The sequence below is a fragment of the Sturnira hondurensis genome, unplaced genomic scaffold (assembly GCF_014824575.4).
Source record: "Sturnira hondurensis isolate 20B ecotype Veracruz unplaced genomic scaffold, ASM1482457v3 Scaffold0018493, whole genome shotgun sequence".
NCBI classification, from domain to species: domain Eukaryota; kingdom Metazoa; phylum Chordata; class Mammalia; order Chiroptera; family Phyllostomidae; genus Sturnira; species Sturnira hondurensis.
In genome coordinates this window covers 2062054-2202112 of record NW_028091124.1, presented here as the reverse complement: position 1 = coordinate 2202112, position 140059 = coordinate 2062054, and the positions used below count along the sequence as shown (strand labels likewise).

The 140059-nt window shown below is 58.7% G+C and overlaps 1 protein-coding gene across 4 annotated transcripts; it reads right to left on the bottom strand.

Annotated features, from left to right (window-relative positions):
* Window positions 1-66192: 66192 nt before the first annotated feature.
* COL6A3 (collagen type VI alpha 3 chain) lies at window positions 66193-136638 on the bottom strand. 4 transcript variants are annotated; one of them, XM_037069175.1, is made up of 44 exons: window positions 136415-136638; window positions 126202-126318; window positions 124144-124761; window positions 118995-119597; window positions 114803-115387; window positions 112516-113115; window positions 110764-111336; window positions 108824-109429; window positions 106304-106912; window positions 104316-104930; window positions 102591-103190; window positions 101685-102022; window positions 101026-101104; window positions 99955-100100; window positions 98815-98907; window positions 98255-98308; window positions 97394-97465; window positions 96666-96692; window positions 96515-96559; window positions 96344-96397; window positions 95843-95905; window positions 95204-95269; window positions 94721-94774; window positions 92225-92260; window positions 91576-91638; window positions 90789-90851; window positions 89499-89561; window positions 88566-88628; window positions 87100-87150; window positions 86888-86923; window positions 86375-86437; window positions 85366-85428; window positions 84168-84200; window positions 84049-84085; window positions 83937-83948; window positions 83355-83848; window positions 81804-81900; window positions 80497-81195; window positions 78932-79034; window positions 76649-77004; window positions 74997-75260; window positions 73619-73717; window positions 67694-67858; window positions 66193-66914 (listed from the first exon to the last, which is right to left on the bottom strand). In XM_037069175.1, the coding sequence occupies exons 2-44, from the start codon at window positions 126287-126289 to the stop codon at window positions 66874-66876; spliced, it is 9489 nt and encodes a 3162-aa protein (XP_036925070.1). In that variant the 5' UTR covers window positions 126290-126318; window positions 136415-136638; the 3' UTR covers window positions 66193-66873. The 4 variants fall into 4 exon arrangements, with proteins under 4 accessions (XP_036925070.1, XP_036925071.1, XP_036925072.1 ...); XM_037069176.1 differs by lacking the exon at window positions 124144-124761 and having other exon boundaries at window positions 66194-66914; window positions 136415-136637; XM_037069177.1 differs by lacking the exons at window positions 118995-119597; window positions 124144-124761 and having other exon boundaries at window positions 66194-66914; window positions 136415-136636.
* Between the last annotated feature and the right edge of the window lie 3421 nt (window positions 136639-140059).

Here is a 140059-nt window from a genome sequence, read left to right as displayed (position 1 = left end):
GTCGGGCACACGTCTCTGCCCGGATCCGCGTCGGTGTGGGGGTCCCGGAAGCCCCGCTGTGGGCAGACTGTGTGGAGCAGAGTAAACGTGTGCAGGTGTGGACACCCATCTCTGGAGCCCAGAGTCCGACATGTCACCCACCACTGGGGTCAGAAACCGAGGGCGTGCTCTCCCCCACCTCCTGTCGGACGTCACTGGCCATTCCAGACGGCTGAGTCTATCGCATTTGGGGGAAGAGGGGACCCTTCTTGTCAAACTCTGAGTTGTATAAGGACTGCCTGGAAATATTTATAAAAGTGGAAAAACTGGCTGGGTTAGGGAGGTGGAATAAAAAACAGAACACCAAAGAACAATTCAAGAGTCCATCAAATTCATACCATGTTGCATAATTTCTGCCACTTGGAGAAGCCTGGCCGTGGGTGTCGATGACATCATTGCGCAGGACCCACGGCTTTGGGGGGCGGGGGCTTGGGGGTGGAAGCACAGGCTCCGGAAATGTGTGGCAGGAGCCTTCCTCCCCGCCTCCGCCGACAGCCTTCCCTTCCCAAACCTCTGACCCCGCTCCACCCCCAGCCCCCAGCCCAAGGCCCCGCTTCCTTCTCCCCTGCAGAAGGCAGCGCCATCACAGGAGTCCTTTGACCTTGCACCACCAAGTCCATGTCCCGACTGGTCTGCTTCCGGCCTGCTGGGTGGCCCACCTGACCCAGCCGGCCACTCTGCAGCCTGTCCACGCTCAGGGCCATTAACCGGTTTCCACCGTCACCTGTCTCTCTGCCCAGTTGCTTCTCTCGTCTCCTTTGCGACCTCGCATGCCGTGCTCACCTGTGCAGGCACACACACAGAATCACCATCGCCACCGCCCGTCCAAACCACCACCTGCCCCAGGGGCCCTGTGTGCGGCTTACGTTGGTCTGGCTCCCCCCAAAACAGCCAGCGGCACTCCCCGTGGATCCGCACGCCTGTGTGTCCGCACGCCTGCACCCCCACGCAGAACGAGGGGCTGGCTCGCGTGTCAGTGCGCACGGGCACTGAGACGGCCCTGAGCCTGTGGCTGGCGAGCGGGAGCCCCAGGCCTGGTCTGAGGCAGGAGAGGACCCACGTGCCAGCCCGAGGACAGCCTTGCAGAGCCCGGCGAGTTCTCTCCTACTCTGCCCGTTTGCCCTGAGGCCTTCTGCGATTGGCTGAGACCCGTCCACCCTGAGGAGGGCCACCTGCTGCTGCACTCAGGGCGCCGGTTCCGATGCGAGCCTCACCCACAAACGCCCGCCGACGCACACAGAAACCACGTGTAACTGCACATCCGGGCGCCCCGTGGTCACTGGCAGAATGTCCGTGTCTTTAACCTGGCCCTTCTCCCTCTGTCTGTCCACTCCCTGCCTCCATCTTCAAACCATCAGGACATCGGATCCTGGTCAGCACCGAACTGTCTGGAGGACAGCCCCGGGTGTGCTGACCACAGACTGGAGTTTGGGTCAAGCTGGAGACGACACCACGACCTCAGGTGTGTTTCAGCCCCAGGCCAACAACCCTGTGACTCACACTGTCCTGAAACCAGACAGGACGATGCCGTGGCTGACGCCAGGACCCGATACAGCGGTCCACTGCCCCCACCCTGGCCCCGGCCGGTCCGTGACCCGCAGCTGAGTCCCGCAGCAACCGCAACGAATGGCCCAGCACAGCCAGTCTGCGAGCAGGGGCTCCGTGCGACTCTGGGCTGGGCGCCCCAGTTCCCATTTGGACTGCAACGCGTGCAGGCAGACGGGGACCCCTTCGGTCCTGTAGCGCCATGACTCGGTTGAATCGACGCATACAGTTCCCTATCGCAACACTCACTGTCCCCTCTCCCGTCCCCACAGCTTCTGCCTTGTCTGCTCCCTTCACAGACAGACTTCCCCACACCATCCCCACTTCCCGCCCAGTTGCCTCCGGTTACACTGTGTCCCCCACTCCCTCTAGTCCAGCTTCTGCCCGCAGGTCTCCATCGGAACCGCTCCCACTGTGCTGTCAGTCCGGCCGACGCCTCCGCTCGCTCCCACACGCCAGCCTCGGGGCAGTCTGCGTGCCCAGAAGCTCCCTAGGCCCCTGGGACACACCCTGTGTCTGTTCGCCTCTTACCAGGCTCTTCTCTCACTGACCATTACAAGCTGGACTTTCCCACGCATCCTCCTCATAGACCTGCTCGTCTCCCTCCGATTGTCTGCCAGGAGAGACAGAAGGAATGAGCCCCGTGGTTCCGGCCCTGACAGCATCCCTCCTTTGGGGGCACCTCCCCATTGGCACACAGTTCCCGCAGCGCACCTTAGGGTGCGGTAACAAAACTGGCATTTTCATTCCCACCTGTCTGAAGCCTGGGCCTTAATTCTCAATCGGTGGAGAACTTGGAAGGAGAAGAGTATTGCGGACTGGGGTGGTCGCGCTCCTGCAGGTGCAGTTAGTGTCCACTCTCCCCCAGAGGGCGAGGCCGCAGCCTGCGGGGGCAGGGCTGCCTTCCGACGCGCCCAGTGTCCTCGCACCCAGCGCGGCCCTGACGCACTGGAGGTGGCCAGGCAGCAGTGTTCAGAGCTCCGGGTGCTTCTGCACTGCCCTGCGTTGTGGTGGTGGTCTTCACTCCCTCCACCACCCGACCCCTGAAGTTTGAGATGGGGGCTCGGAGGCCCCGGTCAGCGGGGCTCTGAGTCACCGAACTGCAGCTTGGCCAGCACAGAAAGCTTCCTGAGACCAACGAACGGCTTCTCTAGGTCTGCTTGTGCAGTGTGGGTGTGCGGTGTGGGTGTGCAAGTAGAGCTGCATGGGTTTTCAGGAAGAAGTGTGTGGTTAGGAGACGCGCTCATCTGTCTGATTAGTAATCTTTACATGTGACAGCCCATGGCTTCTGCAATGGCAGAATGAGGAGACCAGCATCGGTAAAACTGGGCCACAGGGGCTGTCGGAAAGGACACAGATGTCCTTCTCCTGGGACATGTTTGAGCAGAAGCTGGCCGTTCAGGAGGCAAGGGTGTCCCAGGGGCTGGAAGTTCCCAACTCCCCACTGAGCGGACTCCCCCGCCCACAGCCACGGCATGGCCACCCAGGGATGAGGGTTGCCGGGCCCCTGGCTCTGCTCCTGGCAGTGGGTTGGCCTGCAGGGCCTCTGGCTGGGGCTCCAGGGCCACAGGTCCGCAGGGCGTGCCCTGGGGCCCACGCCTGGCCACAGGGACCCTCGGGACTGCCCCCTGATAGGAAATGCACCCCGTGGTGCAGAGCCCGGGGTCCTCCCGGATAAACCAGTGACACGGGGACCGTCACAGTCCCGGTGCCAAACTGCATGAGCATGATGAGTGGGGAGGACTCGGAGGAGGTACTTCGGCTCCACCCGCCACCCGTGCGGGCGCTTTGGTCAGTCAACAAACCCCTCTGGGCTCGTTTCTGCGACAGTGAACAGGGGAGAACCGTCCTCTGGGCCAGGTGTCAAGGCGGTGAGGGACGGCGTGCGAGAGCCCTCCGGACACGGACAGCGTCCCCGACTGCAAAGGGACATCTCAGGAGCACCCAGTGCTGTGGTCTTGGCATTGCCCTCAACGCAGGTCTGAGCCCTGTTTAAGTGTTTGTAGTTACCCTCTGCTTCCACGAGATGGCAGCCTTGCTCTAGGGGAACCCACAGGCAGCTGGAGGATGGGCCTGACTTAAAGGGCCAGCGCGTCCCTGAGAAGGGCTGGGAAGAACAGGCTGACCTCACTCACTTCTCAGGGCAGCATCGCCTGTCCTCAGAGCAGGTCGTCTTAAAGGAGGAATCGTAAATCAAGGAGTCCAGTCCAAGGCTCCCCACTGAATCGGCAAACCTTTGTCAGGGCTCCTTCTCAGGGGCGCTCTGGGCCCCCATGGGGGAGGCAGGCAGGGTGCAGAAAGTCCAATCCCTGAGCAGACACCGTGGGGAGAGGACACAGGATGCATGGCGTTCCAGGGGGGTCGGCTGGGGCCGTCACCCCGTCCACCCTTCACCAAAGACACACACACACACACACACAGCCCTGTCCTTGCAGGTGGGCACTGCCCACTCCCTCCCTTCCCCCCACGCCACTGCTCCCCGACTCAGACCCTCAAGTGCCCACTGCGCGGGCGGAGCCCCTCACCCCGACTCCCCCTTCCACCTCCCTGCTCATCGTCCACCAGGGTCTGCCCCAGCTCTCACGGGCCCGAATCCTGGCTGCGTCCTGTCTCACCCCTACCCCTGGGACACCAGGCCCCCTCTCTGCTCCAGCCTCTGGCCTGTCCAACAGGGTCGTCCTCTGTCCTGTGAAAGTCAGGGACCCCGCGGCCACCATGGGCAGGTATCTGCTTAAGGTCACACCGCGGTGCAAGCCAAAGGGGTGAGAAGCCTTCTCGGGATGGGGATGGCTGACAGAGTCCGGCAGAATCTGGAGGTCAGGCCACAGGTGCCAGGCACGCTATCCTGGGGTGAGGGGCAGCCCGTGGAGGCCAGGACTGCCGGGTGGCACTCAGGCTGCACACAGGGACGGGGGAGAGCTCTGAGGGTCTGTGACACCACGGGAGTCATGCACTGCTGTGACGAAGACAGCTCACCGTGCGGATCTGGCAGGGGGCAGGGCGGGGGACAAGAAGCTGCCCTCAGCCACCGCCCATGGAGGTGCCAGGCACAGCTGCCCAGAGTTGGGGACGACAGTATTCAGTCTGCGCAGCATCCTCACAAAAGTCACAGCTGAGCCCATGTCACAGGGAAGGAACCTGAGGGGACGCCGCGAGTGAGCTCCACCAGGCCTGCCGGGACCGCATCGGGGCCTGAGCGAGGGGCCTCGGGCAGCGAGGGGCCCACCTGGGGAGGCCTGGACTTGCCTCAGGTTCTGCGGACCATTTCCTTTTAGTTTTAAAAATGAAAACACCCTGCATGCTTAATTTAACTGGAAAGTTCTTTCCACATCTGCACAACAGAGGAATGCAGCCATTAGCCAGCAGCTGCGAATCCCAGAGAACATTTTCCAGGGACACTGGGCAGCCCCTGGCTTCCCCCTCCCGCAGACGGTCATCTCTCAGGAATCCTCCCCGCCTCCCCCACGCTGGCCGCTGAATGCTGTGGACAGGCGCTCCAGCCACTAATGAAGACCGAGGGACGTCCCCGGGTTTCTGTGTGAACACAGCTGCCCAAGAGAACAAAACATAGGGAACACGAGGGACCCACGGGCGGCTGTGCCTCCTCAGGAGAAAGCCCCCTCACTGGTCAGCTAATCTCCGCCGGCCACGTCCCTCCGCCCGCCGCAGCAGGGAGCCCTGGCGGCGGCGGAGGGGGGGTGGGGAGGGGGGGAGAAAGCTCATCAATCCCATGCATGTGACAGTGCAGGGCGAGTGAGCTCCAGCAGCTGGCTGTCCCCGTGGTCCTGTTTCCCGGGTGACCATGGAGACGTGAGTCAGAAGTGGGCCCGCCGTGCAGGGGCGCGTGGTTGTGAGTCAGAGGCGAGATTGGGGTACCCCTGCCCCCCTTCATCAGCATCACCCTCCAGAGTGGCCCTTTGTTTTTAGCGGAGGATGAACCTAATTAACGCTGACGTGGGTTTCCCCGGTTACCAGTGAGACTGAGTGTTTTTCAAAAACGGATCAGCCACTTGACCAGCCACTTGGGTACATCCTGCTGTCAACTGACGACGGCTGTGCCCCTGTTCCTATCGGGGTGTTTATCGCTCGGTCTGCCTGTCTGTCTGTCCATCTGCTTGGGGTTCGGTGAAGGCCTCGGGGCCAGCACGCCCTGAAGGCTGCACGTGGCTTCCCCTGGCGCTGGTGTGGCTTCCCTCGCACAGGAGTTTTCTGTCTCTAGTTTGTCAAGTTTATTTTTCTTTCCCTCTGCGTATTTCTTCTGAGAGATGCTCCTTCGTCCTAAAGTGGTCCTGATGTTTCCTCCCAGGCCCCGCCAGCAGTTCTCAGTGGTGCTTTGCCAGTGGGAGTCCGGTCCGACCAAACAGTCGCTGGCCCTGGCCCCTTCTCCGAGGGGCCGTCTCCTCGCCACTGTCCGCAGCTGCCATCGCGCCGTCGGACGGCCCCCCGCACGCGTGCGTGTCTCCCTGACACTTGTGCTTTCTGAGCCGCAACTCCCCGCAGGACGGCGGTACCGTCGGCGCCCGTTTGGAGGGCGCGCCCCCCATGTTTATTCTCTGTGAAACAGCTTGGCCACTCAGGGTCGTTTTCTCCAACACACAGACTCTAAACTCAGCTTCTCACATCCACTGCAAACCCTCTTAGGAGTGACACTGACCTCGCATTAAATTTACACTTTAAATTTGGGGAGAGCGGGGGTCCTCCTGTGAGTGAGTGCAGGCCTCCCTGTGGTTTGTTTTCCTCTCTTCCTCGATTCGGGGCGTATTTTACCTTCTGCCGCGGAGTTTGGTTATTTTCTCTCTGAGCAGCTCCTTTGCACTTACTCCCATCTGCTGTAACTCTGTGTCCGCGAGTGAGACCGGTGTTTAATCCACCCGTCTGTGAGTTGGCTTCACTGTAGGAGGGTCGCTGCCGAGTTTACTTCCGAGGGCCTTGCTGAGTTCATGTATGAAGAATAACCGTCTGTGGATTGCATGTCGACAACCACAGTCTCTGTCCATAGCAATGATTTGGTTTCTTCTTTCCCAACTTTTTTAACCTCTTACTTAAATTTTCTTTTGCTGTTTTAATGGCTGGGTCTTCCAGTAAAGCCATAGATAGAAACTGTGAGAGGAGAATCTTTTCTTGTCTCTGAAATGTAAGAGGAAGCAAGAGAATATTTCCGTGACGTTGGCATTTAACACAGGGTCTCCCGTGGTCCCCTTTTGTGTCATTGTTAATATTGTCCTGTTCCTGGCTGGTGTAGCTCAGTGGATTGAGCGCAGGCCTGCGAACCAGAAGATTGCGGTTCAATTCCCAGTCAGGGCACATGCCTGGGTTGCGGGCCAGTTCCCAGTAGTGGGTGCATGAGAGGCAACCACACATTGATATTTCCCTCGCTCCTTCCCTTCCCCTCTAAAGATAAATAAATTTAAATTTAAAAATTCAGTAAAAATTACAAAATATATTGTCCCGTTACTCCTATTGCTGGTGGGAAACACCTGCTCCTGTGGCACACGCTGACCCCCCCTCGCAGCGGCAGCCCCTGCGGGAGCTCGTGGTCAGTGGGCGCGGCTTCCTCTACGAGGTGTCCCACCAGCCCTCAGCTGGGAAGCCACCTCGGCGTGGTTGTTATTTGGATCTTCAGGGTCATGGGTGGAGGGGCTTAAAGTGCAGGATGGTGAAAGGCAGCACAGCCCCCAGTCCTGGACGGCTGTCTCCCCCAAATCTCGTGCCTGTCCATTGTGTCTGTCATCCTTTCACCCATCCTCTGAAGTCCCTGCCCGACGCCGTAGAGGCCGAGAATGGTGGGTAGCAGGCTGACGCCAGCGGGGGGCTCCGCCCACTCCCTCTCCCGCTCCGAGGGCGGGTGGGCGCCTGGGTGGGCGGGGGGCGGGGCTGGGACCCGTCCTCTCCGCCTTCGGTGCTTCTAGGGAGATGGACAGGTGACGGGAGAGGCTGCGCTTCGCGTTCTGTTGCAAATAACCAGTGGAAAGGCTTTGCGGTCGCGTCCCCCCCGCAGATTTGTTAGCTGAGGAGAGCGCTATGCGCCTCACTTTAAGTCGGAAGCAGATTTGAACCCGGACTATTTTCATTTAGCGATTCTCCAGCGTTCGGGAAGATACTAAGATCTGGCTTTCAAAATCCCGTGCTGTGCGAGGGACTGAGACGGAATCCACTGTGAGCAAAACCATGAGCTGCTAAGGAGCAGCGGCCGGGCACCCAGGGCTCCTCTGTCCAGAAGGAATTCTGACAAACAGTGGTCCCCTGTCATCAAAGGCATGAGCCAGACTCGCTTCCGTAAAGAAAACCGAAACGAAGCCGTCCGACAACCCTGCGTTCCAGCTCGGCCTGCACCCGATGTTTCCAACCGAGGGTGACAGCCACTTTTTGAAGTGCCCGGGAGGCAGGACATGAGTCCCTGCACGCCACTGTCCCCTCCACGACCACCTGGGAAGCTTCACCGTCTTGCCCTGTGGAAAGGACAAGTTGCTAAGTAGGGTTCGTGCATTTGCTCAAGGTCACACGGCAGGTTCCCAGGTGAAATGACAGGGAACAGAAGGCTGATGACTCACCCAGATGTCTTGTTGGACTCCCCCAAACACCTCCACAAAGCTGCGAGTGGAGGAGCTGAGGTTGCTGGGACTCAGCCTGGACGGAGCCCAGCAGCGTCTGGGGAGGGGGTGTGGGGACAGACACCCCCAGTCAGTGGGGTCTGTGCTCACGTGGCTCGAGGTGGACACTCCAAGGCAGGAGACTGACGGTTTGGACAAGGCGGGTGACACGGTCAGCCCGCTGTGCAGGGCGCGGTGGAGCCCGAGCAGAGATGCGTTTACGGAGTGGTTTGCCACTGTGTCGGGCGGACTGGTGTCCAGGGCGCTCCCGAGGCAAAGGCGGAGTCACACGTTGGTTCACATCGTCTTTCACGGGAGCGGGGGGGCAGACAGCCAGGTCACGCTGGCCCAGGGGGCTCAGCGCTCCCGTTAAAACCTGGCCCCTAATGACCATCCGAAACGGGGAGGCGTGGAGCTCCATGGCAGCTGTGTTGTCTCTCTCCCTGGGGTGTTTGCCGAACATTGCCAGACCTCCGCCCAACCTCGTCGTGACCTCCGCCCAGCCTCTGCGTGGGGTCAGAAGTCAGGGCGCAGATGACCAGGCGGGAAGATTTCTTGCCCCGACAGTGAGGGAGGCCCAGGGTCGTCTGAGGGACATGGCAGAGAGGCAGACAGGAGCCTGGCTTGGCGTCCCTCCTGTCCCATCCCCCCACCGTCACCCTCTTTGTCCCACAACTGCTTCCCAGCCAGCTCTGGATCCCGCACACAGGGCTCCCCGAGTCACCTCGGGAGCGGCACCGTGGCCGGCGCAGTGGCTCAGTGCCTGGAAGCAGCTGCCCAGGACAGCTCTCACAGCAGCGGGGACAGCTGTGCTCGTACCTTTTACCTCAAATTTAAAACAAGGTCACCGAGGCGTCCTTTCGTGACCATGAGCTCAAAGTCACGAATGTCCTCCGAGACCCCCGAGGAGGAAGGGCCCCAAGGCCGAGGGAGGTCGGCTGACTTCGAGGGCCGAGCACTCCCTGCTTGACATCAGAGAGAAAGCCGGGCTGCCCTCAGGAAGGCGTGGGCGGGCCCTGGGTGCGAACCGCAGCTTCTGTGTCGCACAGAAGGCTTGCGTCTTCTCCGAGGTCAGGGCCAGGCAGCAGCAATGAGGTCACCCCACCCCCAGGCTGAGGATATAAAAACCCCACAGTGGCTGAGTCATGCCTGGCGTCCTTAGGGCTTTGTCATGGTCTCTCTCACAGGAGAGACAGCCCACACCTCCGTGCACTCATGGATGGAAACCATGGTGCTGGCCCCTGGGCACCCCAACAGGAGCTCGGCCGGCATGCAACGGTGTGGTGGCTGTGTGCCCCCCGCTGGGCAGCATCGCCCACCCACCCCTGGTCCAGATCAGTGGGGTGGGACCCAGGAGAGCCCCAGATGTGCTGGCAGTCAGTTAGTTTTCCCCAGTGCAGAGGACAAGCCCCATGGCCAGTTTCCGGGAATACCTGGAAGCAGCACTTTGGAGAACGAAACGCGCAGATGCTGGTTTGCGGGTTACGGGCTCCGAGGAAGGGGTTCCAAAGTGCTGGGGTGCTGCCTTGCCCCCGGGGCGGTGACCGTGGCAGCGTGGGGTCGGGCAAGCAGGCTGCTCCTCTGGAATGCACTTTGGGAGGCTGTCGGCCTTGGCGAAGTCCTTCACACCAACTTAAGGAGCAGAAGTCTCGGGATGCGAGGGCAGGATGCAGTGGGCCGGACTTCAGAATGCACTGAGGACACAGGAGGACAGGGGGTTGATGCCAGGGCCCGTCAGCACTCACGTTTCTACTGCAGGCTGAGGCTGAGTCCCCGGACACTCACTCACCCGAGAGGGCAGGGCGCCTGGGCCCCCGGGCCACCTCCTCTCTCCCTTTCTCCTCCTTGGTTCGGGGCTGCTTCCAGGGAGTCAAGCCTCGGCCCCCCGTGCTGCCCTGGGCCCCGGCCAGGTGCGCTCCTGGGTAGTGAGCGCACAGCGGGGGCCGTCAATAAGGGCCATCAGTGGGAGAGGAGCAGAGCGTGACCGACAGCTTCCGCCACGTCCGCGGGGATGCGCAGTCCCCGTGTGGGTGCCACGTCTTAGCACTTAGTGTAGCCAGGTAGCCAGCCACTCAGTTGGAAGTCGCTGGAAGGTTGGAGTTATTGCCTCAGCGTGACCAAGTGGGTTCTGACTGGTCTGCCAGAGAGTTAGTCCAAAAGGCCCGTCACCCTGTGAGCAGACGGGGACAGGCTTTCCCAGGCGGGCAAAGGCCTTCAGACCCAATGCCGAGTAAGGCAGCCCAGCTCGGGGGTCTCTCCGTGGGGACTCTGGTCGCAGGCCCCACTCAGGGAAGCCCCGGGCATCTCTGGGCCTCAGTTTCCTCATCGGTGAAAGTGGGTGGTATTGCAGGTGTTGGAGATTAGGCAAATGAGTATTTGAAAGGATTTCACCCGGCATCTGATTATTTCAGTGTTTATTGTCCAAACAATCAGTGGACTCAAGGCCAAGACTCGAAACACTCGGCTGTGTCCAGGCGGCCCTGAGACCGCGGACCCAGGTGTGGGTGCATCCTGGGGGCAGGCGGCCCCAGAGAGCACAGGGCTGTGGGGCGAGTGCCTCCCGGGCCTCCTGCCCCCCCCACCTCTGCCCCCCGCGCTCTGACCAGCAAGCTGCTCAGCGGGCCCCCACTCAGTGCGGGGCCCCGACGTCCGCCCACCCCTCCAAGCCTCCCACTGCCTCCCTTCAGCACCCTCCCCTTGCGTGTGCCTGGCCTTCCTGGGCCACCCAGGGTGCCACAGCCAACTGTCCACGCAGCTGGTCCTCGTGGGCACAGCGACAGGGTCTGTTGGAATTACAGATCTCCTGTGGACGTGAGGGGGCAGAGGGGGACGGGGGCCAGTTACTGTGCATGCCGGGGACCGGCGCTCACCCCGCGTGACAGCTCGGGCTGCCCGGCCGGGATAAACAGCCTCCCTTTGAAACCCTTCCATCTGCTCCATTTCCTTTATTCCAGAAGAGACCACCCAACACATGGGTTTGCTCATCTCCTGGGGCGCATCCAAACTGCGGAAATGAAAAAGCGAAAAAACAGCAAAATACCCTCACTTCAATCAGGACAGCAGCTGGTCTCTCCGCAAGAATGCAGACCGGTGCCGGTCCGACCGAGGACAGGACGCGGGCTCCACACCCTACACTTGACCTACGAGACGAAGGGCGCAGCGCTGGGCAGGACCGGGAGTGGGGCTCACCAGGGGAGTCGCACGTGGGCTGATTTTTTAGGGAGCATTGCTCTTTTCTAGCAGCTGAACTTGCATGTTGGCTGTGAAAATTTCACTAAGCAAGTGGAATTTAACCGAGTATTCCAGAGAAGTGCTTTGACTCCGCACACGCCCGAGCAGAGTCGGCAATCGCAAGCCCACAGCCACTCGGCTGAGCCCAGCCCCGGCCGCGTTCCGGGTGCGGGCTCGGGCCCTGAGCGGGGCAGGCCCCGGTTTCCGCATACACTCCGGCACAGGTGCTGCCGCCGCTGTGTGTTGGAAGCTTTGAGGCTCCTTCCCCACCTACGAAATGGGGACAGGGGTGCCTTTCCCTCAGGGTCGCTTTGAGATTCCATGTGTTCGTTCACGTAGAGACCTCACAGGCCCCATACTGAAGACACCCCACTCCCATTGACCTTCCTACTTTGCAGGATACGTGATTGTTCATTAATACAATTGTAAGGAGTAGCGGGACAAAGGCGCTGTGTCTGCTGGGGGCGGGGGTTTGATCAGGAGCCTGGGGGAGCAATTAGAAACGAAGGGCGGTCACGGCTGACAGGAAAAGCTGGCTTCTCCGGGACACGTGCGACCTCCGGCCACGAGAGACTTGGCCGTGACCGGCCGGGTGGAGAGCTCTTTGTGTCCCTCATTCTCGGAGTCGTGAGCTTTTTGCGTCTCGATTTTCATTTGATTTTGACTCTTTGGTTCATTACCTATTGAGGCATTTTTCCGATACACGTACAGCTGGGGGCTCTGAAGGCGACTTGGATCAGGTCTCCTTGCTTCCTCCTGGAGGAGGCGTGGACAGTAGGGGACACAAATGGACACGGGCAGGCATTAGGACCCCGCTGAGAGGTGGCCAGAGGACCTGGCCGGGTGCTGCTGGTGGCCGTGAGGGGACTCTGGACTCCCACCGAACGTCCACAAGGTGCGGTCAATGTTTCCGTAGCCGTGGGCGTGGACACACTCACCCACGGCGACCTGCACGCGGGGGAGGAGAGACTAGAGCCAGACGCCCAGGCCTGGAATCTGGGCAGAAGCAGATGAGCCCAGGAGGCGAGGAGGCGTGTCCGTGGGGAGGCAGGAGAGCAGGAGAGCTGCCACGGACGTGAGGGGGCTGCGCCTCCGCCCACGGGGTCACCTGAAGCGGTGCGGCCTCCTGTCCTCTCCGCCCAGTGCCCAGCCCCGTCTTTTTACCCTGAGCTCTTTCTAAACCTGTGGTGGGTGGGCGCCTCCGTATTTTCAAGGTTCTCAGCCTCCTCCCCGCTGCACCCCCCGCAGCCCTCAGCGCGCTCTCTGCCTCGGAGGCTCTGGTCCCGTCTGGTCCTGTTCGTTCCTCCGTTTGTGGTTCACTCTGTGGGCTCCGCGTGTAAGTGAAACCACGCGGCGTCTGTCCGCCTCCTCCGCCTCCTCCAGCCCGCCCCCCCCCGTCTCTGCTCTCCTTTCCCCTCTTTGTTTTCCTTCTTCCCATCTCAAAAATTTAAAAATAACTGGCTCAAAAATGTCATAGATTTTCAAGTCATACAAGCCTTTATCTCACAGTCGACAATAGCTGCAGTGAAAAATCAATACAAAATTAAACTGACAGGGTCTAAAAGTTCCCTGAGTAAAAGTTATTCTTGACTAAAGTTTTGGCAAGAAGTAAATCTTCTTGAATAAATTTACATGTTCAAAATCCGACAGCCAAATCGGACATGGTGGAAATGACGACCCATGACCTCAGGGAAGCCCTTCTCCCAGCTGAGACCCTGGCTGTTCAAACCACGGTTGCTGACGACACAGACGCTGCTTTTCACTATAAACTCTTCCTAATGCATGAAAATTGGCCTTGAGGGAGTTTATTCCGGCAAAATGAAATGGAGACAAGTACGAAATATTTATTTTGATGCATAGGGAGTTGAACAAAGAAAGTTATTTCCTCTAATGCGTTTACTGTAGAAAATAACTATTTCACCGTAAACCCGTCAGCACCCTCAGAACCCTGGTCAGAATGTTTCTACTCCAAATACCCTCAGGGCAAAACCGTTTCCGAGGTCGAAACCTCATTAACCTCCATTTATTTGATGGAGTTGTACAAAAACTTCTGACTGAAAATGTCTTCTGACGGTTATTCTTCCTCTCTTCATTTCTAGCGTTACATGTGTGTGTGTGTGTGTGTGTGTGTGAGTTCCGTGTGTGAGCAACATGTGCGTGCCTCTTAGAAGGTGAGCGCTCACATCCGGGAAAGGAATTACACTCACTGATGCAGGCGATGTTTCATACACAGAAGGAAGTTGGAAACGTTTCTGGGAGAATAAGTAAAAATCAGTCTTTAAGTGTATGGGATCTCTTTATTTGTGAAATCAGTCTAATGTCACTTCTGTGAATAATGTCACTTGCTGAAAATCAGCGAGCTCTGTCCCGGAGACAGCCCTTTGCTTCTGTCTTATTGTGTGGCCTTCTCGGGGCCGGGGGTTTCACAGGGGTGTGGACGGGTTTTAATTCCCACCTCCAGAGAGGGCGGGTGGCCTCCTGGGCCGCCAGCCCGGAGCCCGGCTTCCCCCTGCACCCTCTGCACGGACGCCCCGCGTGGCCCCGGGCGGGCCTCACTGCCGGGCCCTCGCTCTCTCGCCTGCTGAGAGAAGCCAAACTGCGCTTCGGGGGCCGTCTCCCCGCAGAGGCTGCGCGTCCAGACTGTGGAAGGGGATGCGGGCACGCCTGGAGCCGGAGGGCCGATCTGCGTCTGGAGGTGTGTGCACTGTGACCCCCTGAGGGGGCAGCGGCGATGGGAGAATGAACCCAGGGCCCAGGGCCCTCCGTGATGAACACCAGCCCGTGGGGTAGTTAAGAAGGAGGGGGTCATCCCCGCCATGCTGTGTCTCTCCCTGCAGAGGCCCCTGACCCCCACAGGCTCAGCCAGGCCATTCCGAGACGCAGGCCCGGGACCCGAACTCCCGGCTTCCTCTCCGTCCTTCCCCCGGCGGAGCGGTGCCCAGGGTCAGAAGGTGTCTTTAGGTTGCGCAGAGGGAGGCGCTGGATCAGCCGAGGCTGCGTGGTGAGGTGGCCCTTGGAGTCCAGCGCGGGGCGTGGGCAGGCGCCCACTCTCCACCCTCCTTATCACTTCAAGAAAAAGAATCTATTGTTACAGGCAGAAGAATAAAAAAGTACCTTGTGTGTGTGTGCGAATCGAGGCAGAACAGACATCCCTCAGTAGCACTTTCATTGTTTCCATTCCGCTGGGAAACGTTACGTGTACGTGTCTGCGGCACCCTCTCGCTTTTAAAAAGGGGTTCCCACCGGAAAGACATAAAACACCCCCCTGTGCTCTGCAGTCCCAGGGTGTCTACCAGGAAGTCTCGGTTCCCCGAAGACAGGCGGGACCCTCTCGTCTTGGGCCCACGCACGCCCCGCAGGTGCTGTGGGTGCTTTGTGAGCCGCCGCCGAGGGGTCGCCCCGACAGCCCCAGGGGGGCCGCAGGATCTGCGGGTGCAGATGAGCCCCAGCAGAGGGACTTCCCCACAGGCGTGGCTCATAAGGGATGGGGCCCAGCACCGAACCCAGGCGTGTCTGGCTCGAAACTCCGTGCATTTCCCACAATTCCAGTCTGCTACCTCCTCAGGAAGTCCGGGATCCGCAGGTGTGGCTCTGACCTTGAGGCTTGACCGCAGCTCCTGGGGGCGGGGCCAGTTTGTGGTGGATAAGGCCCGCCAGTCCCGACCACGTGTCCACCACACGTCCCGGACTCTGCCCGGTTCAGCTCCCCTCCTTCTGTTTTCAACGCGGGGCTCTTTCCTGTAAGCTGATCTAGCGGAGGGAGGTGTGTGAGGCTCTGCCCATTTGCCTCCCCAGGAGAAACCCCCAGGAAAACCTAGGTGGGTGGAGAGAGGGGATTTATGGGTGGAAAGTTAAACACCAGGGATACAGGGCGGCGGCTCTGCTTTGTCCTCCGCTGCTGCCTGTCATGAACAGAGCTCAAGGCTCAGCTGCAGGGTCACAGACGCGTTTTTCTGAACCAGCCCGACTGTCCCCACCTGGAGGGGACACTTGATGCTCCTGGTAACGCGTCTTCCCCACCAGGAGGCCAGTGCCAGCAGCAGTGACCTGGAATCGCCAGCACTCGGCCGAGGGTCCCGATCGAAACTGAGAATGAGCTCTGAGCATCCCCTCCAGCAGCCTCTGACGCCGCGTCTTTCGTGGGTCACAGGGTCACCTGGTGTACAAGGGGCCGGTCAAAGATGGAGGGGCTGTTCCGAATGATTCTTCTTCCTCCGGCCTTGACTCCCAATCCGTGAGCACCCCCCAGCAGTGACCTCCAGAATCTCNAGAGAGGGGATTTATGGGTGGAAAGTTAAACACCAGGGATACAGGGCGGCGGCTCTGCTTTGTCCTCCACTGCTGCCTGTCATGAACAGAGCTCAAGGCTCAGCTGCAGGGTCACAGACGCGTTTTTCTGAACCAGCCCGACTGTCCCCACCTGGAGGGGACACTTGATGCTCCTGGTAACACGTCTTCCCCACCAGGAGGCCAGTGCCAGCAGCAGTGACCTGGAATCGCCAGCACTTGGCCGAGGGTCCCGATCGAAACTGAGAATGAGCTCTGAGCATCCCCTCCAGCAGCCTCTGACACCGCGTCTTTCGTGGGTCACAGGGTCACCTGGTGTACAAGGGGCCGGTCAAAGATGGAGGGGCTGTTCCGAAAGATTCTTCTTCCTCTGGCCTTGACTCCCAATCCGTGAGCACCCCCCAGCAGTGACCTCCAGAATCTCACCTGTCTTAACTACTCTCTGTGGCCTCCGCCCCCGCCATCCCACCCCCCCCACCGAGGAACTGGGACGCTGGTCATTGTGATGCCAGGACAGTCGGCTCTGACAGGGACCGTGTCCAAACCTAAATGTATGTTGACCCCAGAAACCGCCCCTCAGTTCAGCACTGGAGACACTGTGACCTCCCAGGATGCAGCGCAGGCCACAGATCTCTGCTCCGCCCGGCGGCTCCCCTCACCATGGTCCAGAGGGAGCTATCGTTGGGGACACGGGCCGTCCCGCCAGCCAAGCTCCCACCTGCCGGCAGAGCTGCCATTTGGAGGCCCTTGGCCACACTCTGCGCCGGCAGGCCTCTCCACCCTTTGCCTTCCCTGTCCCCCACGACGGCCTACCTGCTCTGCGTCCCCCTGGCGTCTGCCCAGCGTCCTTCACTGGGAAAACGGGACCCTGGGGGAGGCCCTCTAGCCGCCTGTTGCTGGCACCGTGGCATCAGGATCAGGCCCCGATGGTCACACTGACGTTGGCCCACTGTCCCACCCGAGCCACTCAGTGCCCAGTGGCACTGCATCAAAACCCAAAGGACACAGGCCTTCTCTGCCCAGTCCCCACCCCTCGCCTCCAGAGTGATGACCACAGTCCGTCACTGTCTCATCCATCTCCCCGGTGGAGAGGAGGTCAGCACACCCGGCACGTGGCCTGGGCCCTGCGCCTGGCACGACGCACAGGCTGGACATGCGGCTGGGGTCACACCCCCGCCCCCGCTGGGCTGTGGTGGGGTTGCTGTGTCCTTCCCCGAACCCAAGCACAGCAGACGCCGGGGCTGGGAGGGGTCCCCCATCAAGGACAGCTTGTCTGCTCGTCATGCTGTCACGGTCATTGTCACAGTCGCTGTCACTGTTACTGGTCTTCAATGACTGAAGTGGGAGCTCTGTGGGGCCAGGCTCCGTCTGGGTTTCCGTGGCTGCTCCCTCGGCACAGAGTCCCCGCTGGCAAGTCACAGGTGCCCCACGCGCTCCCCCCGCCTCACGGGACCCTGCACGGCTAGTGAGAGGGCTGGGACCTGGGGCCACTCTAGGGGGTCGGTCCAGTCTGTTTCAGAAGGAGCACTGTCTGTCCTTCTGCAGTGTCCTTCTGTCCTTCTGCAGCTTGTGTGAGGGCCGTCGCAGTTTCTCGAAAGTTCTATGGACTGAATTGCGAGGCTTCACAGGCCATTTGGCTCAGGCAAACCAAATGAAGTCTACATACAGTCATCGGTTTTCCATTCCTCCCTGACCCGGGTTAACCGGGCCAAGCCTGAGCTCACGACTGTCGAGCATTCAACTTCCTCGGAAAAACGCCGTCATCAGGAAACCCGCACGCCGCTCTGACCGACTGGCTCCAGGGCCGCTCTCTCCGAACTGTGGGAAACACAGCCTGGGGTGCCGTCTTGGCCGGGCCCGCGGTGTGTGGGCGCCCCTCACCAGGAAGCCGTGGGTGGATAGGACGCCCGGGGCAGAGGGGGGCAGAGGGGCTGAGTCACCCCATTGGCTGCCTTCGCCACAGGCGTTTGGCCCCCATTGCTGCCCCTGGATCTCTGGGTTGCCTTGGCCCCTCCAGGGCTCTGACAGGCCGCACAGCCAGCCATGTGTTCCCAGTCTGTCCCCCACGTCCCCCTCTGCAAGCAACTGGAGCATCCCCTGGGGGGAAACCACAGACTAAGGACTGCTGACCTAAGGGGTAGCTATTTTTGCTTTTGAAGATTCTCAACCCAGAGAATGGAAGCACTTACATTTTGGCATTTGAATGGAGAGATGAGTAGTCCTCTGGGGACAATGTGGGTTATTCCATTAACTCTGGGAATCAGACAGCATCTTCGCGGGTTCTTCCAAAAGGCTCCCAAGAAATTCTGCACAGGGACCGAGGGACGAAGATCAGTTCTCGAGTTTCAGGGAGGGGCAGGTAAGGGGCAGTGGGCGCCCACGGCTGTGCCTTGGAGGAAGCAGTCTTGCCTGAATCGTCCACGAGCCTCAGGGGCTCAGCGTGACCCCCCTTCACTCAAGGCCGCAGGCTGAAGCCTCCGCTCACAGACCCCCGGGCCGGATCCCGTCCACTGCTAAGACATCGAAGAACAGCGGCACCCTTGCTGTGGGCATCTCGCCTGAAATTCTCAGGCGGGGCTTACCCTCACACCCGCCGTCCTCGCCGTGCTGGCGGCGACAGTGGTTACCTGCGTCTTGCTGGGGGCGGCCTGGGAGCCACGAGGGGAAAGGCCAGGGCAGTGTGGCCCCTGGCGTGGGCAGCCTCAGCCGGGGTCCATCGGTGGCTGGGAGAGAAGCTGTGGAGGGGTCAGGTGACTCTCCAACCCCAAGGTGTGAGGGGCGCGGGTGGGGGATGGGCAGGGTTTTCCAGAGAGGGTTGTGAGGGAGGCGGCCATCACTCCTGCTCCGTGAGAGTCCGGCCAGCAGCACGGTGACCTGCTCTGCCACCTGCAGGCCATTCACAGTGTCCTCTCACGAGACTGAGGAAGGGGCAGCTTCCCCGGGGTGTGTGACATCCACCGGCTTGTCACAGGGACTCACAGGGGCTGCCGGTGTCACCAGCCTCCTTGCAGGTGCTAGAACTGAGACCTGGCAGAGGCAGGGATGCCGCTTGCAAAGGGCCCACGTCCGGGTTGAGCCAGAGCCGGGAGACACCAGAGCCCGTGCCAGCAGGTCCCCGGGCGCGTCAGGAGGAGAAGGCTGCCTGGGGGCCCCCGGGTGGGGCTGGGTCCCGTCGGGGGAGGACCTCGGCCCCAGCCCTGTCTGCCTTCTTGCCCTCGCAGTTCGGACACTAGCTTTCTCCCCTGTGCCACTCCCCCTCCAAAATACAAGTCCTCACCAAAGCACCATCCCAGCCCTGTTCCAGATGACCGCTCTGTTAGTGTCCCATAGCTGCTCTTGTCACACAGCTACTTGGTAGCTTAAAACAACACACGTTTGTTCTCTCATATTTCTGGAGGCCGGAGCCCAAAGCAGCGTCCCTGAGCTGGGTAAGGTCAAGGTGGTGTCAGGTGCACGCTCCCTCCGGGGACTCCAGGGCAGGTCTGTGCTCATCTCCAGTGTCTGGCGACGCTGACACTGGACATCACTCCACACGCCGCTCGGTCATGCAGCCCGTCGTCCCCCATCTCCTCTCTCTTAGAAGGACCCTTGTGGTCACGTGGGGCCACCTGCACAGCCAGGGTAATGTCCCCGGAGCAAGGGCCCTCACGGGTCACGCCTGCCAGACCCATGGCTGCGCCCTTGGCCTTTATACTGAACGGCAGACCCATATTCCTAACCACCCACCCGGCAGCCATGGCCACGGAGAGGGCTCTGCACCTGCCCCAGGCCAGCCCTGTGCACAGTCACCCCAAGAGGACCACGCACAGTGGCTGAGGGACCGGCCACTGGAAAGGCAGGCCGGCCTCCCAGGGGACCGAGGCGTCTGGCCTGCCTGCCGACCGGATGCCTGCCCCCTTGCTTTGCTTCTCCGGTCGCTGGGCCGTGGGCCCGGGAGCGGACACCGTCTGCAGGCCCCGTCCCATCTTCAGCGTCCGGGCCCATCTGGAGGGAGCGCGTCTCTCCACGAGCAGCAGCACCCTTGACCCAAGACACAACAAAGGCCCCGGAGATCAAAGGCAGCCGAGACGAGAACTCACTCCAGGAAGGCAGCCTGGGTCTGGGCTCTCTGGGGAGCAACCCGCTTGGACCCCGCTCCCGGGACGGGGGGGGGGGGGCCCTCCCGGTCCTTCGGAAGCCACGGTGAGACCCAGTAAAATGTAAGTGCTGTGAGGTCGTACACAGGAGGCCGCGCCCTGGCTGTGGGAGGGTCCAGGAGAGCCGTCTGGCCGTCTTCTCTCATCCCCAGCCCCAAAGCTGCCCCCTTTGGCTTCCTCGTGGAAACATCCGGAGGGCTGGGAAGGGGATTATTCGGCCTGGGACCCGATCTTCGTCCCTTGCTCCTCTGTCTCAGGGACAGTGTTACACGACCTGGCTCTGAACACCATCGCCCCTGCAGCTGGTGGGTCTCGTGTGAAGAAGGTGCTCGTCCTCAGTTACCGTGGGAACCATTCGGGGAGTTTAAAGAACTCGAGGCCTGTGCCCTGCTTGGCCTGGGGCGAGGCCAGGGTTGGAGGGTCCTGACAGCACCCCGGGGAGCCTAGGGGCCCAGGGTCCTGGGGCTCTCCGTCTGGGGGGCGGGAGCACTGAGTACAGAGGGGTCTTCTCCCTCTCTCCTCCCCTCCCCCCCCTCTCAGCCACAGTCACGTTCCACGTGCACATGGCTTTACTTAGCAGGCACACATGCTCCAAACCCAATGTCATCTGCGGCTTTGATTTTATTTTCCTATTATGGAAAAATTTCAGTGTCCGGCCTGGAGGTGACTCGCCTTTGTTCCCCTGGTGGAGCTGGGCATGGGGGCGGGGGCGGGCAGCTCAGAGTCCTCTGAATGCTGGCTCTCCGGGTGGCCTGGTCTCTGCTGCGTCCCTGCCTTCCCTTGACACAGGTCCTCATGTGCCCCTCAACGCTCCCCAGGCCTCCGCAGGCACGCCCCCGTGCGAGAAGCTGAAGCGTCGGTGCACTGGCACCTCCGAGAGCCCAGAGGGATGGCACCGTCGGGCCGGACTCCCAGTCTGTTCACAGGAAGGGCGTGTGGGTGTGTGGGGGGGGGTGCTCGGGGTGCCCTGTGACGCAAACAGCTGGGGACGAGGGGCCCTCTCCAACAGCGTCCCCAGAGAGGGTGCCCTGGGGAAAGACTAGCTGAGCTTCCGGGTGATTCCTTCGGAGAAGGTAAATGTGTCCCGTGGCCACTTGGACCCTGTTTCCCTGACCTAGACGAAATCGGTCCAACGGCCCATTTCCTCTTAGGAGAAGCAAGGATAACTGCGTGAGGGGCACATTTTTCTAGTGTGGCGCGCACCAGGTGGGCGCGGCGTGGGCCGAGTGCACGAGACTGGGTTGGTGGAAAGGGTCGGGGCTTCTTGGCCAGAGCAACAGCGAAGGCCCAGCTGACAAAGGAGCGTGATGTCGTCCGCGCCGGGGCTCTGGGCCCTCGTGAGGCTCGTTAATCGCTAGGCAGCGAGTCTGCACCCGTGAGCACTTGCACGGCGGGTTGATTGTCATCTGCAGGTCCCAGAGGGACGAGCTCCGAAGGCCGACAGGCAGAGGACGCGCTAGGCTGCCACGTGGTCATGCGGGGCCCAACAATGGCACTCATCCCACCCTGAATATTCTACGTGTGTCATTAGGAGGTACTTCCAGGTGCCAGGCTGGAGGGTGACACCAGTGTGACCCAGACCGCTTTTTTGAGGTGCCGATGTGGACTCTTGCCTGTACGTTTCTGATTAATTGCTCGGAACACCATTTTATTCCTACTGCCTGATGCCCTGCCCTCCCCAACTTTTCCCAAAATTCAGTCCAAAGACGCCTCAAACTGGAGTCCAAAGGCTCAGGGGAAAATCCGTGGAGTCTGTCCTTCCCCTTTGCACAAGTGTGACCGCCACAAGCGGACGCAACCAGGTGGCAGGTGAAACCGCCTACCGACGGCCCCCGGGGTGGCCGCCTCTCTGGTCCAGGCCTCACCACGGATGGGCCCCAGAGTGTGGTCACTGATCCAGTCAGCAAACACCTGTGAGGGCTGCCTGGGTCTCGGTCCAGGGCTGTAGTTGTGAACAGTGTTGTCGTTGCTGATGCCCACATCCGCAGCTCGGGGCGGGAACGCAGAGGCTGGGGGGCACAGGGGGGCACAGGGCAGGGGGGCACAGGGCTGCCCCCCACTGCTGCACCCTGCCCTGTGGCAGATCTGTGGTCTCAGAGCCTGAGCCGGGCATCTCCCAGACCTCCACATCCTTGGCAGTAAGTTTAAAAGATATTCTTGGAGGCATCTATTGTTCTTCTTGTTCTGTAAAAGACGTATAGGAAGCTCCACTAAACTAAGTAATTTGCGTAACTAGTAAGTGGTAAAGGAGGGTTTTGTCTAGGTCAGTGTATTGTCCCTCTCATTCACCATTCTCCCTACTGTGAAGAAGGTCACAGTCCAGGAAGCAGAAGTCACGTAGAAATGCGCCGTAGAACGTGTGCGTAAAACCCTCTGTGCTCGCAGGCGGAGGTCTCCCCCACCTTCTCCAGGACCTGGCGGGAACAGGGACCGGCGGCGCAGAAGTGGCCCAGAGAGGCTCCAGCGAAGGGAGACACATGGGAGCGGCATTGGAGAGCAGGCCGGGATGTCCACGGCACCACGAAGGCGAGGAGCCCAGGGAAGGCCTTGGCCACTGCAGTGAGCCAGGAAAAGTGGGTGGAAGGCCCGGGGGCCCCCCAGGAGCAGACGGGAGCGCGCGGCGCGCCCCTCGTCACAGCTACACCTGCCTCCAGGCCGGAGACCCCAGGGCTGGGGGGATGCCTCGGAAAGAGCGGGGAAGGCACAGGCACTGCCGGCGGGCTGGGAAGACCGAGGCCATGACCACAGTGGCACCACACTCGGGAGTAAGTTTCAGCTGCCACCTCTCACCACGAATCAGCATGTTTGGTGTTCTAGTCCCTCTGAGAAATGAGGAAAGTGGACAGAAGGTGCAAGGGCGCTGGGATCACAGCAGGAGCCTCATGTGGTGAAGACACTTTTCTCAAACACGCACTTCCCATGCGTGGCAGAATGAACTCGGGCCCCCGTGGCCTGAGCAGAGTGCAGACAATGCGAGACGAGCGTTCACATCCAGCCACGGCAACGACCTCAAATGGGGGGAGGAGAGCGTTTCAGGCGAGTCCACCCGCGCCTGCGCTGGACGGCAGAAGGGCACAGGCCCTCCCGAGCATGAAACAGGCCCCAGGGTCTCGATCCCCAGGAGGGCGTCACAGTGGCAAACTGGATGCGTGAGAGCCTCGCTGCTCGGGCAGGATGTACGTGTTTAATGACCGGTACTCTTCACGCCGCGGCTCCTTGGCGCCACTGGCTGCTCGGCCTGAGAAAAGTGAGTGGCCACGTTGAATGGACGCACTGGGAAAGAGCGTGCTGGCCCTCGGCGAGGCACTCAGACCCGATCCACTGTAGTTACGGACCCTGGGGAGGCGGGGAGAGCCTGGCTCTCACCAGTATGTCTCCATGTCCGGTCCGCGGCCCAGGTTCGCTCTCCTGAGTGGGGCTGGGGGCAGACAGGGTTTGGACCAGCGCCGGGGGAGGCATCTGGGACCGGGTGTTGGCAATGCAGAGAGAACATGTGTGCAAGGGGATGAGTACACAGCAGGGCGTCAGGCAAGTAGTACCCCCAGTTCCCCTCTGGGGGCGACATGGGGCCTTCTCTCCTCTTCTGCTTTGAGAGACAAATATCTCCAGAAAGCACCACCATCTTTGCAGACGTGCAGGGTCTGGGAGCACGGCACGGAGGCCAGAGCTGGCTGAACATGGAGGTTTCCCAACGCGCAGGGGCCCTGAGCGCTGGTGTCTTACATCTGGCCGGCTGCGCCAGGCGCGTCAGCTGCCTGTTGAAACGGGGGGATGTGTCACTTGGCAGACTGACAAAGCAGCTGCTCGTCATCCGAGACTGTCCAGAAGTGCACATTAACCAACACGCCGTGTGTCGCTCTGCGGGGGTCGGGGTCTTGGGAAGACATGGTTCCCTGGAGGCAGGGTGGACACAAAGTGCGGCCCAGGCGGGTCTCTGTCATCTGAGCCCGCGACTCCCTGTGCTGCTGGCGGGGACGGGTGGGGGCCACACAGCCTGCTGCATGTGGCCCTGGTCTGACCGTCCGCCCGGGGCCATGCAGGAACAGAAAATCAGTGGGAGGTGACCTGGGTGCCCCTTAGTTTCCTCGAGATTAAGGGGAGCTGGCATTTCACGTGAGGACACTTACTTCCCAGTGGGGACGGCGTGTGGCTGACGCTGTCATTTCTCCAGGGAAACGTAACAGTTGGAGAAGGCTCACATTGTCAACACGAGGGGCATCTTCTATTTCTGGCCTCGAGATTGCGCGGCTGCAGCGTGGTGGTGTTCACGGCACAGCCCTCTCCTGGGCCGCACTGACCGGCACCTCAGCTGTGGGTGGGCAGGGGTGAGTTTCCAGCGGTCACCGAATTGATGTCCCACTCTCTCCCACGCAGGGCTTCTCAGGAGTGAGGCTGTGTAGCGCTGGGTTGTTCTGGGCTGGAAATACGACCATGGACATGTGGTGGGGGGAGGTCGAGGGGCAGTTTGCTAACCTGACCAGTTAAACTGTGGACACAGCTGGGCTTTGGAGCAGCCGGGGTCCCTGTGGATTCGGGGGTCAAGTGTACGTGGAACAGGTCTCCAAGCTGCACAGCAGGACTCTAGGGTGCGGGTGACTCCCCAGGGCCTGGTGCAACCCCTCCGTCCATGTCAGACACACACAGCTGCCGGCCATGCCTTGGCGCTGCCTACCACGGGGGTGGCAGAAAGGGCTGGGACCCTGTGCCGTAGATCGAGGCTCAAAGACAAACCTGAAAACACAGATCAAATTCTCTGGCTCTCTGATGCAATGAACTAGTGTAACAACCGAAACAGAAATAGAAAGAAAAAGGAAACTAAAACCAAAGCCTTGATACATGGACATTTTTAAGAATCCTCCTAAACAAATTTTGCTGTTAAGTAAAGACAGAATAAAAATAAATTAAGCATCAAACTAAATGTTTAGCAAAATAGCGACTAAATTACCCCCCAAAGCAAGTTGATAAAATCTGTAATGACAAATGTTATGAAAACGTTACAGAGAAAGTAATCTCTCAAACAAGGTGCAAAGCATAAGCCATTAGGGGGGAAACGCTAAACTGGACGTCAGGAAAGCGGACCCCTGAACAACGGCGGACGTCAGGACCAGGTGAGAAAGAAGACATTTGCGATGTGAACGACTGAGGGGGCCGATCGGCAAAATGCACAAAGATAACTTCAGCAAGAAAATGATTAAGCAACCTAAAATGACCCCAGAATGACCCACAGGTGTGGTCGGGCACTTCGTTGGGAAAGGAAACCGCACGGCCATGAGGTGTATGAAGAGATTCCCAAACTCCCCCGTCATTAGAGGGAGTGCTCATTATTTTAGTGAGATAATTTCATGCCATGGAAAGGCAAAGTCAGTGACTCTGAGCGAGTTTTGGAGAGGTGTGCCGGAGGAGAACTCAGATGTTTTGGGAGAAGCACGAAACCTTTCGCATCCGATGCAGGTCGGAGTTCACAACACGCGGACCCTGTGTCTCACTCGGCAACTCCACCCTGGNCCAAACTCCCCCGTCATTAGAGGGAGTGCTCATTATTTTAGTGAGATAATTTCATGCCATGGAAAGGCAAAGTCAGTGACTCTGAGCGAGTTTTGGAGAGGTGTGCCGGAGGAGAACTCAGATGTTTTGGGAGAAGCACGAAACCTTTCGCATCCGATGCAGGTCGGAGTTCATGACACGCGGACCCTGTGTCTCACTCGGCAACTCCACCCTGGACCGTCTGGGAGGCTGTTCTTGGAAAATCTTGAAAGAAAGTACAAATCTAGAATTCTACACCCAGCAAAATTATTCCTCAAAGGTGAAAGACAAATCGAGACTTCCGCAGACAGACAAAACGCGAGGGCTCCATGTCACGTGGGTGAAGCACACGACAGCAGCCGTGGTGGGGCCGGGGGACAGACACGCTGTCCTAAGGTCCCGGCTCCAGGTGCAGCCACGTTATTAAAGGTGGTACAGGCTGGTCAGAGATGCCGACCGTGAGCCCCAAACAAGCAGTGTTTTAAAGGAAGCATAAATGGCAAACCACGAGAGGGAAGAAAGGGAGTCCCATCTAATGCTCGGTGAAAACCGGAGAAGGGGGGAGCTTGATTTCGGGAAGGTAGAGCAGATGCACCCGGATATCCTGGAAACTGTGTATGAACAAAGGCAGGGACACGGGGAAGGTGGAGAGAAGAGGGCGGATGGCCAGGGACCTCGGGACCCGAAGACCTGTGTGGCGGTGAGTTCTCGGGGTTCTCTTCCTGCCCCATATCCATCTGGATGTGGCCCAGGCACAGACAGTCCCCCCGTGCCCCCCCCCACACACACCGTCCTCCCTGGTCGGGGAGTGGGGCGGCGTGGCCGAGCGGAAGACCTCCAGTTCCAGGCGATAACCACGTGGCTCCGGGCGATGGGAACACACTCACTCACACACTCACACTCACCGACTGCGGCGCCCCCTCGGCACTCAGCAGCCCAGCTCCCCTTCCCCAGGGGGGTAGGAAGGAAGGCCGAGCAGGGCGGGGAGCTGGGACCCCCACCTCTCCCCGACCTGATGCTGCCGCCCTCCGCTCCCCCCATAAAATCACACCCACCGTGTTCTGATCTCCAACCGCAACCGCCGCCACCCCCCACCCCACCCACCCCACCCCCCACCCCCCCCACCCCCCCACCCCCCACCCCCCCCTGTACAGAGAAGACCAGGGAGGCTGCAACCAAGTACACACCGACGGCGGTGCCGAGATGACAGACTGGGGATTATCTGACAAGGGTCCGAAAGCCACCACCAGCCACCGTTCCAAGGAGCCATCGGGAGCACCTGTGGAAGGAACGCACAGAAACACAAAATCTCAGAGAAGAAACAGGAGCTGGAAAGGCGACCCAGACGGAAGGGTCCCAGGTGAAGCTGACGTTCCCTCCTCGGCATCGGCCCCACCGGGTCCCCCGAGTCGCCCTTGCTGATTTAGGGCGGGGCTCACGTCCCAGGTGCTTCGCTGACCGGTTTCCGTGTCTACATTCCGGTCCGTGGTTTTCTCCTGGTGCCGTGGTCTGGTTTGGGGGTGGGAGCGACGCTGGTCTCATACGATGAGACATGGAATGGAGCAAGTTCCATGGTACGGAACATGACAACGGCCCGTCATGGTCCACTTTTTAATCCTTAGTGAAGGACTGGTGTTCATGGTTGAAATGCTCCATTAAACTCAGCAGCCAGGCCATTTTGCCCCGGGGTTTTCTCAGTGGGAAGGTTCTGGGTGAACAATTCCATCTCTGCTTGATATAGGTCTGCTGAGACCTTGTATTAATTCTTGATTTTGTTTCCATACTTTGTGTCTTTCTAGGAATTTGTCCACTTTGTTTTTAGGTCAAAGGATTCCCTTGTAGTGCAATATATGTACTTTGTTAAAATTCTGTTAAGATCCATAGTAGTAATCCCCATTTCTGATTTTCATATTCTCAGACTTCTCTCTTTTTTTCTTGGTCTAGCTAACCTGTAGATTTTGTTTGGTTTTTAATCCTTTATTACAAGAATGTCCCCTTTTGNACCCCCACCCCCCCCCCCCCCCCCCCCCCCGGTACAGAGAAGACCAGGGAGGCTGCAACCGAGTACACACTGACGGCGGTGCCGAGACGACAGACTGGGGATTATCTGACAAGGGTCCGAAAGCCACCACCAGCCACCGTTCCAAGGAGCCATCGCGAGCACCTGTGGAAGGAACTCAGAGAAACACAAAGTCTCAGAGAAGAAACAGGAGCTGGAAAGGCGACCCAGACGGAAGGGTCCCAGGTGAAGCTGACGTTCCCTCCTCGGCATCGGCCCCACCGGGTCCCCCGCGTCGCCCTTGCTGATTTAGGGCGGGGCTCACGTCCCAGGTGCTTCGCTGACGGGTTTCCGTGTCTACATTCCGGTCCGTGGTTTTCTCCTGACGCCGTGGTCTGGTTTGGGGGTGGGAGCGACGCTGGTCTCATACGATGAGACATGGAATGGAGCAGGTTCCATGGTACGGAACATGACAACGGCCCGTCATGGTCCACTTTTTAATCCTTTGTGAAGGACTGGTGTTCATGGTTGAAATGCTCCATTAAACTCAGCAGCCAGGCCATTTTGCCCCGGGGTTTTCTCAGTGGGAAGGTTCTGGGTGAACAATTCCATCTCTGCTTGATATAGGTCTGCTGAGACCTTGTATTAATTCTTGATTTTGTTTCCATACTTTGTGTCTTTCTAGGAATTTGTCCACTTTGTTTTTAGGTCAAAGGCTTCCCTTGTAGTGCAATATATGTACTTTGTTAAAATTCTGTTAAGATCCATAGTAGTAATCCCCATTTCTGATTTTCATATTCTCAGACTTCTCTCTTTTTTTCTTGGTCTAGCTAACCTGTAGATTTTGTTTGGTTTTTAATCCTTTATTACAAGAATGTCCCCTTTTGGTGGTAATTTTTTCTTTCTTTTTTTTTTTTTTAATCAGGGGTGGGTGCTGAATTTCCTGAACTGTTCTCTCTGCTTCAGTGAGAGAAACAGTCTGCCCTCGTCAGCCGCGGTAACAAGCCCATGGACTTGGCCCTGCGAACCCTGCTCAGGTGTCCACATGTAATAATGTCAAGGGGCTATTGTTTCCAACATAAGGGTGGTAGTGTTTTCCTGTTTATCTTGTGTGCGTGTTTTAACTTTACAGAATGTTTTAAAGAAAAGTGTAAAATGATATGCATGCTGTGTTTTCGTAGAGAAGAACCTATTATGAATATTGATGATCTCTAAATATATCGGTAAGTTCAAAACAGTGAATGAAATTTCAGCGGGGCCCTGGCTGGGTGGCCCAGTGGGCTGGAGCGTTGTCCCGAACACCAAACAAAGTTGCGGGTCCGACCCCCGGCTGGGGCGTGGGTAGGAGGCACTCAATCGACGTTTCTCTGACACGTTGATGTTTCTCCCCCCACCCTCCGCTCTCTCTAAAATCCGTGGACATGTCATCAGGTGAGGATTGAAGAAAGTTGTGTTTGACTCCCGTGGGAGTTTGGTGGGCTAGCCTGGCAGGGAAAACGGACGGGAGGAGAGCTAAGAAAATCCGGGGTCAGGAGAAAGGCGAGCAGTCAGACTCACCCTGTGGGACACTCCCAGGCCCCACAAGTGACGGCGGAAGTCGGAGCTGAGCTTGAACAGAAGGCAGATCGGTGGGCGGAAGGCGAGTCGAGGACACACACGTGTGTGAGAGTGTGATTTGTGTGTGAGAGTGTGATTTACGATGACCGCGTCATTGCAGATCAGGGGGGAGACGGGGTGTTCGGCAGACACTTCTGACACATTTGTAAATAAAACAAAGCTGCGTCTTTGGACCAGTCTTAATATTAAAATAAGTTCCAGATGGAGAAAATATTTAAAAGCAAAATATAAAATCATAAAAGAATGAAGAATTATTTTTGAGTGAAATCATTACTAATATTCAGCAGAGTGATTTCAAAACAAAAAAATTATAAAGAAAAAGAAATGGATTCGAGTATGTGAAATTGTCAGCGGAAAAGAGCAGTCGAAAGGAAACTACGCAGACACATTCCATTATCGATGATATATTAAGAAAAAAATCGTAAAATAGAATAGAAAGTGTTCCATTTCCCGAGACCCTGTCAATTTAATAAGAATTTGAAAAATTGGCAAGAGGCTTTGACTGCTTCTGTCGCATATTTGTGCTGAGTTTCTAGAGGGGTGAAATTTTGAGTTTGGGTATTACTGCACAGTTTTTCCTTTGCCATCTCTTCTTTTGCTTTTATGCACAACGTTTCTTCCTTATTTGAAGTTGCCATTTGCTTAAAGCCCTCGTTTCCGGGGCCCTTTCCCACGCGGAGCTCTGCGCCCCCCGACTGGGGCCGACCGCGGCATCTGGTCTGAAGTGCAGACACAAAGGTTCCTTTTCTGAGGCTGCTGGCCCAGCGGACAGGTTCGCAGCAGACAGGACTGCCTTCCCAGACCCTAAGGGAGCCGACCCCGTCCCGTGTTTCCGATGCGTCACCTGTGTGGGACCAGCCCCACCTGTACCCACGCTTTGCCCGGGTCACACAGCTGGGGTGAGGTGGGACCCCCACCAGAGCACCCCGACCTCTGTCTGGGAGGACCGGCAGAGACCGGCTTGCGAGCAGGGACCCTTCCCTCACCGCGTCTGAGGGAGAGGAGTGTGACTTCGTTCTGGTTTCTGGGTGCTGTCCTGGGAAGCCGTGCCCCATGTTCCTTCCCGAGAGCAGGTCCACCTGGCTGGAGAATCAGACACTGCTCCCTGCCCTTCTCTCAGGGCTCCACCAACCTTGGTGCTGCACTCAGCCTACCCAAGTTCAAGTCCAACTCTGCCACTTCCTACTTGGGCGACCCCTCTGTGCCTCCATTCGTCCTCTGGAGAATGAGAATCGTGTGGGGCTCATAGGGACTCTGTAATGATCCATTGCATTAACCCATGTAAGGCACTTAGCACAGAGTTGGTAAATGTTAAAAGTAAAGATGAGTTGTTCTAATTTTATTCTGTCCAAGCGTTGTTATCTAGTCAACTTCATATCGTTTATTTTAGAGGTCACGTCTGTCTGTTTAGTGTCGGAATTGGCACTTTGGAGGCTGGTCCTCAGCTCTGAACAAAGCCTCCTGACGGAGAGCCACGCCTCCCCAGGCTCGGGGCCGAATCACGGGACACGGCCCTCACGTTACAGACGCAGGTGATTGCTGCCCAGAGAGGAGAGAAATGACTGTGGACGACACACGTCTTGTTGACAATGCACTTGGGGAAATGAGCTTTTTGCTCATGGAGAAAATATTTTTTTATCTTCCTTGGGTAAAGAAAAATAACAGATTGCAGAGACAGAAGGTTACTATTAAAACATTTTTATCTCATGAAAAACTGATTGGCTTCACTAACTATTGATTTAACATCTATGTGCTGTTATTCCTGAGACAATAAAAGTCCCTTTATAACATAACCAGGCAGGCCAAGTTCATTTACGGTCAGGGCGGTTTTGCCAAAACAGTAATACCCCGGTATTATGACTCCCAGCCCTGAAGGGCCTGGAGTCTCTTGGGGACCTGGTTTTGATCAGAGGACAAATTGCCCTCAGAGCTACCATTGCCGACTGCCTCCTCCGTTCTCCCAAAACACCACAATCTGGGAGACAGTGTGGAGTCGGGGCACCTTTCAGTTCATACCTCTGCTCGGACAAGCACGGCCCAGGTGAGTGGAGGGGGCCGCCAGCTCACCGATCTGGGGGCCCACACGTGGCCACAGCGAGGGAACCGACGCCTGTGCTCCTTGGCGAGAGGCGTGGCCGTATCGGGCCGCCACACAGCACAGGACTCTCTGGAGTTGGCTAGAAAGCCGTCTGTTTGCACGTCCCACGCCTTGCCCACACGCGCATCTGCCCCCCGTGAATGCAGGCACTCATGTTTGTGCACACTGCGCACCTGCATTCCCAGGGTGGCTGCTGCAGCACCGGCGTCAGAAAGAGCGTGGTGTCCCCAGGGCCGGTCTCCTGACAAAGCGCTGCGCCCTGGCTCCTTCCTGCATCACCGCCAGGCCTCCGTGAGCCCCTGGGGGGGTCACCCAGGAAGGAGGTGCAGGCTGGTCCAGCGCGCCAGGGTCGCCCGGGGAACCTGGCATCTGATTCTGTGGACCTGGACTCGGAGCAGACGGGGGCTCAAGGAACCCGTGTGGGGACACTCCCTGAGCCCTGGCCAGATGTCTGGGCGCCAGCCACCCGCTGCTGTGAGTGTCGGTCCCCGAGGACTCACAACTGCCCTTTTCCAGAGAAGTGTCCTGGGAACAATGACAGCTTCCTGGCCCAGAAGTTCCCACCCACACATGAGACAGCCAGAGGCCCATCCCCGGGTCCTGCCAGAGGCCGAGCCCTGGCCCAGGGCTCAGCTCAGCAGAGCCATTCAGGAGTCATGGTCCGGAGCTCAGCAGGGTTTGCAGAATTGGGCCCGGCCAGGACCTCATCCCTGTGCAGCTTCATCCTCGTCCCCCCCGCCACCCTCCCCTCCCGCATGCTGACCACACCCAGTCCGTGAGTCACCCCCCCAGGACGCCCCGGTCAGCTCTGCCGCAGAAACCGTCTAACGCCGTCTTCCACACAGACCGTCAAACCCCTCGGCCGGGCGGTGACGCTGACAATGGTCTCGCCCCCAGGCTACAACAGCCACTGCCCCTCAGCGTCCGCCCTTCAGCGAGGTCACCCTCAGCACCCAGACCTGGCACTTGGACTTGATCAGCCTGGCAGGGCAGGAAGGAAATACTCCACAGTAAACCGTACCTTTAAAAACACCCTCAGGTAGCAATCACGCGGTGATATTTATTTATCAAAACCCGCGGAAAGTGAGGGCGCTGGAAACCGGTTCTGGAAAGAAATGGGCCGGTCGACAAAGACCAGGCCCCAGGGCACCACTTGAGCCAACGGCCGTGTCGAGAAGTCTCATGTCTGCCCGTGGCAGGCTCACCCCACTTACTTTTCAGCAACACTCGGAGAGCTAACTGAGCCTGCATAACCCCAATGTGGAGCTGGAATTCCTTCCAAGTAAACACGACGTTCCGTGGACACAGAGAGGCCAGCTCAGCTCACAGCCTGACGGCCACGCAGGGCTCTCCGGGCACCACCTTCCTACCCACCGGGCCGCGGCTCCGCCTGCGTGCTGCCCGCGTGGCTGCCCAGAAGATGCACAAGATGCCAAACTGAAGACTGAATAAAGCCACCGGCGGGATCTGTGGTGGCGCAACGGCCAAGACGAGGTCCCCGGTGGCGGATGGCGGAATCCCCGCCTGGATTCCCGCTGGGGCTCCCACCAGGGTGTGGGTACCATTGCTTCGCACATCAGGGGAACCTGTCTGCACAGCAGAAAAGGCAAAACGTGTCTTGGTGGTTTTTTTAAAATAAGCCTTTTATCAGAGAGCACTTTAGTCTTACAGAGCACGTCCCGACAGAGGTTCTCACCACCCCACCCGCGTCCCTGCTGGTTAATGTCTGGCCGTAGCAGGTCCGTTTCTGACACCCGAGGAATCGGTGCCGTTCTACAGACGGATGTCCTCGTCGTTACCGAACGTCCTCTGTCTGTCCCGGGAGCCCCTCCGAGACACTGAGCACACCTGGTCACCACGTCTCCTGCTCGAATGTGTCCGTTCCTCAGGCTTCCTCGGTCTGCCGGCCTTGAAAGCTTTGAGGACCCCGGGTGAAACGGATAGCCCTTCACTGGGGTGGGTCTGACGTTCCCTCTCGGCGAGCCTGGGTTTGCGGGTGTGTGGGGAGGAAGACCCAGAGGTAAAACGCCATTCTCGTCCTCTCTTTTCTCAGGTCCACACCAGCCACACGACTGGTCACTGTCTGATGCTGACCTTGGCCAGCTGTCTGAGGTCATGTTTCTCAGGCTCCTCCCTTTCCTCACTGTCCTTGTGGGACAGGGTCGCCACGCGCAGCCCACGCCGAAGCAGCGGGGACTCGAGGGCCATCTCTGTGGGCGGAGCACCTGCGTGGATTTCCCAGAACTCTGTAACAGAGGGTGCTTTCCAAGTGTTCTCCTGAAGCAGAGAGAGACTCTATGGAACTCTGCAAAGGGCTCCAGGGAGCGCCGGAGGCCCTGGACTGGCTTCGGGACCCCCTGGCCCACACAGCAGAGGCGGGGCGGGGCGGGACCGGACTGAGGGTGTGCTCGCAGGGTTCCCCAGAGACAACTATCACCTGTCAGCCACAGTCACCTGTCACGTGCAGGTCTGCTGAGGGGGCCAAGACCCCGCCGGGCCAGCAGCCCGGACCCACAGAGTGCTTCGGTCTGGGGAGGGAAACACGCCTCCACTGAGTAACGGAGACCAGAGCGGCGTTACCAGCTGCAGCCCGCCGTTCGGCGGTGGCTGTGCCTGAGCCCCTAGCTGCCTTCGGTCTGCAGAGACCGGGTCTGGCCGCTGCATTTAACCAGCTGCCCCAGGTTAGGCCGGGTCTCCCCTCTTCCATACCCAGAGCGAGGGTGTCTCATCCCAGCAGTCAGTGAGCTCCGCTTTCAGAACTGGAGCCACACGCGCTATGCGGCACAGTTAGAAACAGACTTGAGGCTCTCGGCACCACCGACGCCCCCAGCCCCTGTTCCGGCACCTCGGTGACACCCAGGCCTGAGAGGGGTGGACTCTGATCAGCTGCGCCCGCATGTCACCAACAGCACCTGGTACAGGTGTGCATCAGGCAGCTCTTGGGCACCGCCCACGGGATGCCCTGGTTCCCACGCCCCGGGCCCGTGCAGGGCAGCGCTGTCAGTCCTCCCGGGCTCCTGCAACAAAATGCCACAGAATGGTTGGCTTCTCGGCTGGTTCTGGAGGTTCCGGAGGCGGGGGAGTCCAAGGCTGTTGTATTGGTAGAATCGAGAGCTTCCTGGTTCATAGATGGTTGCCTCCTGGTTGTGTCTCCACATGATGGAAGGGGCGAGGGGCCCGTGTGGGGTCTCTGTTGCGAGGACCTCAATCCTATTCATGAGGGTTCTGCCCGCAGGACCTGACCACCTCCCAAAGACCTTGCCTGCAAACACCACCCCCTTGGCATTCGGGCCCAACCCATGGATTTTGGGGGGACACAGACATTCAGCCTGCAGCCATAGCTAGCTGCCCCCATTGGGTACAGCTCTGAACTGGGACCAATAGAACCCAGTCTAGAAACACTCCTTCCTACCCCACCCACAAGGCTAGAACTCACATCCCATGTGGCCTCCGGAAGGGTTCACGGTCTCAGGGTGCCCAGTCCCTAGAGCAGATTGGCTGACCTGCGCAGCCAGCACTGGGGACCTCCACCCCCCCACCCCCCCCGCTGAAACAAGTTCCCATCCCTTGGTCTTGCCCTCGGCACCACTCCCAGTGACAGTGCTGTCTCAGCTGGGCTTGTCACGGGCTCCTGTCCCCAGGGAGCTCGGCTGACCAGGGCTCACGTGGTTGTCCAGGTCGCACACCCCACCCAGGAGCCTCGGGGTGCGGGCTCCCTCGGGTGGGCTCTGGGTGTCCTTCCAGAAGTGGCTTCTTCTCACGGGCCCCCTTGACGGTAGATTTGCACACATGTCAGCGCCATTCATGGGACCTGTGGGCTGAGTCACGCCTGAATGGGGGGTGGGACGGATCCCGTGCGGGCTTTCATCTCCAACTATTGTGAAAGCAGCTTCCGCGCCTACACTCCCCGCTGCCAGCCGAGCGTCCTCGGCGGGGGAGCCCGGGGTGGTGACAGGGTAGACCAGGCTCTCGGGGACTTTCCATCTGGGAAAACTCTCAAAGCGGCGACTTTCAAGCTTTGTTTTCAATAAGGAAAGCCAATTTTTCAACTAAAATTTTGTAAAGAAAGTACGCAACACAAATGAAGGGGGGGTCGTTCTGACTCAGTGGCAGAGAGACGTGGAGACCATCGGACCCCAGCCCTTCTGCCCAGGTCACCCCAGAGGCACCAGTGTGGACCTTGGAGCTGCTGAGACACCGCTCTGAAAGCTACGGTCACCCCCAGAGAGGCCGCCAGGGCAGGAGTGTTTGCTAGGGACAAAACACGCGGGAAGGCAGAGCAGAGCCCAGGCAGGCCCCCGCCTCCAGAAACACGTCTTGGGTGAGGGCCCCTCCGTGGCACAGCCTCCCGCCGTCCTCGGGATGCTCCAGAGCCTGAAATCACAGAGTGTCACAGGCAAGAAGGGGCTGAGTCGTTTTAGTTTCCTCGAGGACAAGCACAGAAATGGGCCGACCGCCCCCACCCATAAAGCAGTCTACGGGACAGACTCGGGTTCGTTTGGCTCACAGAAGTGGGAGGGGCCGCAATGTCAGGTGTGGAAGGGGACCGGAGAAGGCCCAGGCACCCCGGTGGCAGGACGTCCGGCCGTGCTCGTGGGGGGGAAACGGGCTGTGTGTGCGGGAGGTGGCGTCACACTCAGCCCCCCTCCCCTGAGCCTCTCGGTGAATTTGCCACCCCCCTACCCCACCCCACCCCCACCCCCATCTCAGCCGAAATGATTTTTCTCCTGGCTGCCCTGTTTGGTTGTCAGCAAAGCCTTGTGTTTGAAGTCCGAGACCCCAGCGGTTCAGGCCTTGTCCTTCTCTCCCCTTGGGTGAGGAGCCCCGCGGCCCCTGGAGCTCAGTGGGGCTGTCGTGCGGTGCACAGGCTGGGAGGCATGCCAAGAAACAAACATGGGTTGCCTAGGAACTTTCCGGAAAAACCAAGCCAAGGAGTTTAGGTTTTGTTTCCTTTCAGTCCTGCGGAAGGACAAGAAACCAATAAATATTTGCTGGGTGGACACGTGAGATGCTCCAGAGCAGCAATGCCAGTCCTGGCAGCGTCGTGGTGAGAGACACGGCGGACGCCTCGGGTGGGCACTCGGGTTCTGGGGTCACTGCGCAGCCCCCACAGTGGGCGCTGAGTCTGGACCCGGCACCACGGATGGACTGAGGGGGGGGAGGTGCAGAGTCTTTGGAGTGGAGTTGAGAGTCGATCCTGGGGAGCGAGGGGAGCAGTTGGGGGAGACCTGGCTGTGGAAGGCAGTGCCCTCGGTTTGCGCCCGGAATGAGCCGGTGGCTGTGTCCGGGCAGGTGACAGCTAGGGCCTGGGGAGGCCGTGCCGGAGGGCACATGGGAGAGAAGTGAGCCGACGGTGCCTGGCCCAGCAGCCCTCCACATCGCCCCCAAGACCCTGCTGAAGCCCACAGCCCCGGCCAAGGTCACGGACCCTGCACTGTAGGTCTGTGGCTTCCCCCAGATTGGGCCCTGGTGGAGGAGGGGGGCTTCCGAGTGTGCAAATACACAGGTGTTCAAGAAGTACCAGCCGAATGGCCACGCTGGTGAAGCACAGCACCCCCCACCCCCATGACCTGAAAAGCAGGAGCTGGCAACGGGAGAACTCACACCCCACTGAGTCCATGGGTGGAGCCGCACACGGCTGACCGGGCTCCCAAAGTAAACACACATACACACACCCGCCAGCCAGTGTTGCCACGGCACCGAATTTCCATTTCCAAACTTCATGTGCAGCCAAGTTCGAAGCTCGCTGCAGTGGGAGAGCAGAGGCTGACACACCGCAGGGACGGCCGATCGTGAGAGCTGGCTCTTCACGGAGGTGCCCTCGGGCAGCCAGAAGAAGGGACACAATGGCTGTGAGTCAGCCAGGGTCCCGGCGCCCAGGCAGAGGCTGGGCAGGCTGTGTGTTTCCAGAAGCTGCTCTGTTCTTCTCCGGTCCCTCCTTGGTGCTCATAACCCTGCCCGTGCCCCTGCCCACCCCCACCCCAAGCCTGGTAGACCCTTTCCTGTGCCCCACCCCAGAGAGCCCCCGGGATGGCTCTTGTCACTCGTGCCACTTCGTGGACAGTGAGATCCGTGGGACACAGCCCAGCGAGCAGCTAGTGACTGAGGAAAAGAAGGAGGGACAGTGGCTCGGTTCGGGGCCCCCTGGGGGCCTCGGACGCCCCTGATGTTCACCCCAAATTCTTCTTCCTCCAGACACCACTCCGACTTCGGAGCCCCCAGTCGTCCTGCCAGGGAGGAGCCTGGTGGGCGGGGGGGGGGTGCAGGCAGTGAGCAGAGACTGACAGCCCCGTAATCTGGGAGCAGCGCCCCCAGTTTGCCTCCTCCCCCACCGCTTCTTACCGGCGCCACCCTGGCCCAGCTCCGAACCTTCCTCAGACTTGGGTCTCCCGTCTCGAAAACGGGCACAGGAAGAGGACGCACCTCACGGGGCTGTGGGTCCCCGACTGTGTGCCGAGGCGCTCAGGGAGTCACCGCACCCTCGGGAAGGCTCCAGTGGGCACCCCGCCTCCTCAAGGAAGCGCGGAGACACCCATCACACGACAGACTGTCCCCCGGCTCCCTGTCCTTCACGGTCTCTGTCCCAACCCTGCGCCTCTGGGGCCACTCAGACCAAAGCACAGAAAAGGCTGGGTGCTGCTGTTGTTCGTGGCCCCCGGGGACACTTCCCGAGGTGCCGAGGGCCCTGGGAACTGAGACCCATCGGGGAGCCTGTCATAGGTGGCTGTGAGCGCTTCACAGCGACCTCCGTCACACGCTTGCTGCTTGTCAGTGGCCCGCGACGTCTGTGACAATCATCAGCGTCCCCTGTCCTCTGGGCCGGCATCAGTGTGGAATCCCACTGTTCACAGAAATCAGCATTGAAATTAGGATCCAACTAATACTTAAGCAACAAAATCGTCCATAGTAATTCACACCCTCTTATCTTCCCCAGTGACAAGTTGGAATGGCAGAATAGTTCCGAAACGACAGCTCGGGCATGTCCCCCAGGACGCGACGCGCACGGGCACCCCCAGACTGCGCTGGCCCGGCCCCTGCAGCGGAGCAGGGACCCCTGAGCCGGCCGCCCTGGAAGCTCACATGCAAAACAGACTTAATGGAATGAAAAAGAATCTCTGGAAATAGGCCATTTTCGAGGTACTTTGAATAACTCACTGATTGTCGTCATCGGGCAAGTGTCAAGCTCCCAAAGCCCTAAATGCCCCAGAAACAGTCTATTCTGTTTCCTTTTTAAAAACCAACGCCAGAAAGACCCCCGGCTCGGTGGGAAGAATGACAAGGCTGCAGGAGGCACATGGACGGGCAGCTCCCTGGCTGCCCCGGGGGGGAGGGCGCTGTCCCCCACTCATGTGTGTTAGCTCACGGGGCACGCGGTGCAGTCGAGCCCCAAGCTCGGGAACAGATGGCACACTCACCCGTGTTCCCCGGCTCCCGACCGGACGGGGCTGGGAACCGGTCGGGAGAGTGAGGCCATGCAGTCAACACGCGACATAGCTCCCTTCAAAAGTCAAGTGACAAGGGTGACAGATAATGTTTTATGCAGCAGATGGGAGAAAGTGACACCAGCCTTTGGAGAGGAACACCACTCCCAGAAATCAAGATCAAACCCCTGTGCCCAGCCTGGCCGGCCCAGAGAGGGGAGTTCCCCCGCCACCAGTTCCGATGGCACGGTCTCCAAGGTGGGACACCAGGGGCGGGTGGCTGTCCGGGCCCACATCCGGGACAGCTGCACAGGCCTCTCTGTCCGCCAAGAAATGAGAAGGCTGCTTTTCTTAGAAGTTTCGGGCTTGCTTTCTTCATTTAGGGATTGCAGCTTGAGGCCAGAGACCAAGACACGAGGAACTGGCGAAGGTGCGCATGCCCCCCACAGCCCTGGGGCTGGGGGTGCAAGGCCTGGCTGGGTGGCAGCCTGGTCATGCTGTGAGTTCTCCTGACACGCGGGGGTGGTCCGCATCCCGCTGATGGTCGCTGACGAAGGCGGAGCCCGAGACAGACATCAGATCGCGTCCTGTGACGCCATCCTGGAGAGAGCAGCCGCAGGCCACTCCAGCCGGGGAAGGTTGGGTTTCCAGGGGTGGCATGGGAGCCCATGTGGTTCTTTGAGCAGCGCCGGCTTCTGAAATACTGACTCGTGTTTCTTCTCCTGAGAAGATGGCACCGTCTCTCACCAATGCGGCACAACCGGGAGGCAGAGACCACGTGGAAATCCCGACGGGGCAGGCTGGGTTTGCGGAGTTAAGTAAAATGGGGGGTGGGGCAACCGGCTCCCAAGGAGAAAAAGACCTCTAAGGACTCTGGACTGGCAGACTGAGCGGCCACCCGGTCCCCAGGCCTGAGGTCCAGCCTCAGGGAAGCCCCACCCCCGCCCGGGCCCAGAGGGTCCCGGCCAGCTGGAGAGGACGCGGGCTCTTCTCATGGGACAGCAGAGCGGATGCTGTGCTGTGCACCCATAGAACTTGCTGGAAATCGGGCCTCTGGAAGTGGCTGGAAACCTGTCCGCTCAGGGTAGGGACAGCGGGTCCGGGATGGCAGTGGCTGGCGGGGGCGCAGAGCTATGGGGCCGGGAAGTGGCTTCACCACAGAGGTCCCGGGACCCCCCAGCAATGCAGGCGCCCAAAAGCCACATGCCTGCGGGGGTCCTGCCAAGAGCACACACCCTAGAGCCACCGAGGAAAGTCCCTTCCTCTGGCTCCGTCTCCCCAGGGGTCTCGACAGACGAAGACTGTGTTAAATATCTCCCTGGGTGTTTTGCATAAGTAATCCAGTGAATTGCCAACAACTTATATCTAAAATAAAAGTAGGGAAGAGAGTTAACTTAGAAAAATGATCTTACATGTAATAAGCAACTAGGAAACGTCTGGAGCACCTACAATCCTTGTTTCTGTCATTTGTCTGATGTCTAGCAATGTCTGTGGCCTGTGTCTCCCGCTGTTTCCGGAGGGGAGGCTCCCTGGGCCCCATGTGATAGAAAAGCCCACGTCTTCGCCGCCAAATGGTCTGAGTCCCCAGCCGTCCGGCCTGCTTGTTGGGTTCTCTAGTTTTCCACTGAACTTGAACCCACAGCTCCATTCTCACACAGAGGCACTCAGAGGGTGGGACTCAGACTTGGCCTCCCAGCCTCCACCGGGGGCCCAGCAGCCCCACCTCCCGGGACCACCCGGATCACCAGCTCTAGCCCAGGGTGGGGGGGGGGCTCCTTTCAGTCTGTGGGCCCCGGGGCCTCGTGATGAGCACATGTGAGTCTCTTTTCCCAATGTGGCAGCGTCCTTGCCCGTCCCTGGATGGGGGCGCCTCACCTGGGAGCCAGAGCCTCCCAGATGTCGTGACTCCCAATGCAGGACGTCAGTGTCATTCTCGGACGCCTGTGTTCAGGTGACCGTGGCCCCTCATTCTCAGCACGCGGCGAGTCCCTCAAGGTGGGGCCCAGCCCTAAGTACTGCGGGTGGAGCTCCTTCAGGGTGGAAGGCAGAGGAAGCGAGTGTGTGAATCACTCAAGAATGTGTCGGAGTCAGAATGTTGTTTACGCAACGCTGATTTATTTTAATTTTGAAACTTGTGTTTTTTCCGTCTCATAGACGACCATTGCCTATGAAATGAAAAGTTGAAGGGCCCCCGGTTCCAGGCTACGTGCTCGGTACTGCATTTATCAGCTTATTTCATCATCGTAACCCCACCAGGCAGGCAAGCACTGACCTCCAAATGTCGCAGAAAACCGAAGGCTCTAAGATTAACTTATTAATTTGTAACCATGATTTATGTCACAACTTGGAAAAATAGAGTAAAGGCAAAGTGAGGCCAAACTTTCACACAGGGTTTAACAGACTCCGGGAAACGATCCTGTGACTCAGCAGCGCTCGCCAGAGCCCCATCTCTGAGACGCCTTCGGCGGGGGTGGTGTCTCCAGCAGGGATCTGGGCACAGCATCGTGGGCCAGGCTCCCACGCCGCAGCGGGCCCGTGAGGTAACTTATCTCCAAGCCCTAGGATGACCTGGAAAAGAGCGTTTCTCATTCTATTTCCTTCAGAGGCAAAGGAGAAGAAGGTTGGGAGGAGAGGCGAGAGGAAGGGAGACAGAAGCAGGTTCGCAGGGTCCGGTCCCCGAGCAGTCGGGTCACTTCCTGGGAGTGGCGGGGCTGCAGAGTCACAGCCCCCATCTGCCCAGACCACACCCGTTCTGCTCGGCCAGTTGGTCGATTGGAGGGTCCCCCAACCAACCCCCTGGGGCCTGGCACCAAGCCGAGCCTCCCCCCCCCAACCTGGAGCCCAGGGGACCAAGGTGTCAGTGGCGGCCCCTCGCCTCGGCAGATGCGGAGCCTGGGCCTGAGGAAAAGGAGGCGACTGACCCAGAGCCACAGAGCTTGTCAGGAGTAAAGCAGAAATGGCATCTCTTCCAAAGGGGGCGGGGGTCCCCGACTCAGCCTCCGCCTCCCGCTCTCCCTCCCTCCCCTGGAGAGGAGAGATGTGCGAATTCCAAGGACGCCAGAAAATGTGTCCTCAGTGACAAATAGTGAGTGGAAGGAAATTGTTCCAGGATAAATGAAAAAGGTGTGATTTTTCTTGCTGTATCAAAAAGAGACACTTTTGCAAATGATTTGCAATAGGGTAAATATATATTTAGAAATTGCAAAAAAGGTACAAAATATTTGCTTGAGGAATTACAAAGAAGGAATACAAGGAGCCGATGAATACATTAGAAACTCTGAACGTAACAGACTCAATTTAAAACAGTTAAAGATCCTCGTTTCCGAAATCCTGCAGTGCTAGGCGGGAAGTGAAAAGGAGATCGACGAGACCCCTGCGGGCGAGGAGGGGGGCTCTGCTCCTGGGGGAGACAGCTTGGCGCGGGCTCTCGGACAGCTGTCTGCTCACACGCCCGGCCACCACCCGGGGGCTTCTGGGGAGCTATTCTGCGCGGCAGTCAGTCAGTCACCCCACGAGTGTAGACGTGAAAAATCGGGAGAAAGCTACATGACCCAGAATGAAAACAATAGAAGGGCGAGCAACGGGGTTCCGCACAACATTATATGAATTCTGCGGAGAAATGTCCCGTGGCTCCAGGAAAACTTGCCTTCCAACTTCAGATGCATCGCCCTCGTGCGGGGGACAGACACCCGAAGGTCTGACCCGAACGCCGATGACGGTTACAGTGAGGAGACAGACTGCGGGCAGTTCAGTGGCTTGTTATGTGAAGGAATGCACAGAATGTATAACTTATTTTAGTATAATAATACTTCAATGTTGTTTAGAGGTATACAAGTGTTAGTTTTATTTAAAAATAGAACTACAAATAGTCATAATATCAAGATCGTGAGTATAATCGTAAGAGAAGAAAAGCAAGACATGTGGACTATTACATGTTTNTGACCCGAACGCCGATGACGGTTACAGTGAGGAGACAGACTGCGGGCAGTTCAGTGGCTTGTTATGTGAAGGAATGCACAGAATGTATAACTTATTTTAGTATAATAATACTTCAATGTTGTTTAGAGGTATATAAGTGTTAGTTTTATTTAAAAATAGAACTACAAATAGTCATAATATCAAGATCGTGAGTATAATCTTAAGAGAAGAAAAGCAAGACATGTGGACTATTACATGTTTCTTTAAAAAAAATAATCGCAGAGTGAACTATAAAATGAAGGGCCTCAAATGGACCCCGGGAGTCCGGGCAGGTGTGGGCCCCGGGCTGCTTCTGTTCTCCTCCATGTTCTTTAGTCCCCAGCGCTCCTCAGTGAGTGTCCGTCACTAACAGAAACGTTGTTTAAAACGCACTTGGCCGCACTTCTTTATGAAAGGAAGGGTGTGTAGCCTGGTGACAGACCGGGTTTGTGAAGTGCAGGGAAACAAAGTCTGCTGTGCGTGGGCGGGTAGGTTCTCTTTCCACCCGCAAGTGACGGACACGTTGCTGCTCAGCCCGCGAGGCCTGAGCCCCGTTCTTCGTTGCCAGTCCGTACAGTCAGCAGTTCGTCGCTGTCTCTGCGAAGACCCTTCAGAGAGCGAGTGCAATGGGAATCTCCACACTTGAGGCACGTGGGCAGAGCCTTCTGTTCCTCTAGTGACCCACAGAAATGCCTGCAAGCCCCTTTATTTGGGAACAAACGGGGGGGGGGGAAGCTCGCTCTCTCTCTCTCTCTCTCTCCCCCAAGTGGCCTCAGGCAGTTCCTCTACAGGTAGAGTCTGTTTCTATGGAAACAGCTTTCTCAGCTGAACAGGGGCTGCCCAGGCGATGGGAGGAAGACAGGAGGGAGCCACGTCCTCAGTCCTCCGTCAAGGCGTGACAGCTGAGGGTGGGAGGTCAAGGTCGCCACGAGCCAAGCCGAGGGCAGTGAGGGTGAGATGAGAACAGTCATCTCCCTGGAACAAGCGACTTGGAGGGCACAGGCGAGCTGGGGCAAAGCCAGCCGGTGGGCGCAGAAGCCTGGCGAGAGCAGGTTTTCACGGCAGAGCCAAAGCAGATGTTCATGGACTCGAAGAAACGCGCCCCAGGCTGTAGGTGTCGTTGGTACGTCCGTGTCAGGGCAGGAGCGGACAGCGCTCACGCCGCTGGTGGAAGGAGCCGTGTGGAGGGGCTGCTCACCGTGACGCAGGAGAGAGAGACACCCACACGACCTGGGGTCCTGGAGGAGAGAGGAGAGGATGCCGGCCACGGGCCTGGGCTTGGGGGCCATGGTGGGCGAGGGGTGGGGCCGCGGGGACAGCCTCTGGTCTCAGACGCCAGCCTCAGAGCCCGACAGTCCCTCTCCGGGGAGGGCTGTGGACACGTGCATGTGTCCTGAGCCAGACACCTGACCTCACGTGAAGGAAACAGGAGACGTGGTCTTGTCCTGCGGTGCTGCTGTCCCCACTCAGCAGAGGATGCAGAGAGTGCCCCTCAGCAGAGTCTGGTCTGCGTTTCTCACGGCCTTTCACGTCTCGGCTCGGGAGGTGGCAGCGCCCAGCAACACAGTGCTGAGGGTCCGAGCTGCCAGCTGCTGGATCTCACTCCAACCCCCTCGCTGCGTGGAGCCCCTCGCCCCGTAGAAAAGCGAGCCCAACTTACCAGGTGGCATTTATTAGGGATGGATACAAACGTCCGCACCCGAGTTACACATTACACTCGTCTCTGTGCTTGATGGAATCCGAGGAAACCGGTGTGGGGTCTGGGGGCTGTTGCTGATCGAGTTGGGAAGATCCAGTACGCGAAAACACCAAGGACCGCCCTCCTTCCTGCCCCCTGGGATCGAATTCTCCCGATGAACTGTCCGGAAGTGCCCCATCTTCGGCAGCACCCAATACGAGCCACGCGAATCACCCACCCTTTTTGCATCTTGCAGGAAACCCTGTGGTCACCTGCACCAGTGGCCTGAGAAGAAAAACTGGCCCTAAGGAGGCAGCTGCCCACCGTCCCTGGATGGGGCCGCCCCACCTGCCCGGAGCAGGGAGGGCCCAGGCCCTGTGCACTGGACTCCGCCCGGACTCCCCTTCCGCGGCAGCGCAGTCCACTCCCCCTCTGGGATTTTTCACCCCAGGCCCAGCTCTCGCCCCCGCGGCAGGCAGAACGGCGTGTCCGCACACCACACCCTCAAAGCCGTGTTGCTCCTCGACCGATTAATGAGACGGTGGTCCCTGTATTGCCGCCCTCGTGGGGCCGCCAGGAGGCACAGGGAAGTCTTGCTGAGGCTTTGCGGGTGTTGAGGTTCCCTAAAACTTTCGTGTAGCCCTCGGGGATGGTCCGGTGTCACCCCAATTAACTGGAATGAACTGGGAGTGGGTTTCTGGTTCACGTGATTTGTGGGTTCATCAAATCTTTGTGCCTCAACCTGTGCTTCAAGGTATCTAACACGTCTGTCCGCTTCTGCTGTTTGGGGCCAGTGCCTGGGGGCAGCTCTGACCCCCCTTTGTTGAGTGCGGGCACACAGGTGCCAGCACGAGCCATGCGCGGCTGGAGCTGAGCCAGGGACCGTGGGGTCGTCGAGACAAGCCCGAGGGGCAGGACCCTCCGTGCCCAGCACGCCTCCCCTTCACAGGGGCACCGTAAACACGTGTTACAGGAGGAAGCTCCCGATGGTCATCTTGTTCTTCTTTTTTCTTCCCAAATAGAGAACAATTCATAATATTGATATTCTAACCGGTTGAAATAATTTAGGTTCTTACCATCTTCACGAATTAGTAACTTTCAAGTGGAGAATCAGCTCTATCAATCGCTCCATCCGCACAAACCAACGCATGAAGCGAAGTGAAAGCTTCTGAAAGCAAGGAATCCCGATGTCCGGCCAGCCAGCAAGGCCAGGGTCTTGTGTGGAAAAGCGGGCGGGCAGGCGGGCGCGTGCCAGCCACGGGGCCAGCGGACGGTGAAGGGAGCAAAGTGCGACCCCGAAGGAGCTCCCAGGGAGGCCGGCTCTGCCTCCTAATACCTTCCAGTCAAAGCCCCAGTGAAATTCCTGCAACTTGGAAACAGCCGCGGAACCCGGCCACGGAGGCTTCGCCCCAAGTGCACGTGTGCCAGGGCCCTGCCTTCCCCACAGGGTCAGCTAAACGCCCGTCACAAGGGGTCCAAGTAAAATGTGGCGTCATCCTGCGTCCACACGCTCTGACTCACCGAGAGCGGCAGCAGTGACGGTGACCGACGACAGCCAGCGGCTGAGCCCCGGGCACCTCCCCCAGGAGGCCCGGGCCGTGGGCTCAGGGCAGCGTTTTCCAAAGGCGGGGCGGGGGGTGCAGGGGAGCCCAGGAAATGCATTTCCAAGTTTCCAAGTCCCCTACCTCAGTTCGGAAACCACTCACGTCTCTTCTCATAGACAAAGGAGGGCGGCACTGGATTGTAGGGCTTGGAAACCTGGCCACCATTTCAACGCCACGCAGCCCGTCTGCACGGGCAATGACAGGGTGGCCTGCACAGCGGCACACACTCAGTGAACACGCTAATCCCACCAGGCAGTTTGCAAGGTGAAGCTCAGAGGCGTGAAGCGCCTCCTCCATCACACGGAAAGCGGCCGGAGAGAAGGTCCAAACACAGGTCTTCCGGACCCACCAGGAGGAAAAGACACATCAATTTAATTCACCCCAAGGTCCCGTGGGGTCGCCTCCCACCGCGGAACGCAGATCCCATGAGGCCGGGGACTTCTGTGTCTGATCGTGGGTGGATCCCTAGCGCCTGGGACACAAGATGTTCGGATGTTTGTGCGAGGGACAGAGGAAGAGAGGGAAGACGGGAGGGAGGGCGGGCACCAGCTAGTTGGGAGCATCTGCGTGGAGTGGCAGAAACACCGGGAGTTCGTGAGGCAGGCCCCTCACCGAGGACGGCCATCATTCCTCCGGGAAGCATGGCGTCAGCCCCCCCCCGCCCCCCCATACAGGTGAAGGAGACAGGGTCCGACTGCCCTGGAGCAGGTAAGGGGGTGGAGCCTCTGATGGGGACCCGGTGTGTCCACACCCATCACCATCTCTGCTTCCTCATGGGTCTCCGCCGAGGACATCTGTCCCCTTGCCGATCTAGTCTGACCCTCACGCTACAGATATCTTCTAAAAGTGAAAATCCAGCCACATCGCCTCTGCACGGAGCCCTTCAGGACAGAGGTCAGAGTCCCTAGGGGAGCGCATCATGTCGAGCCCAGTCTCACGCCCTCCACCGACTCGCACGTTCTCAGCTGTGACCCATCTAGGTTGTGGTCTGTCTTTTTTTAATACACCTTATGTTAGAGCAGTTTGGGGTTCAGCAAAATTGAAAAAAGATACGGATTTCCCATCACCCCTACCCTACACATACACAGCCTCCCCCACTGTCCACACCCCCCACCATCGTGGTGCACTCGTGACAAGTGAGGACCCCACAGGACACCTCACTGCCACCCGGAGTCTCCAGGGGACATTAGGTCCACTCGTGGTGTGGCGCATCCTGTGGGTCTGGGTGAANGTCTGATCGTGGGTGGATCCCTAGCGCCTGGGACACAAGATGTTCGGATGTTTGTGCGAGGGACAGAGGAAGAGAGGGAAGACGGGAGGGAGGGCGGGCACCAGCTAGTTGGGAGCATCTGCGTGGAGTGGCAGAAACACCGGGAGTTCGTGAGGCAGGCCCCTCACCGAGGACGGCCATCATTCCTCCGGGAAGCATGGCGTCAGCCCCCCCCCCCCGCCCCCCGTACAGATGAAGGAGACAGGGTCCGACCGCCCTGGAGCAGGTAAGGGGGTGGAGCCTCTGATGGGGACCAGTGTGTCCACACCCATCACCATCTCTGCTTCCTCATGGGTCTCCGCCGAGTACATCTGTCCCCTTGCCGATCTAGTCTGACCCTCACGCTACAGATATCTTCTAAAAGTGAAAATCCAGCCACATCGCCTCTGCAGGGAGCCCTTCAGGACAGAGGTCAGAGTCCCTAGGGGAGCGCATCGCGTCGAGCCCAGTCTCACGCCCTCCACCGACTCGCATGTTCTCAGCTGTGACCCATCTAGGTTGTGGTCTGTCTTTTTTTAATAAACCTTATTTTAGAGCAGTTTGGGGTTCAGCAAAATTGAAAAAAGATACGGATTTCCCATCACCCCTACCCTACACATACACAGCCTCCCCCACTGTCCACACCCCCCACCATCGTGGTGCACTCGTGACAAGTGAGGACCCCACAGGACACCTCACTGCCACCCGGAGTCTCCAGGGGACATTAGGTCCACTCGTGGTGTGGCGCATCCTGTGGGTCTGGGTGAATGCGTCACAACACATGTCCACAATCGCAGGACCGAACAGAACAGGCTCGCAGCCCTCTGTGCCCTGCCTGGCCACCCGCCCTGCCCTCCAAGGCCTGGCCTCCACGGAGCGCTTGCCCGTCTCCACGGTGTTGGTTTTTCCAGAATGTCCTAAGTTGGCCTCAGACAGTGTGTGGTCTGGCTTCTCCCACGCAGTGATGTGCGTTTAGGTTCCCTCCATGTCTTTTCATGGCTCGGTGTCTCGTTTCTTTACAGCACCGAATGGTAATCCCCTGTCTGGATGGACCACCCGGCATTTAGGGGTCCACGACGCATCGGTCACTCCCCAGGTTTGGGCCACTATAAATACAGCTGCTGTAACACCCGTGTGCGTGTTTTTGTGTGAACCAGGTTTTCAGCGCCATCGGGCAAACACCCTGGGGTGGGACGGCTGGCGAGTGTGGGGAGCGTGAGTTTGGGTGTGTCAGACGAGCTAAACCACCTATCAGGGGAGGCCTCCGTGCCGCCCCCTCCCCATCAGCCAATGAGCACCCTGCTGCTCCGGGCGCTCACCAGCGCTAGGCGTCGTTGGCGTCCTGCTTTTTGGCCGCCCTGACAGGTGTGGCCTGGCGTTTCGTCCCGTGAAAGCCCAGGGAGTGTTCTGCCATCTGGCCTTTGGTCATGCTGCCCCTCGGCCGGAAACGCGCACCCCTGACCCCTCCTGGTCTCCTGGCTCTCACCTGCTCCACCCTCAGGTGTCGGCTTTTGTGTCGGTCTGTGTCCTCTGAGAAGCAGATGCCAAGTCGGACGGGATGTGTACTTACTGGGGAAATGCCCGCAGCAGGGAGTGGGGAGGAGGCCTGGTGACAACGGGGGACCGTCACACGCAGCAGGTCTGGCTTGGTCAGAGGAGGAGGAAAGGAAAGGCGGCTGGAGGAAGAATCGTAGACTGCAGACCAGTCGAAGGACATGGGGCGAAGCGAAGGCACGTGGCGGGGAGCCAGACATCGCCCAGACAGTGCGTGCTGGGTCCAGCTGCCAGGAAGCGTGGGGTCCGTGTCGGCACCATGCAAACTTCAGAACACAGCAGCCAGGACGCCGGGGCCACCGGGTCCCGCAGGTGGAGTCTAAGGGGGTACATGGCCACAGCCCCCACAGCCTGCATACCCAAAGGGGCACATCCATGCGAGCTGGGGCCCTGATTAGGACTCACATACACCCAACCCTCTCCCCGCATACCACTCGTTACATGTTTAAGGTTTTGTACTCGTCTTAACACTCGTCTGCCCAGTAAACAAGCAGGCTTTATATCTGCCTGCTCACTGTGAATCCTCAGCACCCAGCAAAGAATCCAAATTAGGGCGCTCTTAATAAAAAACCCACCCAACAGGTGAATGAATAAATGAACGAGTGAACAAAAACGCAACAGGCATGAGCAGATGGAGAATTTCAGTAGAGAGAAACTTTTTTTTTTTAAAAAAAGGGTCAAATGGAGATTCTGGAAATAAAAATAAATATGAAGAGAGCTCTTCCAGGCCCATTGCCCAGTACAGCCCAGGAATCGCTGAACATAAAGGCACCTCAGCGGACATCACCAGACTGTGACACAAAACACAAAGAAAAAAGGCAATGGGGAAAAACTGACCCCAGAGCTCTGGGATAATACCAAAAAAGTCTAACATGTGTGTAATTGGCAAACCAGAAAGATGGAAGGGGGGTTGAGAAAAGATAGGAGGTGATAATGGACAAGAATTTGTCAAAACGATGAAAGACACAAGACCGCAGATCCCACAAAACAAACAGGGTAGACAGGGAAAAAGAAAAGACACAGCTAGACACACTACATTCTAACCTCGTTAAAATAAAGGTGGAGAGAAATATTCTGCAGGCGTCAGACGCATGACCCACGTAAGCGGGAAGATAAGAATTTATAGGAGATGCTTGTTCAAAATGCACAAGCTCCATCCCAGGGCGAGTCCTGGGTCCTGACTGGCCCAGCTGCCCACCGTCCCCCTGTGTGAGCAAGGCTGTGCGTGGCAAGCCCACTCACACCCGTGGCCACGTTTACCGGCCTCCAGCACCGTCTAGTCCCCCGTGCAGCGCCTCTGCTGAGCATCACTCTGCGCTTTCGCACACTTCCTGACACGGACCCTTCTGAGCAGTCACAGCAGAAAAGACACACATTGGTACACAGATTTGATTTCCAGGTGTGGTCGAGATACAGGGTGCAGTCAGCTGAGCCCGACAGCAAGGAAGAGACTTCCTGGCAGGTGAAGCGGAGAATCCCAGTCCGGGAGGAGGCGGCTCAGTCCCGAGAGGGGGAAATGCCTGAGATGGCACGTTGCCGATGCCACACAAAGTAAAACCTAGAATAAAATGAAGGGACCCACCTGGATGCTTGGGGTTTTATCCTCGTGGTTTTAGGAAAAGGGAGGTCAAACGCGAATCATAAAGGTCTATTTTCCATTCCATCTGCACCCTGCGTATTTACAGTCGAACACTGGGCATGGAGTTTTCTCCTTGTAAGAAACAATGGAGACGGTGGCCGAGGGTTGACTCTCTGACCGGGGCTCTGCCTCGGAATGGCTGGTTGACTTGGGGGATCTTGCTTTGCCTCTGGGCCTGTTCCTCCATCCTCACTAGGCCATGGTGAGACTTCAACGTGACGATTCAGAGGACGCACTTAGCCCAGTGCCACACTCACCGTCAGCACCCAAGTAGTTTTAGTTGCCATTAATGTAGTTCCTGTTTTTGTGTATACGCTATTATTCTCCTCGATATTTGACCAGCCACTCTCATTTTAGGGAGGGTGTGGCCCCGTAACTGCCTCTCCTTGGGTGCCTTGTTGTTTGGGTCCCGCCGAAGCCCAGATGCCTCCCCTGTGACTTCGGGGCTCCTTGCTCACTCTCCGGTATGAGTCTGGGAAGGCCAGCCTTGGAGAGGACACAGCTCTGCCCCGCCCAGAGCAGTCTGTGCCTTCCTACAATGAAGCCAGAGAGACAGCCCCCTCCCACCTCTCGGGGGCGTGGGGTGCGCGTTAGCCTCGCCCACCTTTGAGGACAAAGTCCAGTGATTAGCATGAGGTGATCAAGTGGCGTCTCACCCCCTACCCCCAGCACCCTCTGGCTCTGTGACCCAGGTCTAACCATTGTTCCGTTTGTAGCAATTATCATCGAGTGGCCAGTTAGGTGCGCCAGCCCCCCGCATGGCGCCACCCGCTGGAACCCTGCTACAAAGGATCAGAGAGGGGGGTGTTTGGGCTTTGTGGGCTACACTCCTCTTTCGTCGTAGTCCTCTGTTTCTTTTCCCCCCACACCCCTTCAAAGATACAAAGTTCTTAACCCGTGCGGTGGGGGGCGGGGCAGGAAACCTGTCTCTGAGCCAACACAGGCCCCTGCGACAGTTTCACAACCCCGTTTGAAAGGCCGATTTCCTTTGCATCAGACAGCTTGGCGATGGAGCAGATCGTGCACTTAAACGCTGTCCTCCTTGCCAGGGGCGCACTGACAGGCCGAAGCGCAGGAAGCGGCCGGCGGACAGCGCGCTGGGGCAGGAGCGGCATTCCTTCCAAAGGCGCCGCGTATCCTTGCGCGGGCTCGCACTCACGTGGGCTGGGGTTCTGAGTGAATGAGAACATCTGACCTCCTCCGGCCGTCTCCCTGGGAACGGGTGTTGAAACAGAGTGCATATTCTCAACAGCACCGCGCTTCTGGCCGGTTAAACGTTTTACGAGTTGATTTTGGAGGCCGTTTTGTTTCCATTAGTGCCTGCCTGGCTGAGTCTGTCCCCCCGCCCCCGGGGGCCCTCCCCATCCCCGTCCTCTCTCTGGGTGTCCCCCCACCCCCGTCACATGTGGGTCTCCTGTCCCCCGGCTGCCCGCCCCTCCTCTCACTGCCTCCACGAGCTGCCGGCTCTGCGGGCCCAGAGGCGAGGGGCCGACATCTGGTTTCCATCGGCAGCACTGTTTAACCGAGGCCCGGCCCACCCACATTTCCTGCCCGTGAATCACGGCGCATCTGGAGCACCCTGGGGCCGCCCCCGGGACTGTTTACTCAGCATATCTCCTTTTTTAGAAGAACTGCTTCCCCTCCACCGCGGAGCGGGTTGGCTGCCATCTTCTGAGTAATTTTCTCAATGTTTAGTTTTGAGAAGTAGCCAAAAGGGGAATTTACTTGAGATAAGACATTTGAAAAATTGTGTAAAAATCAGAGTTGGGTAAATCATAAGAGTTTATAAAACAAAAGTGAAAAAACTGGAAGTGCACATATTGTACTAAGAAGATGTGACATTTGATATTTTAAATAAACTTTGCAAAAGTGGTGGTAGCTGATGCAATCGCAGCTCTGTGCGGGTCGCGCTGGAAACGTTAACTGGCTGGTTCCCACAACCGCCCAGGAAATAGCTCTATGGGCCTGGCCTCACGAGTGGGGAAACTGAGGCAGAGAAGAGCGGACTGGCCCATGCCGGTCGGGAGAGGCCATCCTGAGAGAAGGACCTGGTGGTCTGGCCCCAGAGTCCATGAGCTGATTCCCATTTCACAAACGGGGAAACCAAGGCACCGGAAGTTAACCAAACCGTTGCAGCTGTTTGCCAGTTTTCCGGAACATTGTCCCCGTTCTTGGCCCGTCCAGCGTGTTTCAACGCTGCTCCGCACTCGTTCGCAGTGGCGCCCGTCTCTCCGTTTTTCTCAGAAGCACGTGCTTTGCAGAGGTTCCTCTTAGCTGCCTTATATCGTAGGAGAAATAAATAGGTCAGAACATTTTCATAAAAAAATTGACCACAACAATCTGATGATTTTCCTCTGGTCTTACTACCCGACTATAGAGGAGTTGAAATAGGAAAATTAAAATGTAAATGGAGGCGGAGGGCACAAGGTCCTGAGCCAGCCCTTGAGCCGTGGTATGAGGGGTTCTCAGGGCCCCCCCCCGATGTCCGGTAGGGACTGCCGCTGGCCAGGAGCTGAGGGAAGGGGACAGGCGATAAGGTCTCTCCCTGCAAAGAACGGAGCCTGCAGCGGCAGGCACCAGATTGTAATCCGTTACAGCATTTCGCAGAAACGTAGATCTTCCCGCGGGAGGGATCGGCACGTCTTTCCCCATCATTTGTCAAGTGCTGTGTGAGAGGGGACGCAGGTGTAGGAGGGGGAAAGGGTGGGTTATGCTGGGTAACCAAACACTCCGAAACTCAGGAGCTTTAATACGACGGAAATTGACTGTGTGGCGCAGCCGGGGCCCCGGCTCCGCGCAGTCACTCAGGGACCCGGGCTCACGGAGCCTCCGCAGGCCTGTGGCTGCGCCTTCAGAACACGGGGCCTTCGTGTGCACCGCCGGGACACCGAAGAGCAGGGCCCAGCTCCTCGCCACCTCCGCGGGGCAGGACGCTCACCCTTCTTCCTTGACCGGAGCTCATTGTCTGGCCCCACGACTTGCAGGATGGTGAACCCCACTGTGTGCCCACAGCAGGGAAGCCAAGGTCCAGAGAACGGAAAAGAGCAGAGCCGGCCCCTCCCCTCCTCATTGCCGCACTCCCTGGAGTCGGGGTAAGAGATAGAAGAGCCGTCAGGGGTGGGGGCAGCTCACAGACAGAGACTCGTGAGGGGTCATGCGGTGGGAACAGCGACTCTGAAATACATGGACATTAAATACATTACTCGTAAATCTCAAGCCCCGGGACACGTTCTTTATAAGCATCATATGTTGGAATCCGTGCAGCAGCTCCCTGAAGTTACACGCGTTGCCCGAGGAAGGACGCACAGGCCATAGGTGGCGAGCGTGGCCTGCGCTGCTCCCTCGCACGCCGCGCTGCCGGCAGCCCTCTCTGCAGGCCGGGAGGGTGATGCTCACCACAGGGGCGGCTCTGTGGTCACGGCCTCGATGTTCCCCCACGTTCCTCTCCCGTGTGTGGCCCAAACTTTGGTGGTTGCTCCCATCCTCGTCTGTATTTCTTCAGTCTCTCTCTTGTTTTGCAAAATACCTTCTTCATCACTTTGGTTTCTTTCATGCTGCTCGTGCCCCTTGTACTGTGTTTGGGGGGCTGTATCTGGGGAAGGATGCGTGTGCAGAACGAGTAAAGCAGAGAATTATTGTGTAGTTATTTACACAGAGAGGCAGCACCCAGGTGGCATTTCGTGTATGAGTCTGGTCTTAGTCAACTCGAGAATCATCCAAGTCCCTCTATTGCTTAGTGACGTCTGTTATTCCCAAGCAAAATATTTATAAGCACAAGAATCAGAACTTAAGTATCAGTAACTGGTCCTGACCTTGGACATGGGCCGCACGGAGGTGGGGGTCTCCTCAGGCTCTCTGCGTCCTGGGGAGGAGAGCTGGCCGGTGCGGGTCCCTTCCGGGGCTCAGGTCGGGTGCCAACTGAGAATCCTTCATAGCGAATCGACCTTTCCCGTTGTCCGCACAACGGGTCCCCTTCCAAGCAGGTAGGTCGGTACCAGACCCAAGCTGGGCAGCTGGGCCGTGGAGTGAGGGAGGCAGGAAGCTGTGGACACAGGCATGCTGGTTGTGAACCTGTCTGGTGCAGACGCCCCAGACGGTGTGTTCAGAGGTTCCTCCGGGTAGGGTCAGGGGGGTGGGGTATGGATCCCCCGTGTGGGTGTTGGTGATAGCTAAGTGACGCTGGGGACACTCACTCATAAAACCTGCCTTTCATCACAACTGCCTCTGTACCGAACACACTCAAGCTGCCAGGTGGGGTCCTTACAAAAGTTAGAAATCCTCGCAAAACTTCTAGAAACAGACCCTATTTGTATGTCCCCTTTCAACACGGAAGGAAGAGCTGGCTCAGGGAGCTCAGACTGGGTTCATCGTGCAGTGATGCGGTGACAACCACCACAGAGGCAGCAGCTGAAGACAACACAGACATTATTTCAGGGTTCCAGAGGTCGGAAATTCGAGATGGCCTCACGGTGACAGAGCCAAGGCCCATCCGGCAAGGTCCCGGAGGACGCTGCATCTCCACCCTCTTCATCTCTGGAGGCTTCGGGCATTCCCCCGCTCACAGCCTCCTCCCCCACCTTCATGTGGTACCCAGCACCCTCCGACCTCGCCCCACCACGCCGCCTCACTGTCTCACTCGGACCTTGACCTTCGGCCTCCTTCTTCCACTTATACGGACCCTCGTGATTACACCGGGTATATCTCCCAATCGGCTAACCTGACTCCCCCTGGCTGTGTACGGGAGTGTAGCCCCAGGCTCTGGGGGGTGGACGCAGACGGCCTTGGAAGGCCCCCATTCTCCTACAACATCCTCTCCAGGGCCCGCAGCTCGCCAGCCCAGTTCCCATCTGACCGCAAAACTCAGCGTCCAAACCACCCGGTTCTCTGGCCTCTCCTCTGACCACCACGCTCCCCTTCTGTCCCTGGAGTGACTTCTTGAGACCCCGGAGCACTCCTGCCGCCCAAGCCCCCCTTTCTCCAAAGGGACTTTCGTCCCTGAGGTGGGGCATTTCCTGAGTAGACCCTCCTCTGAGCAGCCGCGCCATGCATGCAAACCCCCGCCACGGTCTTCGGGTGCAGGTAGAGTCTGGGAAAAAAACTGACCCCAGCCCCGCGTGGCCCCTCATCGTCAGCCCTCTCTACCCATCTGGTTTTAAACCCGAGGGACAAAGAGGACACGCACGCCTTCTTCTGTAGGAAAGCTGTTCACACCTATGAAGGGAGTGACCGGTGACCTCGCCCCGTGTCTTCTCTCTGCCTCGCAAAGAGCTCTGGCTCCTCCAGCCATCGCAAGGCCGGGCCACGCTCCCTGCACGCACGAGTTTCCAGTGGCCCCTTACCGAGCGACAGTCCCTCCCCCCGCCCCCAGGCACCGCATGTCTATAAATGCGTGGGGGGTGAGCCAAACTCTTCAGAGGGTCTGTCAGGGTGTCTACCCGAATTTAACTGACGCCGACATGAACCGGAGTCATTAGGATACTTGCAACACCCACCACTAAAATGCTATCTTTATCTCACACCGGGAGGCAGTTCACTCGTGGGATTCGGGTGAGCAGACCATATAAAAGACCTCCCAGTCATGCCTAGTCAAGCGCATTTTCACAGAACCAGGCCCCTCCAACCAAGGCCCGACCCCTCTGCCTCCCGGTTTCACACCGCCACACGCCCATAAGTGTGGACCTCATAACCACGTGTTTCTGCCCCAGACTCATGAAAATGCTGACCAGGTTGTAACTGGGGACGGAGATCAAAACTTTGGGGTTAGTGAGTCAATGTTCCTTGGACGGCAAGGCAGTTAGTAACCCCCTCCTTACACCGGCTCCAGCCCTCATTCCTCCCGCAGGTCTGCCCGCCAGCAGACCAGGGCAAGCCAGTCAAGTGCCCTGATGCGGAACAGATGAGGCCAACCTCAGCCGCATTTCCCGGCTGAGCCCCTGGGAACGGAGGAAGCGAGCTGCGTGGGCAGAGGCAGCTGCCATTCCAGTGCCATTTCCCCAAGTCTCCCACTGAGCAAAACGCAGAGACAGAAATGACTGCCAACCAGTCACCCCATGCATGGCGACCAGCTTTAGTATTGTGGGAACAGCAAGGGTCAGTGAGCATCGTCACGTAACCAGGTCTGGTCCCTGAGCCTTTGGGCGGGTCCCAGAACAGCCGTAGGGACCTGTCGCTGACAGGAACACAGCATCCGCTCTTCCTGTCTCCTGGGCTGAGGCACCAGTTCAGTGCGACGCCATGCCCACTGGCGCTGTGCCTGTGGGGCGGTCTTGACACCAGCCAAGCACACCTCCCGTGGCCCCGCCTCAGCATTGTCCACCGGCGCAGGGGGGCAGCACACCCGGCTGCAGAGCTCGGGGAAGTTCCGGTTGTGGTAACATCTTCAGAATGCACCTGCCCCCTGTGGGCAGGTTGGAGGCGAAGAGCCTATCACGCAGCTGAAAACCCCAAGGGTGCAATTCCCCGGAGAAAGTGACGGCCGCGTGATCTCGGTAGAACGAGTCTCATGCGTCGCAACCCCGTTCGTGCCGCTAAGAGGGGCTGAGCCGGATCTCCGAGATCCCGGGGACTGTTTGCCCACGGGAAGCCGTTAGCCCGTCACACGGAAAGGACACTCCCCGGGCTTGCTGGCTGTCACACCTGCTGGTTGGTGCCATTCCAGATCCAAGGAGACGACCCACGCCAAGGACGACTGTGTTTTCTCCCCTCGCACCTGAGCACACAGAGCGGCTTACTGGACGTGTGTGAAATGCGGTGAAGCCAAGTTCACGGGCAAAAGGCCAATGTGCTTCATTCACCAGGTCTCTGACCTTGACCTGGACACTCCAAGTCTCAAAGCCTAATGCCCCATCTGTTAACTGAGTACCATGCCAACTTCCTCATCTGAGCACCTTCTTCACTGTTCCACGTTATTTACCGCTGTACCCTCCCCCACGAACCTTCTCCCGATTCTGCCTTGTCCCTCACTCTACCTTCTCCCCCGTTACACCTTGTCCCCTCTGTATCTTCCTCACCACGGCAACACCTTTAGGGAACTATTGTGAGGATTCAGCGAAGTAACGAACATGAAACTGCCGGCTCCACAGCCAGGCCACACCACAGGACTTTCCATGACTAACACAGCAACAAACGTTTCCCTTCAATGAATCACAGTTACTCATCCACGACCAGCTTCCGACGAGTGCGCAGAGCCTTTGATCTGAAGCTCAGCATCTGTCGGGCTGTCAGAGCTCCCGCCCGTCTCTCGCAGCCCCTCGCAGACTAACGCCCGGTGAGACCAGGGCCTCACGGGATGCGTGAGCGCCGCAGAGCAAACTGCACACGCCTGTGTTTGCAGCAACAGAGTCTCCAAACCTACGGAATCTGCGACATCACGGACGGACCCGGAGCGCATCGTGCTAAATGAAATAAGTCGGGCAGAGAAAGACAAACACCATGTGATTTCAGCCATGTATGGAGTTTAGAAAACAACATGAACAGACAAAATGAAAGTAACCTCATAGATACGGTGAACAAATTGACAGTTGCTAGATGGGGGGAAGGGGAAAGGGATTAAGAAGTACAGATTCCGGGCTGTAAAAATGGCCCCGGGGATGTAAAGCGCAGCACAGGGCACACAGCCGAAAAAAGGGCAGTAACTGTGGATGGGGCCGGGCTGGTACTCGACTTCGCAGGGCGACCACCCCAGAAGGCGTGTAAACGTCTAACCCCAGGGCTGCACACGCAAAACTGATGCAGTGTTGAATGTCAACTGTAACTGAAGAATAAAAAGTAATATTTTAAAAAAGTACAGTGCAGTGCAACCATTCGCTCTAAACCAAGATGAATTAACTGAAATGCAAAGTAGCTTCTGGCTGTAATGGCAATATTTATAATACCTTTTGGTGATGAGAAAAAACAGCATTCGATAGTAGCAAAGACAAATATTCACTAAAGGCTTAAAGTAAGAGTTGTAGTGAACCGTGCGGTACAAAGAACATCCCACAGATATTAGCTCGGCGAACAGCGTTTGCAGGCGGGAACGCAGGCGCTCAGAGAGGCTTCCTCAGTGCCACGCCTCCGCTGAGTGGCACGGCCACCTGTCACCCCCTGGTATGACAACAGCTGCTTCCAAAGAACCGTGCTCACAGGGACACGGAAGGGCTCCCACATCACAGGGACGCGCTGTGACCCCGTGAGTGCAGGCTCGTCGCCAGCTGCTCGCGCCCGAGCACGTCCGGTGTGGGAAGGGCCGCTGCTCCGGATCAAAGGGGTGCCTCACGGCCTCCCAGCTGGTCCCCATATGCCACCTCCACATGGCTGTCTTATGATCGACTGAAAAAGTCTTTCAAGAAAATAAGCTGGTAGCCGTACAAATAACGTTAAAAGATACAAGCCCTGAAGTCCACAAAGTTAATTTTCAAAGAAAACAAAGGAAATGAAGAACCTAAGAAGTGGGTGAATCCCAAAAGGCAAAATGGAGTAACCACACTGAGGTCACGGACACACAGGGTGCCGCTCAGAAGGACTTGAGGTTTCCTGAGCACAGCTTCCCAGTGATACGAGAGGAACAAAATAGAAGCCGCAAGAGGCCGGTGGTCCCGGGACACTGGTGGGGAGAACAGGGACCCCGCCATCCAGCAAGGTGGCGGCTGCCATGCCCATGCTGGGCTTGGTACAGATGAAAGGTTCATCTGAATGGGCCACACGGCACTCACTGGGCATCAGGTGTCACACCCTTCGAACCTGGACGCCTGCAGGGCACCATTTCCCCCGGAGCCTCAGGCCCCAGCAGTCCCTGCTCTGGCCGTATGTGTCCTGGAAGCCCAGCGCTGGGTGCCATTGTGTCTGTGACCTCCACCAAGCCTCCTACACCGGCTCCAAACCGCGGTCTCTAAGGTGCGGTCCCAGCGGCTGCTGAGCACAGTCCCGTGGACCCCGGTGGCAGCTGCAGTGAGGAAGGAAGGTCCCAGGCCCAGGAGCCTGAGGAGGCGGGAGACTCGCACTTGGGGCAATTGCGAGGGGGTGGCCCAAGCAGTGCCCCGCGGTGGAGTGCCTCTCTGCAAGCCATCAATGAGCCTGGGGTGGGGCTGGAGCCCAGCCCCTGCCAGGCCCGGAGAGGACGGAGCCCCAGTGGGACCCTGCAGACAGCTCCTATGTCTTTGCAGCCGATGAAAGTGGGCGGCCCCAGCCAGCCCAGAGCCCTTCCCCGCTATTTCTAGCCCTCCTCCCTGCCACGCTGGCAGAAGCGCCCCGCTGGTGGCAGGCCAGGGGCTGCGTGCGTGCGTGCGTGCGTGCGTGCGTGCGAGAGAGAGAGCTGGAAGGCCGGCCCGGCGCTTCCCTTAAAAGGCAGGAGAAAGCCGCATGGGACCAACCAGCATGCCGGTCCCAAGGAGGAGGCCTGCCCATCCGGGAGTGCTCTGGGGAGGGCGCAGGGGGCACAGGGACCTGTGTGTGAGCATCTTTCCAGGGCAAATTCTGTTTCATTTCGAAACTCAAGTAAGGACAAGGATCTGAGCTGACAGGTCGCTGTCTCTTCTTCCAAGGAAAGAGGGCCCCTGGGTGACTCACAGACCCGCTCATCCAAAACCCCCTCGGACACTCGCTTCACACATCAAAGCTGCTGGGCGGCTGGGCAGCACTTGGGGCTAAACAGACCTGTCCTCAGCTCAGTCCTCTGTGGGGCAGCCTCTGGGGGGGGGGGCAGCTTCTGAGGGTCCCCTAAACGGCCAGAGAGAANGTGCGTGCGAGAGAGAGAGCTGGAAGGCCGGCCCGGCGCTTCCCTTAAAAGGCAGGAGAAAGCCGCATGGGACCAACCAGCATGCCGGTCCCAAGGAGGAGGCCTGCCCATCCGGGAGTGCTCTGGGGAGGGCGCAGGGGGCACAGGGACCTGTGTGTGAGCATCTTTCCAGGGCAAATTCTGTTTCATTTCGAAACTCAAGTAAGGACAAGGATCTGAGCTGACAGGTCGCTGTCTCTTCTTCCAAGGAAAGAGGGCCCCTGGGTGACTCACAGACCCGCTCATCCAAAACCCCTTCGGACACTCGCTTCACACATCAAAGCTGCTGGGCGGCTGGGCAGCGCTTGGGGCTAAACAGACCTGTCCTCAGCTCAGGCCTCTGTGGGGCAGCCTCTCGGAGCAGGGGGGGCCCAGCTTCTGAGGGTCCCCTAAACGGCCAGAGAGAAGAGAACAAACTCGAGCCAAATTAGAATGGACTCCAATCTGGGACCTGATTCTGAACAGGATAGAACGTGCGCACATTTCTGTTTCGAGAAATGGTTAATATTTATTTTGTCTCCTGAAGTTTTGTCTTTGAAAAAAATTTTAAATTATTCATTTGAGAGAGAGAGACATCGATCTGTTATCCTGCTTACTCACACATTCACTGGTTCATTCCTGTATGTGCCCTAACGGGGGATTGAACCCCCAACCTTGGCACATCAGAGGGGACGTTCCAACGGACTGAGCCACCCAGATAGGTCTAGGGAAGTTGGGTCTTACCGTGAGTGGGCTTAGCTCCCTCGATGAGGTGAGAAATCCAGCAAACTACCTGTTGTGTCCAACGCAAGGCCGAGCAGCCCACCAAGGAGCCCCCTTTGGCCGGCTCTGTATGGGGCAGCTGGTGCACGAGACGCTGGTGAAGTCTCTCCGACAGCCCTGAACGCACACGCAGTCGATACGCGGCTTTCCAGAACGTTGCCGTAGGCCACGGCCTGCGGGCTGGCCCAGGAATTGGAGAAGTCCCCCAGGAAATCGGGAAGGGGGCAGGCGGGCGTGGGCTGGGCGTACGGCGCAGGCAGCCGACGTGCAGACCCAGAGAGGAGCCATGGGGCCTCGGGGAGGCAGCCGAGCTGACAGGCACATAGGGCCAGCGCTGTCCCCGGCCCACAGGGAAAATGGCCAAATGAGTCAGGAGGTCCAGGGAGCTCCGCGGCTTCCTGCCCACTGGGGCCATAGAGCTCTGCTCCTGAATCCTGTGTTTTCTTTGGAAAGTATCACGAGGGATGCACGAAGCGTACATGCTCGGGGGAGCCACAGACAGCCTGTTAGCTGTCACGCACCAGTGAGTGTCACGAACACACATGTACTCACTCGGTGTTGCAGATCCCGTCAGAACACTCCCTCCTGGCCAGGCCCCGCCCCCTCAGGTCCTGGCCAGAGGACAGGTGGGCCTGCGTGTCAGTCCCCTGGCCAATGACTGGCTCGGGAAAGGCCTGGAGCCTGTCAGACCTGTGGGGTGCTGGCACAGGTTCGCGTGGCCGGGAAGTTACTTTTTGGGAGGTTACTGAGTAGCTCATAGCCACACTGGGAAGACCAGACACCAGTTCATTTCCAAAAATGGACGGGAACCAGGGAGCTGAGCGGCCAGAGCCACGGCCCACATCCACTCCACAGCCCGGCCTCGGGCGCCGGGCGCTCTGGGGCCCCTGCACCACTGGACACCAGGGGGCTCGAGGCGATGGGAAACGGTGAAGCGGGGGGGAGGCGGTGGAATCCAAGCCCACCCCACCATTCTGACACTGCTTCTGCACCTTCGGACTCTGACTAACATGCAGCTTGTAGGTGAATCCTGGGAACTAACCCCAGAAGAGGCAGACCCAGACCCGCAGGCGTCCCGGCTCCCTGAGAGCTGCTGGCCTTCAACGGTGGGGCCCGGATGCGGTGCAGCCAAGATGACTAACACGGATGACGCACAGCAGACCGTTCCTGTCCTTCCGGGATGGGCCGTGCTCGTCTGTCTGCACGTGGAGAACTTGGCAACCCCCTCCCTTGATCTCTTCGTCCGGCTCCCCTCCCTCCCTATAAACACCTCCGTCTCCACTGAGGGGGGAGATGGGCTCTGAGACCTGAGTCCCCATCTCCCAGGTGGCCGGCACCTGAGAATAAACCACTCTCCTTTACATCAGCACCTGCCTCTCGGGTACTGGCTTTCGGGGCGGCGGGCAGCTGGACCTGCGTCCGGCGACTGTCCCTTACCGAGGCAGTTTGCCACGCCCCGCCCGTGGGCTGCCGGGCCCGCTGCGGACGGTGGCAGAGCTGAGTCTCCTTGTTTCGGCCACTCAGGGGGGCGAGGAGCGTGGTGTCTGGTCCTGACCTCTCTGGACCGCCCTCCCTCATGAGCTTGGTCTTGCGTCTCCACTGGAGTCTGTGGGGTCATGTCCAAGGGGGCGGGAGGTCGGTTCCGTCGGTGCCGTGCGCCTTGGCCCACCTGAGAGCTCGCCGAGGCCTGGGAGGACAGTCCCGGGGGTGCCGGCAGCTCTCTGCCTCCAGGGCCCCTTCCGGGATATTTCACTCTCGGGCGACTTTACGCCGGCCAGTGGGTCACAGAATCAAGGGTCGTGTGGAAGGATCCCTGACCTGGTTCCTCACTGAGCCTCAGGGCCTCCGAGGGACCGTCCGGCTCTGGAGTCACGATTCCCAGCACGCGAGAGGACCTGCGGGGGTCCCGGGGCACTGAGAGCCGCCCAGCAGCACCGGCGCCACGGCCCCCAGGGACGGTGCGCACACAGGCAGAACCAAAGCTCGGAGCAGGGAACTTACGGTGGAGAAGGAGCGAACCCTCGGGGCAGGCACTGATGGGGCCCCGCGGCTCCACACCGGGCAGCGCCCCCCCCCCCCCGCTTCTCTGGGGGAACCCAGGGAGCCTGTCTCCCGAAGGACAGCCAGGCACAGCTGGAAACCGGACAGCAAGGGGGGAGCTTGGCGGGAAATCCGAACTGCCAGTAAAATGAGTCTCTGGGGGGGAGGGGCTGAGAGGCGCCGAGGGTTTCTGGTGCTGGCTCCTGCTCACGCCCACTGGGACTTTGCAGAACTCACGCAGAGTTGGTGGCGGACCTTGGTCCTCACGAGCCTGGCAGGGAAGACAATGAAGGGGCTGAAACGGGCTCACGGCTGGGTCCAAACAGACGTCCCCGGGATGCAGCCCTGAGCAGGCCGCCCTGTGCATGTCCCGAAATGAGAGCCGGGGTGTTGGCTTCTCCTCAGACCGGGAAAAAGAGACGGGACACTGGCCTCAGAGGGAAGGGCAGAGACGGGCTCCGGGGCGCTGGGAAGGCATGGGGGGCGGGGGAGCGCTTTGCGCTGGGAGAGGACGTGGCCAATGTCACGTCTGACCCCCAGGGAACGTCCTTGGGAGCCCTGGCAGGGCCCTGGGTCACGATGGTTTGCTTGGACACAGCCTCCAAGAGGTCACCACTGGAGGGGCTGGGCCACTCTGACCCTCTGTCTGGTCATCTGTAAAACCAGGAACTGGCCACTCCCAGGCATCACGGGGGTAAATCACCTGACCCGGCGCCTGAACCACTATGGCTCTCGACGGCGGTGAACGGTATCAGGTCCGGTCACACCAGCTGCTCCGGCGGCCCAACGCCTTGGGGTCTCGCCCCAGGGTAGGCGCGGTTCTTGCTCACGAAATCCAAAACGGGTGTTCAGTCTGGCGGGCCACTTTCCACCCCACCCAGGCTGGAGGTTCTCTGAGTCTTCCCCAGAAAGAAGTGGGTGGCGTCTGGGTCGGGGCGCTCCAGGGTTCGGGGAAGGACGCGGAGTCCCTGGCGTGGCCCGGCCAAGGACGGTCTCGGCAGGCGGTCCACGGTTTTCGGGGCGGAGACCTGCCGCTCAGGCGTGGCCTGGAGGAATGCAGAATCAGGGCCACGGAGCAGGGTTTGCTTTTAGTTCCTTCGTGGGAACAAATGCGGGAACCAAACAGGACACAAAAACGGTGTCAGTTCTTGCCTGTTTTGGCTCAAAAGGCACCTGGAGCCCAGCCCTCACCTCTTCTGCTGCCGCCCTGGGCTTGGCTACCGTCCCCTCTCTCCTGGACGCCTGCCACCCCCTCAAGGCCGGTGCCCTCCTCTATGCCCCGACGCAGCAGCCGGGGGGCGCGTTCTAACTCACAGACCAGCACGTCAGCCCCTGACCCAGCTGCCGAGCGATGGCTGGGCCACGGGTGTCCTCCCCTCGGCCCTGCGCCCCAAGCCTCGGTGTCCCCCCTCCCTCGGGGCACACCCCTTGCCCTGGGGCCCTGGCTGCCCACAGCTCTCTCCTCACTGTGCCCTTGGCTGCCCCTCACTGTCTGCCCTCGAGTCCCAAACTCTTCTCAACAAGGAGGGTCAGGCCACCCCATTGAAATATGGCGGCCACTGACCAGGGCACCGTCAGCCCCACCTTCCCTGCCCACAGCCCCTGTCATCTCCCAGAACAACACGCCATGGGTCCAAAAATGTAAAAGGGAAAATTCCAGAAACGGCAACGCAGGCAGTTTGAAGCCGTACTCGGTCCCACGGGCCTGGCTTCAGCGCATCACGTGGGCGTCGTGTCTCATCACCTCCCTTCCCCCGAGGGGCGAGCCCGGCTCCCGGAGATACAGAGAAAGAGAAAGGCCGCGTGTGCGCACCTGTTTCACGGTGTGCCGTCGTGGCTGTCCTACTTCACCGTCAGTTACCACCGTCCACCTCCCGCGGTGCCCGAGTTAGAAGTCAAACGCCATCACTGGTGTGTACGTGCAGGGAAAATCAGTGTTTATGGGGCTCAGGCGTCCAGCGGCTAAGAGCTGAGAAGCCACCAGAGGCAGGAGGAGGCAAGGAGGGGCCCCCCCAAGACTGAGGGCAGCAGGGCCCAGCAGCACCTTGCCTCTGGGCTTCCAGCCGCCAGAACTGGGAGAGAAGGCGTCTCCACCATCTGCCACCTCGTTTCTGAGAGTCGGTGCCGGAGCCCAGAAACACAGTTCCCTGACCACGTGCCCCCCAGGGCAGCAGGAACACCCCTCTCCTGGCCCCTCTATGAGTGTGTTTTTGCTCCACTGGAGTGAACTTGGCCTGAACACCCCAGCTTGATGGGAGGTGGAAGGCAGGTTTATGAGGAGGGGGACCGTTCAAGGGGCTGGAGATTTGGGGGGCCATCATTGAGAACGTCACAGAACACACACTTCCCACCCAGGGTGCGTTTCCACTCCAAGGGAAGTCAGGACCTCACTGGGCTCTCTGTGGGTCCCCTGGGCTGGTCACACCCTAAAAAGGGGGCCCTCCAAAGGTAAGGAGGGGTTGGCATTACTGAGAGGACAGCGGTGGTCCCAGGCCCTCCGACTGTGGAAACTTCTCAGGAGCCCCCAGAACTTGAGTCCCTGAAGCCACCCTGAGGTCCAGCCAGGGCCTCCCAGTCCTCACAGGCACTGACAAACTCAAATTCGCTGTCAGGGCACTGACAAACTCAAATTCGCTATGGGGTCCTGACCCTCCCCCCGACTCCTGCCACCCCTCCCTGCACCAGTCCGTACGCTCTGACTCTCTCCCATGTTGCCTAGGGCAGAAAACCCTGTTTTTCCACCACACCTGGGCAGGTGCCCTCGCTGAAGGTGCAGGGTGACAGCTGAGAGGCAGCCAGAGCTGCTGTGTCCCCTCCCCTCACTGGCTCTGGGCCCCCTCTCCTCCTTGCCCCTCCTCACTAAATTCTCCGACGGTGTCCTTCCCAATCACGCACAGGACAGTTCTGCCTGAACCCAGGGCAGATGTGTCCTGTGCGACAGACCCAGGGCCCCTCAGAAACGGAGTTCAGGGGCCACCTGAAGATATGCTTGCTTGCTTTGGGTTCCTTCTGAAGACAGGAGACGAGGCCTTTCAGGGAGAAGTAAGAAGACGCTCTGCCTTGTCTCTGAGACTCCAGAAAAGGGACGTGGGGGGTCTCCCCGGGCCACGCTGGGGGAAGCAAACTGAACCCCAGAAACAACCCTTTACAGAGGCAGAGAGGTAGGCTGGAGGCACTGGGGTGCAACCGGATGTTAGAGGACGGGGTGAAGGGCAGCCAGGTTCTTAAGACCAGAAAGACCGCTGGGGTCCTCAGCCGGGACCCCGGTCCAGGTGGCCGTGGCACAGTGGACCCTCCTCCCAGAGCTCTCAGCCCCTCCGTTGGAGACAGGAGGCCGGTGCTGAGGGCCAACCCCAGCTCCAGGGTCCTCCTGACCACAAGACGCCAATAACACCAAACCCAAGACACTTTCCATATACTTTATTAAAAAGTTTCTTTGTATAAATTTCCTAAAATTTTTAAAATTAAAATTAGGTTCCCCCCACCCCCCACACAAAAAAAACCCCACACATTAGAGGGATGCCAAAAATATGCTCTCATGACTTTCTGTCTACTCATTAATCAAAGTGTTGGTCCCGCGGCGGCGCGCAGGGATTGAGATTCCGCCTCCTTCCGACGAGGTCGTGGGTCAGGGGCTTTAGGACAAGAGCCTTCCCTCGACATCTGACCCAGGATATTGGGAGCAAAGCGGAAAAGCTGGGGCGCGCGTTTATTCGCCATGGCGGGGCCTCCATCTGAGGTCGTGCTTAACTGAGAGGGAAGGAGAGGGAAGAGCCAGCAGACAGTGTAGCCGTCGGGGGGAGGGGGCTCCCTTCTAGACCCCACGCTTGCCCGGAACAGGCAGGGCGTGGAACCCTGGAGGGAGGGCAAGGTGGCGGAAAGGTTGGCGGAAACGCCGGCGGTGCGTAACCGCCACATGGTGTCCGTCCGCAGCACAGGACCTGACTGCTGGAGACGGAGGGCGTGGGGGCCACCAACCCCGTTAGCACCAAATGGATAGTCGTGCGGCTGGCGGCCCCTCCCAAGTTCGAGTGTAAATCAAAGCATGGTGTGGCACAGTGCCAGGGAGCCTGCACCCAGAGCTTCTTCGAAGGCGTCTTGGAGACAGCTGACTCCTTCTTCGAGAGGTGTGTGTCCCTGGCCAGTGACCCTAGGTCCCGATGGCAGCGGCAACGCCGGGTTTGACGAGCACTGAGCATCGGACGAGGGGCGGGCAGAGAGGGCAGAGAAGGGGAAGGCATGTTACTAACCGAAAAGGGTGCCATGCTTCTCACGAAATGACCCCGTGGCCTCCCGATGTCCCCGGCCACCTCTCACTTTCCAGCCCAGAACCTTCGCCAGTTCCCCAGTGCTTCTTGGCCTTGGGGACCAGGGGAGGGGGCGCACCCCTGCACTCTGAGCCTGTCTCCCTGCACCCCGGCCGGGTCCTCATGCAGACTGAGCTCTCCAGTCCTGCAGGGGCCCGGGCCCCACAGGGGCGGGGGCTGTTGGGGAGCTGGCCCGTTTTCCACCGGGTTGCCCAGGGTAACAGAGATACTGAGCGGACCCGTATCAACATGCGTCACTGAGAGGGAGCAAAATTATTTACATCACTGAGGGCGAATCTACGGGGTTAGTTAGCGTTGGTGTTATTTAAATTGCTCCTCTTTCCCCAAGGATCCTGTGTGTTAACAACATCGTGTGAATAACAGGAATTTACGTAACTCAATAGTGAGGCGGCCTCCACCCCGTGTTTCTCTGTCGGCAGAAGTTCAAGGGTTTAAGCACGTTTTTAAGAAACGATACTCGTTCAGGAAATTCCTTTCAGGGGCTTTGTTTGAACGTCTTCCTCACCTGAAGGTACAATCTGTTTTTTTGGTTCGTATCTACCGTAACTTTTGTACTTCAAGTACCTTAAAAAGGTGGGTTATTGACCTGGGTTGCTTTTACCTTACTGACAAAGGCCCCAGCACAAAAGCACCCTCACTCACCCGGCCCGCAGACCCTCTCGCAGTCCGCCTGTGAGTGGAACCTGTTCTCGTTCCCGCCGCAGCCGCCGTACCAGAAGCGGGCACAGCTCCCGGTCTCCGCGTCGTAGTACCACTTCAGCACGAACTTCCTGCACGTGCCTTCCTCCCTGCGCAGCTTGCATATGTCTGCGAGGGCGAGACGGGCAGCCCGTTAGAGCCCACCGTCCCCTGCGCCGGCCCGGGCAGCTGGGGGGCCAGTCACGGGCTGGCGGGGCGAAGGAGAAGATGAGGACCCCGCACCCCCCGCCCCCGTGGCCGCTCAGGGCTCCGGGAGCAGCAGCGCGACCAGACGGCGAGAGACGGGGTGAAGTGACCCCCAACCCCAGCCCTGGTTTGCCACGGGAAACTGAACATAAAGTGAACGGCATCTCCCTTTCCAGGCCCGGGCCACCAGCTCTCTGGTCCCTTCACTGCTAAGTCCCTGGAGAAGACGCCGAATTTTAGAGCTTTGGAGTGTTCTCCTCGTTGGCCAAACAGCAGCTGATGCCATCAGAATACAGCCCAGAAATAAGGCTGAACATCTCACTACGAGTGACCAGATTGGCGATAAAAGTTGAAATGGAAAAAGTCCTTTATGAGCGTGCAGGCATACGTGTGAAAATGCAGGTGTGTGCATGTGTGTCCCTGTGCCGGTGTGCGCATGTCTGTGTGTCTCTGTATATGGGGTGTGTGCGGGTGTACGTGCGCCTGTGTAGGTGTGTGTCTCTGTGTGTGGGTGTGCGTGGGTGTCTCCGTGTGTGGGTACACACGTGTGTGTGCGTGGGTACAGGTATGAAGCCAGTGCCTTCATGACCCCCAAGTTAACATCACTGACATGGCGTGAAATCCACAGCACTGAAAACGGGATACGGGGCAGAGGCTCTGAGACAGAGCTGCACTCTTCCCCCATAAGAAGTGTCTACGCAAACACACACTCCGGAGGCAGCCCCCCTGCAGACGGAGAGGGGCGTGTGCACAATGCCCCGGAGGGAGCTGACCGCACCCCCCCAGGAACACTCCGGTTTGAAGAGCTTCTGGGGAACTTCAGATGGTACTGGGAGAGAGCAGCCTTCACGTCCACCGCTGAGTTTGGAAAACGCAAACCTTCTGACACAACCCGCCCATTTATGTGCGTGGCTGTCCACACTGCCCCCACCATGCAGCGCTGACACCCAGGAGCCTCGGTCCTCAGCTAGTGGGGTGCCCCAGCAGCAGTGGGGGGTCAGCAGGTGCAGTTCTGACAGAGACGAGCAGGGAGAGGAGAGTCTGGACCCCCAGGGTGCACAGCCAGTGCGTGGGGGCACCTAACACACCAGGCCCCTCGGTACACAGGACGGAGGCCCAGACGGGTCTTGAAACCTTCCCTGGCGGGGGGGGGGGGGCAGCTGCCACCCCAACAGAGGCAGAAAAAAACGATGACAATTCACGAAAACAATGTCTTTCTCTCAAACGTGCTGACAACTACAGGGAAAGCCTGGAACGTCACAGAGGGGACCGGGCAAGGCAAGGTGACTCAGCCACCCAAACGCACCCCTGGTTTGCCCGTGGGCTCCCCGTGAACACGAGGCCCCAGCCAAAGGGCTGCCTCGGCCCCTCCCCTCCTTTGTCCCCGCAAACAGCCGTGTCTGTCCGATTCATTTGTCGGGCGCACTCGGTCCGGGCCATCGGTGTTTAGCTGTTGCCCCCACTCCCTGAAGTGCCTTCTGCAATGGGAACGGTCCCCGCCTGGAGGAAGCCTGCGCCGTGACGCCCAGCGCCAAACTGGCGTTCCTGCAGGCGACATCCTTTGTTTCAGCGAGAGCAGCTGCGAGCACCCCGTCCGGTTTACCCAGGGGACGTAAGGACGTCACTACTGTGGACACACGGATATTCAGGAAACCAAGAGCAATCTATCAGTGAGGGCCCTACCCTCTTCCAAGACAAGAAGCTGGGACTCTCCATTTTAAAGCAAGAGAATGGTGGGGTGCTCCATGTTCTTCAGAAGCCTCGTAATTATGACCTCTGAGACACAGTGTGGACCGGCCTCGCCCCAGCCACGTCTACCAACTCCAGCACAGCCGTTTGAGAGACAGGAAATGAAGGAAAGCGCCTTGCTGTCCAGAGAAGCACGACGGGCAGCCTTCACTGAGCCCGTCCCCAGCACAGTCTGTGCACACGACGGCCATCCTGCTTCCCTGCTTCCCTCCCACCAGAGGTGCCCCCGTGGGCACAGCCCTGGAGGGAGACCTCGGCCCTCGCTCTGACCTGCACAGCACGTCCAGCTGCATGTCCACCCATTCCCTCCGCCTTACACTGAGAACCCTGCGGGAGCCCCAAAGACCATGCGGGGGAGGGGGGCCGTGGATAACCTTGCGAGGCAAAGCAAGTTTCATTTTAAAGGAAACACCTGCGGGGCAGCCTGAGTTGGATCACCCTCTGGCGAAAGGGCAAGGGGTGGGTCGCTGGGCTTTGGCGAGCATCCACCCTTGTGCAGACGTGGGGGCAAGAGTAACAGCCTGGGAAATTGGCCCAGGAGCCCCCATCCAGGCTCCAAAGCTGAGGAGCAACCTGGGACGCCCCAGAACAACCACTACGGGGTGGGGGACACCCGGGAAACTGGTCCGCTTCGGTAAGAAAGACGCGTGTGCGTGTGCACATGCACCCGCATGTCCGGTTCTCAGAACAAACCCGAAGGGTCGTGAATACTGCTCCCCAGCAGACACCCGCACCGCGGCCACGGGAGCTGTCGTCCCTTGCACTTTCCTGGTGTCCTGAGCTCTGCACAGTGAGGAGCTGTCAGTCCATCATTGGAAAAAGATGTTCCTCTTTAAAACAAAACACACACTGAATTGGAAAATTACGCCATTTCTGTGGTCTGAGATTTCTCACAGCCTCTGAAAGCAACCTTCTAGAGGCTCCGGCGTGGTCACCTTCCAGGGCAGCAAGGTACCGGTTTGCCGCTGCCTCCTCGAGCACCGTGTCGCGGGAGCAGCGTAAGGGTTTCCACCGCAACGGCAAATGTGTGTGAAGACCCGCCCTCCCCAGAGGCTCTGTGTGCTCACACACGAGAAGGCTGGGCGGCCTTCGGACCCACGCGGTGGGGTGGGGGCGGGGCGTCCAGCCTCAGAAGCCGGGACGATTGTGTGAATAAGAAAACTTCCCTGCGTGGACAGTGGCAGCCCCCACGGGCTCGAACGACACAGTCACTGCGGGTTGGAAGTCACTCGGTCCGTGGACAAGTTGTGCCCTTTTCCATCTTCAGAAATACGGGTGCCCTCCTGAAGTCGTACCCCTGGGGAAATGTCTAAGACCCTTCATTACCAAAGGAGGGGAGGAGGCTGGGAGGGAGAGGCAAGACGAGCTTTCATTTCCTAATTCTGTTTACCCGTTTTGAATTCTAAATGTTGTAAATACCTCACTGATTTCAACCAAAAAGCTCCCCAAAATGGCAGAAGCGCGCCCCTGCTCCGGCAGACACCCGGGAGCAAATGCGCAGTAAGCTCTCCTGTGGGCAGAGCGCCGGTTGGTGACTGAGTGGGTCCAGGCGCTGGGCCCTGAGCTTCGGCTAGACACGGACCCAGGTCTTCATGCTGACCTGCGTCACTAGGCGGGGCACGCACCCCCGTGAGGCAGTGACCGGACACTCGAGTCCTGGGTCTGAGGGCCACGCACCCACCAGAAGGAAGGGCAGGATTTCCGTGCACCCAGACCAACGCCCCGGAGAAAGACGCACGAGCCCTGAGCTCAAAAACTCTTTGCTCCCTGTCACATGCAGAGAGGAGACTGAAGGGACAAAGGTCTGGACTGAAAACGCCTCCCTCCTTCTGAATCTGTGACTTGTGCTTAAAAGAAAAAAAAGACCAGCCCTGCCAGATTCTTGTTTAAAGACTGTGCTGTTTATATTAACTAAACGCTGTTTACATGTCCGCGCCACTGCGGACCACACACAGGAGCCGAAGACATCCCGGCCCTGCCGCGCTGCCCACTGGCAGCTGTGTCCGCTCACTGGGGCCCTGACTTCGCTGGAAATGCCACACCCCTTGTGCTCTTTGGGGGCAATGCTCCCAGGGAGTGGGAGACAGCAGACGGGGGTTCGGTGACCTTAAAGTTGGCGTTTCGTCTGTCCTGACCCACGTCTTTGGGGAGTTCCTGTGGATTCTTTGTGGCCTCTCTCCACTCAAGCACGTGGTTGGGACCCCGAATGGGGGTGACTCCGAAGGGACCCCGAGTGGGGCGGGAGCTCCAGGACCCAGTGCAGGGGACCAGGCTCCTGCAGGACCCAGAAAACAGCTTCTGAGCAGAAGCGACAGGGGCTGAGGCTTCGGGCACCTTCTCTGCCCTCTGCCCTCACCCCACACTCCCACGAAGGGTTGTGTAAGGGAAGGGACTGGACAGAACCCGCCATGAACTCCCGACTCAGGCCGCTAAACTGGCATCGGCAGGCCACAGTTTCTTGTTTCTGTCAATCTTCCGGTCAGTGAGGCCGGAGGAGTCTGAGAAACCCGGGCGGTGTCCCAAACGGACCGGTTCCTAAACGTGTTTCGGAGGCAAGCTGTTTGGAACGGTTTTCAGCCCTGTACTATGACGCATCTGTGTCGTAACCGCTTCCCAGCTACTGCCCTGGCTCGGCCGCCTTCTCCCCTGCAGGGACTGAGGCCGCTCGTCAGCACCGGTGGTGGCTGCGGTGAGAGGCGATGCAGAGACGCAGACCTGAATATAGATCTGGATACGCCCCACAGAGGCAGAGGCGTGTGCGCGTGGACGGGGGAAGCCCGCTGATGGAATGTTCTAGTGATGGAGAAGAGCCCCACAGAGACAGCTCAGAGTCGAGGGGCCCCTCCTCCCACATGCGGAACCAGACACCGTCCAAGATTCCCTCAACACAGACGACACAGGGTGCGGACACGACGGAACCGGGGCGGCGGCGAAGCCAAGTGACATCTCAGAGACCCACAGTGCAGAGAGCGAAGAAAAGCAAAAGGCTCACCGATAACTCGGAAAACAAGGTGCGGCAGAGGCTGACACCGCCCCTAGGCGGGGAAGGCTCAGCCAAGTGGCATCCGGCACCCACGGGGGCCACTCGGGCAGCAGCAGGCACCCTCCATCCCGGCCACGTGCAGAAAGAAACACGGAGGAAAGCCACAGCGCCCCTGCCAGCGGCCAACACCCCCAGAACCAGTGAACTGTCCCCGCACTCAGGGGACACCTTTTCCTCGGGGACCATAAAACAGTGATGTATCTTAGCACCCGCGGAATTCGGACTTTGGGTATCAGGGCACACGTCGTCTGCAGAACACGCTTAAGCAAAGCACATGGACTATTGCAGACACTAGCTCCTCGTGGGCCAGTAGCCCCAGCTCACACACACCCCGCTGGGCGGGAGGTTACAGTAGTCACTGCAGAAACACGTCCCACTGGTCCCTGGTCAAAGATGAGCCACGCTCGCCTGGCTCAGGCCCACAGAGTGGTGTGACAGACCAAGTCTAGGGTGTGCTCAGAGAACCGGGATCAGAACACGCCTGCCATGGGGCACCTCCGAACCCATGCCTCCTCTGGGTCCTCGTCTGGGCTGTCTCATGTCCTCCGGAGCGGTTTTCTGTTGGACTGGACCTCTGCGTGAATGACGCCCCGGGCTTTGCAGCATCGAGGGCCACACCCACCCACACCGGTCCCAGTGGGAGGAAAAGTGGCAGGCGAGAGAGGGTTCCTGGCTACCACGCCCAGGAAGGGGGACCCGCAGGTGCAGCCCAGAAGACGCAGGAGGCGGTGCCCAGCCACACACAGCGGCTGGACCTTCCCCCATAGAGGCCCGCCTGGCCGGAGGGGCAGGGCCTCAGCCGACGGCCCACGGTCTGGACTGCGAAGACTCGGAGTGTCGGGGGGGGGCGGAGGAGTGGTGCCCCTGGTCCCGACGTCCTCACAACTCACCTCCGTCACTGCTGGCCAGCGGTTCCGTGCTCACCATGAGGTTCACGGTCGCACTGGCGGCCGTCTTTGCGGGCTGCGGAGGTGCAGGCTGAGTTCTCTCTACAAAAGGAAAACACAGGCAGCTGGTAGGTAACTCAGAGCCAGAAGGGCTGGGAACCTGCAGGACCAGGCGAGCTCGCCTCTCTGGGTCAAATCTTGGATATGGGGGGCGGCACTGGAGCAGAGACCCCAGAGGCTGCCACGCGCAGTCCTGACACCTGCTCCCTGCTCAGCCAACCCGTCTCAACAGGCAAGCGGGGCCAACCGCCATGCTCTGAACGGACCTTCTGGTTTTCCCACGGGGGCTGTCCTGCTTCTGGCCACAAAGCCAGACCCCTGGGGCTGAGGGTGCTTCATCTGCATGGACTGCGTGGGGACAGGCAGGAACTTCCTTTCCTCGGGCCGGTTCCTGGATCTGAACAGCACTGGGCCACAGAGCCAAGAATCTAAGCCTCCCCCTCCACATCCGGGAAAGGGGTGTCAAGAAGAATGGGGGTGCCCAGAGGAACTTGGAAAGGGGGTGGGGCATGTGAGTCACTGAGCCAGGCTGGGGGGCATGCGGGGCCAGGCCTCAGCGCCAGGCCCCAGCGTCAGGCCCCAGCGCCAAGCCTCAGCGCCTCAGAGAAGCCAAGAGGAGGGCAGAGGGCAGAGCCTGAGTGTGGGGAACTGGGGAGGGAAATTCTGAGGTGCTTTCTGCACGGCCATGCGTGCCCCGTGGCCCAGGGTGATGAGACCTCGTGGGCACCTCAGTTACTCCCCAAGGAGCCAGTGACTTTCTGCTGTGCTTTCTGTTCACTGAAGGGGTGGGGGAGGGGGGCAAGCTCCTGAAACTCGGGCGGAGGAGGGGCTCCGAGCCCCAGCCAGTGCCCAGGGGCAGCACCCAGGTCAAATGGAGCTGGCTTCCTCCACCAAGTGGCCCAAGACCCCCAAAGCAGGGCAATAATTCACAAGGACCCCATCCCATCTTCCATTTTATTCCTTTGTAAACTCAGGTATGAATGAAACACCCAGGAGTTTGGACAGATTTGGTGAATGAGAATCGTTCTCTCCAGCCCTGGCCAAGTGGCTCTATTGGTTGGAGCGTCGACCTGTAAACCAAAAGGTCACAGGTTCGATTCCCGGCCAGGGCATGTGCCTGGGTTGTGGGTTCAGTTATTTTCCTCTCTCACATCGCTGTTGCTCTCCCTCCCTCCCTTCCACTCTCTCTAAAATCAATAAGCATGTCCTTGGGTGAGAATTAAAAATAATAATGATGATGATAATGATGAATTGTTCTATGTCCTATCAATATTCCACGTAGAAGTCAGGACTGACTTTTCTTAAATGGGCGAGTACTCACTTGTATTGAAACTTCCTCGGTAGACAGCCCGGACCTGAGTCCTCAGGTAGCAGACCACAGTCACGTAGTACGTCTGCCCAGCACGCAGGCCCCCGACAACGCGGTCCGTGGCCGAGAGGTTCTGCTTCAGAACCAGGGACTGGTCGTCGGCCGAGGTGACGGTGAGGTCATAGAAATAAGAGCTGGGCGGCTCTGGCCTCTCCCAGTGGAGCTTGGCACTGCTCTCAGTGACCTCGGACACCTGCACCTCGCGGGGGGCCTTGACTGGGACGGAGATCAAAGCACAGTGCGGGTTACCAACAAAACCCCACATGACGGAGACACGCAGGCGAGAGGGGGACGCCGAGAGGCATGTGTGACAGATAACGAATAATCGGGGGGAGGCAGGGAACCGATTTCCTGCTCAAGTTCCCGGGAAATGCCAGCCTAACCTACGGACGTGGACGGAGTGTGAACTGAGTCACAGTGGCAAGGCCCGAGACTCATCCCCAAGGCTCACAGCTGCCCCGTCCCCTATGGAAAATCCCCCTCACTGAGCAGACACTTATGGAGGAAAACACGCAGGCTGGTGCGCCGGTCGCCCTGTGACTCGGAACAGGGCTGTCAGACTCCCGTTCGCCGGGAGCCATGTCAGCCTCGCAGCTGTCTTCAAAGGGCCGAATGTAATGTTAGGACTGTATCCTTGGAAGTGCTCCTTAACCAGGGGCAAGGAGCTCGGCACTGCCGCTGGGTAGAAACAAGGCGCTGGGCCGGATAAAACTAGGTGAGGGCCGGATTAGGCCTGCGGCCTTGTGTTTGCCACCCGTGACTTAAAATATATTACGTCATGAAACTTTAGGGCATCACACGAAGTTCTTTTAAGGGAATCTCCACCTTCACCGTCCAGGACAGCTGGCGACACTCTGCAGTGGCTCCTAGCACCTCCGTTGAGGAAAATCTACAGTAAGGCACCCGGGGTCTCACTGAGATCTAACTCTGTCTGGAGCCTGTCTTCCCCACGGACAGGCCAGCACGCAGACCAGCGCGTGGGGACTAGACGCCGGGCACCGCCACCGGAGCGGACAGCGTGGGGCCTCTTTTCCCTGCGTGTCCAGCAGGACAAAGGCTGCGTGTGGTGCGAAGCTCTAGGCGGATCGGACCACCTGCTGTCACACTCTGAGGGAGGCTGGTCTGGCTGCATGAGCCGGGCACAGCCCTCGGCCTGGGAGGCGACGGCAACGAGCTTCTTCTTCCCCTCTCCCCACCTCCAGGGGGACTGACCCCTGCTTCTACTTAGGTCCCTTTCTCTCAAGACACTCGGTCTCCAGCAGAGAAGGGCCATACCGCCTACGGGCATCCCAGAGCAAATGAGGAGGGTGTGGAGCCCCGCGGGGAGCCAGGGAGGAGGCGGCCCTTTCGCCTGCCCTTCTCTCAGGGCTCGTGGGTCTCACTCGGGGAAGAGGAAGGTCGCTTCCTTCCCCGCACAGGAAAAGCAAGAGGCTTTGACAAGTCCCCGCTCTGGACAGCGCCTTTCAGATGTCCAAACCGTCCGGGGGCTTAACCCCAGGTCAGTGCCTGTCGCTGCTGCTTTGGAGACGGGCTTGGAGGGACACACCCCGGCCACAGTGAGCAAGGACGTCACGAGGCAGCAGCCCCACCCGCCGCTTTCTTACCCACGGGCTTCGCAGTGCCCGGCTTGGTGGAGGCCGGTCTGGCTGCTGGGGACTTGGGGGCCTCGGGCTTGGTGGCGGCTGGTTTGGCAGCGGAGGGCGGTCTTGCGGCTGCTGGCTTCACTGCTGCCACTGGCTTCGCAGCCACAGCGGGTCTGACTGTGGCCACCTTTGCGACCTCGGGCTTGGCGGCAGCAGGTCTCCCAGGCCCGGGTCTGGAGGCGGCCGGCTTAGAGGCCGGCAGGTGCACCACAGCCACAGGTTTGGGGGTGCTGGGCGCCTGTTCCGGGGTGGCCGCTGGCTTGGTGGTGACCACCGGTTTGGACACAGGACTCGAAGTAACGTTATTCGGAGCATGTCTGTTAAAACAAATAAAGTACTGCTTCACTCCTCTGTATTTTTGCCTGCCGTCTCCAATGGGCAAACACAGAGCCCGACGCGCTCACGGAATCTGCTGTCTTAGCAAAACACACGCGGCAGCTTCTCTGCGCCGCACACAGCACGGCCCCGCAGGACGCACGCACAGCGGTGGCGTCGCTAGAAATGAGGCTGACATCACTCTGTCAGCACCTCAGACGTCCGCTCCCAATTCACAGAACAGAAGCAGAGAGAGCACAGAGACATAAATGCTAAACTAACCGGGGTGACAGTTCTCGTCTGGACCACAATGCCCGGTGAATAACCACTCTCACCATGAGCAGGGGCCCAGGCAACACAGTGCCGCGTTGGGCTGCGAAGGCGTGACATCGGCCCGCACCTTCCCTCCGTGGCTCCCTGCGTGCTTTGGTCTGTGTTCAATCTTTTTCGTGTGGCTTTGTTTTAGGGTTCTTCCCTACAGTCTCTATGCGGTGGCACAGACCGGCCCTCGCTCAGTCCTTGCCCTCGCACGTACGTTCACCACTCTGGGGCTGCATCCGGCCCCGCGTTGCACACACAGTGCACGCTCAAGTCACTGTGCTCAGACTCAAGTATGAGCTCTGCTCCTCCTGCCTTCCTAGACCCCGCGGCACCAGCTCTGGGGAATGTTCTAGAGGGATTCCAAAGAGCACTCAAGACAAGGGAAGAGAAGCTGGGGACAGACATCCACCGGGCCAGCGTCCCAGCGCCAGAAAAGGACCGCCGGAAAAGGACCGCCGGAAAAGGGAACAAAGACCAGCACTGAAGGACTTCAGTGGGGATGGAGAAAAGGGGTGCGGGCGGAAGAGAGGGGCACCTCCCCTGGCCCTGGAGGGGCACCAGGAGTTTGCAGGACGCTCACTGCTCGGGGATAATTCACACCCACACTTCGTCGGGGCCGCGGCCAGGCCCCACCTCCCCCAGGCACTGCGCCCAGTGCACGGCCTGTGCTCAGTTCCTGCCGCCACGCCCCCTCACCTGGCCTCACTGCTCTCCTGTCTGCCCCACAGGTGCAGCTGGGCACCGGGTCACTGAGCAGGTGCCAGGCAGCCAGCACCGCTGCGGGCGCTGCAGCACCGCCCTCTCACGAGTGCCCCTCACACGGCAGGCGGGTGGCCTCACGTTCTTCCACCATCAGCTGTGTGACCCCAGCATCACTTATTTTAGGAAGATCAGCGTCCATTTCCTGCTGAATGCACCCGATCCTTCCATACGAAATCATTTCACACCAGAGACGACAGACTGCCTAAGCGCAGGGCCCCAGCTGCCCGCGCTTTCTATCCCCGTACCCTACCCATGACGACACGACAGCTTTGCCCACCATGGGGCTCCGCACCCTGGAATCTAGCTAGGCTGGTCTTGGGACACGCTTTGACCGACAGGACAGGGCAGAGGTCACGGAGCCCAGCCCTGGCCTAGGCCCCAAGAGGCCTTGCACCCTCTGCCTGCCTCGTCTCCTGAGATGTACCCCGGCTTGCCTGGGGTGCAGCCAGGCTCGCCTACCGGGGGCGAGGGACCACGTGGGGCAGAGACAAGCCTCAAGCTGAGACCACCCTGGACCACCAGCCCACAGTGGACCAGCAGCCAGCCTCAAACACAGAACTGAGCCCCGTGGGGGCCGGAGGAACTGACCGGCCCAGCCCGAGCACGAAGGCTGACCCACGGAGTCGAAGACAGAATGGATAGTGGCGGTGAGCACTGTGTCCGGGGTCGCCTGTGACGTGGCAGAAAGTCAACATATCCTACAGGTGCTTCTACAAGAATGTCCCACGCGACCTTAGGGAAGCATGTGTTCTGCCGTTCCTGTCCTCGTCCCACAAGCTCAGGCCCTGGAGGTTCTGTGTCCCCTCCCACTCTGGACTTTGTGGGACAGTTGTTACAATCACTCACACTCGTCTGTGACCAAATTTCACAGGATTCTTTGTCGGCTGGTCCCCTTGGAACCAATCACACTGTTTCCTGATATCTGGGGACAAGTAAAAAGCATTTTCACCTAGAAAGAAATAGGAAAAAATATGTTTTTTAAATGTATGTGAATCCCTTGCAAATCAAAATTAATCTGCTAATAAATTAAATGAACCACAGAGAAGGTAGTCCATAAGTATTTGTTACAGAATTAATTAACTCTGCCCTGGCTGGTGTAGCTCAGTGCCAACCAAAGGATCGTAGGCCCATGCTCAATGCCTCCTCCTATTCGATTCCCAGTCAGGGCACGTGCCTGGGTTGCAGGCCAGTTCCCAGCATGGGACTCACAAGAGGCAACCATACATTGATATTTCTCTCCCTCTCTCCTTCCCTTCCCCTCTAAAGATAAATAAATAAAATCTTTAAAAAAATAATTAATTAACTCTTGTATGCAAGCTAAGTACAGCAATTTTAAACATTAACTACTAGATCCATAAAACATCTTAAACCAATTCTCCTATTTGGCAATATTTCGGTTAAAGATAATGTTTGCTCAGTGTGGGCGGGAAGACAGGAGTCAAAGAAAACTCGGGTGCTGAGTTTCACAAGACCCGAGCCCCTGAGCACAGACTATAGTCGGGTCACCTTCCGACACTCTCAGCGCTGCGTTTCACAAAGCAGGTCTTCTGAAGGCAGGGACGGTGGCCCCTGGGTGAGGCAACCCGCTGCCTCACCTTGGTTCCCCGTTTCCTTCCTGGAACTTTCGGGGCCCAGGCTTCCCAGTGGGAGTGCCGTTGGCACGGCCCCGCCCTTCCCCTGGAATAAGGACCTCCCCGTCTACGCAGGCTTATCCACGCTCCCTATGCCTGTCTCCTTTGCTAGTCCTCCTCGGGACAGCTCCGGCTCGGGGACACCGTGGTGAATGACACACTTTCTCTCGGACCACGCAGCTCACTGGGCCCACAGACCCACGGATGCACGGGCCACGTAATAGACTCGGTAAGTGTGGCATCCGGATTAACGCCGGGCCAGCACTGGGGATGGGGAGCACCCAGGGGGAGCAGGGGCGACTGCAGGTGGGTGTGGAGAATGATGTGGGTTTGCTGCCTCAGCAGACGTGCAGAGCAGGCTGGGGAGCGCGCCAGCAAAGACCCAGAGGTTTCCAGGTGTGGGGCTGGCGGCTAAGCCCAGATCCATGCAGCTCCTTCTAGAAGCCTCCACAATGCCCCATCAGGACATACTTCTCTGTGACCTGCCAGCACATTATATCATGCGTGACCCGTCTGCCTGCCTAGACTGTCCATTCCCAGGGTCCCCGTCTACATGCTGGGGACAAACTGGGTTGAATACGCAGGTGGACAGGACAGGGTCCCCGTCTGCCTTCACTGCCACCCCTGGGTGTCGACACCCACCTGTTCGATGAGTGAACAAGTGAGCATCTGCACACTAGTCGCCCTTCCCATGCCTGTGCCCCCCACATCCAAGAGCCCGAGGGTGCGGGCCGGCAGGAAGCCGGGCCGGGGAGCCCTGAGGCCTGACGCAGGACTCACCGCTGACAAAGGACGGCAGCAGCCTCCCGAAGCGGAGGAGAGGCTCCTCGTTGAGCTCCGTGGGCTTATCCACCAGTTTGAAGAAGACGTCACTTGGCTCGCTGGCGAAGCTGTACACCTCCTTGACGTTGAGCTTCCTGCCGATGCCCAGAATCACGAAGAAGTAGCCCTTGCACTTGGCCCGCAGGACGGCTGTCTGGACCTCCTGCAGCTGCTGCCCCTGCACCTCGCCCGTCAGCATCAGCACCAGGACTTTCAGGTCCCGTGGGTTGGGCGCGCGCTGGAAGACGTGCTCTATGGTGTAGTCGACGGCGCGGCCCAAGGCCGGGGTCCCCTGCAGCTGCGCCATCCTGGAGCCCAGGGCGTCCAGCAGCTTGTCCTTGGAGCCATAGTCGGTCAGGGAGACCTCCACCTTCACGGGCGCCACGCTGGCATTGCCCACGGTCTCCTGGGCCGCGTGCTGCACCACGGCCACCCGGGCAAAGTGCTGGGAGGCCTTGGGGTCGGGGCTCAGGTCCAGCTGTCGGACCAGGTACCTGATGTACTTCTTCATCTCGTCGAACTGCAGCAAGGTGGTGGACTCGGAGCTGTCCAAGAGGAACGCCATGTCGATGTCCGCGTCGCCTCCCGCCGCGCGCCTGTCCCTGAAGAGCGGCCTCCAGCTGCCCAGGTTGCAGGACGGGTCAGCATTGCAGGTGTCTGGGGGGAGAGTGGCAGCTGGTCCGCACTGCGGCCCCCACAGTGAGACACACGCCTCAGTCCGCGGGGGCCGGGGCCACCCACGCTGCCAGAGAACGCAGGACCCTGGTTACGGCGGCCGGCACTGCGGCGGCCAAGCTCTGGCTCCGTCGCGGAAAGCTGACTACATAGACAAGTCAGTGAGACCAAGTGCGGCCTGTGCCGGGGCACTGGTGTCAGACAGGAGGACGGGGAAGGAGAGAGGAGGAAGAAGAGGGGAGGGGAGGGGAGGGGAACCTTACTTTTCTGCCGCCCTTGGAAGAATTGTTTTCTAGAAAGTCCCAAAGCCAGGTCATTAAAATCTGGGCTCCAAAGTCAAAATGTAAGCAGCGTCTACCTTCCCCTTTATCACCTGTGAACCCCTCGTTCCCTCCCCAGAGAAGTTTGGTTGGGGGGCTCGACTCTGAGCTTGTGAACTACTGTGGGGCCTCTGCAGGGTAAACACCAGGCGCCGGGAATCGTTTCATGCGAGCCCCAGGCACCGATGGCGCCTGCCCGCTCACGGGCCCGCCCGTGACGGGAGGTTCTGCGGCTGCCGCTGCGCGCAGGCGCGGGTGCAGGCCCCTTACCCAGGCAAATGTGACAGGTCAGGACGTTCCTGAGGAAGTCCGTGAGGTCTCCCCTGGCAGGCAGGACGAGCACGTGCCCCACCTTGGTGTCGTTGATCTGCGCGAACAAAAGGAAACGGGGTCAGTCGTGACGAGCAGCCACTCACAAAATTCAGCTGAGGACTGAACGCAGTCACGCCGAGGACACAAGCTGCCCCGCGGAGCAGCAGCTCCTCATGTTGTAGAGCCCGAGCACTAAAAAAGAGAGGAGGCGCTGAGCTGAACAGGAAGACACAGGCTTTCTTCTGCGGAGGTGGGCTCGAGTTCGAATCCCAGCCCTGCCCTTCCTGCTGGACCCAACCACAGCTATGCCACTCCTCCGGGGCTCAGCTTCCTCAGCTGTAAAATGGGATGAGGGCGAATTCTCAACAGAGTTACCTGAAGGATTATGTTAGGTAACATACACTAAGTGCCTTCTGTAGCCTCTATCAGAGACCGGGGGCTTAAATAATGTCATTGTTTGTAGCAATAAGTGTCAGTGGCCAATATCAGTGCCATCCCTTTCTCTCCCTCCCAGGTCCACGAAGGGACTCAATGACCAAGCCATTGAATCACCTCCAGAAGATTCAAACCCCCCATCACAGCACATCATTGCAAATTATTTATTTAGTGAGTAATTAAGTTTAATTAATGAATAATTAATGTTCCAAACTGGCTGAAACTATCGCAAGACACACAGGCAGGTCTGGGTCACTCAGCCCATGCAGTGCGCCCCTGACCGTGCACACGGTGGGGGCCCACGAGGGACCCCCAAGCCCAGGGCTCTGCGCTCTGCCTGTCAGTGGTCAGGCAGGGGGGACCCTGAGGAACAGCAATGATGACCCAAAGCCGCTCGCAGGTGTGGGCAGCGGGAGAACCAGTGTCCAGTTTGGAAGGAGAAGCATGGAGCCCATCCCTACCCCGCGGCATCTTTCACAGGTGAGAAATCTGAGACGCAGAGAGGGCCCTGAGTGAGTGAGAGCTGGATGGCGGGGGATGGCCCCGCCTCTGTCCCGGCCCCGCCTCTGCCCCGGCCCCGCCTCTGCCCCGGCCCCGCCTCCCGCCCTGCAGTCACCCACTCCCCTCCAGCAGTGAGCCCAGAGTCCTCTCTGAGTAAATACAGGTCATTGAGTACAACAATGGAAAGCTGAAAGGCAGTTCGGGATAAGAAAGGAGCTCTTGTCTGTGTGCCAGGCTGACCCTGGGATGCCAGCCCGACCGAGGAGAGGTGTGAGCAGGGGTGCACACTGGGGACCCAGAGTCGCAGGTGTTTGGGGACCTCACTAGGAGGCAGCAGACCTCCCATTCACCCAGGGAGACCCTCCTCCAGCCCGGGACACGGGATCTTGGATCTGGGGCCGGAGCCAGAGGCTGTCCGGAAACCGCAGGGGAGAAGTTCTCAGTCAGACCGGACTCCTCCAGAGCCTCCTAGAACCAGGGGTCACAGAGACACCCTGGGGGTGCAAATGTGCCCGAGAACCTCCCCAGAGCCCAGGGGAAGGAGGGAGCTGCCCCGGAGCCCCGGGCACAGACCTGCAGGGCGTTGGCCAGCTGCGGGTCCTCCTGGCTGGCGAGGACCAGTGGCGTGATGCCGGAGTCCCACAGCTTCAGCACCGCCTCCCCGAGCTGCGGGGACGCCCTCGTGGGCTTGTGGCTGAAGAAGACGGCCACCTTCCTCATCAGGAAGCCGTTCCTCACGCGCTTAAACGTGTTTCTGGCCACGAACAGCATGGCCGCCTCCAGGCTCTGCTGCTTGGAGGTCAGGGCCACCTGGAGGTTCTTGATCCGGTCCAGGAGGACGGCCTTCTTCCTGGAGTCCGCAAACCGGATCTCCGTGGTCACCTCGTTGTTGTAGGTGACCACGGCCACACGGGCCCCCCGTGGGCAGTTGCTCTCCGCGATGGTCAGGTCGCCCACGGTCCGCAGCAGCACGTCCCGCATCCGGCTGAACGCGTCCTGGGTGACCCCCTCCGAGGTGTCCAGAGCGAAGGCCAGCTCGGTCGGGAAGACGGGACACTCCAGGGGCCCTGGGAAGTGGGGGTTCAGAGACAGACTTTACTCACGGAAAGGGGGTCTTCTGTCCTCGGAGGGAGCCACGCAGCCGAGCCGACTCACCGTAGCAGCACGCTAGAAAGGGAACAGACAAGAGGGTCAGTCACGCCCACTGCAGCGGGGCCTCCCGCATAAACGCGAAGGGGGTCGCAGACGGGGAAGGTCGTGCACTCACGGCATTTGTCCTTGATGCTCTGGACAAGGGCGCATTTCTGTGGAAGGAGAGGAAGAAGGTGTGAGGGCAGTGGACACAGGCCCGGGGACAGCGGTTTGTGCTGCGCGCCCCCAACTTACATCGATCGAGTCGCCTCTGTCGCCCCTGGAACCCTGAAAAACAAGGAAGGAGAGGCTGAGGCGCGTGATGTGGGTGCAGGGGACAGGGCTCGGCCGGCAGAAATGAGACGGAGGAAGGGGGCTGGACCTTGGCCAGCCTGGGTCAGGTTCAGACTCTTCTTATAAATTTGACTTTACTGCTCAAAGAGCAGAGGAGAGGGACTTCGAGGACGAAATGGGACTCCCTGTGAGGGGACAGCTCCAGCCCCGAAACCCAGGGCGCTCCTCACTAACCAGCCCATGGAAAGCTCACACCTGAGCCCGTGCCCCACACAACTCTCTCCTCACACCCGCTGGTTCAAACCCCCCGTTCCCAGGAAGACAGTTCGAAGGCATCTAACTGCCCATCACCCCAGGGCAGAAGGATCCCCAAGGACTCTGCTGGGGGGGGAACCCTCAGCCACCCTTGGCAGCTTACCCAGGAGGTATGGACCCCAACAAGCAAGCAGTCGCCTTGTGGGCCCCACAGGGGTCTTTCCGTACAGCTGCTCCTGCCCGCCCACCCCACCAGGCACCGATGAATGGATCTCCCATCCAACACCTTGGTGTTTGACCACCAGACAGGTGCACCCCCTCCAATCTCATAACCCCTTTTTTAGATGTGACTTCCCGTCATCCTGCTGTGAACCGCATCGGTCTCAAGGTAGGGAGACAGTACAGGGAGAAATTCAAGCAAGGAAACACGGAGGTTAGTAATGGCAGCCACCGCAGAGGGGCGCCATCCTGGCTCCCAGCATCCAGCCAGGTAGCGAATAGGTGCTGACCTTGAATCGGAGCTGGTTTGGGGTGGGGGAGGGGGGAGTTTACAGACCAAAGGGAGCATTCCCCCAACCAAGGTCTGACACGAGTAGAGACTTCTCTCAAGGTGCCCTTGAGAGGCGTTTCAGTGTGTTCTCTCTAGTTTGCTCTCCAACCGAGCCTCACATGAAGAAATAGCACCAGGAAATGGCAGAGGCGAATGGCGACCTGCCCCAGATGCAGACGCCGCACGCCGAGAAGCCCCTCCTCCACAGAGGCATCAGGAGGAACGTGGTTAAACGAGCAAACGAACAAGGGCAGCAGCAAGAATGCCGTGTTTCTGGGACGGGGGCGGAGGGAAGTTTTCTGGGACCTATGCGGCATCCAGCCCGCGGGCGGCTGGACCCAAGCGGGTACTCACAGACGGTCCTGGGTAACCGGGGTCTCCCTTCTGTCCAGTCGCCCCCGGAGGTCCCGAATTTCCCTGCAAGGGGCAGAACCAGCATCACTGGACTGTGACAGAAGACGGGGAATCGCAACCCCCACAGTTGGGAAGGGCGGTGACATGGGAGCCGAGGTGACAGCCCCCATTCCGGCCGGAAAGCCCTCCCTTTAAGGGATCCTGGCATCTCCAGGCTCAAACGCAAGGACACGAGGTTTTCGCAGAACCGATGTGTGTCTCCCCGCACCGCGCTCTCTGGCAGGTCAGGGTGGGACGGGTGCTCGCCTGAGACGCACTGCTGAGGCCGTCCATGAGGGCCCAGGAAATCAGTAACCGGCCACCAGTGAGACCGCGGTTTGGCATTGACGACCCACCCAAAGTTCTCAGACCCCGAACTGATCTAATCCAACCGTCTTTAGTGAGCAAAGCAACAGGACAATCGCCGTGAGCTGAACCACACTTTACACTCAAAATAACCATTAGAGACGGCTACGCGCACCCAGACCACCATTCGCTAATCCAAGACTCGACGCCATCTTAAAATGATGCGTGAACATCCCCCAAAGAGGACGCACAGACCCAGAGCAGCGACAGGAAGAGGAGTCCCAGCCCGGGACTCTCGTAAGCACGGATGCAGCCCATGAAACCCTCGCCTAATCTGACCACGCAGACTTCCGACGTGACTCATTCTGGGACCTGAGTCCCCCTGGCCCCATGCTGCGAGTGGACCATGGACGGTGACTCTTGCTAGAGACGTGTTACAGGAAGGGGCTCACAGGGCCTCCCCATCAAGGGGAGAACTCAGACACGACGGGGGGCCTGAAGACACCGGTCTTCGGCTCAGGCGTCCATTCCTTCTGCCCGGTGCTGCTGTGGGCTGGTGATGGCTGAGGAAGGGGTGTCCACAGGAGCAGGGGAGGTGTCCAGGTGGACCACCCCCTCCCACAGGCCCTCATTCCCACCGCAGCCCCGGCGCTGGCTCGCTTACCCTTCGGCCCCTGATGCCTTTGGGTCCCGGCGGTCCCTCTGCTCCTGGTTCCCCGGGGACGCCCTGGAAGAGAGCCGGCAAATGGCGCATGAAGCTCTGGAACAGGACGTCCATCGAGGGTCCCTGGGGCACCTGGACCACACCTCCCAGGGCAGCCAAGCGGCTTGCTCCGACCTGCCTCCTCCCGGGTCGCTACTTCGTGGGCCTCCAGGCAGAGGCAGCCGCAGCGCACTGAGCCGGCGAGGACGGCCTTATGCAGCTGCGGCCTTGCAAGGCCGGCAAAGGGCTCTGCTCAGGGCCACTGCGTTTTGTCCTCACAGCCCCGTGACAAGTGCAAGCTGTCATCTCCACTGGAGAGAGGGGGGAGTAGTACAGAGAGAGTGGGGACCTCCCAAGGCCACTCGGTTCGCAAGTGGCTGACCCAGGAGGAAGACCAGGATGTTCTGTCTGCGGCCCGTGGGCACACAGACTCATCCTCAGGGAGTGGGGGGCTTCCCACCCGGGACTCTTTACCTTCGGGCCTGGGTATCCGGGAAACCCTCTTTCTCCCTGCAAGACAAAACAAATGACTAACGTTTGGTCTCAATTTAAATTCATCTCAAATAAACTATTCTTGAGCAGAAAAAAAACATATCTACCTAAAGTCATCTAGAGAAAAATTCACTATATTCCAATAAAATGCCGAGGAACAACTGTGTAAAATACCACCTGTTAGAAGTACATACTTTTTTGCCTTTGCGCCCTTCGCCGCCGACCCCATCTCGGCCGTCCTCCCCCTGATTGTGGAAAAACAGTGTCACTGCAGGTCGCCATGCTGGGTACACCACACCCACCTCTGTCTAAAGCCCTGGGCAGAGGGTCCTGGAGTCCCTGAAACCTCCCCAGATCCAGGTACAGCTTCAGGGAGAGTCCTGTCCCTCCCCCACCAACCATGTGCAGACAAAGCAAGTCTGTCAGAGGGCGGCCTAGAAAGGCCCCTTTGGCCAAGGGTGCGGCAGACTGCGAACTGAAGACCTGCCCCCAGCTATCGGTACAGACAGTGCTGGGAGGCAGATCCAGGGACTCACTGAACCTGGGAATCTAAGGGTTCAGAGGACCCGTGCAGGTCAGCTGGCCTGTGCATCTTCGAGTCTTCAATTCCACTTCAGAGCAGAAACACGGACTCAGTCTCATGCCGCCCTGAGCAGTCTGAGCTCAGACGTTCCTCCCCATATCCCGTCCCTCCTAGCCCGGGCCACCAGACTGCCCTATTCCCAAACACCTGCCCCCGGGACACTCAGATCTGTCCCTGTCCCTTCCTCATGGGGGCTTTCAGAATGAGACACAGTTACTTCAAAAGAAGCAGAAGAGTTGATGTGAAATATACATTAATATTTCTAGAACATGCAACCGGCTACTTCGTTCATTTACAGATTTAAGTGGACGTCAACAGCCAAAGAGCCATTGCCGCCCGCAATACGGAAACAGAATCGGGCAGTTTGGTGTTTTTCCCTCTGCTTCTGGAGAGTAAACTGAGAGTCACAGAAATGGGTGTTTTTAAACTTCAGTTTTAACTGTAGAGAAGTTACACACACAAGAAAAATATTTAAAAGTTCCAGGGTCATAAGTCAGATCAAGCTGGTCAATTTCTATAGTTTTTAGGTACCCTGACTTATTTTTCAAAAATCCCCAATGTTTTATAGATTTCTTTCTCTTACATAGGAGTAGATCCTACAAGGTTATTGTTAGTGAGCAGTTAGATTACTTTAAACAACAGTGTTTTTAAAACACAGGTTATCAAGGTAATCATTTCTATTCCTGGGACGTCTCCCCCCAAGGACACGGTTTCGACCTGGACCGAGTACCCGTCAAACCCAACCCCATCTCTCTGTGCAATACCTCTGAGTGGTGGTGTCCACCCCGCATGGTCGTGTCCACCCCGCGCTCATAGACCGGAACACACCCCGGTTCTGGCTTCAGTGGGCCAGTAAGCTCCCATGTCCCCGAAACACAGACAGAAGTCTTTCCCCACGACCCAGCCCCGCCGTGACACGGGACTTATGGTGACATTTATTTGCGGATCGTAGGCAGCAGGTTTCCCTATTTTCAATCACGTCCCCAGTGACAGGCAAAGGCTGGCCCAGTGCCAGGCGCCACCCGGCTCCCCCTTCCCGAACATTTCAGCAGAGGCGGCGATGTGCGTGGGCCTTACCGTCTCCCCGCGGGGCCCCGGGCTCCCGAGTCCGCCCTTCGGCCCTGGCTCTCCCGGCTCGCCCTGCACACGAGACACAAGGTGGAGACACCTGAGGCTCGAGACCGGTCGGAAAGGTGACTCCAAGCCCTATCGTTCTCAGCCACCGCCAACTTCACTATTTGGATTTCGATAAAAATTATCTCTTCAGCTGCTAGTTCCTGCGTGGAGCCCTGGCAGAGAAGCCGGGGGGGGGGGGCGGGGGGCTGGTGTGTGTTCTTTTCATGAATGTGGCATGTGAACACACTGATGGGGAGAGAGGAGGGCAGGAAAGAAGCCGAGAGAGTCGGGGGCACTGAATTCAGCAGGAAAGCCCAACCCCAGATAAAATTCTGGATTTCCGGGGACACACTCCTTTCACTGAGAAAACGCTGGCCTTTCAGGTCGGTTGGGTGAACTGTGGGTCTTCTCAGGTTTACGGACAGTGGGCTGTCAGGGAACCTTTGTAGGACAAGTTGCTGGCATCCAAAACAGTCGGGGGTGGGGCAGGGTAGCTAGTGGCCAGCAGAGCAGCGCGGCCAGTACTGGACGCAGCGACATCAGTGCTGATGTCGTACTAGGTGCTCCCGCCCTGCTCGGATAGACGCGAGGACTCAGAACCGTGGTCAAGGGCCACGGTGTGAGCAGATCAGACGAGCCACAGCTGCCACCGGGTCCTGGCTACGAGAAAGCCAGGCCTCTGAGCACGAGCTGTGTATTCCCTCCAGACGGGGACAGGGATCCCACCAGCCAAGCCGGCTCTCAACAGGGGAGGCTGGGGTGGGACAGACCAGAGGGGAGGCGAAGGGATGAGCCAGGTGCGTAAGTGGACAGGCTGGCAAATGCGGGAGAGGCCCCCAGGGGGCTGGCCGGGCCTGGCCTCAGGGAACAGGCTCCTGCTTTGTCAAAACCAACCTTTTTTCCCAGGGGACCATTTCTGCCTCGTTCTCCAGGAGCACCGGGCGGCCCTCCGCTCCCCTGGGACGAGAGGAGAGCAGCGTCAGTGACAGCGTGTCCACCCTCCGAGCCTCTGTGTCTGTCCCCCGCTTCCCCTCCACGTCCCCGAGGTGGGAGTAGAGCAGCAGGGCTCAGAGTCCCGTGCGGCACCGCAGACCCCAAGGCAAACATGTGTGGCCTGTAGGACCCCAAGTCCTGGCGTGACGCTCAAGCCGGGGCGCGCAGACGCTGCACAATGTATTTTCCAGCGTCCCTCCCTACCCCGAACCCCTAACTAGAGGACAACACCCAGATTTCAGGTGGGTCTTGTCCACACCTGCACAGCGAGACCTGGCCACGCAGGTGTGGGGACCGGTGTGCTGTGCCCCATGGGGTGAGTGAGGGAACCTGGGTCCCCGCACGCAGTGCCACCTGTGAGGCCCAGGAATGAGCCCCCAAACAGGGTGAGGCCAGGGGGCGCCTCTGCCTCCTTCCTGTTCCACCTTAAATTCTTGGTTAATCGGAGCTAAACAAATGTTGGGGTAGGGGGGACAAAAGCTTTCAGAGCAGGTCTTGATCAGATTTCCAGCTGGGGGACAACTTTCTGAGTGAACCTCGGCTCTCGCCGGGTTCCCGCTGCCACCGTGAAGCCTGTTTCTGCCGTGAGGCGGCAGCGGGCCAGTCTCCTGCCAGGTGCTGGTCCTTGTCACTTTCCGAAACAAGTGTAGGACGGGCCGCACACGGTCCCATCACACATGAGGGCCAGCAGGGGCAGGACACAGGCCTGCTCCCTGTCACTCACAACCGAGAGGTGTGGAATCCTACAGTCACAGCAGTTTTAAGGGCCATCTTCCATGTGACCTTGAGGACAGGGGTCTCCTTACACAAATGATGGAACCTCAGAGCCGAGCCCCAGGGGCCGGCTGTGAAACAATCCGCCACCACCTGAGACTCTCAGGTCTGTGGTTCACTCAGCCCCATTCGGAGGCCTCGAAGACGAGGCAGGTCTGGCTGGCCTGGGTGGAGCCCAGCTGGCGGGTGCTGGGAAGGGACAGCCCTGCACCTAGAAGCCGCTGGAGCCCCGAGAAGAAGGGCTCTCATGTCCTCACACAAGTGGCCGTGGGGACTGAGGCCGACCCCATGTGGGTGTCACCGAAGAGCTGGGCTAGGGGAAGGTCGGTCCTCGGCGACGCCCAGCACAAGTCTCAGCCCACCCGGGCCCTGTGCTGCCAGCAGAGCCACGCAGAGGGGTGGGGAGGGGGAACTCACCCGGGATCCAGGAATGCCTTGCTCGCCGATCTGGCCCGGGGGACCCGTGGGGCCCGCTACACCCTGAGGGGAAAGGTTCGGGTCAGTGTGGTGTCGAGGCCGCACTCCAGGAGGGAGCCCATGATGACGTCTGTGCCTTCTCGGAGCCCAGGGCCTCCCGAGGACCACACGCCAAAGGGGCCCCCAGGACCACACGCCTGGGTCCACCAAGGGGACAGCAGCCCAGCCCAGACCATGGAGAGGAAGTCATTTTAAAAGACACATGTGTCCGAAATGTCCCCAGCAGCAATGGTCACAACCTCCAAAAGGCAGGAACCACCCAAGTGCCAACCTGCCGATGAATAGGTCAGGAGCTAGGGCCCACTGTGCAGTGGAATATTACTCAGCCACGAAAAGGAGAGGTGCCCGGCCTCATTCTACAACATGGTGCACCTCAGAGAATGTGACAGGAAGGGAAAGGGGCTGGACCCAGAAGACCACCCACTGAATGGCCCCGTTTCTACAAAATGTCCAGAATGAGGCAAATCCATCAAGGGAGGAAGAAAAAGTGTTCCCGGGAGCTGGGGGTGGGGACATCACAGGCATAGGGTCTCCCCCGAGGATCAGGAGAACGTTTTGAAGCTAGACCGAGGGGATGCTGTACGACACTGGGAAGGAACAAAATGCCCCTGCGTGGTTCACTGTAAATGAAGTGTCCTGCATGCCGTTTTGTGAAGTGGGCGGTCACCTTCATTTAGAAACATGCAACAGCCTCTGGGAGGTGACACGAGGCACACTAGGCACTGACCTGTGCACCTCTGGTCCCCTGCTCCCCCGGGGAGCCCGCCTGGCCGGGATCGCCTCTGTTGCCCTGGAAAGAAGGGGGGAGAAGCAGGGAGGGGTCAGGGTGGTTCACGCCAGCGTCCGCTCTCTGCTCCACAGTCACGCCGGACAAGGGGACCGGGCAGCAACCCCAGCCCTCCCAGGGGGTTGGAAGCCACTGACCCAGCAGCCCCAGATGACATGCCTCACACCCAACTCCAGCTGTCACTGTGTGCTGTTACAGTCATCTCCCACCCTGGCCTCCCCCTTTCCTCACCGCGGCTTTGGGAAATAGGACATCTGGGGACCCATACTTCCTGGGCGAGAAGTCCAAGACACTGTGACTTGCCAATGACCAGAGAAGCGGGCACATTGTGGGCAACGGGTGCCTGGAACTGTCCCCTCCATCTTTTTCCTTTCACCCCCTCCCCGGCCCTATGCCCACGGTTAGTCATTGTCACAAGTCCGTTAGAAGGGGCTAAGTTGATGGAAATGGGAAAGGTGGTAGCTGCTGATGGAGCTACCGGCCTTGACAGTGAAGGAGAGAGGAGGTCTCTGTGTGGGGGTGGTGGGCACAGGACAGTCCCTGAGAGCCCACCGGGAGTCATGATAGACCAGAGGCGCCGAAGACTTACCTTAGTTCCCACTGGGCCCCTCCGGCCATAGCCGCCCTGCGGGAAAAGTTGCACAGTGAGGGGAAGCGGGACAGAGCCCAGGACTCTGTGTGACCTGACGCTCACATTCATCCCCCACCTGCCACGTGCCAGGTCCGTCAGCCTCCAGAACATGCACACAAAAGACACCCTCCTCCTGCCACCACGTGCCCCGCCAGTCACCCAGACAGAAGCTGGACCTGCCAAGCCAAACAAGGACTCCTGGCGGCCCAGGCAGTCCTTTCCAGGGAGGAGTGTGGAGGGGGTGTCAGAGCCTGCTTTTCCCGCCCCCCCCCCACAGTGGGAGCAGCCACGGGACGCACTCCTCCAAACGGAAGGAGCCCAGACTCTCCGAGTCCGGCTGCCAAGCGCAGCACGTCCTCAGCCCAGGGAGCATCCGGGAGCACGTCCGTGACTCTGATGGCCCAGGGCGCCTGGTCTGCGCTCGCATCTGGACAGTGCCTCCCACCGCACTGCAGAGGTGACCACCCCCCCACCCCCACCCCCCGTCCACGGGGCTCGCCAAGTAAGTCGCTCCAAGCTCCCATGCTGGACCACTTCCTCTCCAGTGGGAGGGGTGGGGGCGAGGTCGCAGGAATGTCCTGGATGCATCTCAGCAAGGCTGGGGGCTAGCATCCTGGGACCGTCATAGCCAGTGGTGACTGGGCCGGCCCGCCGCTGCGTCAACCCAAGGACCACCAACTTACTCCCAACGGGCCAGCCCAGGGGCCTCCTAGGGTGACCATTTTGCTGTTTCACTGACTAGCAGCTTCTTTAAAGGAAGACTACGGTCTCCTTCCATGGATGAGGCATGGACTGATAGGGGAGGGGCGGGCCAGGTCATTCCTCCGCAGAGTGACCGTCTGGCTGGCCCCTCCCAAAGGGGACAGACTCAGTATGGCCAGAGGCCACCGGCGCTCATCAGTTCCCTGCCTGGGCCAGAGGCAGCTCGTGGGGGGCCCTGCAGGGATGAGGTGGGGGTGAGGGAGCGCCGCGGACGGGGGGACTGGCACAGCGAGGGCGCAGGGAGGGAGGGCGCCGGGCCACAGGAGCCCACACGTGCAGTGAATCCAAACGAACGATGCCTCCCACAAAAACAAGTCCAGCCCGGCCCGGACTNGATGAGGCATGGACTGATAGGGGAGGGGCGGGCCAGGTCATTCCTCCGCAGAGTGACCGTCTGGCTGGCCCCTCCCAAAGGGGACAGACTCAGTATGGCCAGAGGCCACCGGCGCTCATCAGTTCCCTGCCCGGGCCAGAGGCAGCTCGTGGGGGCCCTGCAGGGATGAGGTGGGGGTGAGGGAGCACCGCGGACGGGGGGACTGGCACAGCGAGGGCGCAGGGAGGGAGGGCGCCGTGCCACAGGAGCCCACACGTGCAGTGAATCCAAACGAACGATGCCTCCCACAAAAACAAGTCCAGTCCAGCCCGGCCCGGACTGAGTGACGCGGCCACTGGAACCGAGTGCCTCTGTGGCGCTTTTCCTGCCGCAGCGCGGCAGCTTCGATCAAAAATAATGCTCAGAGCTTTTGAGGGCATTTTCACACAGTAAGTTTTCCCTGGATTTTAAAAGCAAAATGGTGCCCACAGCATGTCGTCTGACTACCCAGGAGAGTCATTTCTTCTAAAAGCCCTCACGTCGGCAGCCTCCTTCCCCACATCCAGCGGCTCGCCCCTTAAAATGCCGTGATCACAGGGGAAACGGCTGCACAGCCCCAGCCAGTCTCTGAGCAGAGGCCTGTCCTGGGCACCCACAGCATCCTGAACAGCCCCTGAGGAGTGCCAACCCCAGACCCCTCCTTCCCGGGCACGGACCACCTGCTCGGGGCTGCGCCTCCAGAGCCCCGGGCCCTGGAAGCAGGCAGAGGACCTCTGCAAGCCTTTGGCTCTGGGTGCTAACTCCTCAACAGGACGCAAAGGTCACACACACATGCAGCGAGCTGTTCTGCAGCTGACATTCCTGAACTGTCTTAAGAAGCCCCTGCGAGATGCTGTTCCCTAGAAAAACGGACTCTAGTTTCATTGTCTGCATCCCGGCAGCGCGCGCACACGCGACACTAAAGAGTTAGGAACCACGCACACACACAGCACAAAACAGGAACCACGCAACAACGTGCGACCCCATCGGCCTTCCTGCCCGATTCCCTCACTACCCCCCAGGGTCATGTTTCATTTGGATTTGTTACATATTTTGTGAGAAGCCTGGCCAAATTTTCAGAAGCAGTAAAGACAGGACTTTGAAGAGCGTCGGTTCAGCATGTTTTGGGGAGGGGAAGGAAATAGGCCTGGGACAGAGCACAGAGCAAATGAGAAGAGCCAGAGACCTAAGAACCAAGAGAGAGATCTGGGCAACGACGGTCTCAGAAGTCCCCTCAAGTCCCCTCACAGGACACCGCTGAGTAGCCCTGCCCATGCGGTGCTTGGATTTCCACGGCACTAACATTGCTCGGAGCCCCCTCAGCCCCCAGGGGTACTCACGTCCTTCCCGGGCTCCCCAGGGCCTCCAGGCACCCCATCTCTCCCAGGGAGACCCTGGTGTGGGAGAGAAAGCTGGCATGAGATTCTCAGCTGCAGAGAAGAACGTCTAACCTGGTGACATCGCCTGAGACACCAGGGGTGTAGGATGGACACCCAGGGTGGCCGGGCACCACATGGTGGGTCCCACTGGGGTGCAGTCCTACGCACACCAGCCTCGGCTTCCCAAGCACTGTCCAAACATGTCTAAGGGGCTCCGTTCCACCAAGGAGAAGCCCCTCTTGGAAGGAATGTTTCCGTTCCCCAGCAGAGACTTCCTGCACGGGGACACACCCTCAGAGTCAGGGGACCCTCGGCCTTCGTCCAACCTCTGGTCCACAGCCTTGGAGGTCACCTCCTCAGCCTCAGGGCTGGGGACAAGCCGGTGTGAGTTTTGTCTCCTTGGCCCTCCCCACACAGGGGGCCCAGGAACGAGGAGCATCGTACCATGGGACCGATGTCCCCGGTTTCTCCTTTGAGTCCTTTCTGCTGGCTGTCCCGTCCCGAGTCACCCTGAAAACGACATGGGTCAGGGGGATGAGCCCCGCGGGCAGGGGGAGAGCACTGAAGTTTGCTTCAGGGAGAGGAAAGCGTCTGCAGCGTGTCTTGCCTCTGGCTCTACAAAGCCTGTGAGAAAATGACAGTCACGGGGCCAGCCTCCGGCCCTCTGGGCCAGGACAAAGCAAGAGGGGGCCCGGGCACTGTCCTCCATGGGGCTAAGGACTTTTGAGCCCCCCACGGTCAGGTGCAGTGAAGGGGGTGCATGTCATCTGCGTGGGATGTGTCTGGAGGGACTGGCCGCAGACCCTCATGTCCACGTCCTCACAGCTGACCCCCCCGTCCAGCTGCGTTAAAGTGCCCAGAGACCCCACTTTACAGAAACTTCTCAGGTCCCCATAGGGGAGGGCTTGCAAACATGTACCCCTACAGCAAACACATGGCCGGCCACCCCCAAACCGACGCAAGCAATTGGACCACGTACTTCATCAACACACGTTGAAGCCGCAGCGGAGGTAAAAGTCCCCCTTTCAACCCTCCCCTCGCACAAACCCGGGTCTCAGGTCGTCCACGAGGAAGCCTCCTTACCGGGTCCCCTCGAATGCCGACGTCTCCTCTTTCCCCCTTGTCTCCTCTAGGTCCTTTGTCACCCTGAACAAAACAAGGCAAGTAGCGACTAAACAGTAGACAGAATTGTAATTTTTGGGTCTCACCCTTAAAATTGCGTTCTTCCATTCGTGAATATTAAATACACCAATGTGGAGCATTTACTCACTCGCCACGACAATTAAGTTACTTCCTGCTCTGTCCACAGATATTTACTGGGGGCCACTGTGTGCAGACACCGCAATTCATTTACAACAAAACAAACTCAGTCCCTGCACTATGGGACACAGTGTCCATCAAGACCCTATAGTGTCACCTATCACAGCTGCTGGCAGAGGTCGGGGACATGCAGGTAGCACCCCCGGAGGAGGTCAGGGAAGGCTGCTCAGAGGAAGCGGCCTTAACACTCAGGAGTGAAAGAAGGAGCCCCGAGAGGAACCAGGGACAGGTTTGCCAGCACAGCGAACTTGGACGTGCACCTACCCTTCTTCCGGGACTCCCGGCCTCTCCGGAAAGACCAGGCAACCCCTTGTCTCCCTGCCAAAGACAAGGACAAAATGTCATTCCTGGCACAGTCGCTGCCAAAGACTGAGTACCGGTCCCAGGAATCTTCGGGACCGCGGCGGCCAGGACTCAGTGTACCAGTTTACTTACGTCTTCGCCGTCAAGGCCGTCTAGTCCGATTTCCCCTAATTCGCCCTGTGAGGGGACAGGACACAAGGGTGAGTATCGGAGTCCTTCGGGCAAAGGAGCAGTGAGAAATTCCGCACAAGTTTCAATGTGAGAAGAAAGCCAAGCCCAGTACCTTCTCTCCTGGGAACCCACGAGAGCCCTGGAAAGGAAGGGAAAGGGGGACATTATCTCCGTCCTGGCAGCCAGACCCTCGGCTGCGGCATGGGGCTGCCCCACACCCCGCCGAAAGCCGTGGCGGCTGAGAATTCACTATTAGAGACGCATTTATTTGGATTGCTGGCTCACCATCACAGGGAGGTGACAAAGCTAATGCTCCTGGGCCTGAGCCCTTGGGTAGTTTTGGCTTCCTAGGGGGCGGGGCCTAAAGCCAGGGTCAGGGCTCCAAGGTCCCTCTGTGACAGGCAGGGCAGCGGCCCTGCCTTCAGCACCTGCTCTCAAACTTCAGCCAGCGGAGGAGACAGCTGGTCAGCCCTTAAAGCCAAGCATTTCCTGCAGAGAACCGGCGGGTGCAGCGGTCCCTGCCTCACTCTAGCGCCCCCACCTCCCTGACTCCTCCCAGGGTCCTGGGCTGAAGCCACGGGCACTGGCCTCCCCTCTGCCCTGGCTCACGCCTGTCTGTCCTCGTGACGGGCTCCTGGAGGCTCCCCCCGTTTCCACAGGAAACTATTCCTGCCTCTCAGGCTCCCTTCCTAGCCCCGCCTATGCTCCTGGACCCCCAGCCGTGAGGGCCCCCCCACCCTCCCCCAGGACACATGGGGAGGAACCGCCACATGCCGAAGCCCCCTCCACCCACCGCCCAGTGCTGCAGCCCTGCCCTACGTGGTGGCCCCCACACGTTACCTTTATTCCTCTCTGGCCGGGGCAGCCCTGGAAGCCTTGGGTGCCATTCACTCCGGGGGGACCCCGCTCACCCTGTCAGGGAGACAAAGCCGTTTTGCAAGGTGGGGCTCCTGGTCCTCAGTCCCCACGGGGTCCGTGGGTCCGTGGCTCCGTGAGAGGCACCCCTTAGGAAGCCAGCTTTACTGCCAGGGCAGCTGACTGAGCCGACGGGGCCCCAGCATCCCTGCCCCCCAGGTCCAGGGCTCAGCGTCCTGGAGGCAGGGCACGGGGAGGATCTGCGGCAGAGAGGGTGCTGCTGGGGGCCCAGGTGGGCAGGCCCAGTGGAGAACGCTCGGCCTGACCACAGCTCTGTGTGGTCCTGCATCCCCAGCTCTCCAGGGAGGCCGGAGCCTTCGACCTCGCCGACTCCCCCGGGGGCCCCTGAATCCCAGGGCTGGGCCTTCTTCTTATGTCTCCAAGCCTCTCCAGCCACGTCTGTCCCTAGGACCTCTTCCGAAGGCTCTGCTCACCCTCCAGTGGAGCCCAAGGCTCTGGACCACGCAAACCATCCCTGGGAGACTTCCCCTAAAGGGCGTGGCCCAATCACAGCCTGACTGCGGCCGTGACACCCCACTCCCGCTGACTCCCCTCTCTGCCTGGGGGTCTGACTGAGCAGAGCCGGACACAGTGCCCCCCACCCGAGACTCAGAGGGAGGGGAAGCACCACCACTTTCCATCAGGTAGCGATCCCACCGCGTTGTCCAGGAAGTTACCCATCGACGTTTCCCGGCAGGAGAGGCCCCAGAAACGGAAGCCTGCCCTGCTGTCCCAGCACAGAACGAGGAGGGAATGACAATTTCGGGAATAAGCAGCTTCACTTACGGGTCCGCCCTCGTCCCCGGGATACCCTCGGTAGCCGTCTTCTCCAGAAATACCCTGAAACAAAGCACAGGGGTTCCCGGGTAAATCCAAGGGTTCTGGGGTTGCTCTGTATTGGAGTGTCTCCCTGACCCCATGTGAGGCAGAGCAGCGCCCAAGTTCAGCGCGGCTTTAGCTGTGCCCTTGAACTTCTGCTCGCTCTTTGGGTGCAACTGTTCTGTCAGGACCTTTAAGGCTCCTGATCTGTCACGACATCCTGTCTGTTTCCTGTCACTCCGAGGCAGATGCAAAGCGTCCCTGCGGACTGTCTGCAGTGAGAGGTCAGAGATGGCCGCTGGCTTTAACGTTCTTTATAACCCTCAGAGCCAGCGGGTCAGGGAACAGCGAGATCCCCTCACCCCAGGGACTGCAGGAAGGGAGCAGACAGACATTTGGACCCGCGTCCAACAACCTCCATCCTACCACCTGGGGGCCCCTTCCCCGCCTTCTCCATCTCCAGCCAAGGTGATGACCGACTCCAGAAACTGAGCCTCGGGTGGAAGAAGTGGGCAAAGCCGCCGTACCTTCGGCCCGATGCTGCCGATGGGCCCGCGGTCCCCTCTCTGTCCGGCGCACTTGCAAGGCACCCCACAGCACGCTTTCTCCGCGACGTTGTCCTGCCAAATTGTAACCCAACGTCTGAGTCTCAGTGAGCCTGCCCAAACAGCACAGGGGGGGCCCCAAGGGGGAGACCCGATCTGCGTGGATCCGCGGTGAGAGAGGAAGTCACTCTGGTGTGGCGCTCGCTCAGAGACTGGCTTCTCGGCCTCACTGTCAGGGGCTGGGGCTGGGGGCAGTCACCAACGGGAGACCAAGAGCAAAGTAAAATAAACCTTGTTCACAAGGTCCCCTCAGGCTGGGCCTTATTTCTAGAACTCTCCAACACAGACACTCAAGTCTCAAATATGAAGCGTACTTCATGGCTCTGAAGCTCCGAAGAGCAGAACCTAACAAACAAATGGCTGGTGGTCGGAACAAAAGGCCTTCGAAAGGAAGGCCGGAGGCCAGGGCACCGGCCTGGAGGGGGCCTGGTGTGGGGCAGACCCTGGGGCCCCTGCCTCCAGGCCACGGTGCCCCCAGCCGGGTCACCAGCGCCTCTGTGGCCCTCACACACCCTTCCCGCCACATACCCTTCCCGCCCCGGCATGGGGAAGCTGTACAAATGAAAAGACCTCCATCAAAGGGAGCAGAGGGGACACCGAGGCCACAGCACCAGCACACCCGGGGACACGTGTCCCAGCTCACTGACTCTCTCACTCCGGATCTATTCATGTCCAGGACTCACTCATGTGAGGGCAACAAGGCAGGTCCCATGTGTATTCAATGGGTTCAGTCACCCACCCAGCGGCCCCTCCCTATCACCAGGTGATCACTGATTTCATTATATATTTTTAAAGGTTTTGTTTATTTATTGTTAGATAGAGGGGAAGGGAGGGAGAAAGAGAAGGAGAGAAAGAAACATTGATGTGCGGTTGGCTCCCTCGTTCCCCCTAGTGGGGACCTGCCCTGCAACCCAGGCATGTGCCCTGACTGGGAAGTGAACCAGCGACCCTGTGGTTCGCAGGCCTATGCTCGGTCCACTGAGCCACACCAGCCAGGGCCTGACTTCTTTACCGTGAGAAGCCAAACACTGCGGGTGGTGTGCGGAGGCACAGAACACGCACCAGCTGCTCCGCGAGCTCGTAGTCCAGGTCCAGCAAGTTGAGCCTCAGGGGCCTGTTGTACATGAACCCTCGCCCGAACTCCAGCTGCATCAGCTGCTCCAAGTCGGCAACCCGTTCGAGGCCCACCAAGATCAGCGCCTGGACACCTGCGAGGACAGCACATTTCCAAGGCTCACCGGGGCGCTGGAGAGCCACGGCCTCTCTCATCTTGAAAGACAACACCAGTGTATCATTCGGCCCTTCCCGGAGACACGTGTACGCAAGCTAGTGAGCCCCTGGATGGAGCCGAAATGCTGCAGCGTGGAGCCCCACCCACGGAGCAGTGGTCTCAGACACGCCGGGGACTGAACTGCTTACTACGGACACAGGCAGTGACACCACAAAGTGTCTTCGTGCATGAACTCCCCAGCTGGTCCTAGCCGACACAGGGACGCAGGGGAAAGAGGTGAAGCACCTTCAAAACCAGGCGAGAGCAGTCTCATCCCTGCTGCTCAGGGAAACGAGCAATGAAGGGAACGCTCTCGTGGTGACCGAACACTTCCCTGCACTCGCCTCAACCCTGGCGGTCAGAGCTACCAGAGTCCAGAGCTGTGGGCAGGTGGCCATCACTTCCAACAGCAGACACCACCGCTCCTCCGGTCGGTCACCTTGAACTTGGAAAGCATGCTTTTATTTATGTTACATTGAAGTTTGTTTCTTTGATGCTGTTGTCTTCTTGAGCTAGGCTAACTGGAAAAGACAGCAGTATTTTTTGCTGCGAAATTAATTCCTAGTTTACGTGATGTCGCTAAGTGAATCAGGCCTCCCCGTCCTCTTGCAACAGCGTCACGCTTCCTGATGTCGTACCACTTGGGTGGGTCTGAGACAGCGGGGCCTGTGCCAGGACTCGGTCTGGGGCGCAGGTGGCTCCCTGCTGCCCCATCCCCTTGCCGCAGGTGGACGGCAGGGAGCCAAGATGCCCAAGAAGAGGGCGGCCTGAGGACCCAGCAGCGACTCCTGTCTCTCCAGCAGAACCATGCGTCCACCTCCCCCCACGGCTTCGTCCTGTGTTTGGAAAGCCCCGGAACCTACCTGCTTGTCGGAGCTCCTCCGAAGCCTGTTGCAGAGCAGCCAGATCTCCATCCACCCCGTCAGTGAAGTGAATGACCACCTGAAAATAGAAGACGAGTCAAACCGCAGCTGACACTGAAAAGAAACGTCACAGGCGCTCATGCGGGAACTTCCCCGTTTACAGCCGAGGAAACTGGGGACTGAGGTCGGGCACCACGGCCCCGTGTCCCCAGCTCTTGGCTGCTGTGCAGTTGACTCCGGTGGGAAAGGAAGCCGTGCGTGGTGGTGTTTGGTTTATCCAAAACCGCAGGCAGCAACAAAAATGAAAACGGTTATCTCACTTCCCTACGTGTGTGTAGTTGTTTCTGGAAACCACGTGTGCACATACACAGTTAACCACAGGTGTGTGCCCAGCAGGGAGAGGACTTGCACAGGGAACGGAACTATTCAACAGGTGGGACTATCGATGTGCATTAATCACGAATGCAGCTCATCCAGGCTCCGCTAGTGACTCCCAGGGTGTTTTCTTAGCGAGCTGAACTGAGACTGGGGAGGCACTTCAGATACAACGATGGGCTGAGGAAGCGACGCGCACCGTAGGCACTTCCAAGGCCACGGAGGGTGAACGGTGTTTACGGAACACCGCAGGCTTCCTGGCGACCGTGGGGCAGCCTGCTCACCTTCACGCTGTCCGGCGAGGCCTGCCGGAACTTGCTCTCATAGGCCTTCAGCGTGTCGGCCGTGAGGATGTAGGGGTGCTGGCTGCGCATGTTCTGGAACTTCTCGAGCAGCTCCGGCTGGTACTCGGCAAAGTCGAAGGCCTCCACGGGGCCCGAGGGCGTACTGCCCACCACGGACACCCGCACGACCGGCATCTGGCCGCCGCTGCAGCTGAGCCTTTGCATCTGGCTGATTCGATTCAAGACGGCCTCCACCTTCGACTCGAGGCCCTTCTGAGCCACAAAGACATTCTGGTCTCTTGAGCCATCAAACCCCAGAATCACATCCAGGTTACAGGCTGTGGGGGGAAGCAGATGGTGAGCTCTAAGAAGGGCTGTGGAGATGAGCCCGACATTCGGGCACAGCCCAGGGTCAGGGGCCGGGGCACCCAACGCAGAGGGCAAGGCGAGCGCTTGTGCGGATGAACTCTGAGAAGCAGCCCGTTGGCCGGCCTCCCCAGACACCAGTGCAGACTGTGCGTGTTTCTGTGACAGTCGTCTACACTGGTGTGATGTTCAGCTACTATTTAGGTGCCTCCCAAGTTCACGCTTTACACTAAATGCACCCGAGAGCTCAAATACTCCGACCTCCTGTCACTGATATAACGAATCTATGGGCAAAAATGGGGGGCAATAGTCGGACTTATTGAGGGATTAAAGAATAGAGAGAGAAAGGAAGTCTTACAGAAGCAAGAAAGACAGGCATCCCTCTTATACTAGAAGAACACCCCATAGCAGGCTCGGTGACCACCCGGACTCAACCCAGGCGGACAGGAGTCCGAAAAAGCCCGGAGAAGCCGATGCCTAAGGAACCCCTGGGCCAGCGCTGGGAGTCCAGGCTGCGAGCGCACCCAGGGACGGTGCTACCTCTGGCCACGTCCGTCTGGCCCGGACACAGGTTCTTCTGCATGGCCGCGTCCAGCGTCTCCAGCACCTGCTCCTTCAGCTCCGACAGCTCCTGGATGCTGCCCACGCGGAAGGCCATGGCACTGTTGGACGCGATCTTCCCCAGCTCCACTAAGTCGGCGCTCCCCAGGCCCACCGCGAACACCTTGACGCCCCTCTGGGTGAGTGCCAGGCTGGCCTCCTGCGCGTCCTCGACCGACCTCCCTCCGGTGATCACAAAGGCAACCGGGTAGACCTCCTGGTCCAGGCGGCTGCCCGCCTCCGGCACGAAGTGGCTCAGCCGCAGGTGCTCCAGGGCCACCTTGGTGTTGGCGTGCCGCCCCCCTTTGTAAACCACCTTGTTGATGGCGTCGAGGATCTGCTGCTTGGTGGAGAGGTCCTTCAGGAAGAACTCGTCGGTGGGGTCGGAGTTGTACTGCACCAGCCCCACCTGGATGGAGTCGCCCGGCCCGTACACCGTGTCCACGATGTCGGACACGAAGTGCAGCACCTCCTGGAAGCTGCTCCTCTGGAAGTTGATGGAGCCGTCCAGCAGGAACACGATGTCCGCTTTCTTGTTCTCTGAAAGTGACCGGAACGAAAAGGGGGACAAAGTCGGTTTCCATGGCCGCAGTCGACACACAGAATCCAAATGAAAATAACTGACACGAGGCAGCCCTGTAACCGATTCACAGGGAACACCATGGCTCCACCCCACGCTGCTGTACTTTCCAAATTCACAGCCCTTAAACCATCATGCTAAACACAAGAGAAATGATTCATTGTTGAAACAAAAAGGAAAGGAAACACGAGAACTCAGCGAGGCTGAGTTCCGGCCATCCCATCCAAAATGGGATTCTGCTGGGCAGTCCCTGACTTCAGGGGTTTTAAGAAATGCCACCTCCTTGGCTGGTATAGCTCAGTGGATGGAGCGCAGACCTGCAAACCAAAGCATCGCTGGTTTGATTCCCAGTCAGGGCACATGCCTGAGATGCAGGCCATATCCCCAGTATGGGGTGTGCTAAAGGCAGCCATACATTAATGTTTCACTCCCTCTCTTTCTTCCTCCTTTCTCCATTTCTCTAAAATAAATAAATAAAATATTTTCTAAAAAAGAAATGCCACCAAATACTCTCCTCCAGTCCAAATGAAGGATGGCATCTGGCAAGAATTGGGACCATGTGCTACAGGCAGAGCGAGGAAAGGCTGGCAGGGGTGGATCGCAAAATGGGAAGCCAACCCCACGCGCCTTTGGAGGGTCGCCTGCCAAGGTGCTGAGAGCTTTGTGGGGCACCGCTGGAAGTCAGTGGCATTTGGGGTCAGTTCCTAACTCCACCAAGCAGTCACAACCAGAGCAGCAGGGGTCCGGGCTGGCCAGCTTCCCTGAGGCCATCCTGTTCCGAGGCCAAGGCCGGCGGTTGCCGCTCAGGGCACCTTCGAGAGATTCTCAGCCTCATTAACCTCAGAGAAGCTCAGGATGTCTCCTGGCGGGGGGGGGGGGTGTCAGTAACCCTTTGCTTTCTGGGATGTTTCCTTCAACAATTTCAACTAAATTATTATTCAGTATTTAATGTCTAATATTATCTGGAGCAACAACCCTCTGAGATGAAAATCATTGAAATGAATGCTAATGACATTTTTCGGTTGAAAAAAATACTGGTGTGCCCCCCCCCAACCTCCCGCAGTCTCAGGTCCCACCTGCCGTACCTGTGCGCGGTGGGGAAGTGGCGGGCGCTCCCGGGGGTGCCGGCGTGACCCCAGAGGGTCCGACTGCGCTCATGACCCTGTCTTCTAGGTTGGGAAGGTCTTTGAACTCTGGCACCATGAAGACCAGCCTGGGGCTTCCAGTGATGGTCTGCAGCTCCGCTCTGTCGGTGCCGCGGCTGCCCACCCCTAAGCTCACGATCCCGGAGGAGCGGATCACCTGGGAAAACCTGGAGATGTCATCCTGGGATTTTCCACCCAGAAACAGAACCAGGTGCTGGGGCACCCCGTCTTCTATCCGGCTCCCAGCCGACTTGACGAAGAGGTTTCTTGCCACGAACTCCAGAGCTTTGCCAGTGTTGAGCGGAGACCCCCCTCTGAACCCCAGGCGGCGAATGGCGCCAATCACGGCGGCTGGGGACTTATGGGTCTTCAGGTAGAACTCGGGGAAGACGTCGTTGCTGAACTGCACGAGCCCGATCCTCACTTTGTTGGGGCCGACGTTGAGCCGTCGCACCATCTTGATGATGAAGTCCCGGATGTGCGCGATGCCTTCAGGCCTCACTCCCTCGGAGCTGTCGATGAGGAAGACGATGTCGGCCGCGTCGCTCTCAGCGGCTGCGGACAAAAGGGGAAGGAGGGAGCTCAGCGCGGGGCCGGCGGCCGTCCGCTTCCGTTCACGTTTCATTCTGGATTGTGTGGTGTGTTGCACCCCAGCATGGGATTAAAACTATAACCGGAGTCACAAGTGTTTACAGCGTGGGTGTTTTTTTTAAAATAATCATTAAAATCGGGCCTTTTGCACCCAAATGATATCCACTTCTTGAAATATTTTAAGCTCTCCAAAATTTTCTGAGTTTACTCAGTTTTAATTTTGGCTTTGTGGTCCGGGTTACAACTAATTTGAAAAATCAAAGGGATATTTAGAAACGAATCCCAGGAACCAGAACCTAAAGACTCGTGCTCGGTCCCAACCAGAAGACTCGGGGGTCTCCAGACCACCATCCCGGTGGCACAAGAAGAGGGGTCCCGCTGAGGTCAAAGGTCCTCTCCCTAGCTGCTGGCCACCCAGATGACACCTGCTGTCTCCCAAAGGGCCACTGCAGCCCCCACCCCCGCCCCCGCTGTTAGCGTCAGTGGGTGCCTCCTGCTCGCCCATCTCCAGCATTTACACAAAGTTTTTACTTTCAATATTACTTCTAGGTCTTTACATGAGTCCACTGTTTAACTAACAAACTAACCCGAAAGTCCTGCTTTCCTCCTAGCTAGAATTCTAGGTTATTTTTTAGATGCCACATGTTATTAAATGGCTCATAGGTTTTCACTCGACAAACTCCGCCTGTCTTTTGCCTCACGAATCACCGGGCTACCGGTGGGTGGTGGAAACAGCAGAGGAAACGCTGAGCAAGTCGTGCCACTGAGCCATTCACGCTGAGAAAGTGAGACACTGCCGCGCACATACAGTGGACCCTGGGCTCTCCCGAAGGACACAAAGACCGCAGGCAGACACCAACGTCGGGGAAAGCCACCCGGTAACCACGACGCATCGAGACAAAAACGAGGTCACACGGCCATCACCGTATGTGTGTGCCGATGAAAAGAAGACAAAAATAACCAAACACCCCTCTGTCCTGGCTGAGAGGAGCAACTGGGGCTTCTTCGCCCCCGGCAGCTTCAGCCCTGACGTTCGGCAAGGCACCCGTCCTTAAAGTTACTTCCCTTTCTCGACCGCATCTCATCCCGGCCGAGGCCCGTCTCCCGGAGCCTTCTGTGGACGCCCCTGCCGTGAGCTCGTTCCCAGCAGAGCCCTCCCTAGCACAGCGGCGACCCACAGCTCGCCTCCCGCCTGCACGGAGCGAGAGGCCCGCCTGGTGCGCCTGTGTTCTCGTGGCACGCACCATGAGCTCCGTGGATCTTTGAGCCTGCTCCTTTTTGGTTATCGACGCCGCCCCCGCCCCAAGACAGACAGCCACAGCAAGCGCCCTGCTCACCTGGCGGAGGATAGGTGGTGCTGGCCAGCAGCTGCTGTATCTGCTGGGAGGTCAGGGTCATGATGGGGGTCAGCAGCTTCTGCTCCAGGCGGGGCAGCTCCCGGAAGGTGCTCACCGAGAACACATACTCGGGACTCAGGGAGAGCTTCACCAGCTCCTCCGGGCCCATGTTCCGGGCCACAGTGAGGGGCGCCACACCAGAGCGCTTGAGCTCTGCCACCGAGTCGTCCACCTCGTCCTCGGATTTCCCAGACGAGATGAGGACCAGGAACTGAGGGACTCTCTCTTCGATCCGGCTCCCCAGGGGCCTCTTGAAGATATGCCTGGACACGAAATCCAGGGCGCTGCCGATGTTGACCTGCCTCCCGCCCCTGGGCTGCAGCTGCCGAACCGCGTTCCGCACCTCCTCCTTGCTGGTGTAGGCGTTGAGCAGGAATTCCACGTGGGGCTTCTCCTCGCCAAACTGGATGACCGCCACCCTGGTGGTGTCGAAGCCCACGTCCAGCGAGTCCACCAGCCTCTCGATGAGTGTGCGGATGTACTGAAACTCAGGGCCGGCGCGCAGGGACCCGTCAATGAGAAAGACCACGTCCTTCTTGCTGCCGGCACCTGCAGACCCAACGACACCGGGGGCTTCGCTTTCACAGGCACCTGAGCGTGAGCCAACCAGCTCCCGGCCTGTCACAGAACCTCCGTGTAACAGGCGAAGTGTCCTGATTCTAACCGTTTATCACAAGTCAGAGAGAAGAGAGGGACCGGCAAGGCCGAGGAAGGGCCACCGGGAGGGCGGTCGAGACTGGACACACGTGCAGATGGTGTGGGGATGGTGTCTGGGAAGGAGGGGACCTCAGCTGTGACGGACGCTGCTGGTGGGCCAAACCAGAAGGCACCTGAGAACTGACTGCTGGGTTTGGTCGGGAGTGGGGGGCCTGGGGAGGAGCACTCCATGTGCAGCGGCTCCCGGGGGTGGGGGGGACAGACTGGGAGGTTCAGAGCAGAGATGCAGGGGGTGTGGGATCTGAATGGGGACCGAGGCGCCACTGGAGGGGACACAGGGCATTGGGAGGGAGTGCTAAGCCAGAAAGAAAGCAATGTGTTTGCAGAGAGGAGACCATTGCCCTCATGCTCAGAGAGAACATGTGACCAGGAGACAGGACGCCCCTGTGTGGGTGGGAGGAGAGCCCGGGAGCAGACAGGGGTCACCATGGTCGTCGGGGGAGGGGGCGAAGCTGAAGCAAGGACTCCTGTGCTGGGAGAGGCCACGTGGTGCTTCCGGAAGCTCTTCTCCAATTCCCTGACATTGGCCAGGGAAATGGGGTTCCAGATGAGCAAGCACCTCAGAGCAGGCTGGAGGGCGGGGCCTAGCGGAAGCAGGGCGGGTTGTGAGGGTGGGAGTCCTGTTGCTGCAGAAGTTCAGGCCGGTGCTTCAGGTGAAGCAGCCGCACGTTCACCTCGAGGGCATTTCCCAGGGGCACACTCCCGGGGCCTGGCTGCACAGCCCGCAAGGCGTGGGAGGGACCCTTGGGACGGAGTTTGCAGACACTGCCGCCCACTACTGGAGATTCGCAGAGCACCCCGACAAGCGGGCACCTCTTTCCCCTTGTGCGTCTCACTGGTTCCCACGTCCATTTGACGACAAGCCCTTCGGAACTTCCCCTGGAAGCCTGGACGCCAGGCTGCCCTCTGCCCTGCACACCAGCGAGGGAAAGCAGACCTCCTTGGCCCCCTCATTCTCCCAAAGGCTCTGTGCCCTGCATCAGACTCTTCTCCCTGGCTTTGTCTCCTCCCTTCCTTCCCCCTGCTCCACGCCAGGAGGCTGCAGACAGTGTTCTGGAGAATGTGAGCCACAAGGAGAAGACGCAGCTGCCTCGACCTCATTGCGACCATCCCCACCTGGCTGCTTCCTTCCCAGTGGCCGGACTCCCGGCACCTGCCAGTGCCTGGTCACCAGCCCTGGAGAAGCGGATGGGACAGTGGGTGTGGAACACACTCGGGACACAGAGCCAGCCAAGCGGCCTTCCCGACAATTAAGACACTTCTCAGGACCAAGCAAATTCTAAAGCCACCCTCACACTCCGGCTCTGGAGAAACCAGGATTCCGGAGAGTGTGCTCCAGCTTGACTCCGCACCTGGGGTCAAACCTGGGCCCTGGTCACAAAAGGCTGCCGGCTGGACCTTCTGGGGACAGCTGAGAAGGGCCCTGAACCACTGTCACCGAGGAGACAACCCCACCCTGTGGGCACCCTCACGAAAGCCTTCCTGCAGGCCCAGGGCAGCCTACCCCACGGGTGAGGCACATGCCCTTCTGTCCAACTTTAATTTGGCCAAAAACAAGAACCTTAGCACCCCCCCCCCAGCCCCTGTCATTGCCAGCCCCTGAGAACACACACATGTGGCTCCTCCCCTTCCTGGAATTCTAGTTCACACCCATGTGGCAGAACACACACACTGAGAACACTTTGCAGCCCACAGTCCCAGGGAGTTGCCCCATTGCTTTCAGGAAGGGTGACCTGGCCTTACCCGGCGCTGGTGAAGGCACGTAAATTGGCTGCAGCTCTCTCAGCTCCTGTCTGCTGAGCTGGACCTTCCCATAGAGGTGCTGCTGTACGTTCGTCAGCTCCGTGAAGGTGGGGACGGTCACGGCAAAGTCGGGGACATAGGAGATGACCTGCATCTCCGTCATGTCGGCGTTGCCGATGCCGATGCCAACGGGCACCGCCCCGGCGCTCTTTAGGAGCCTGGAGGGGCCGCTCACATCGTCCCCGGACCTGTCGGCCGTGAGGACAATCAGGAGCTGGGGGACGTCTTCCTCGATCCTGCTTCCAGCCGAGCCAATGAGGACATTCCTCAGGACAAAGTCGAGGGCGGCCCCGGTGTTGGGGGCCGGCCCACCCAGCAGGGCCAGGCGGCGGACCGCGCTGACCACGCTCTGCCGGTCCATGTAGGAGTTCAGGTAGAACTCGGGCCTGGTGCGGTCGCTGTACTGCACCACGGCCACACGGACGCGGTCCGGGCCCACATCCAGGCTCTCCACCACCCTCTGCACCAGATCTCTCAGCACAGAGAAGCCGCTCCGGACCCCGTCCGAGCCATCCAGCAGGAACACCACGTCCTTCGCCTCTGGAACTGGAGGAAGACAGCCAGGTGACCCAAACAGGACACAAGAGGGACAGTGTTGTGCCACTTGTGGTGGGTTGAATAACGGCCCTGCAGACATGTCCCTCCCGGTTTTGAATTCCCAGAGCAGAACGTGACTTTGGGGATGCCCTTAGAAGAGGGGGGAAGGGGTCAGGGGTCAGGGAGAGGGAGAAAAGAGGAGGGTGGGAGCAGAAGTCCTGGAGGGGAGGAGGTTCCGTGTTGCTGCTTTGAAGGCGAGGGAAGGGGCCGCCAGCCAAAGTCTGCAGGCTCCTCTGGGGACTGAGAAGGCAGGGAAGGGGAAACCCGGCAGAGCCTCCAGGAGGAATGCCGCCTCACAGGACACCCTGACTTCAGCCCAGGGACCCTGGGTTTGTGCACTCCCTTTTGTTTAAAACCACCCAATTTGCGGCAATTTGTTGCAGCAGCCCTGGTGGGGGTTGGGGGAAAGGGTGCACCATTACTTGTAGACAGCGCTTTTACGTCAGAGCTGCCCCAGGCCTGGGCAGCACTGCTGACACCTGAGGGCGTGCTCCGGGAGCAACACCAGGGGCTGGGGAGGGGCCGGGCACAGCCTGCAGGACCGTTGCCTCGTGGCGGGTGGGCACTTGCAGGTAATGCGCTGCAAGTCCCCACGGATCTGTGGGGGGAAATGCGACCCAGAGGTCCGGGTCGCAGTCCCACACCAACATTGTCTGGGCCCCACGGTCACCACGGGAACACCCAACCCCCGGGCGCCATCGCAAGAGTCACTCATGAAATTAATAACCCTTTTCACTGCATTGGTCCCAGCGGCTAAAATGCAGTTAAACACAAAGGCTGGGACTGTCGGTGAAAAATGTTTCCTGCAGTGTCTGGGGCGGGAATGCGTCTGCCTCTCGTCCCGCCGCTGCTTCTGATGAATGGAGTGAAGGAATTCTAACTCAGCGGCACACCCTTCAAATAGGACATGGGGGAGTAGGAAGAGGAAGCGCCCTTTAGCTACAATGTAACATGCCATGTGGCTTTTATTATGCATATAGTAAAATGGTCTCTCTTCAAAGGACTTCTAACCACAAATATGTCTAAATCTTTAGCGTCTTATTGTGAAAGACTCCAACATCCCCTAGAACAACCGCTCCCGTTTTGCCTCTGAGAGCAACTAGAGAGTCCAAGTGGGGAAAGAAAAGCTCCATTTCGTTGTTCCTGCAGAAACCGCCTGTCGCTTTTCCACCTTCCCCAGACACCCCGGGGGCTTCCCTCTGATGGCCCGCAGCCGGCCGCCCGCCGTCACTCCCACACTGCGGAACCAAGCTGCAGAAGCAGCCCGACTCTCTGTGCCATACCTGGTGCTGGCGGCCCGACCGGCACTGTCTCTAGGAGATTCACCACCTGGGGATGAAGGTTGCCGATCTTGGGGAGCGACTCGGCAGCCAGGATAAAGGCAGGGGACAGCACTATCAGCTCCAGCTGGGCAGGGTCTGCATTCTTGGCCTGTAATGCGAAAATCACCACCCCCCTCCCTTGCAGGACCCGCGCTGCCTCTTCCACGTAATCGGACGACTTTCCCGCCACCAGCAGCACCAGGAGCTGAGGCACGCCCTCCTGGATCCGGCTCCCGGCGGACTCCACGAAGATGTATCTGTTTGCGTAGTCCAGGGCGTAGCCCACGTTGAGGGGCCTGCCAGTCTTGAGCTTCATCTTCTTCACCAGATTCAGGAGTTCGGGCTTATTCTGGTGCTCATCGAAGCGAGACTCCATCTTGACATCGTTGCTGTACTGAGCCACGGCCACTCGGGTGCCCTCCGGCCTCACGTCAAGCTCGTCAATTATCTTGTAGAGAAAGTCACGGACAGGTTGCAACTGGCCCACGACATTGGCTGAGCCATCAAAGAGGAAGAGAATGTCTCTCTTGCTTTCTGCAAAACAAGGAGGTTAGGACACAGTGAGGTTCAAGAGCAGGGCAGGCACCAGATGGGCTTCAGCCCAGCCGCACTTGAATTTGGCTGTGGGCATCGCACAAGGCATCTGAACACCACCATGCGAACAATGGAAGAAAAAGCCCTTCCCAGCCACCACTAAAACACCTGCGTTGTTCGGGTCCTTCGCAAGAAGTGAGCACAGGTGAATGGCTGGAGGAGCCAGACGGGTCTACCCCAGCTAGCACCACACTTCTCCAAACGAGCAACCTACAGGGGGCCCAGAGGGTCACCTTCTGGCCTCAGAGGGCAACCTCTCTATGACAGACAGTGTTTCCAGATTGGACACTGAACTCTCGAACATGAGGCCCTCACTGTCCTTTTGCTTAAAAGCCGACCTACCTCTCAGGACAAAGGCGGGCATTGTCACTAACTAAGGGTAAGTGACACGCACCATCACTGCTCTGTGGGCCACTGCACCCCAATCTGCTGTATTTAGACACCAGAACAAGGGTGGCAGCGCCCGGTGGGGCTCCACTGGGCCATGTGAGCACGGCGTTCGGCCCGAGCGCTCCCTAGGACTCTCTGATGTGGTTCGGTGGTCTCAGTCCTGCCGCCCGTCCACGTGACGTCAGCAGCTGGACCACTCAGCACCCCTCTGCCACCAGAGTGGTCATTTGCGGGAAGAACCCCGGGCCAGGCTGCCTCTGGAAATCCTGTTACCGTCACAGAAAGTGCAGCCCCTGACCCAGATACAGCAGATCGTGTGCACAGAGAATGTCACTAAGGAAAAGACCTGAGACTTCCCACGGATTCCAAGGCACCCTCCGGGGGGAGGAGGCCCGACTCTACTTGCTGGCACCCTCTCGCTTCCACCTCTATTTGCAGCCCAGAATGAAGACGGCGGGCATTTGGGGAGGCAGCTTCTGAATGAAGGGTGGGGTCAGGTGTGAGGAGCGCCAGCTGAATCCCCCCCCCCGCCTCGCTGCCACTCATGAACGCCCTCCAGACAGAGAGCACACAGCTGCTGCAGCCGCGTCTGGAGCCCCCATTCAAAACGCTCCGACCAAAGGGAGTCCATCGACCTTCTACAGGTCACCATGCTCTGGAGTTCAGGCTGGGCCGCCTGCCCCCAGGGAGGAGCGGGGGGAGAGAGCCCCGCACCGCGGGGAGCTTTACCTGGCTGGGCCAGTGGGACTTCCTCCACACCCCCACTGACATACGTGGTTAGGGGCTGAATCAGCTGCTGGGGCAGAGCCGGCAGGGAGCGGAAATCGTCCATGAGGTACACCAGGCTCGGGTTAAAAGCGATCTGCTCGAGCTCGGCCTTATCCACCTGCTCGGCTCCCACACAAAAGGTCAGGACGCCCTCGCGGGCCAGCGCATTGGCAGCGTGTAAGTAGGAGTCCTCCGACCGGCCGGCCGCGAGCAGGAGCAGGAGCTGCGGGACGTGCGCGCGGACCCTGCTGCCGCCGGCCTCCGTGAAGTGGTGGGCGCGCACATAGCGCAGGGCAGAGCCTGTGTTCCGGCGCGACCCCCCCTGCAGCTGCAGCCGCCTCAGGTGCGCGAGCACGTCTGCCTTGGTCTGGTATGTGTTTAGGGAGAACTCCGTGACCGGAGCGTCACTAAATTGCACTACACCCACGCGAATCCTGTCGCCTCCAACATCAAGGCTGTTAACTACGTTCATTACAAAGTCCCGCACATAGGGGAAGTTGGTCTTTCCGACGCCGAGCGATCCGTCCAAAAGGAAGATGAGATCCCTTTGGTTTGCGTGAACTGCAGTGAAGCACAGAGAACAAAGTGAGACAGACACACACGCCCACGGGGGTCTCCCATGTGTGCCTGCTGCAGGCACACATGCCAACACGCAGGACACGGGCATATACCAGGGAGGCAAAGCACGTCGGGCTCGGGACACGTGGCAGAGGGCTGTCCAGGTCCCCCACCGGGGCAGTGCGCGAGGCACGTGGACAGGCACGGGAGAGGCCAAGCTGGCTCACACAGAGACACATCGCCCAAGGCACAATGTTTTTGACGGACAGAAAGGACCTGAGCCTTAGCACTCTTCCCTGGGAGTGGGTTCCACAAGGGTGCCCTGGAGCCTGGCCTCACCCATGCCCGGGGCAAGGTCAGAGCCAGGGTCCCCCGCCTGAGATGGGGTACTCGTGGACACGCCTCTGTGAATGCGCTGAGGCTTCCCCTCCAGGCAGGTTAAAGGGGTTACAGGGGTTGACGGTGCTGACCCAAGTTCACCCCAGAACACAACTTCCTTAGGACTCAAAATGCTTAATAGGATGAGTCTGTTCTCATCTCAAGCTTTCCTAAGGGCACCCACTCCTCCCTCCCTGCTGTTCTCTTTTCCTAACAGGGCACCCGTGGGAATCCCTCTGGAGCAAGAGCACAGGAACACGGGGCAGTGAAACGAGTCCCTCTTGGGGCGTGGCTGAGGCTGTACCCGTGAAGGGTCAGAGGTGCGATTCTCCAACACGGGGATTCCCCCCACATCCAAGTCCATGCCTTGTGAAGAAATTCTCTCCTGTCTATCCCCAGTGTCAGGAAAATTTTAATCTAGCAACTAATTTTATCCTATGTTCTGTCAAACTGTACTTTGGCTATGAGAGTGCAGATTAGAATTTTCAAGAACACGAGGGAGATGTGAGGGGGCAGAGAGAGAGAGCGCGCACACCAGAGGAGAAAGCGCACATTCACGCAACGTGGGCCAAGCACAGAACTCTCTCAGAAGAGAGCTCCTGAGGCAGAAAGCCAGCTCTGGGACACCGTCTTCAGTAGGACGGCAGGCAAAGCCCACTTGCTCGTCAGCTCGCGGACTGCCTGGGTGTTCTTGAAACAACTTCTCACCAACAACCACACTCCCTGAGGGCGTGGAACAACCACTGGGTTTTCTGTTCACACCCACGGGTTCCCTTTATTTCCCACAGACGGACAGGGCATCCCGTAAAGGGAGAGGACAGCGGGTTAGCACCTGCCCCAGCACCTGCCCAGGTCCCTGAGGAGTGGGCTGTCAGCTCCAGAGAGGAAGATCCAGTCTCCATCTTGGGGTTGGGGGTGGGGGAGAAGGAGGCTGGACAAGGGTCCCCAGCAGACATAGAATGCTGGGACCTGAGGAGGGACAGGAACCCAGAGGGGACCACCTCCGCTAGAAGCTTCAGAGACAGACGGGCCCTGACCCTACAGTTTAAGCCACAGCGTTCTTATCTGACAGCACTGGAAGACGCACAGTTCTCGTGTGACATCTTCGGACCTGAAGTTGTATCATATGGCTGCTAAGTCCCACAGGTCCTGGCTCAGGGCCAACAACAGAAACAGGACATAAATGTCATCTGTCACACTTGCCTCCTCCACTTACGGATTGTCTCCTAAGTGGCACAGGCAAAGCGGGCCTCTGCTGTGTTGCCCGAAGGCTCTGCCTGGGGCCCCCCACCCTCAAACCCCCCTCGCATACCTTCAGTGGTTCCGGAGAGGGTTCTGAGCGGTGACAGCAAGCTGGGCAGCATGCCCTGCAGGGGGGCGACTTGGAACTCAGCCGGGGTGAACACCAGGGACGAATCGAAGGCCATGTCCGCCAGCTCGGCCCGGTCGGCAGCCTTGCTCCCAACGACGAGGCACATGATGCCGTCCCTCTTCAGCTCCTGCGCCGGCCCGCTGACGTCGTCTAGCGACTTACCGCCTGTTATCAGCACCAAGAGCTTCGGGACGCCTTCGGCGGCCCGGTGGCCGGCCCCACTCGTGAACAGGCTGTTCCGGACGATGTCCAGAGCGGAGCCCGTGTGCAGCACCGAGCCCCCGAGGGACTTCATCTTCCGCACGGCCGAGATAACATCCTTCTTGCTAGAGTGGGTATTAAAGTAGAACTCAGGGTTCACGGTGTCTGCGTACTGAGCCACCGACACCTGGATGAGGTCCGGCCCGATCTCCAGCTTCTGGATGACTTTGGCAATGAAGTCGCGGATGGCGTTGAAGTTGGCCGTGGTCAGTGCCGTGGAGCCGTCCACCAGGAACACTATGTCCCGCTTGTTGACTTCGACGACTGTAGGCAGCAACACAAGAAGGTGAGTGGGGCAGTCTCACAACCACGGGCAACCGCGACTGTGCACGGCTAACAGAACACCCCCTTGGGCTCTGGCTACCCCGAGGTCAGTGGGGGACTTGTCATCACTCACATATACACAGTGACAGCTGGGTCCTTCCCTACCAGGATGGCAGTGTGGGCTCCCCAACCATCCCCACCCATTCAGCACTTTATTACCAAACGGATGTGGTTTCCGTAGCCCCTGGTTAGCTAGCCTGTTGTCGCTGAAACAGTCAGCAACTGCCGAACAGGGCCGCGGCTCCCGTCACAGAAGAAGCGGTCAGAGTCCACGCAGAGGGCCCTTTGCGCCACTGTTGGGCCGCACGGACACCCACGGCTGAGGGCAGATGCTGAGAGCGAACACCCTGTCCCTTCTGTTCTGGCCACCCTGCCTTGACTTTGAGGCAGAGAAAGAAGGACAGCAGTGCCCAGGCACCATAAAAAACTTGCGCAAAGGAAATCCACGTCGAAGCCAGTAAGTGGCACCGAAGGGTTTTCAGTAAGAGCCCCAGGTCATGGAGATTCTAAGTGGTGTGGCTGGAATGGGAGACAAACCACGAAGCAAGAGCCCTGTCCCCAGGCCGGGTCCCCACGTCAGCAGCCCGCCTGAGTCCCAGGACCGAGACTGGAAACAGCGGGCACGCTCTCCCGCACACGCAACCCCTACACACCAGCGACCAAGACTCTGGCGCCGACCCCCTGGTGCTGTTTCCTGTATTCTGTGAGAAGTGTCTACCGTAGAGGGTGCATGAATTGAAAAACAAATCCACACCCACCCCTGACCCCCGGGGACGCCCACCGTCCACTTGAGTGGCAGCGCTCCCACCCCCGCCGCAGTGAGACTTCCTCCTTGCTGACCAGGAGCCAAGCCAAATGGAGCCTCCCCGCTCTGCCCCAGGGTTCTGCTGGGGCTGGGCTTGCCACACCCTCACTGGGAGTCGAACCCCAGGCCAGCTGCAGCCCTCCCCTTCCTGGTGGCTGACTCCAGTACACTACCCAGGACACGACTTCCGGGTAGCCCTGGTGGCCAGGGACCGGGCATCTGCCCTTGAACTGTCTCCAAGGAAATCCCTCTCAACTGTCCAGACCCCCGCTGCCTCTTCTCAGTGCTGTCTCCCCCCACTCTGCTCTTAGGGTGACTGGAAGCTCCTCTCAGTGACCCCAGGACCCGAAAGCCAACAAAGCCTGTCTTCTCAACCCCGGCACCTGTGTCTAAGGCCCAGGTGGCCTTGAAGTTTTCAGAAAAGGCTCTGAACTCTCAGTCACTCTCCGCCCCCTCCTGGCCTCACCCTCCAGCTATCCTGGCTCCAGCCCCTCCGGCCACACCTGAAGCCCCAGATCTGCTCCCCAGCGGGCCCCTGCAGGCTGCACTTCCCTCCCTCCACCTTCAGCGCCTAGCCCCCCATTCCCTGGCCCCTCCCTCCGTCAGCCGTTGACAGAGCCACCATCCTGCCCCCTCTCTTCCCCACACATCACCAGGCCGCCTGTGTGACACGTCAGAGCCCCGGGCTGCACCAGCAAGCTTTGCTCCCCTCCCCCAGGACGGCTCTCCCAGACTCCACTCTCTGCTCGAAGCTGCCTCACCTGCCCGGCAGCACCGCAGTCCTGTAGGCGCGGGAGACCCCCGCTCCTTCCACATCCACTCCAGGGACCTCCCTGTGCTCACAGATGTGGGGCTCTGGGCCTCCATCCTCCCCAGCTTCTCCACAGCTCGGGGCCCAGGGGATCCCCCCACCCGGAGACACACTGTCCTCGCTGGGCTCCAAGCATCCCCTGCTCTCGCCTCCCACCCCTGACTCCTGTGCCACCTGTCCCTTCGTCCCTACTGCACAAGCCCAGGCCCTGCAGCCCAGGCCCGAGACCCGTCTCTCCCTGCCCACACCCCGAGACTGTCCTCTCCACCCGTGTAAGGTCAGTACCCAGCACCCAGGCGCCTCTCAAACTCGCGGGCCCACAGGAAGCTGTCCATGCCTCTTGGGGCCCCATTCGCAGTGAGCGCCAGCCCGGCTGGTGGGGGCCGGGCTCCCCTCCGCGCCCCACGGTGGACACACCTGCAACTCCCCCCCCACCACTCTGCTTCGTTCTTCCCTGCAGCCTCTCAGGCCCGTCTTCCCTGACCATTCTGTCTACAGAGCCAGGCCCCACTCTCTGCCTGACGGCCCCCTGTGGTGTCCTCCTCAAACCTGCCACACTCCGGGGACATTCAGCCTAGTCGTTGTTTGTGCGTCCATTGTCTCCCTCCCCACTGCACTCTCTCAGGCCAGCCACCCCGTCGGTGTTGCCCACCAGCTCCGCGTCTCCCAGGCTCAGCTTACCGTCTGGCTCCTACCACATGGCCAAGTACATCTGCTGGGCACTGACGAACTAATTGCATAGATTAGAGGGGATGTTTTCAAGGAGGAGTCGGCATTTTCGTCCCCCAGTGAGCTGGGGAACCCGAAATGAGGGCCATGCACCACGTGAAAAAGAATCGGAAGCACCTCCCGGAACGGAACCACTTCTTTCCCTGGTGAGGCCCCTTCATCACAAATTCAGGACCCTGGAGCATGAGAGGCCATGTTGGCCAGCCCAGCATCATGCAGAGGGTCAACGTAGGATCGGGGCCCAAAGGCCGGCCCTTGGTCGGTGTTCACAAGTCCTGTGGAAACTGTGCAAGTTTCCAAAAGTGGGCAAGCCCAAGGAGACCTTAGTGGGGTGCAGGCCGACCAGAGGCAGGTCTGGAAGTACTGAGAGGAGCTGCGGGGCGCAGAGCCACATCAACCCGCAGGGACAGAGGGGTCCCCAGTCCACGCGGCACCCCTGTCTGCCGTCCTTGCCGCCACAGGCCCCAGCGCTGCTGCTTCCCAAATGGTGAAATTCACTTGCCACCTCCCACAGCTGTTACACAAAGATTTACGGGACTTGATTAGTGGTCTATTTTTTTTTAATGACTCTAATTGGGCTTTTTGCCAAAGACCCTCATGTGACTCTACATCACAATGGTTCCGCTCAAAAGAGCTGCCCCTGAACTTGGCAGGCGCAGGGGAAGGGTTCTCCGAAACACCGCACCGAGCGAGTGCTTCCTTACGTCCTACCTTCAGAAGCACACCTCTCGATCCCCAGACGCAAAGGACTTTGGGGAGATGCCCTCGCATATCTGGGAGCACACGTCCCTCAGGCTGACTTCGGGGGTCGGTGCCATTGTCCTGGAGTGACTTTCTCAGGATGGCAATGGACCCCTGACACCCAGGTTTACCACGTCGGCGTCATCGGGAGATGATGTGTTGGCGTTTGACATCTTGCAGGGCCAGGTCCATCGACCCGGCCCTCAGAGCGTACTTCCTGGACCACCCGCCATCTGACGGGAGCTCCCCACTCACACTCCCAGATCCTTCGTGTTTTAGGGACCATGCTGTCCGAGATGCCGTACCCAAGAGCTAGCTCCCGTAGCGCCCCTCAAGGACTAGGCTGCAGTACTTACAGCTGCTCCCGGGGCAGGTCATTCGGGGAGGTGCCCTCCTTCCTTCCACAAAACCCCATCGCCCAACACCCCGCTCCCCCTCAATGGCGAGAAGGACATACGTACCTTGTGTGACAATGGTTGGCGGTTGCAAGACAATGAGCCTTTGGGCCACGCCAACAATGTACGACAGTAATTGCTCCTGGAGGTCCCCAAAGCTACGGAATTCCGGGACAGTAAATACCAGGTTGTCATTGGTAGCTATGTACTGAAGCTCCGCCCTGGGGGCGGCCTCGGCTCCGAGGGCGAAACAGAACACGCTAGCCTGCTTCAGGGCCACAACCCCGTCGCGGATCTCGTCACTAGAAGGGCCAGCACTTATGAGGACCAGCACCTGGGGAACCCCTTCTTCCACTCGGCTGCCCCCTGCCCGGGTGAAGTGATTCTCCACCACGAAATCCAGGGCAAAGCCAACATTGGCCAGCTCCCCGCCAATGAACCCCAGGGCTTTGACCGCATCCAGAACCTGAGCCTTAGTGGGGTAGGTGTCCAAGGAGAACATGGTTCTGGGCTCATCGCTATACTGGACCACCCCCACTCGGATCTGCTGGGTTCCGACTGACAGTCTCTCAAGGAGGTTTACAAGGAAGTCCCGAATGACTGTGAAATTGGCACTTCCGGTGTTGTCTGATCCATCAATAAGGAAAATAATGTCAGCAGAGTCTTGTGCTTTAAAAGAAAGAAATGCAAAAAACGTGAAAGCGTTAGAACAGGTGACCTCATGCATCGTTCAGTGTTCTGACATGTTTCTTGGGAAACCAGTAAGAAACACGAAATATGGACAAACGAAACACATGTTGATTAAGGAACGTGAACCTCTCTTTTTGTTCTGCATTCTGAGTGGATAAGAGGCAACTTCTTAGAAACGATGGTGTAAAATAGAGAAATTTCTATCATATTCTTCACTTTTGCCCTCTTTGTAAGGCTTGTATTCACTTTTCTGTGGGAGAAAAACAAGGGTGCATGTTCTAGAAATTTCTACTCAGTTTGGAGGGCAATGAAGTTTCGTGGAATTGTGCGTTACCATAGCTACGGAAGAAAACAAAGGAGGACATTAACAAAGGCCCAAGGACGAGATGGACATTTCTCGTATTATCCTCAAGTGATTGTAAGAATTTCCTTAGTGCAAACCCATGGCGACAAAAGAGAACCTCAGATTCGGGGTTCAGTGGCTCATCACCTCAGTAGGTTAAACGTTGACCCCTGAGCGACCTGTGCCTTCTTTGTTTTCTCTAAAGACCAGTGGGACTGCATACATACATGTAACTTAACTTGTTTGGAAGGAAGAGCTCAAATGGCACAGAACGTTTTCATTTCAAATACACTCTGCTAAAATCTGGGCTTGATTTTTTTGTTTCGTTCAGTGTCCAGTTGCGTGAAACACCAGTGTGGGTCTGGGACTGGGCTATTGCCTCTTATCCAGTCACGCAATGCAGAGCAACGTCAAGCAGGGTGATATGAAAACAGTCATGACATCATTATCCAACTTTGTTTTTATGACACCCTAAGCTGCTTGTCCCCTGGGTCTGTGCGCACCTGACGATGGACCCTTAACCAGAGCTGGCTCTGGGGTACACGGACAGAAAAACGGACGCCTGGTCAAGGCTCTTCCGTCCTCCCCATGAGGGCCATTGTGAAACTTCCGTTCTAACACTAGGAACTGGGACTTCAGAGAAGCGCTGGGCAATCGATAAATAAATCTACCAACCCGAGAGGAATATTTTAAAGGCTCAGCTAGAACGTTCCAATCAGACCGATTTAAACGGCAGAGAAAGGAAAACTATCCTGGCCTTGGTTCAGTTACTTCCGTGCATGGGAGCGCGGAAACAGATTTCGTGTAAACGTAAGCGATCTCCGCATTCTGAGATCTCAGGACACTGTGTTTCGGGTATAATGACAATATAAGGCCATTCACTCTGAGCTTTTTAATGGCAGTGAACGTTTTATATTTAAAGCTATTTCTCTTTGCGCCGACAACACTGCTTCTAGTTTCACTGCAGAAAGAGGACGCAAAGCTAGTAGTCCCCAGCGACGGAAAGGCTCCGCCGCAGCGGGACCACGCTCTCGCCCAAGCTCTCGGCGGCGTGAGCCGAGCCGGGACCGCAAGGAGCTCCGCCTCCTCCTCCCTGCTCCTCCTCGAATCCACACGGTCCCTGCCCGCGTCTTCGCCAACGACTTCCTCGCATGATGAAGGATACTACCTTGGAAACATAAGGTCTAACGGGCATAATTTTTCTTGTGTTGGTAATAAGTGTCGTCACGAGAGAGAATTCAATGAGACTGGGTCTTCGCTAAGAATTCCGAAGCATTGGCCACTCTTTAGCCAATGGGATTCCTGAAGGGTCTGCCGGAGGGCGGTACCCACAGGGTGGCTGCACAGCCGGCCAATGAAATGGCTCGTGTAGTCACATGACTAGAGGTTCTGCCAATCACACCGCGGAATTCCTCAACGTTTCTCAGGCCTGAGCCGAGGACCCCGAGGGACCAAGGAAGGTTTGCCAGCCGCACGCTTCGCACAGCAATACATTTAAAAGAAGGATTAACGATGGTCCCAGGGTCAATCACAGAAAATATCACAGGCTGACACCTTTCTTATTAATTTATTTCTTATTTTTAATTGCAACTGACAGTAGTATGAATAAGCTACATGGACCCTGCGGGAAACCCCTTGAACCTGTCTCTTCTCAAAGGCCAAACAGCTGTGGGTCATAGAAAAATGTTGGATAATTTGTCATCACTGAATGAGCCGCATGGTCCCCTGATGCGCACATGATGGCCACACACGGGCATGCTGTGTTACCCAGGACCCTCAGGGGCAGGAGAGGCAGGGGCCTGCATCCGGCGGGGCCCCTCCGCAATCTAGGGGCACTCGGAGGGCAATCAGATCCACTTAGAACGAAAACCGGGGGGCCTCTTTGGTTTTCTGCCTTCAAGGCTCATGCCTCACACCCTCGATGGCAGTTTCTATGGAAAAACTGAGCAAGGTCCATGGAAAAACCGTAGCTTCCTTCGACGCTGCTGGAAACGCTAGTTTCCTGAAGACTCGGGGTGGGCACCAGGCCTTCCTTAGCCCAGGAGGCACTTCCTTTTTTTTTTTTAAGGCAAATTTGAAAGATCGCACTTGCGGGTGCTACACAAACACTAAGTGGTCGGTAGGCCGCCTGAGTTCTTGAGACCCTTACGATCTGCAGGGCAAAGTGAGCTCACGCTGAAACCCACTTTTGCTTTAGTTTAAAGTTTGTGTGGCCTATATTCACTATAAATTTTTTTTTGAAAAACACAACTGTCAGAGGCTGATTGAGAAGTGTTCATTTAGAACAGCCGCAATCACTAACATTTTATATATATACATATTTATTTACATAAATATAAATATATATATTCCTGGGGAAAAGCTACATGGTGGGCAGGTGATGGGGAGAAATTGCCCCAACTCAGTAGAATTACTCTCTCTCTCATGACTACCTTTCCCCAAAACCATAAGCGGAGAATTTTTTTTCCTGTGGAACATGCAGTGGGACTAGACTCTAGAAAAATCGCCGAGTGAAGTTAATTAGAAAAGACAACACAAATGGATTAATAGTCCACCCCAGTGCTGCTAGGGGCTTGGGCGCTAGAAGACAGAGATGTTCTCGCAGCATAAAAACAAAGGTTTTGCCATTGGTGTGGAAACATCCTGGGCTGATAGGCCCCTGTAGCGTTCATCATCTAGTCATCTGTTCATTTCCATAAGGATTAAACGCAGGGGCAAATTCTTGCACCCTTTTTCCTGCCCTGGCCAGAGCATCGGTAAATAAAAGCTGTCCCATTTGCTGCTGACCTCGCACTGTTTTTGACGTGGATTAGTTATTGTCCCTATAGTCAGAACAGCGGTGACCAGTGAGGTATTGACACTGAGGAGACGGCAGCACATGGAGCAGGCAACCTCTTGGCACTGCCCTGTCACCTGGAGTGTGTGGTCTGGGGCGCTCTCGAGGGTCCCAGGTTCTTTTCCTGCAACCCGGCAGGGCCAACACACGCACAGGTGAAGCCCACCATCCAAGGAGGCGACCCGGCCCGCCCTCGGATCTCTCTGTAGAAGGAGCTCGTGGCCCTCTCACCCCACCGAGGCTAAAATCTCGGCAACCTTTGGGAAACCACTTTAGGAACAACCTAATGAAACACCAGCGCTCTGCTGGCTCTGCCTGCAGGAGGCGCTGGCTCCTTTCCCCGACCCCCAGTCCTCCTGCTCCCTCCCCCTCCCTGCCCCCTTCTGGGAAGACCTGCTCCATCTCAGGCCTCGACTCCACCTTCACTCCCTGCCCAGGCTCCTAAAATCCCCTGTTCCACACTGGCAGTTGGCTCCCTGGGCTAGTTGTCAGACAAAGGGGGCCCTCCATCCGGCCCCCCATTCAGAACCGTGGTGTGCAGCCGATTTGACCCGAGCCCCACCACACTCCTGCCCGGTCATCCTTCCACACTCAGCACTGGGGAGGGTGTTCCTGGGTCTGGCTGGCAAAACGGCCCAGCCGCTGTCTGGTCCACGCAGGGCTGTGTCAGGCCTTCTCGGAGCGGCCGGAGCAGTGCTGGCTGGCCGGTCAGGGCAGCAGAGCCTCTGCAGGCACAGCCACAGTTGCACCAGGGACACAGGACAAGACCAGACCCCAAACTTCCACCTCTGACCCTCACTAACTGCGTGTCAGTTACCTTCTAGCACCCCACCCCTTTCTCGGGCCTGGGCTGCATCACAGCGAAGGTTCCCTACAGTCCTAACTCCTTCAAGCCTCCGAAATGAACTACGCTGTGCAGGAGAGAGGTGCTCTCTCCGTTTCTCCACCGGGCACAGAGCGGGCACCCTCCGCCCGCGCCCGCCCGTCCACGTGCTCTCCAACACGGCCCGTGCTTTCGGGAACCACCCTCCAATCTGACCGCGAACAGTCACACTGGGGCTTTCCCTCCTGAGGACCCTCCAAGCACCTGTGGTGGGATGCGGGTTTTTTGAGAGAAAATTTAATGGTTTCCAAAAACACCTTCTTGGATGTGGGGGAATGCTCTCCCTCTCAGAAGGAGACTGCAGAGAAGAAAAACCTTTGTTTTTAAACCTGTGAATGGCCATCTCTTCCCTAACCCACCCGCCGCGGGTCAGCCAGGCTGGGGCTGTAAAGCCAGCGGGTGCCAAGCTCATCTGCGAAGGACTGCGAGGCAGGCGGCAGCAGCGTGACGGCGTGGCCGTTACCTGTGATGTCTTTAAGGGTCTCTGTGTCTCCAGGCCTTGCTCGAGCCAAGGACGAGTGCACAGAGGACACTAAGCGGCCTACTATGTCATGAAGGGAGGTGACATTCTCTAGGTGGAAGACATGCATTTGGAACGGCTCGCTTGCTATCTCCCTTAAGGCTCCTTCGTCCGCATCCTCGCCTCCGATCGCAAAGACGTTAACGTCAGCAGACTTAGGTCCGGCTGAGGGCAGAGCGAGGCGGTCGTCCGAGCGTCCGTCGGTGAGCACTATGATAACCTGCGGGACTCCGTGCCCGGCCCGGCTGCCGGCGGCCTCAGTGAGGTGGCGCTGCATTACATACGCTAATCCTTTTCCGGTCTGACTGCTGCCCCCAGTGTAAGACATGTTGGAAATGTGGGACAGGACCTCTTGTTTGGAGCGATATGTGTTTAACAGGAACTCGGTGCGCGGGTTGCCGTTGAACTGGACCAGAGCAAAACGGAAATCATTCTGTCCCACAGCTAAAGACTTTATAACATCGAACAGAAACTCTCGGATGAGCAGGAAATGGTCCTTTCCAATGCTCCAAGAGGAGTCCACTAGAAATATTATATCAGCAGCGGCACCATTTTTGACATCTTTAAAAGAAGACATGGGTTTAGGTTTCTCTCCTGTTGGAGCAGTCACTCCCTAGCAGTGCGAAGCGTCCCTAACCTCATTCCGTGTCCTCCCCGCTGTCTCTAAGTGACCCGCGCCTCACCGGCAGCGCAGGCGGGCAGGCCGACTTACCTGAGGAGTGGGGCTTGGGCACTGGGACTGCAAGCTGCCGGGGCTCAGTGTGCGGCCCGAGACCCATCCGCAATCCCCGTGATTGCACACCACACAGGGGCAGGGTCCAGAATGGGGAAAAACACCCCCCGGGGGGGCTTTGAACCCAAGCATGAGCTCTGTGGCACTTCGAACCCCAAAGCCCTCCTGACCAGACCAGAAGGAGAGCCTATCGCGGCGACCCGGCACCATTTACAAATGCGCCCTGCGGTTTGGGGGCGCGAGGCTGGGCCCTGACAAGAAGGAAGGGTGGAAGTAGCTGCTGTTTGACCTGAACTCACCTCCAAAGCTTTGGGCGAGTTCAGGAGAAATAAATGTAATGACTACACCTGCCTTCAGTGAAGACGATTCACGTTACTGCACAGAGGCAAAGTCTCACAGTTCTCAGACTTGCGGACGTGAAGAAAGGCACCTTGACAACTTGCTACACATTTGGGGGTCAGAAGAGCCTCCCCAGGTGTCGGATATAACTCGTCTGTTGCAAAGCTGGGCCCCGTGGGCACTCAGCAGTGGAGGCAGCAGGCTTGGGGTGTTGGGGACGGCCCTTGTGCCGCAGTGGCCGGCTGGCTGGCCACCACTGGCTCCCGGACTCTACTTACCTCGAGCTGACCCAGTGCCCAACCCGCAGCCCCGTCCCCTGAGCTGGCACTCACCGCCTGCCATCTAACAACTAGGGTGCCAGGTGGGAGCACCCCCATCGGGGGCCCAGCTCTCTCGGCTGAGGACAGGGGGCCTAGTTACCCTTCCAGCTCGCAGTGCAAGAAGCGTTTCCTGGTTTCCCGAAGCTCCGCAAGTGAATTCTTAATGGGTTGATTAGGATCGGGTTTTTTAAAATAGTTTGGGGAAACTGATTTCTGAAAGATATTACGATGCTAAATGACCAATGTTTCTGTGTCCAGAATTGTGTTTTGTTTCCAAGGAAAATAATGTCTTCTCCCGGTTTTCAGCGCTCGGAGACCAACAGGACAGCGGTTCTGCTGGTAAAATATGTGATGCAAATGTCCTGTTCGCACCCAGCACAAAAGCCAACCACTTGCAAACCAACTCCAAGGTATCAAACTCAAGTTCTAGTACAAGCCAGCCGCCCCTCGGTGGGGAACGAGCGTCTGAGGAGGTTTGAAAACTAGGTGGATGTTCTGGAGAGATCGACTCAGCTCGCTCGCAAAAGCATCTATAAGCGCCACCTCCGGTCTGGAAGTGGAGGGCGCGGTGCCTGCCCCAAAGCATTAGGAGATGTCTCTGGGTCTTACCTGCTTGTTGCTGACCACGCGTCAACGAAAAGCCTGAAAGCAAAAGGCAGAGGGCGGCCGCCAAGGGCAAGTGCCGATGCTTCCTCATTTTGAATTTGTCTGAGCCCACGTACGGACCTGCAAGAGAAACAGGGCAGAGAATGACCCGTGTTTGGCTCTGAGACTACCGCCTAGGGAGTGAAGGAGTTGCCCCTTTTACAACAAATGGTTTTGACTGAACGTATAAATGAGACTCTTTGAATCCAGTGGCCATGGCTCCCAACTGTGCCACCACCCCTGTCTGCCTCTCACACTGGCTCAGGCAGCGAGAGGGTGTCACTGAGCTTCCGGCAGGGAGAAGAGTGTCCAGAGGGATGGCACGTGCAGGCACGGAAGTGGCGGGATTAAAATACCCAGCTCAGCTTTGTGATCCTGGTCAGAGGAAGCCCACCAGGGAGCTCCGGCCTGGGAGGGAGTGGACTCCGCCCAGATCCCAGTGTGGGTGTCCACCGGTGCAGCCCCGGCGCCGGGGCCATTTCGGACCTTCCCTTTATGCTCCATTAACATTTAGCACTCTCCCCCCAGCAAAAACCTGCTGCATGCCAGCCTCCAGGCTCAGAGCAGAACGCGCCCAGGGCTCCTGAGTGAGCAAGACTGAGAACCAGACCCGAGGGCTGGCTGCCTTGCTGCACAGTCCCCATGACCACCAACTGGTGGCTGCAGGCGTGACTTCCCGCCACACTCCGGTTCAAAGGGGCTCACTCGCTTGTGTCCCTGCAACGCACCCTCGCCGCACCCCAAACCAGGAAGCAGCCCCACTGCACCAAACTGTCCCGTCACCTCTTCACCCTCCGGGACCCGACCTGGAGAGGTCAGTCCGAGAGCCAGGCTCGTCCATCAGACCCCCCAGGGAGCTGGCCCAGGCCATCTCCGTCCAGGCTCACATCCCCGTGGCGAGACAGGACTTCCCTTCTCCCCTCGTCTGGTTCCCGCCAGCCTTCTCCTCGGCCATCCCACGAGACCCCATGCTCCGAGGGCCCCGTGCTTGGTTTAATACTGTCTTGAAATTCTGAGTAATTTCGGAACAAGGGCCCTCCCCTTTCATTGGCACCGAGCCCACATGCAATGGAGCTGGCCCTGGTATCCCAGCGGCCCCTCTCACGTCCCCCCCAGCCCGCTCCGGGGACCCCTGTCAGGGGCATGGTGCCACAGGAGGGGGGAGGGGCACTGGTCTTAGCTTCTGGTGTTATCAAACTGTTCTTTCTGACGTCACGGTATCAAAAGCTCCCTGGCACCTGCTATGGGCCATGTATGACTTCTCATCATTTGTCTCCTGTGCCCTCTCTCCATCTTTCTAGGCACACGCTAACCCCCAGGCTTATGGAGAAGAAATCGGGGCTCGGAGAGCAACCGGCCCAGTCGCACAGCTATTTAGGGGTGACTTGCTCTCCCATGGGCCCCCCACTCTGACAATAAGAGGCTAGGAAGAAAAACATTTTTATACTTGGGGACAACTTGTCAATCAAATTCAATAGCCTGAATTTGGAGCTTTTCAGGAACAAATAAGGAGCCAGGGGAGGAGGGAAACACAGGTGAACCTGGATTCGGGGTCCGGCGCGCCCTGTCTTGGGCAGGCCCCGTAGCTGGCCCTGCCGCCTCACCTCAAACCTGGGACCAAGCTGACAGCGCCCGCGAGCACCGTGCAGCAGGCCGCTGTGAAACGCCCTGCCCGGGATGGACAGGAAGTGAATTCTAGCTGCCGTTCTCTTCCTCGGTTGGTTTTGCCAGCGTTTCTCAAAGTGTGTTCCAGGGAACCCTCCTTCCACGACCTGTTCTGGCAAAATAAGGAGGAGCCCCAGACCCTTCCGTCCTCTCACACCTTCCTTGGCCACTCTCTGCGTGACCTCTGCTCCTGAGGGTTTGTTTGTGTCTTCTCTCCCTCCATCTCTCTCTCTCTTTTTTCTTTTTTTTGGAATAAAGGAGAGCAAGCACAATGAGTATGACGTGGTTTACACCCCAGGAACTGAGGACACGTACTCCGGCGCCAAGTGGGAGCATGTGGGGCATGGGTGCCTCTTCGTTCTTTCGATTAAAATTAAACCCTGGAGCTTTTATTCGCAATGAGCCTCTTACTGGAAACGGGAAAATTGTCCGTGTGATCTAAATTTTACTGGATTCTTTTTGGAACTAGAGCTCGTCCTTTCCAAATACTATCAGAATGTCTTTATTTTTTGACCATCACCTGAGGACATTTTTTTCATTGCTTCTAAGAGCGGAGGGGAGGGAGAAAGATCAATCAGTCGCCTCCCGTATGCATTTAGACCGAGGATCGTCTGTGCTTGGACCGGGGATCAAACCCTCAACCTCGGCGTGGGCCCTAACTGGATTTCAAACCCACAAACTTTCGGCTGCAGGACAACATCCCAACCAATGGAGCCACCCTGGCCGGGGCTGGTCAAGAGCACTTCTTACTATGGCCACAGATTGCAAAGGATCTGACCACCCCCGACAAATGGAAGCGAAACTTTGGTTTCCAGGGTCTGCATGTGAGCCAAGCTCGCCACTGAGGCTTAAACACCCCCCTCAGTGAAGGTTCCAGTGCAGGGCTTCCAGGGGGTCCAGCCCAACGGGCTTAAGTTAAATAAGCCCTCCACACACCAGACGCAGGGCTTGAAGGAACATTCCAAAATAAGCCCGTCGTCTGTGCCCAAGGCCACACAGGTGACCCAGAACCGGAACCCTGACCAGAGCCGTAACAAAGGTCTGCGTTCCCACCACCCAGGGGAGGAGGGAGGACCCCAGAAACCCCAAGAGGCTGTGGCAGGGTTGGCCTGGCACAAGGACACTCCCCACGTCTCTAGGGGATAAAATAGACGTCTTTGATGGTGACAAACCACAGATTCCGTGTCAACAGAATCTATCTGTTCACTGCAGTTCTTTCAAATACGATAAAAAATTGGCTGCCCGAGACCCTTGAGTGGGGTGGGGTGGGGTGGGGTGAAGGGCCGCTTTGTGCTGCAGCCTATGCCCTAAAGGCCATGGGGTTTAATAATAGAATGAAAGGCATCCACATTCTCTCGATTTAGCATCAGTAACTCCTTTTTGTTCATCTGTCTCCTTCTCGGAGGGATCTGAGACGCCTTGAAACTTAAAAAGACCCCCCTTTTATGAAGCTCCCTGAACCCAGCCATTCACCTCGACCTGGGACTCCACCGTGTTCCAGAGACTCTCCCACGCTATTTTGCGGTGCCGGGGGTTCAGTTTTCATGAAGTCTGCTCAAACGCTGTTTCATTTTCCACGTCTGGAAATCTTTTTTTAAGAAAGAGACATGCACACAAGGAAATAATTTGGAAACAAAGGCTTAAGTGCATCCAGAGCTCCCATTTTGAAGTCATTTCTTTGGTCTTCTCCAAGCACCGCCTTCCAAAGTCAGGCCGGTCCTCCCCCCACCCCCCCAGGGCTGGGACTGCCGTTAACTCCTCCCTGGCCCTGCTGCCGCCTGAGCTACAAAGTTGGAGGCCACGGGGCCAAGATGTGCCGTCTGCTGTGACATGAAAAGTCACGTTTCAGGGAACCCGAGGCGTCCTGAGTTTGCTCGTTCTTTTCCTGCCTCTTCTTCCCCTTCTGCCTGAACCCCACAAAAGGAGTCACTGTTCTCAGCCCCAGAAAGGAAGCTAAGAGGGGGCGTATTGGGTCCACCCGTTAGGAGGAGAGTGGAGTTTAATATGTTACTGCCATTGGAAGGAGCTCCGGGGGACCCTGGAAAGCAAATGACTGGGGGCAGCCTGAGGAAAGCCCTTCAAAGAAACCTCTGAGAAGCTGGCGCTTCCAATCCAGGAAAATTCACCGGACACCAAGCACCGGCCACAAGCCGGTATCTGTAAACAGTGACGTGCTTGACCCAGGCTCTGAACGAGGTTCCCGTGACAGCTTTTAACTCTCCGTCCCTGTGGGCGCTGGCTCAGCCTCACTGCCACTCACTGGGGTCCTAGCTGGACATGGAGGGGCTGAGCCGAGTCCTCAGCTCTTCCTGGTAAAATGAGTGAAACAATTCCTGTTTGGCGGCTCAGGATTGGAAGAGAGCCACACAGACGGTGAGGAGGGGACGTCCCCTCGAAGGCAGCCTCCTGGGTGAACGAGGTCCCCAGGGAGGATGTGCTGGGCCCGTGGGGTTGGCTTGCTCCCCCGACAAGGGCCACTTGGAGAACCTCCCCAGCAGCTGCCCACGTGCTTGGGAATCCAGTCAAAGACTCCCCGGTCCAAGACAATGACCTTCAGGCAGAAAGTTCCATATCTGCAGAAGCTGGAAAAGCTCAACGCCCCAGTGCCAATGTGAAAAACACTTCACCCTCGGAGGTGCCAGGCACCTGGACAAGGCTTTCCACATTTGCACCACAAAGGGCAAAGCTTAGAACGAATCCGATCTTCGCTGAGGTGGGGCCGCCCTAGGGGAGGCTGCAGGGCACACACCCGCCCGGTTCCACTCCAGCCCCGTGACTCGGGGTGCCGGTGGCCCCTGACCTGGGGACCTGCCTCCCCCAACCCATCGTACAGTTGCTCAGCGTGGCTCAACTGCTCTCATATTTTAAAGAAATTAAACGTGCTGGTTTGTTTTCTGGCCTGACGCGTGATCAAGTCTAGAAGACAAGCTTATTTAAAATAGAGCCTTTACAATAATTAAGTTGAAGCATCTGCTAAAATGTCCTTGGCTATGGCCTGAGAGTGACAGTCCAGAACCAGGCTCTGTGCCGGTCCCCATCAGCGGGGGTCCTTGAGTCTCTGGCAGCCTCACTGGCCTGTGAGACACCTTGAATGGCCCGAGGGTCTCACGGGTGGGGTCCTGAGGCCACGTTCTCCGTCCGCTGCCCTGGGCCCCGGCCACCGACGCGTTTCCTGCTGCCCACCCCCACCAGGCCCGGAGAGCCCGGCTCCGCCTCGTGAGCTCAGCTGAGCTGGCTCTGGCCCTGAGCTGCTGAATCGACTGATGAAGGTTCCAGAAGAGAGACAAACCGGTTTCCTGGAATGGCTTCCCTGGAGACCTGAGTCACGTCCAGCTGCGGCTCAATTTTGAATTTGAAACGAAACCCGTCCGAGAGCCCTTCCTGGCAGTGGCCACCCCTCCGTGCTCTGGACCCTGAAAACCGCATGCATAGCACCGACCAGGGGAGGGGCCGGAGACGCGTCCTGCCGCACTTTCCCGGGCCTCCCCGACTCGGAAGCGTTTCTCCGTGCTTCCCGAGTTGCGGCTGGGAGAGAACAGCTGGATGACACCGAGCTAAACCCAGCCAGACCCTGCAGGAGACTAGCATCTGCCTTTGGGAGAGGGTTTGGCAGAACTCGGCGTATTTGTCTTATTTTTCTTCTCTCCTTTTCCTTTCCATACTTTTTTGAACAACGATTACCTCTTTGCTGAATAAACTTCAAATACGCTCCTCCACGGAAGATGCAGCGATGCAAAGACGGGTCTTCCTTCCCATGGTGCTCGGCTCCGCGCTCCCAGAGACGTGGTGGGAGGGGCGGTGTCTGGCCCCGGGCACCTGTGCGTGGTGCGTGGAACCCCAACAGGAGGGAGCACCCAGGAAAGGGCGATCCGCCTTTGCTGCCCTCTCTGCGACCTCAGGCCCCTTGGCCACCTGCGGTGTCAAGGGGGCGGAGGAGGCACCCTACGAGGTAGTTGTGTTTTAACATTCTAAGTAGCCAGACAGAAACCGCGCTCGCAGACCAGAACAAAGGGCCTGTGTCTTGGCCATTTTTGTGCCCCCTGGACCCCAGGCATCCTGCCGTGGAGCGCAAGTGCTCGCTGAGCGTGAGCAAGCAGCAGGCAGAGACTCCGCTGGGGGGGGGGGCTCTTCCCTCGGAGCCGGATTCCATGACTCAGGCCCCAGGCAGGGACCGCTCAGGGTGGTGGCAGCCCTGAGTCTGGGAGTCGGTCACCTGCTTTGTATTAACAAATACTTCAAATGGGACGTTTTGTGTGCACTCCACAACGTGTCCAAACAGGTGGCCCAGTAGGAGAAACTAGCCAAGGGCAGGTAATGAAAAGCTGGAGTCACAGCATCAGTTCCCACAGACTGTCAGCTGAGTCCTCAGAAGAGACCTCACAGGCGAGAAGGGATGGCAAGAAGCATTCGAAATGATGAAAAGCAGGGACCTACACCCTAGACGGCTCTATCCAGCCAAGCTTTCATTGAGAATGGAAGGGCAGATATAGTGCTAAGGTCAAGTTCAAGGAGTTCATCACCACCAAGCCCTTATTCTATGAAATGTTCAAGGGACTTATCTAAGAAATAGAAAATCAAACTATGAACAATAAAATGACAACAAATTCACAACTATCAACAACTGAATCTAAAAAAAAAGCCAAGAACACAAGTGGAACGGACACAGAATCACAGAAATGGAGATCCCATGGAGGGTGATCCGTGGGGAGTGGAGGGGGTGGGGAAAAGGTACAGGGAATAAGAAGCCTAGACGGTAGGTGCAGATAGACGGGGGAGGGCAAGGATAGTGTGGGAGCTGGAGAAGCCTGAGAACTTACGTGCACACCCCATGGATGCGAACTAAGTGGGGGAGATTGCTGGAGGGGAGGGGCAGGGCGGAGGGGGACAAAGGAAGGGAAATTGGGGCAACTGAAATAGCATAATCAATGAATACATGTAGAAAATAAAATAAAATAAAGTAAAATCGTGACACAATGTAAATACAAAATAAATCCCAGGGATTCTGCCCAGACCCGGCTCGGCAGGGCTGCACGACCTGACTGTTGCCCCGAAACGCCTCGCAGCCGCTGCAGACCCTCCTCGGCAGGCACGGTGAGCGCCTCTGGGAGACGGGTCCCAGGCCGATGCCCCTGTGACGGAGGAGCCCTGTCACCTGCAGTGTGTGCTTTCACCTCCGTGCCCTCCTGCCTGAGCTACAAAAAACTCCAAGTTTACACCGTCCTTGGAGGCCACAGTCCCACCTCCAAAACACTTTGTATCGAAACCACCTCTCGGGGGTTCCTGACATGGCCCTCCCCACCCCACCCCCCCACCCACTCTGCCCTGCGGAGTAGCTGCGGACTCTGTCCCTGCAGACCCGAAACCCCACCCTGAGGACTCCAGAGTCCCCTGGAGACTCCTCTCGGGCACTCAGGGGGCCATACCGCCCTCTAGAGGAAAGGAAACCAAACTTCACCTTCAGGAGCAAGGCTCTGATTCAAAATTTCACCTCCTTCCCCCAATAGCCTTCGAGATCAAAAGGCACCCACAGTTACATTTCTGAGTATTCGCATCATTGAGTTCCGAGAGAAGTTAATCAGGACACGTGCGCGCTGAGTGGGAGGCTGTCGTGACTCTGGTGGGACAGGACCCTCTGCTCTGAGGGGAAGGGGGGTTCCCCCAAGAACTTTCATATCGGGGAGAGAGAAACCGTATCTGCGAGTGTCCAGTTCAGAGCTGTCTGCGTGTGCAGGGACTTCTCCGGAAGCTCTCCTGCTTTAAATTGTGATGCATGGGGGGTTTCATTTGCCCAGCTAGACTGACCGATAGAACGTTTGAAATGTCAGATCGCTCCTGGGGTCATCCGCTCGCTGCTCCTGTAGGCGGGGCTGGGTGTCACGGCCACCTCCCAGGCTAAGGCACCGGTAAAAGCCGGCTCCCTCGGGTCGCAGTGGGAAAGCCCACGGCGGGCATGACGCCCCACCCAGACGGGGGCGTCCCAGGCCACGTCCAATTCTTCTCCAAGAGATAACAAACCCGCCAGTTCCTCCCAGGAGAGCGGGGCCAAGAGCCAATTTCCAGATGAAACTTTTGGCTGAATGACTGCCACGCCTGCAAGACAGCTGCGTGCCACGGAACCCGTGACTTGCCTGCCGTGGAACTTTCGATCCCCAGCGTGGAATTTCACATGGAAGTGGGTGCTTGACACACCCTGCCAGGCGGGACCACCCTTCGCATGCCCGCTGCCCCAGCGCTGGCAGGGAGACCTGAACCCCGACAGTGGCAGAGATGCTGTGGCCTTCTCAGGGGACAGGGCATCTGAGCCAGCTTTGGGGGGTGGCCATGGCAGCCCCACACCCACCGCCAAGGTCCAGTGGGGTGCCCCGTGGGGGCCACAGGCTGATCGCCGACGGCCAGAGGGCTGCTCCCCACCCTTCCCCCATGGACGTGTCAGGTTCTCAGCTCAGTATGAGGAGAGCAGGGTGACAGTGAGCCCTGAACACGGTGGACATGAGGGGGTGCAGACGAAGGACAGTCCCTGCTCAGGAGGATGTCCATTTCCTCCCATCGAAAACGTCCTTAAGACCCAAATGTGAACACTCACCACAGACAGGATCGCCGGAGGGCCACGGGCACCCGGAGGTGGCCACACCCTCCAGGTCTGAGACTGGGAAACCACGGGACAGCCACGGGACAACGCCCTGCCCGGGGACCCTTCCCCGAGGGGGCCCTCCAGCCCACGTCCTCTCGGCGTTGCCTCAGTGCCCAGCGCACAGAAGGAGACCCGAACCCCCGGACGAAAAGTGTCCCTCTCACCCAAGAAGCCATCAAGACCACGTGGCCACTCCTAGCTCTCGCATCCCTCCCGCAGCCCCTGGCCGCCCCCCACCCCCACCCACGTGGTGCCCGCAGCCGCAGGCCCCCAGGAGGCAGCCTGATGAGGGAGCCGCAGCCGGCAGGATCCGGCACAGGGCCAGTGCAGTCGCTGAGGCTGTCTCACCTGTCCTCCACGCGCCGCAGGGACTCCGGGAGCCCAGAGCAGCTTCCCGTCCCTTGTAACAGACTGAGGGAGTGGGGCATCATCTTCTGGGGGAGCAGAGCAGACGGCAGGGGCAAACCCAGAGCGTGACCTCAGGGTCTGCACCAGAGGCCTCCTGCTTTCCCGCCCCAGGCAGGGATTTCCTGCCACCGCCGCCGCCCACACCCACAGTCCCGTGGCCTCCGGGAGTAAGTCAGCCTCTGGGAGCGCCCTGTTCTTCCTCTCCAAAACTGCGGGACCATGCCTCAGGGGCTCCCACTGGGGACACCCCCCACAACCGGCGGCCCAGCAAACACCCCAGAAGTCCCAACAATGTCCAACAGCCTGCTGCCCCTCAGTAGATTTGGGTTAGAAACAAAGACTGCATGGGCTTAAGGCCAGCTCTGTGCAAGTTTCTGAAGTGTTCGGAACGGGTCCCCTGCGAGGTGGGGGACCCCAGGTTCAGCACATTCTGTCCACATGAGCTCTGAGCACCCCCAGGAGTCCTCACTCCCACAGCTCTCAAGGACCCACCTGGGAGGGGGCCCCAGCCCTGCGGTCCCACTGGGTGCAGGACACCCCTCCCCCAGCCTAAAGTGGTTCATTCTTGGGGTCCAGACCAGCCCCTAACCCTGCCCCTTAGGCTGGCTGTGAAGTGCTGTTTTTCGGAGTCCCCCATATTCCACAGGGCCCTTCCCGGGGCCCCACCCTGCTCTACCCCACACTGATTCCCTAACACACTGAGCCCTTGAACGAGGTCCCCAAGGCTGGCAACTGTCAGGAAACACTTTCCATCCCGGGCGAGAGGACCGAGCCCCACCCTCCCGGCCAGGGAGCAGCCCAGGCCTCCCAGCTTGGCACCCACCCCCCATCTGGGCAGCACAGGCCGGCCGTGGCCCCAGGGCCCCCGGCCTTATCCCCTGGGCGAGCTGCCCAAACACCAAATGCCTTCTCCTCGTCTGACCCTGCAGCTCCTTCAAGCAGCCCCAGGGGACAAAGACTCCAACCGAGGTTCCTGAAAAGATGAAGCCCTGCCGGTCCTGGCTAACTCTTGGCTTGGCCCTGAACCTGGACACTGAATTTGCCGCAGTCCCCCAGAGGCCACAGATGTGCTCTGTCAGCCAGGACTGGCACACCTGGGGGACTCACGGGCACCCCCCATGCTCCTGCTAACAAAGAAGACCCCCACCGAGCTGGGGAGGGAGAAGGCGCATCCCACACCTCGTGGGCCCAGCAGCACAGCCACCGGAGAGCCCAGGCTGGGTTGGAAACCCCAGGCGCCCTGCGGCAACAGCCCAGGTACACCCCTGGGCAGCCCACGGCCTCAATGGTGTTAAGGAAGCCCAGTGACCAAAAACGGAGAAAGAACATTCAGCCGAATTTTCCAGAGACCTGCAACTTGTAAAGAAAACGGACACTGCCGGAGGGACCCCGGGGCCACCTCCCATGGTCCCCAGCTTGAAAGCATTCCCTCCTGGGGCGCAGCCTTGGGGCCACAGAGGAAGTCACACTCACCCCGAGCAGACCTGAAGAGGTGGCTTCCCTGGGCTGCTGTGCTCAGTTCCGCTGAGTCTGGCTCATGGCTGTCCAGCTCCCAGAGTGTCCCTGTCTTCCTGTAGGAGAGGGGACCTGAGTGGAGGAGGAACACTCCCCGGAGGTCCCTGCAGGAGGCTGGAGCAGGGGAGAGCGCAGCGGCCTTTGGGGGAAGACGGAGCTGCACACTGGCCGAGGTCCAGGGGTACAGTTAGGGCCTCCTCTGGCCCCTCCTCCTCCCCCTCCCCGCCCCCACCCCTCCCGGCCCCTCCCCACCGCCAGCCTCCTTGCACTGTAAATGAGAACCAGACCCTGCCCTGCTGCTCCCAGCCCCTGCAGCGGCCGAGGTCACCCTCGGGGGGCTGTCTTCCCCTGACACGCGTGGGGCTGGGCTCCCACAAACCCCGACTCTCGAAAAAGGAACTCACCCCTCGTCCGCGTCACCTCTTGGGCTGGGCTGCCAGCAGCAAAGGGGATAAATTTTGGAGTTTTTCTGTGGGTCTCCACAGTGTCCCTGCAGTGTTTTCCAACACCCTTGGAAAGGAAAACAGGAAATGCAGTTGCCCCTACCCCTCACCACGCCCACCTGCCCATTTCCTCCCTGAGTTTCTGAATGGAGACTTCTCCTAAGAGCCTCCCCTCAAATATTAATGCCCCAATCAAAGCTGCCCCGGCTTCCACTCCCCGAAGCTCTGTTCCCCAGCGAAGAGGCGAGCAAGGGAGACCTCGTCTTTCCTTGCAGGTCTGTAGTTCACGATTCAGAGTGTGAGGCTGGGGGCGCCGTTCCGGGGCGCCTCCAGGGAAGAGAACAGTTCTCTTGCTCAGAGTTTCAAGGAAATTTTTGGGAGAGAACTTGCGTTTCTACAAGGCCTGGCGCGGGTCCGACCCTTTGATGCCAGTTCTTTCTTCGATGGTGGACAGTGACACCCCAAGCCCCTTCCAAGGGACGTGCCTGTCATGTTTTGTGAGGGCCGGGGAGGGTCCCGTTTCACAGACAAGGGGAACCCGAGCCGGTAGCCGAGCTCTGAGCTGAGCCCGGGCCTGGGACACGCCCCTGGCCGGCGGCCCCGGTGACAGCTCGGTCAGTGTGAAATCCTGCGTCCGGCAGGGGTAAGGCCTGCTTTTGCGCGGCGGGCAGGGTGGTAACACAGGCGTGATGGTTTATGGTTTTAATGTGGACATGTCACCGAGCATGTCATGTGGTGTGCTCGAGGGTGACAGTCACGGAACAGAACTACATGCTTATGATTTTGCAATATCCAGGTGCGGTATTTGTGCTGGCCCCTGTATCAGAGACGCCTGAAGGGCGCTTTGGCTTCCTTCCCACGGAGCACCCCCTTTGAGCCCAAGGAATATGGGGAGACGACACCCAGAGACCAGGCCCTCACCCCTCCGGCAGCCCCAGGGCATCCTGGGGTCCAGCCCGCAGAATGTCAGGCTGGGGGACGGGGCACACTGTGGCGAGTCCCGGCTCCTCACCTGTCGGTGAGAGAGTGAGTGGAGGCTGAGTGGGAGCCACGTTCCCCGTGTGGCGTGTGGAAACACACCATTCCAAATAGCTGAGGAGAGCCCTTCCTTGGAATCAGGAGAACCAGGGTTAAAGAGCAAAAATGATTCAGTCAGGCACCGCACTCAGTGACCTTGAACTGTCCCAGGCCACCAACGACCTAACTCTCCAACACCGCCTGTGGCTCCGGAAGCCCCCGAGGCCGGTGGTCATGGGCGGTCAATCTCCAGGGTCTTCCCTCGCGCTCCTCAGACGGAGCACCCGGCGCCTTCGGTTTCCTCGACGGTTCCCGGGACGCGGGGTCCTCGCTGCAAGGTCCCGCTCCTCTCTGCCAGCTGGGCCCGGTGGGGCGGTCCCCACTTCGGTCAGCGCCGACCTAAACGTTGAGGATCCCCGGTCTGCCGGCCCCCGAGGGACTCCGAGGGCCACAGGGCCTCTCGATGCAGCTTCCCCTTCAGCGCTGGGGCGAACTGGCCTGGAGACAGCACGTCCCCTTCGGCACAGCTGGGGGGTCTCCCTCCTGCCTCCCAGGCCCCCCCTCGGGGGCTGGGCCTCCCTTGGGTGCACAGCTGTGACGTGGAGAGGCGACGGGGGTGCTCTGGCCATTCCCTGCTGCTCGGGCTGCGCCTCAGGCCCCCAGCAAGCCCAGCAGGGGCCTCCCCCACACCCCTTCCCGGGGCGGGGTGCCCACGGCAGGACCGAGGCAGAACAGCGCAGCTCTGCAGCCCGCTCCTCTGGGGTGCCCCCACCACCCCCAGATAATTCCCCGCCGCGAATCCCTGTGAGCTCGCAGCAGCCAGACGGGGTGTGCTGTCCTGCTCGGAGCCCCAGCTGGGGCCGGTGCACTGATACATCAGCTCTCAACGTCGTGCTTCTGAGAGAAAGACCCTCAGGCCCCCTGCGGTGTGCTGGGCGCACTGTTGTTTGCGTCAGCCTCCAGCCTGGGGGTGGCACCCAGGTGCCCCCCTCCACCGCTCCCCCCCTTGGCGCCTCGTCTCTGGGAAGGACTCTCCTCCTCCCCATCGCATCCCGCCCAAGTGTTCGAGGTTGTTTTTTAGGGGAAATGTGAAGTGGTTTCTCCTCAAATGTCATCTCTTCCTCTTAATTCACCAAAGGAAATCGAAGCTGGTGGAGAGGAGGCTGCAGGTGGCTCAGCTCCCTTGCGTGGCCCTCACTTTGCAGACGGCCTGGCCGCGGGGACGGGAACCCCGAGCTGGTGGGAGTGTTAACTAGAGCTGCTGCTGGCGCCCTGGGAGGAGGGGCGTGGGGGGTTCACAGCCAGCTTCCAGGATGCAGCTTCCAAAAGCCCACATGGACTAAGCCCTCTGCCCCTCCATGTCTCAAATAAGCACCCCCAAAACGGTTCCCAGCCCCACCACCCTAACATCCAGCACCCCATAATAAGCACCGGTAGCATTCACAAAGTTGACCAGTCCCAGAAGCCCACCACTGTGACCGTTGCCCCCAGCTGAAACCCACAGCCCCTGGATGAGCCAAGAGGTGCCTCAGTGGCCCCGCACTGGGCAGGCCGTTCCGGAGGCCCAGCCACACCCCAGCTTCTCGGCCCCAAGGATGCTGCTGGAGATCGGCGGTCCTTGCCGACAGGCATTGAAAACTTTCACGAATAAGAAGTATACACAAGGACTGCAGCATTACGGATACAGGAAAATCTAGGTTCTCCATAATTATGCTCCAATCTTGAAACATGGCGGCATTCCCAAAATAAAAGAAACTGCACTCGGGTTTTCACAGTGGCAACAACCGAAGGGCCAACGACCATGCATCTCCCTGGTGGGACCGTGGTGGGGTCAGTTCTGAAGTCGGGGCACATCACCCAGGCCAGTGTGACTCAGGCGGTCAGGGTGTTGTCCTGTCCCCCAAAAGGTTGAGGTTTCGATTCTCAATCAGGATTCGTATGGGAGGCAACCGATCAGTGTAGTGCTTCTCTCTCACATCGATGTTTCCCTCTCTCTCTCCTTTTCTCTCTAAAATCAGTAAACGTACTTTAAAAAATAAATAAAGTTGGGGCGCATGGTCAGAGGGCCCATCCCATTGGAATCCCGCAGGGATGTCCCTACGTTCACCAATCACGACGTGCCGGGTCCCGGGTTCGCACAGAC

What these genes read in the sequence shown, in the direction of transcription:
- COL6A3 (XM_037069175.1), bottom strand. Translation starts at nt 126,289, where the DNA reads ATGAGGAAGCATCGGCACTTGCCCTTGGCGGCCGCCCTCTGCCTTTTG. An exon ending in GCGTGGTCAGCAACAAGCAG is followed by an intron (nt 124,762 to 126,201) that starts GTAAGACCCAGA and finishes CTTCTTTTAAAG; the next exon opens with ATGTCAAAAATGGTGCCGCT. An exon ending in GACCCTTAAAGACATCACAG is followed by an intron (nt 119,598 to 124,143) that starts GTAACGGCCACG and finishes TTTCTTTTAAAG; the next exon opens with CACAAGACTCTGCTGACATT.